The sequence below is a fragment of the Oncorhynchus gorbuscha genome, linkage group LG04, assembly GCF_021184085.1.
Source record: "Oncorhynchus gorbuscha isolate QuinsamMale2020 ecotype Even-year linkage group LG04, OgorEven_v1.0, whole genome shotgun sequence".
NCBI lineage: Eukaryota > Metazoa > Chordata > Actinopteri > Salmoniformes > Salmonidae > Oncorhynchus > Oncorhynchus gorbuscha.
In genome coordinates this window covers 23,190,361-23,334,539 of record NC_060176.1, presented here as the reverse complement: position 1 = coordinate 23,334,539, position 144,179 = coordinate 23,190,361, and the positions used below count along the sequence as shown (strand labels likewise).

General features: G+C 44.6%; 1 protein-coding gene across 1 annotated transcript; it reads left to right on the top strand.

Moving 5' to 3' along the window:
- The first annotated feature begins 65,305 nt into the window (after positions 1–65,305).
- LOC124033857 (A disintegrin and metalloproteinase with thrombospondin motifs 18-like) lies at positions 65,306–115,351 on the top strand. The gene is made up of 23 exons (XM_046346228.1): positions 65,306–65,669; positions 65,786–65,864; positions 66,636–66,955; positions 82,135–82,402; positions 82,929–83,128; positions 83,334–83,417; positions 83,525–83,675; positions 84,531–84,636; positions 86,044–86,181; positions 86,317–86,470; positions 87,422–87,517; positions 88,139–88,287; positions 95,770–95,942; positions 97,465–97,595; positions 97,725–97,848; positions 98,606–98,850; positions 102,826–102,946; positions 103,535–103,661; positions 110,051–110,255; positions 111,068–111,262; positions 111,658–111,891; positions 112,278–112,467; positions 112,568–115,351. Exons 1-23 carry the CDS (start codon positions 65,568–65,570, stop codon positions 112,684–112,686), a joined length of 3,711 nt encoding a protein of 1,236 aa, XP_046202184.1. The 5' UTR covers positions 65,306–65,567; the 3' UTR covers positions 112,687–115,351.
- Positions 115,352–144,179: the final 28,828 nt, after the last annotated feature.

Below are 144,179 nucleotides of genomic sequence, written 5' to 3'. Positions count from 1 at the left end.
CTTGAGGTGATGTTGGTGATGGAGATGTTGAACGGATCCATGGTCATGACTTGAGAGAGATTGGTGTGATGATCAGAGTGGTGTGAAGTCAGGAAGCTCAGTTCTTCACGCTTGCCCTGTGCATTGTCTATTTTGAACCACATACTGCACCTTCATAAAGTATTCATAACCTTTGACTTATTCCACATTTTGATGTGTTACAACCTGAATTCAAAATTGATACAAATACAAAAAAATCTCACCCACAATATCCCATAATGACACAGTAAAAACATGTTTTTAGACATTTTTGAAAATACTATACTCCACACTGTAGTATCCCTTGATTGAGTGGTTGATTTTATTTGACCATTTAACAATATAATACAACCAAACCATTTTGTAGCTCTGAGTCTCTACTTTTATATAATGTAAAAAACACAATTTCGAATTTTGCTACATAAGACCAAATCCAGGTAGTGAGTCACAAATGTGGATACAATGCATTTAGAAATGTGTTGAGAATAACACAATAACAAACCATTTTTTTCCATTAACGTCCTAGTTAAAACATGTTAAACATTTACAGCTAACCCACATGAACATCTATTATAGTATTCTATAGTCTAAATACTGTAATATTACTATATTTATATACTATAGTATTCACTGTCGTGCTTTTGCTGAATTTACTTTAGTATTTACTGTAATGTTTTTGCGGACATTACTAGTATACTATAGTATTCACTATAGTGTTTTAGCGGACTTTACTGTAGTATTCACTATATTCACTATAGTGTTTTTTGTGGACATGACTGTAGTATAATATAGTATTCACTATAGTGTTTTTTGTGGACATGACTGTAGTATAATATAGTATTCACTATAGTGTTTTTTGTGGACATGATTGTAGTATAATATAGTATTCACTATAGTGTTTTTTGTGGACATGACTATAGTATAATATAGTATTCACTATAGTGTTTTTGCAGACATGACTGTAGTACTATATTGTAGGTTCATTTCATTTGGATAGTCCATCTGTAGATGTTCTAGACCCCTCAAACTCAACTCTGGACATTTTGTTATTGTTCCGCTCTAATCAGGCACTGTGAATACTACAGTATACTACAGTCATGTCCGAAAAAACACTACAGTAAATACTATAGTCATGTCTGCAAAAACACTACAGTAAATACTATAGTCATGTCTGCAAAAACACTACAGTAAATACTATAGTCATGTCTGCAAAAACACTACAGTAAATACTATAGTCATGTCCGAAAAAACACTACAGTAAATACTATAGTCATGTCTGCAAAAACACTACAGTAAATACTATAGTAAATACTGTACATACAGTGGCAAGAAAAAGTATGTGAACCCTTTGGAATTACCTGGATTTCTGCATAAAATGGTCATAAAATTTGATCTGATCTTCATCTAAGTCACATCAATAGACAAGCACAGTCTGCATAAACTAATAACACACAAATAATTATATGTTTTCATGTCTTTATTGAACACGCCGTGTAAACATTCACAGTGCAGGGTGGGAAAAGTATGTGAACCCTTGGATTTAATAACTGGTTGACCCTCCTTTGGCAGCAATAACCTCAACCAAATATTTTCTATAGTTGCGAATCAGACATGCACAACGGTCAGTAGGAATTTCGGACCATTCCTCTTTACAATACTGCTTCAGTTCAGCAATATTCTTGGGATGTCTGGTGTGAATCGCTCTCTTGAGGTCATGCCACAGCATCTCAATCGGGTTGAGGTCAGGACTCTGACTGGGCCACTCTGTTGTTGATTTACTTCTGTGTTTTTAGGTCGTTGTCCTGTTGCATCATCCAACTTCTGTTGCGCTTCAATTGGCGGACAAAGCCTTACATTCTCCTGCAAAATATCTTGATAAACTCAGGAGTTAATTATTCTGTCGATGATAGCAAGCTGTCAAGGGTCTGAGGCAGCACTGCAGCCCCAAACCATGATGCTCACTCCACCATTCTTTACAGTTGGGATGAGGTTTTGATGTTGGTGTGCTGTGTTTTTTTTCTCTCCATACATAGTGTTGTGTGCTCCTTCCAAACAAACTTTAGTTTCATCTGTCCACAGAATATTTTGCCAGTAGTGCTGTGGAACATCCAGGTGCTCTTTTGCGAACTCAGAGCCATTGAATTGCAACCCCACTTGGTCTCTATACTGACATTTCCCTTGTTTGATTGCCTCGCGGAGGGAATAGCTACACTATTTGTATTCGGCCATATACCCAGTCACCTTTCCATGGTTAAATGCAGTGGTTCATGCTTCCAGTGTTGTGCAAATGCCGCCATCTATCCACAGTTTCAAGGTTTCTTTCCCCCCACATTATCAAGCAATGCACACATATTATCCAGATAATTTATGTTAGTACTTGGTGGACAATAGCAGAACTCCAAAAGAAGAGGCTTTAGTGAATAAGTGAAGGAGAAAGCCTTTTGAAGCTCACTATGGTCTTTTTCTCCTGCTCTTCTCCTGCCCTATTCCCATAGTCATTTCCTGGACTTGGATAACCATGTTGTGGAGATTGAGTCTTCACAACCCTTTGCTACCACCTGGTGGACATCCCATTGGATAGACATGCATAAGCAGAAATACCTATATCAGTCCACCAGGGGACAGCAGAATTAACTTATAATGATGACGAATCTTGGTAAAGAGTTTGTTGTCCTAAAGTGACGAATTACTGTCTCCTGTATGTCAAAATTCTCAATTTAAATCTAAGAACAATGACCAAAAACAAGTTCTGTATCAGTTTCACAATCAAACCTCCCATTGTTAAGACATCATCTTATATATTACATTTTTTCTTCTTTGCACAAAAAAAGAGGGGGAAAAATGACAGACTGTAAACTGTTAAGATAAACAAATGTAGTGTTTTTGCGCACTAGCCAGACAGAGTTAGCTTTTCCACCAGATAGTCTTGCTAGGAACAATACAAGGTGACAATGTGAGGGAGCTGGCAGCAGCCTCTGCTTGGCTTGGCCTGAGAGAGCAAGCCCAGAGCTGGGGAGAAAGGGAATTCTGGGTGATGTATTGTTGTGCAGACAGATGACCTGTGGATATGGGACTACACAACTCTCTCTCTCTCACTCACTCCTTGAATCTAAGTATTCACATGGCAGTGTAATCAGCATTTTCCCTGGAATAGACGGAACATGATATGTCAACATAGAGAAAGCATGCAAAGTTAGAAGAAAATACACTGCAATTATATCTGATACATAAGGTGTCTCTGATGTTCTCTCCTAGACTGCCAGAGCTAGTCCCCTTAAAAACAACTCAAGCCTTCCAGTTTGTTTCAATGTATTTCTAATGAGAAAAACAAAACATCGCGACCTTATCCATAATGTTTCATGAAGTATGTTTATTTTATTTATTGCTTTGGCAAAACAACTAGATCGAAAAGTTTAAAACTGGCTAAATGAGACTCATGCCTCTGCTGCAAACGACTGGTTGTCAAGTAGAGGTCATATGGTATCTTGCATTTCTTTACAAGCTGAATACGGTGTTTGGCCTGATCATACTCCTTTTCCCCTTGTTCTCCCAGATACAACATCTGTGCAGAACAGTGCTGTGGCTTGTAGTAAAACACATTGAGCTTTCTCTTTATCTAAGATTGATGATCGCCATGAAATCACTGCAAATACTATGGTACGGCTCCACTGAGATTACAGCTCATGTTGTTTAGTAACACAACATTTTGCATCCCGGGGCAGTTCTGAGAAGAGACTATTTTTTCATTACATCTGTGCAGTGTCAGTGCAGAAAGAATGAATTAGGAAGACCCTGTGACATGGAATTAGGTCCTACAGTCACCCCATCCCTCATGTGCTGGCAGCAGAATAAGGAGAGTGACATGATGACATACACCCATCAGCACATGCCTCGTGTCAGAGATCTATCTCTCCTGCCCAACACAGAGAACTTAAGAGATAAACCAGAATGGATGATCTGAGAGCATTGTTGATGCCTGGAACCATGTGTTACAGAATCATACAAAGCATCTGCAGAACAGGAGGCTGCTGGGGGGAGGATGGATCATAATAATGTCTGGAACGGAGTGAATGGAATGGTATGAAACACGTGGCAACCATGTTTGATAGCAATCCATTGATTCCATTCCAGCCTTTACTATTAGCCCGTCTTCCCCAGTTAAGGTTCCATTGGCCACCTGTGATCTGCAGTATACGCAACCTTTTTTTTCAGTAGTCTCACTTTCAGCATTTATTGAGTGCTTAAAGTGCAAATAAGGATAATTCATATGTTTAAAAGATAAAAGCATCCAAATCCTACTAACCTTATTGTTTCAGCATTTAGTTGTCACGCTGTTGGGGCAAAGCTGCTGCAGAAAATACAACATCAAGAGAACAAATTATAAACATATTTATCCAACACACCCACCCTTAAGGAAAACACGCAGGAAATAGGATAAAATGCAAATCTCCATCAATTAGCAATGGTTGATTTTGTAAGTGCAGTGTTGTGCTTGGCACCCCTTGCCATGCCTCGGCTGGCAGAGCCTGCGCGTGTTGTGGCAACATAGGGGAAGAAATAGCATGGTTGCTATTTGTGTGTATATTTTTGATTTTCTTAACCATGAGCTAAAACCAAAGGGGAGAAAGTGTATCTGCAGTGGCAGCCTGTGCAAGTCACAACTCCTCTTAAAGGCTGGTGGATGCCAAGGCATGGTATAGGTGAAGCTCTCTGTGTCACACGTTCACTCATCACTTAGACCTAATGTTCAGTTTACCCTCAATACTTTCCTCTTGAAAAACAACAATGCACAATGTGTGACTGATTCATCCCCAAAGTATGATTTTTCTTCTTCTTTCAACCAGTTGCATGAGGAAGTCATCTGGAATGCATTTCAATTAACAGGTGTGCCTTGTTAAAAGTTAATTTCTGGAATTTCTTCCCTTCTTAATGCGTTTGAGCCAATCAGTTGTGTTGTAACAATTTAAGGTTGGTATACAGAAGATAGCCCTATTTGGTAAAAGACCAAGTCCATATTATGGCAAGAACAGCTCAAATAAGCAAAGAGAAACGACAGTCCATCATTACATCAAACATGAAGGTCCGTCAATCATCAACTTTGAAGAATCTCAAATATGAAATATGTACTGATTTGTTTGACACTTTTTGGGTCACTACATGATTCCATATGTGGTATTTCATAGTGTTGACGTCGTCACTATTATTCTACAATGTAGAAAATAGTCAAAGAAAGAAAAACCCTTGAATGAGTAGGTGTGTCCACGCTTTTGACCGGTACTGTATATGTGCTTTTTGATTTGATGACCCTATGACCCGATCAAAGAGAAGATAGTATTCTCTCCAACAGATGGAGCTTTCAAAATGTTAAGCATATTCCTACATTTCCACCTCTGCATAAATCATCAGCACTGCTGGCAAATGTTGCGTTGTTCTATCTCCTGTTTCATCTCAGAACAAACAAGAGCCTCTCTAGAGCCTTCATCCAGAGGAGCAATGATACTCCTATTAGAGAAGGAAAGGCTGTTTAATTTGTCTCGTGTCCAGCTCTGATACGGTGTGTCTGATACGGTGACTATTCCCCAATCTATTCATTCCGATGTGCATATTGATGTGGGTTTTATCTCCCCGTGATTTGTTGGCTGAGGATGGCAGGATGCCCTGCGATATCCTCTGTAGTCCCACTGCGGGATGATGTCATCGCTCTACGGATGGTTCAAGGGATAAAGGAGTGTGGACAGGCTTTGGGTTTGGGAGTCGATTTGCCATGGGAAGCCGTTCACAAGCGCATTATACCCCCATTATACCGCTAATGTTACGCAGTGCTGCCTCTTGCGTTCATTTCCGTCAGAGACTCTGCTGGTGCTGGTATGTTCATGCCTGTGGCTCCAACATTAAGCAATGCTAACCACAGGCTGAGCAGGCATACACAAGAGACTACAAAGGGCTTTGAGTCTCAGGGTTTGAGATAGTGTTCACTTTATGCTTAGACAATCAGCAAACAAATACAAGAGAATAAAGCTTTTGGTAGCGATAAATCATCAGGAAGAGACAATAAAATATTTATATTTGCAGATGCATCAACAACAGTTAATGGCCCCATGGAATGGAAAGGGGAAATTAATCATTTCCAGTTCCAATGTCTTAAAACTATCTCTGCTAGAATCTATGCTCAATAGGAAATAAAATATTCATATTATTTATTGTAATATATTCCTGGAGATTCTTAGGAAGAAGTACCCTGGAATATCAGCATCTGACTAAATGAGTTTAGAGGAACAAGGTCATTGAGTGTGAAATCATTCTGCTGTTGCACTACGGATGCCGTAATTGGTGGAGTTACAGATGAAGGTCAGTGTATTTTTGAAGTTTGTTGATTGAGTTTATTATATATATATATATATATATATATATATATATATATATATATATATATATATATATATATATAATTACAGACCAGTATCCCTTCTTTCTTTTCTCTCCAAAACTCTTGAACGTGCCGTCCTTGGCCAGCTTTCCCGCTATCTCTCTCTGAATGACCTTCTTGATCCAAATCAGTCAGGTTTCAAGACTAGTCATTCAACTGAGACTGCTCTCCTTTGTATCACGGAGGCGCTCCGCACTGCTAAAGCTAACTCTCTCTCCTCTGCTCTCATCCTTCTAGATCTATCGGCTGCCTTCGATACTGTGAACCATCAGATCCTCCTCTCCACCCTCTCCGAGTTGGGCATCTCCGGCGCGGCCCACGCTTGGATTGCGTCCTACCTGACAGGTCGCTCCTACCAGGTGGCGTGGCGAGAATCTGTCTCCTCACCACGCGCTCTCACCACTGGTGTCCCCAGGGCTCTGTTCTTGGCCCTCTCCTATTCTCGCTATACACCAAGTCACTTGGCTCTGTCATAACCTCACATGGTCTCTCTTATCATTGCTATGCAGACGACACACAATTAATCTTCTCCTTTCCCCTTCTGATGACCAGGTGGCGAATCGCATCTCTGCATGTCTGGCAGACATATCAGTGTGGATGACGGATCACCACCTCAAGCTGAACCTCGGCAAGACGGAGCTGCTCTTCCTCCCGGGAAGGACTGCCCGTTCCATGATCTCGCCATCACGGTTGACAACTCCATTGTGTCCTCCTCCCAGAGCGCCAAGAACCTTGGCGTGATCCTGGACAACACCCTGTCGTTCTCAACCAACATCAAGGCGGTGGCCCGTTCCTGTAGGTTCATGCTCTACAACATCCGCAGAGTACGACCCTGCCTCACACAGGAAGCGGCGCAGGTCCTAATCCAGGCACTTGTCATCTCCCGTCTGGATTACTGCAACTCGCTGTTGGCTGGGCTCCCTGCCTGTGCCATTAAACCCTTCAACTCATCCAGAACGCCGCAGCCCGTCTGGTGTTCAACCTTCCCAAGTTCTCTCACGTCACCCCGCTCCTCCGTTCTCTCCACTGGCTTCCAGTTGAAGCTCGCATCCGCTACAAGACCATGGTGCTTGCCTACGGAGCTGTGAGGGGGACGGCACCTCAGTACCTCCAGGCTCTGATCAGGCCCTACACCCAAACAAGGGCACTGCGTTCATCCACCTCTGGCCTGCTCGCCTCCCTACCACTGAGGAAGTACAGCTCCCGCTCAGCCCAGTCAAAACTGTTCGCTGCCCTGGCCCCCCAATGGTGGAACAAAATCCCTCACGACGCCAGGACAGCGGAGTCAATCACCACCTTCCGGAGACACCTGAAACCCCACCTCTTTAAGGAATACCTAGGATAGGATAAGTAATCCCTCTCACCCCCCCTTTAAGATTTAGATGCACTATTGTAAAGTGACTGTTCCACTGGATGTCATAAGGTGAATGCACCAATTTGTAAGTCGCTCTGGATAAGAGTGTCTGCTAAATGACTTAAATGTAAATGTAAATATATATATACACTGCTCAAAAAAATTAAGGGAATACTTAAACAACACAATGTAACTCCAAGTCAATCACACTTCTGTGAAATCAAACTGTCCACTTAGGAAGCAACACTGATTGACAATAAATTTCACATGTTGTTGTGCAAATGGAATAGACAACAGGTGGAAATTATAGGCAATTAGCAAGACAACCCCAATAAAGGAGTGGTTCTGCAGGTGGTGACCACAGACCACTTCTCAATTCCTATGCTTCCTGGCTGATGTTTTGGTCACTTTTGAATGCTGGCGGTGCTTTCACTCTAGTGGTAGCATGAGATGGAGTCTACAACCCACACAAGTGGCTCAGGTAGTGCAGCTCATCCAGGATGGCACATCAATGCGAGCTGTGGCAAGAAGGTTTGCTGTATCTGCCAGCGTAGTGTCCAGAGCATGGAGGCGCTACCAGGAGACAGGCCAATACATCAGGAGACATGGAGGAGGCCGTAGGAGGGCAACAACCCAGCAGCAGGACCGCTACCTCCGCCTTTGTGCAAGGAGGAGCACTGCCAGAGCCCTGCAAAATGACCTCCAGCAGGCCACGAATGTGCATGTGTCTGCTCAAACGGTCAGAAACAGACTCCATGAGGGTGGTATGAGGGCCCAATGTCCACAGGTAGGGGTTGTGCTTACAGCCCAACACCGTGCAGGACGTTTGGCATTTGCCAGAGAACACCAAGATTGGCAAATTCGCCACTGGCGCCCTGTGCTCTTCAAAGATGAAAGCAGGTTCACACTGAGCACGTGACAGACGAGAGTCTGGAGACGCCGTGGAGAACGTTCTGCTGCCTGCAACATCCTCCAGCATGACTGGTTTGGCGGTGGGTCAGTCATGGTGTGGGGTGGCATTTCTTTGGGGGGCCGCACAGCCCTCCATGTGCTCTCCAGAGGTAGCCTGACTGCCATTAGGTACCAAGATGAGATCCTCAGACCCCTTCTGAGACCATATGCTGGTGCGGTTGGCCCTGGGTTTCTCCTAAAGCAAGACAATGCTAGACCTCATGTGGCTGGAGTGTGTCAGCAGTTCCTGCAAGAGGAAGGCATTGATGCTATGGACTGGCCGGCCCGTTCCCCAGACCTGAATCCAATTGAGCACATCTGGGAAAACATGTCTCGCTCCATCCACCAACGCCATGTTGCGCCACAGACTGTCCAGGAGTTGGCGGATGCTTTAGTCCAGGTCTGGGAGGAGATCCCTCAGGAGACCATCCGCCACCTCATCAGGAGCATTCCCAGGCAGTGTAGGGAGGCCATACAGGCACGTGGAGGCCACACACTACTGAGCCTCATTTTGACTCGTTTTAAGGACATTACATCAAAGTTGGATCAGCCTGTAGTGTGGTTTTCCACTTTAATTTTGAGTGTGACTCCAAATCCAGACCTCCATGGGTTGATAAATTTGATTTCCATTGATAATTTTTGTGTGATTCTGTTGTCAGCACATTCAACTATGTAAAGAAAAAAGTATTTAATAAGAATATTTCATTCATTCAGATCTAGGATGTGTTATTTTAGTGTTCCCTTTATTTTTTTGAGCAGTGTATATTATATATATATTATATTTGCCAGCAGCATACCACCCTGCATCCCAAGCTAAGCAGGGTAGGTCCTGGTCTGTCCCTGGATGGGAGACCAGATGCTGCTGGAAGTTGTGCTAGAGGGTCAGTAAGAGGCACTCTTTAACTCTGGTCTTAAAAATAAATCCCAATGCCCCAGGGCAGTGATTGCCCTGTGTAGGGTGCCGTCTTTCAGATGGCACGTTAAAAGGGTGTCATGACTCTCTGTGGTCATAAAAAAAAACATAGCACTTATCATAAGAGTAGGGGTGTTAACCCTGGTGTCCTGGCTAAATTCCCAATCATCCCCAGCTTCCAATTGGCTCATTCACCCTTCCCCCTCTCCTCTGCAACTGTTCCCCAGGTTGTTGCCGTAAATGATCATGTGTTGTCAGTTAACTTACACGGTAAAATAAGGTTTAAATAAATATTTAATGTGGCCTCGTGTGTGTGAAAACAAATATCCACAGGCTCACCAATGAATTATGTAATTCGATACACCTTATTGCATGATCAATTTGTTTGTATACATGATCTCTCTCAATCCCTGATTAGAACTCCAAGCATATTGGAGGAAACTGGCACAGGATTATAAAATGAGAATTTCTGTTGGGTAAATAGCTAGTACTGTATGTAAATAAACTGAGCATTGAATTAACTTGCTCAAACATGATGACCCCGATGCTCTGCTGACAGCTTTGATGTAAACACATTTCAGAGGAGTTCTTGTTACCCTTCCTCACTGCAAAGATATGTCATTGTGACTGCAGGTCCTCCATTGCCTCTTTGAATTAGGATTACACTGATCCAAGCCTAAAAGGAAACTAGGAGCTAGTGGCAATAGCAGGAGCAGTGGGACTGGGGAGCAGAGTCGGTGAGAAATGGGAGTGTGTGAGATTAACGAGTGGGTTAACAGATACTTTCATTCTCATTCCCCAGGCCAGGATGCTAGGGTTAGTTGCAAATAAACATGAACATCGTGCATCCTGAAGTTTTCCACCACCTTTTTTGGACCTGTCCCAAATAGTACTACCTTTCTAAGGTAACATAATCCTTTACTTGTCTAAAAAGGGCCCTTGAGGTGGAAAATGTCAGTAATGTTTTCTGCACATGTGCAGACTGAGGTAGAGGAGGAGGATGTTGGTATTCGTCCCCAGCATCCTGTGGTGTTTGGAGCTGGAAAGCTGCGGGAGCTCACTGAAGAGTCCCAGCCCTGACTTGTCAGAGAGAACCCCCCCTTTCACAGCAGGGATGGGATGGGAAAATGGAGAGACAGGGGCAAACTCAGGCCAGGCAGAACACTGGAGAAGAAACCTGGTACCATCCTTTCAGGGTGAGAGGAAGGGGAGGGAACGTGATACACGGAGGATCGGTTTTATGGAATGTTGTAAGCCTACTGTTGTACTTTAAATACAGTATTTTATTTATTTTATTTAACCTTTATTTAACTAGGCAAGTCAGTTAAGAACAAATTTATATTTTACAATGACGGCCTACAACGACCAAACCCTCCCCTAACCCGGACGACGCTGGGCCAAGCGTCGCCCAACACTAGGTGACCATGACAAAACCAGGGCAGCTGGCCAGACCATTTCTCCAATCCACACCTTGCCTGAAGGTGTAGTACTGCTGCTCCCCTCTCCACCAAAACAAACTTTCACCTTTTCCAGTGACAAGGCTACCTCGTTCAGGTGCTGACATGCCCAGTAGCTCTGACACTCTTAGCTCCTGTCTTAGCTTGGAGTACAGAGCCATAATGCACCGTTTGCACCCCTGTTCACCATTTCGGCCAGATTGCATTCGGTTCAGCATTTGAACTTTGGAATTCAGTAACTCATGAGAGATATGGAAAGGCAAAGATTGAAACTGTGACAGGGATCATGACAGAGAGAGTGACAGAGAGAGAGGGAGTAAGAGAAAATGAAAGGGGGGTATCAGCTGACACAAAATATGGGTTAGGCGCCAGCGTGACCTTCTGGCGCTGCAGATGTTATGCTCTTTGTAGCACATTCTTACCATCCAAGGGGGAGTCGACCAGTCTATAACACAGACGGGCTCTCCCTGTAGTGGGCTAAGTCATTTATAGTGTAACGTGTACAGGAGGGTCAGGCAGGGGAGAGTAGAGGGGGATTCCCTGTCAGAACTAGCCTGGGTCTGCCCAGAACATTACTTGTGCTTTCTGAGAAACAATAGACTGCAGTCCCACTGAACACCAGTTATTTGGATACAGTCATTAAGAAAGAATGAAGAATTGCCCCTGGTTGTTCATATCTTAAACCTTTAGTGTGTTGCTGCTCTGCTACATGGCATGCTAGCATGAGGAAGCAGCCAAGCTGACTGTGAACTCACTCACTGCTCCACATTGAGATTAACACCAAATGCTTTATGCGCTGTAGTTCCTCTGGTAAATTGAACATGGCTATTTTGAATGAACTGAGTATTGTGAGACATTTGCGATGAGCGTTTCATAATCCATCCCACAGTACTACTGACTGCCACAAGATGGAGATGGTCACAGCATTGATTCAAGAGAGCTATCTGAAAGAAATAGCAGCATAGTCCCAAACAGGTTCAGGAATATGGTGCCTCACCTTTTTAATCTGAGTTAGTGTATGCATTACTCTACTCTATATGACAATAACTTACCATAAACTTACAATTGTAAGTTATTGTCATATAGAAAGGACAATAATAATAGCCAATCACAGGAGAGTAGTCACATTTATTGTGTTTTAAATGATTTTACCGATGATGTTTCATGTTCAAAAACCACAACTTACACATCAGCACAGAGAAGCAATATCAAGGAGCCCCTGCATCCAAGACAAATCTGTTGACCAGACTATGGTATGTATCATAACCGTGTTTAGACAGATACACATGGATTGTGATGTACATATCATATAACATTTCCCATTTCCTTTTCCTGGTCAGTGCAGCTCAACAGCTGATCTGTCTACCACTCTACCAAACCACCATGTTTGTGTGTCCCATTGGTCTGTCTATCCATCCATATATGTCATTTCTGGAAAGAGTAAAAGCTTGGTCTGAAACCCTAGACTCTAGGCTGTTTTCCCCTTCATATGAGTATCACCTTCCATGCGGTCTGTAAAGATAACGGCTAAAAGAAATTTGGGCGGGGGTGAGGAAGAGAAAAGAATACACATATGTTATATGTATACCTACTGTACAGTCAGTCGTACATTCGCGGTCCCAATGTATGAGGAGCTAGAGAACGTAGGTCTCGAGCATCCCTCTCTCAACTGTGACAGCCTCTCCATGAATGCTGTCTGACTAAACCGGTACGTGTGGCACGGACAAGGTCATATCCTCAGACGCATAATCTCCAGGAGGAAGAACCAATCCCCAAATCTGTCCATGTTTCATTTGCTCAGTGACCAGACGGAGGCTTAGAGGATCACTCCCTTTTAATACGTCTTTAGATACTGATGCACCTCTTGATTTAATCTTTCCTTTTTCTTTTTCTACCAGAAAATCCAAATCCCTCTCTGTTGTCGTTCCACACACGTGTGTGTGTGTGTGTGTGTGTGTGTGTGTGTGTGTGTGTGTGTGTGTGTGTGTGTGTGTGTGTGTGTGTGTGTGTGTGTGTGTGTGTGTGTGTGTGTGTGTGTGTGTGTGTGTGTGTGTGTGTGTGTGTGTGTATAAGATACTTGTATATTTCTTTGGGGAATGGCTGCTGATTGTCAGCACTGCGGTTGAGAATTATGGGTAATGATTTTGTGTGAATCATTTAAATGTTTGCTGAAGGTTGTCTAACATTTACCATTTCATATAATCCTGCTCACTTCCCACATCTGTCTACATGGGTTTGTATACACTGAGTGTCAAAAACATTAGGAACATCTTCCTAATATTGAGTTGCACACCCTCCCTCCCCACTTTTGCCCTCAGAACAGCCTCAATTGGTTGTCCTTTGGGTGGTGAACCATTCTCGATACATACAGGAAACTGTTGAGTGTGAAAAACCCAACAGCGTTGCAATTCTTAACACACTCAAACCACGGCACCTACTACCATACCCTGTTCAAGGGCATTTCAATCTTTTGTCTTGCCCATTTACCCTTTGAATAGCACAAATAGACAATCCAATTTAACCTGTCTCCACCCATTCATCTACACTGATTGAAGGGGATTTACCAGGTGACATCAATAATGGATCATAGCTTTCACCTAGATTCACCTGGTCAGTCTATGTCATGGAAAGAGCAGGTGTTCCTAATGTTTTATAAACTCAGTGTATACCGGTATGGCTCAGACCTGGGTTCAAATAAATGTGTTGAGTATTTGTATTTGAAATACTTATTTTCTGTGACCAAATCAACTACTTGTATTTATTTTTTATTTTTTATTTTTTTCAAACACATTATAATATCACTCAGAACAAACATACCCAAGTTTTAATGCATGGAGTATTTAAATATTTGTATTTGAAAAACAATCGTTTGTGTATTTCAGTATTTTCAAATACACACCAATACTTTCCAAGTGAATTTCCAAATACATTCCACTATTCAACTACTTGTATCTTCAAAGAAGATATATCAAAATAATTACTTTGAAATATCTTGAAATGAAAATAATTGAAATACCCTAAATAGTATTTGAACCCAGGTCTGGTATACTATACCATGATGATGGATATAGAGTACGATACACTCTCAGAAAAAAAAGGTACGGTTAGGGTACAGTATTGCTCCCTCAGGTACAAAAATATCAAAATACACAATGCACAGCACCTTCAAATATGACTTCAGATGGTACTGTTCAAATCAAAATCAAATCTTATTTGTCACATGCACGTGTTTAGCAGATGTTATTGCGAAATGCTTGTGTTTCTAGCTCCAACAGTGCAGTAATATCTGACAAGTAATATCAAACAGTTTCACAACAATACACACAAATCTAAAGTAAAGGAATGGAATTGAGAATATATACATATTTGGATGAGCAATGTCAGAACGGTCACCCACAGCAATGTTATTTTTGGCCACCCATGAGGGCCGTCGCTCATTATCACAGCCACAAACTATTTCTAAATCAAATCAAATCAAATGTATTTATATAGCCCTTCGTACATCAGCTGATATCTCAAAGTGCTGTACAGAAACCCAGCCTAAAACCCCAAACAGCAAGCAATGCAGGTGTAGAAGCACGGTGGCTAGGAAAAACTCCCTAGAAAGGCCAAAACCTAGGAAGAAACCTAGAGAGGAACCAGGCTATGTGGGGTGGCCAGTCCTCTTCTGGCTGTGCTGGGTGGAGATTATAACAGAACATGGCCAAGATGTTAAAATGTTCATAAATGACCAGCATGGTCAAATAATAATAAGGCAGAACAGTTGAAACTGGAGCAGCAGCACGGCCAGGTGGACTGGGGACAGCATGGAGTCATCATGTCAAGTAGTCCTGGGGCATGGTCCTTCTACAATTTCTCTTCCTAAAGTTGGATTTTAAACCTAACCCTAACTTTAACAACACTGCTAACCTTATGCCTAACCCTAACCTTAAATTAAGACCAAAAAGCATTTTGGTTTTTATCTATTTTTAACATATAACCCATTTAGACTTTGTGGCTGTGGTAACTAATGACAAACATCCATGAGTGGAAGTGTTGTACCAGTTTAAGTGGTCTATGGTTATGTTAATTAAGGTTTGAAGTTGGGAAGTCTTTTTAAAGGCTTACATACTGTAAGAGCATGTGACAATACAGAGCTGTAATTAAAATTAGAACCACCTTAGCACTACACTGAGTGACCTCGTCAAGATGAACAGACATCTTAGTGTAATGGTTAAGGTGTTGGCTTGACAGTTGCTTGTCCCAGGTTCAAGTCCTGATTGGGGCTAGTCCCCTGAACTTGCTACATTGGTGTCAAAAGAGGATTAGGGGTGAACTGTGTACACATGAGGGACTTGGTTTAGAGAAGAGATACACATTTGCCACTTAAAAGGAACAAATGGCTTTGTCAATGGGGCGGTACCTGAAAAAGGCAAATCTGTACACCACTATCTCATGTATACATGATCTCTCTCAAATACTGATTAGAACTCCAAGCATATTAGAGAAAAATGGCACAGGATTATAAAATGAGTCAGGATTTGAGCGTCTAACATGATACTTAAATTACTCCTAAAACACCTCAGTTATGTCTGTAGGGTAAATACCTGGTCTATACTGTTTATACAGCAAATGGACTGAGCATTCAGTAGACTTGCTGAAACATGACCTTGATGCTTTGCAGCCAGCTTTGATGTTAACATACATATTTCAGGGAAGTTCTTGTTACCCTTGCTCACTGGGAAGTGAGTATACAGCAGTATATTACTGTCAGTAGTGCTAATGGTACACAATACTAATAATATACAGTAGTGTGTGAGTGATCCAGGTATTTGGCTTATTTATGCATTATCTCTTTCAAACATTGATTAAAACCTTAAGCATAGCAGTATTGCTGTCCTGCTGAAAATGCCTCTGCAACCCAGTCTACTTGGATTGAAAGATTTTCTGATGTTGGCTGAAAGTGGATAATGTGATCTAATTCAGTAAGCTATTATCATGTATAGTCTGGTAATACATCAGAAGCGCATTCGTACATTTTTTTACGAGACAGTAATTTGCTGCGGTGCGACGACAGCGTACAGTAGCATTGATTTGGACTCACCACCATTAGAGAGGCATTCATTAATTCTGTGTGTGGGTGAGGATAAACATAGACCACGTTTCCAAACCAAAGTATTAAAGATGTTTGATCTCAGTAAATGTGGCTATTTCTTAACATGAGTGCGAGCAAAAAAATAGAGCAAAAAAATAAATCAAAGGTCCTGTGTCCTTAGTGTCATTGTACCTGTATGACATCATCACATCTGCTTACCTTCATGTGTACCTATCCCATTGTCAGTCAAACATTATGATGATGGCCCTGTTTGTGTTTATGGTGTTTTGGCTCTAAATACAATGATGTACCCGAATTTTAACCCGGAGACAAGACTTCACTCACAACGTTGAAATCCTGCCAAACATAGGAAGTCTTGGATGGGGATTGTGAGATTTTCCGGAACAGGGTTTATCCAAAACACTATATAACTTTAGAGAGGGTACAGAAGACATATCAGGGGATTTCTCTTATCAAAGGGAATCTGAAGGCATAGAAATTCACAGACATAATGGATGGTTTTTGGCATTCAAGATTCTCATTCATGAAAAGACGCAGACTTGACACCAAACAATACGAACGTTTTCTTAAACTTCATTGATGATGTCTGAGAGGAAATGGACTTCTTATCCCCCATGATGTGTGTGTGTGTGTACACGTGCATCCGTGCATGTTTGTGCGTGCATGGTAGGTTGGTCCTTATAGACTTGCATGGTGTGTATGTGTGTTGGTTTGTTTGTGTGAGGATGCACACTGTGAGTGGGGGTATGTTTGATGTTTGTGCAGGGGTGGAAGGGAAGGTGTGTTGAGCCTAAGGAACTGAACAACCATTTGTTCGGCACTTTTGGACGGATGTGTATTGTCCTTCAAGGCCATGCACACTTTAGAAAAGCTCTACCGTGCATCAAACAAACTGTATTGCGCAGTCAAAAATGACTTTGTTGGTAACCGAGGGGCAATACTAAGAAAAGCTGTGAAAAGGTAGTACTGTATTTCGGGCTGGTGGTTCAGTCAGGACATAGTTGTTCAATTTCTCACCATTTCTCACCATTTGATCTAACCTTCAATGTAATGTTGACCTAACAATTTGGTTGGTTTTACAGAAGCTACCAATAAGATCACGATTGAGTCTCATGTGAGTCATAGAGGTAGTTTTGGCAGTGGGTTGAGAGGTAAGAGGGTAGTTGTCATAAGTGGTGGGAAAAAGTACTCAATTGTCATACTTGAGTAAGAGTACAGATACCTTTAACAGAAAATGACTCAAGTAAAGGTGAAAGTTACCCAATAAAATACTACTTGAGTAAAAGTCTAAAAGTATCTGGTTTTAAAAGTACGGTGGTAGAAAAAGTACTAAATTGTCATACTTGAGTAAAAATACAAAGCAAAAGTAAATGCTATACATCAAATTCCTTATATTGCTATACATCAAATTCCTTATATTAAGCAAACCAGAAGGCACTCTTTAATAAAAAATATAAAAAATACGGACAGAAAGGGGCACACTCCAAAATTCAGACATAATTCACAAACACAGTAGTTGTGTTTCGTGAGTCCGCCAGATCAGAGGCAGTAGGGATGACAAAGCTCTATATTGATAGGTGCCATAATTCTGTCCTGCTTGAGTATTCTAAATGTAATGAGTACTTTTGTGTGTCAGGGAAAATGTAAGGAGTAAAAAGTACATTTTTTTCTTTAGGAATTTAGTGGAGTAAAAGTAAAAGTTGTCAAACATTTAAATAGTAAAGTACAAATACCCCCAAAAACTACTTAAGTAGTACTTAAAAGTATTTTTACTTTTAAGTACTTTACACCACTGGTTGTCATATGGTCAAAACAAAAGTGGAAAAATATTCTACAATTAAAGTAGGGTGGCCACCTTAAATTTTACATTTTTATGCAAAGTAATTAACAATTTCATGCATTAATACCATGAATCTCAAATAGACTAACAAATATTTTTTGTTTTTAAATCTATAACAATATTCTAGAATTTCAATTGAAAAACACAATTTCCTGCTGAGTAAGATTCACAGTAATTGTGTACTGTGATGATGTTACCTGCCTCATGCTTTAAAATATTTGTATATTTTGTTCAAGGCAAAAATGTATTGCTGTCAAATTTTACAGTTGAAATGTAATTTCTGACCACTTTAAAAATGCAATGAATTATACTTGTGAGCAAACATTTTGTAGGTGGCAGTAAATTGTCAGCCAGGCTTTACACCTGTTCAAACAATACACTCTAGTTGGCAGTATGCACCCTTTCAATTTGTTTGCCAACTTATAGATGTAGTAGAAGACAACTGACTACTTCAAAATGGAGATGGCCTCAATGGCACTGCCCATGTGGTCACAGACACTATAATGGGACATATATAAATATGATATCTAAATCATTATCTATGTTACCACATACGACTGGGAAATAGCTATTTGAACGGCCCTTCAACTGGTAATTACTAGTGGGAAACCAATCTATTATAATCTGTGTCAATCTTAAACACAAAGTACAGCTATCAGACTTGTAAACAAATTATAGTATTCAAAAACCATATTAATAGACAGCTTTTTTTACATAATGTTTTGTCAGAGGTCACCATGTGGCAGAAGTTTCCAACTAGTAAATACCAGTTGGAGGGCCGTTTAAATAAAAATGTTCCACTCTTATGTCGTAAACATAGAGTATGATAGAGACATCATCTTTATACATGTCCAATTATGGTATCTGTGAGAGCACATGCAGCGCCCTTGAGGTCATCTCAATTTTGAAGAAGTCAATTTTCTTCTTCTACTACTTCATTGAGTTAGCAAACAAACTGAAAGGGTGCATACTGCCATCTAGAGTGTGTTGTTTGAACAGGTATAAAGCCAAGGTTGGCGATTTACTGCCTCCTGCAGTTATGGAATGTTTGACCACAATTATAATTAATTGTCTGATCCCCCCCCTGATGACCCGAATGGGATAATGTGAACCTTCCTTCACCCATAGGAAGACCCACCTAGTTGACTACTTTAAAATGGTGGAAGCCCTCAATGGCAATGACCATGCCAATACAGGTTTTAGCCATCTAGGGTCCTCTATCTAACTCTATGGTGGTAAACACTTTGCAAATGACCACATTTGCTTCAAAATTGTAATAAAACAAATAATACACTGCATGCACTTACTCATGCCTTTAGTAATATGTCACAATTATAACCAATTTAAATTAAGTTATATTTGCGTGTGCCATTATGGACAAGAAAAGGGTGTCACATGCTGCTGCTGTTAGTGTCGGTGGAGCTTCCCCTTACGGGACTCCCAGAGATCCTTCACTCCACCTCCATCTAGTCTCAGATCCATTTCTTATGGGGCCAGTCCCTCTGGGCTCTTCTCTATCCCATGTAGCTTTACCGCTCAGGCTCCCCTGCCCGCAGTGTGCCAAACCCACATAGATCTAAACACCTGCTAAAACATGATTTACCCACATCAGTCTTCCCCCTACATTTCAAAGAATTACTGCAAAGACACACATTTCATCTGCACATTTTGTGTTCCATATTTCATTGTAGGATACAGTAGTTTTTGTTGTAATAAATGTGTGTGACTCTATTTTCTAACCAAATGGCCCTTCATACATAAAATGTTTGCTCAGCCCAGACAAAGACATTGTGAAGACTCTTGGAAATGTGATTTCATGCAGTGTAGCTTGTGTGGCTTATGGTGTCCCCACCAGCTGAGGTAGGCCGTTCAAAGCTGTGTATAGAAGCCCATTACAGAGTTTCTTAATTTCCTTCTCTGTTGGTTACATCCCATTATGTATCTCATTCACTTTGGAATTGAGAACATGTGAACTACCTCAGGTATACTGGGATCTCCCATTGACTTTGGCTGATGGGATTGAAGACACAAGCTCCAACTGCAGTTTGGATAACTATGTGCTTTTTTTGTTTAAGTGCTTTTTAAAATTGATACTCCTAAAAGTATGTACCTTGCCTGTTCACAGGGGATTCCTTGTAATTTTATTTATATTTTTAGAAGGAGTAATTTCATTACTTAGCTGTCAATATTCAAAAAGCTCTCTATTGACATATTACATTAATATCATTATATTGGCGTACTGTACAAATCCCTTAAAGCATAACCCCATTGCTTCATGTCTGACAGAATTCCTAGATATTACAAACACAACTTAATGCGTGTCCTGAGCATGTAAATAATTACCATGAGTGAAATGATGTCACGTCTACAATTTGGTGTGCATAATATGAATTGTCTCCAGAGAGAGGGGAGTGCTCAGTTCAGCTGACACATCCAAACAGAGTAGCTACTCATTCTCACCAAACAGGGCGGAAAATCGGAGACAAGAGCCTTTCCCTGGACTTCCAGTGCTTGACCAGTGCGACACTGACAATGGCAAAATGCCTCCTCTCTGCCTTGGAACCCTTTCATAGTGCCCTCACTGGTCAGCAAAACAATCCCTATTGTAACAGATCATTGGGAAACAAATGTCATTTCTTTGACATGTGTAATTACTCATGCTAGAGGGAGGGCGTGATGAGGTAATTACCATTTTTTATCGTGCCGACATGTAGGTCCTCAGGCAGGCCGGGGACAGTACTCCTAATGAAGATAGCTCTGTGGGTTCACAACCCCCAGCAGCCCTCAACCCCACAGGCTCAGAGTAGAGTAGGCAACTGAAACAGGGAAAGCGAGAGATAGGGAAGTGTGTGTGTGTGTGTGTGTGTGTGTGTGTGTGTGTGTGTGTGTGTGTGTGTGTGTGTGTGTGTGTGTGTGTGTGTGTGTGTGTGTGTGTGTGTGTGTGTGTGTGTGTGTGTGTGTGTGTGTGTGTGTGTGTGTGTGTGTGTGTGTGTGTGTGTGTGCGTGCATGTGTGGTTGTGTGTGCATGTGCACGTGTGCGCGTGCGTGTGTGTGGAGAGAGACAGACAGACAGGCACAGACAGAGGAGCAATGTGAGGGAATGAGCTTACATAATTCACTGTCTCTTCAAGTCTGTCTTAATAAAACTGAAAGGCTTTCCCTAGAATATTACGTTCCTGACGGTTCACCATTTATCATGTTGTGACTCAGGGCAGATAATGTATTAATGTTTATAGCATTTTGCGTGGATTTGTCGCATTAGTGATTTTGAGAAAAATTAGTTTTTCTTAACCAGTTTTTCAATAATGGATAATTACATAATATCAGAAACCAGTATTGTGTTTACTGACTGAGGTTAAATCTATTTGCTATAGGATTTGTGGAACTAGTTGCGTTGTGTTCATACAGTATATTCATTTGATTCATTACACCAACACATGAAAAACACAAGTTGTTGTTTTCTTTGGTTGTGAATTGGCTGCTGTACATCTCAATGAAACAAGGGCTCGGCACTCTAATATCAGGGTCAAATGTCTTTGGCAAGTAGAAACTAATGAAAATGTCTTCCCAAAACACATAAAACCAATACTTTTCAACTGTTTTCTCAAAAAACAATTTAGAGTGCGCCTTCCAGAAAATGAATTCTTGATTAGTACTAATGTGGTTTTGTTCAACGACGTTACTGAGATGGAGATTGAATTACTTCAGTTGAATGTCAACATAACGAGATAGACGCCTCAAACTTTATGATGCCTTTGGTCATGCTGTGGTCCTGTTTTAACAGAGGACAAATTGTCTGCGGAATTTAATTGATGACTCGTCTATTTACTTAAATATGGTCTTGCTGCTATTTTTTAATCTGATTTATATGTGAAAATGTCTGTGGAGAAATGAGACGTGACTTGGTTGGACTTTTGAGGGGAGACATTTTTTTCCCGACGCTTTCTTTGTATAAATGGACAGCATACTCAGATGTTTGAGAAACCCATAACATTACTACTAATGAAGGTGGTATCAGTCTTAAAAATAGGGTTTGACCTGGTTATTGATAACCTCTTCCTACTAGGCCAGATCACTACCCTCTGTACTAGTGAAATAGTATGAATGATACATTGTATGATACCTGTAAGCTTTATGACAAGTCAAACACACCATCCCTCTGGCACACAACTTAAACAAACTCTCTAGCTAATGACACAAATAATTATACAACACAGGAGAAAGCCAAAGCTATCTCAATGGGTATCTCTTTCCACTTCGATCTGTTTGACTCATTATCCCTTCAGCCCTGAAGGACTCACGCCCAAAATACGTTAAGGGTGCAGAATAAACACAGCCATTGTGCATAAAGTATTATGAATGTGAGTGTGCACGTACTTGCGCGTGCATGTGGGGTGTATTAGGTGGCAGAGAAGGGTAGACGCAGTCAGAGGTGTCATTATTGGCCCATGTGACCTAAGTGTCAGCAGTGCTCGTATGGCATTGGCTTTACAAGACAGGTGAGTGTGTCCCACTGAATAAGCCTTTGGGAAGTCTGTAGCGTGGATGACGTGCACAAGGCTTTCCTTTTCACTAACATAGTTTAACTTAACAAGCTCACTGCCCCGAAATGCTTTGATTATACTCAGTATTTGTTACTTCTGGGATTATCAGTCCATCAAACCCCCTGCAATTACATCTGATCCACCTATTCATTCTGTAATTAAAGGATAACTACAAAATAGATGACTAAATCAGACCTATACTTGGAGAAATTGAGTTTCTGCTCTTCTTTCTAGGAACAACAGGGACAATAACATGTTACCACTGTTATAGTATTTTATCTAACGAGCAGTACAGACCTGCCTCTGGGTTTTCAAGTAAAGAACATAGAATGCATCTACAGTATGTGTTGCGCTAAGGGGGACATCATGCAGTCTTCTGGCATGCTCTTGGGGGTGGTAAATGAAGAGCCGCTGTTTCCAATCAGAAATAAATGACTTTTTATTGTTTAGAAAGTCCCAGTGCATGTGTGCAGGTGCCCAGTCTGGGTTGTTATATTATGAAACTGGATCTCAGCAGAAGGCCCGAACCTAAACCCCGCCAGGCCCTAACCAATCAACACACAACGCAGCACTATGCCTCCTGTGGGCTTTGGGGTCAAAGCACTTCATTCTGCAAACCTGTTGAACTTGGAAGGGATTCCTAGTCATTCCACAGTGGAGGAGCTGGCCGGCATGCACACAGATCCCGTCTTATTTTCACAAACCTACATTTCAAGCGCAGAGACGGGAGTTTCGAATCCACTTCAATTCAATAATAGACATTTTTTATTATATTTTGTATTTTACTATTACTAGATAAGGTGACATAATATTACTCTCAGCTCATGTCCATCCTGTAATTGTGAGTTAAATAGTTTAGCATTTAAATAAACTGCTTCCTTCCAAGGTCATAAGTCCAAACGTGCATCAAAAAGCACTAGGTGGAACGGCTCCAGTTGAGCTCTGTCATTTAACTCAGCTATCTAACCTCCCGTCTAAACTATCAACCTACAAGGGAGATAGACTTTCACCTTCCTTGCACTAGCTCTTTCAGGGCATCCAAATACACTTATAATTGCCACCGAGTGCTGATAAGATTTCAAATGCCATCCATGATCATACTCTGAAGGGCTGCATGTTGCTGTAATATCCTGTCTCCATTGTATAGATTGAGTGTGTGACAGGGCATTGTGCCACTCCTCAGGTCACTTCATCAATGAGGCCCTGCTCCTTTTCTCTGCCTCATTCCTTCTTTTCTTGTCTTCAGGATAGTCACTGTGCTTCTTTTAAAGGGATACTGCAAGATTCTGGCAAATAAGTCTACGTTAGCATACCTGTAGAGTTGGCTCACAAAATGACCTCTAACTTCCTTCATACTGCACGCAGAGACATAACATGGTTCATCTGACTCTGGGTAAGTAGAATAAATGTTTAATTCGGCATGAAAGTGACACGTTGTTTTCCAGGAAGTAGTCTTGCAGTTCTGAAACTTTTGTAGGCTTTTTGAATGGTATTCAACGGACAAAAACATGGTCTTCAGCTCAAAAACTTAATAAAAGGTATCTGGCAGAAGTAAATTAATCCACAAACACAAATATATTTGTATAATTATCTTAAATTAACACATTTTCATGAATTTAATGATCGTCAAGCCCATTCAAAAGATTAGGGGACAGGACCCGGAAGTATGACATAGTACGACGTCACTTACACATCACACTGCCAGAATCTCTCAGTATCCCTTTGAACAAATGTTTGATGCAGGGACATACACACAGGGCCCTGGACATAAGCAACATAGGTGGTCATCTAGGGCCCCCGCCCCCTTGGGGGCCCCTGACCCCTCCATTAACCTGTTGAGGTTTATAATAGTAGAATACACAAATCAAATCAAATCAAATTTTATTTGTCACATACACATGGTTAGCAGATGTTAATGCGAGTGTAGCGAAATGCTTGTGCTTCTAGTTCCGACAATGCAGTGATAACCAACAAGTAATCTAACTAACAATTCCAAAACTACTGTCTTATACACAGTGTAAGGGGATAAGGAACATGTACATAAGGATATATGAATGAGTGATGGTACAGAGCAGCATACAGTAGATGGTATCGAGTACAGTATATACATATGAGATGAGTGTGTAGACAAAGTAAACAAAGTGGCATAGTTAAAGTGGCTAGTGATACATGTGTTACATAAGGATGCAGTCGATGTTGTAGAGTACAGTATATACATATGCATATGAGATGAATAATGTAGGGTAAGTAACATTATATAAGGTAGCATTGTTTAAAGTGGCTAGTGATATATTTACATCATTTCCCATCAATTCCCATTATTAAAATGGCTGGAGTTGGGTCAGTGTCAATGACAGTGTGTTGGCAGCAGCCACTCAATGTTAGTGGTGGCTATTTAACAGTCTGATGGCCTTGAGATAGAAGCTGTTTTTCAGTCTCTCGGTCCCAGCTTTGATGCACCTGTACTGACCTCGCCTTCTGGATGATAGCGGGGTGAACAGGCAGTGGTTTGGGTGGTTGATGTCCTTGATGATCTTTATGGCCTTCCTGTAACAACGGGTGGTGTAGGTGTCCTGGAGGGCAGGTAGTTTGCCCCCGGTGATGCGTTGTGCAGTCCTCACTACCCTCTGGAGAGCCTTACGGTTGAGGGCGGAGCAGTTGCCGTACCAGGCGGTGATACAGCCCGCCAGGATGCTCTCGATTGTGCATCTGTAGAAGTTTGTGAGTGCTTTTGGTGACAAGCCGAATTTCTTCAGCCTCCTGAGGTTGAATAGGCGCTGCTGCGCCTTCTTCACGACGCTGTCAGTGTGAGTGGACCAATTCAGTTTGTCTGTGATGTGTATGCCGAGGAACTTAAAACTAGCTACCCTCTCCACTACTGTTCCATCGATGTGGATAGGGGGTGTTCCCTCTGCTGTTTCCTGAAGTCCACAATCATCTCCTTAGTTTTGTTGACGTTGAGTGTGAGGTTATTTTCCTGACACCACACTCCAAGGGCCCTCACCTCCTCCCTGTAGGCCGTCTCGTCGTTGTTGGTAATCAAGCCTACCACTGTTGTGTCGTCCGCAAACTTGATGATTGAGTTGGAGGCGTGCGTGGCCACGCAGTCGTGGGTGAACAGGGAGTACAGGAGAGGGCTCAGAACGCACCCTTGTGGGGCCCCCGTGTTGAGGATCAGCGGGGAGGAGATGTTGTTGCCTACCCTCACCACCTGGGGGCGGCCCGTCAGGAAGTCCAGTACCCAGTTGCACAGGGCGGGGTCGAGACCCAGGGTCTCGAGCTTGATGACGAGCTTGGAGGGTACTATGGTGTTGAATGCCGAGCTGTAGTCGATGAACAGCATTCTCACATAGGTATTCCTCTTGTCCAGGTGGGTTAGGGCAGTGTGCAGTGTGGTTGAGATTGCATCGTCTGTGGACCTATTTGGGCGGTAAGCAAATTGGAGTGGGTCTAGGGTGTCAGGTAGGGTGGAGGTGATATGGTCCTTGACTAGTCTCTCAAAGCACTTCATGATGACGGAAGTGAGTGCTACGGGGCGGTAGTCGTTTAGCTCAGTTACCTTAGCTTTATTGGGAACAGGAACAATGGTGGCCCTCTTGAAGCATGTGGGAACAGCAGACTGGTATAGGGATTGATTGAATATGTCCGTAAACACACCGGCCAGCTGGTCTGCGCATGCTCGGAGGGCGCGGCTGGGGATGCCGTCTGGGCCTGCAGCCTTGCGAGGGTTAACACGTTTAAATGTCTTACTCACCTCGGCTGCAGTGAAGGAGAGACCGCATGTTTCCGTTGCAGGCCGTGTCAGTGGCACTGTATTGTCCTCAAAGCGGGCAAAAAGTTATTTAGTCTGCCTGGGAGCAAGACATCCTGGTCCGTGACTGGGCTGGATTTCATCTTGTAGTCCGTGATTGACTGTAGACCCTGCCACATGCCTCTTGTGTCTGAGCCATTGAATTGAGATTCCACTTTGTCTCTGTACTGACGCTTAGCTTGTTTGATAGCCTTACGGAGGGAATAGCTGCACTGTTTGTATTCAGTCATGTTGCCAGACACCTTGCCCTGATTAAAAGCAGTGGTTCGCGCTTTCAGTTTCACGCGAATGCTGCCATCAATCCACGGTTTCTGGTTAGGGAATGTTTTTATCGTTGCTATGGGAACGACATCTTCGACGCACGTTCTAATGAACTCGCACACCGAATCAGCGTATTCGTCAATATTCCCATCTGACGCAATACGAAACATGTCCCAGTCCACATGCTGGAAGCAGTCTTGGAGTGTAGAGTCAGCTTGGTCTGACCAGCGTTGGACAGACCTCAGCGTGGGAGCCTCTTGTTTTAATTTCTGCCTGTAGGCAGGGATCAGCAAAATGGAGTCGTGGTCAGCTTTTCCGAAAGGGGGGCGGGGCAGGGCCTTATATGCGTCGCGGAAGTTAGAGTAACAATGATCCAAGGTTTTACCACCCCTGGTTGCGCAATCGATATGCTGATAAAATTTAGGGAGTCTTGTTTTCAGATTGGCTTTGTTAAAATCCCCAGCTACAATGAATGCAGCCTCCGGATAAATGTTTTCCAGTTTGCAAAGAGTTAAATAAAGTTCGTTCAGAGCCATCGATGTGTCTGCTTGGGGGGGATATATACGGCTGTGATTATAATCGAAGAGAATTCTCTTGGAAGATAATGCGGTCTACATTTGATTGTGAGGAATTCTAAATCAGGTGAACAGAAGGATTTGAGTTCCTGTATGTTTCCTTCATCACACCATGTCCCGTTAGTCATGAGGCATACGCCCCCTCCACTCTTCTTACCAGATAGATGTTTGTTTCTGTCGGCGCGCGATGCGTGGAGAAACCCATTGGCTGTACCGCCCTGGATAGCGTTTTCCCAGTAAGCCATGTCTCCGTAAAGCAGAGAACGTTGCAGTCTCTGATGTCCCTCTGGAATGCCACCCTTGCTCGGATTTCATCAACCTTGTTGTCGAGAGACTGGACATTGGCAAGAAGAATACTGGGAAGTGGTGCGCGATGTGCCCTTTTTCGGAGTCTGACCAGAACACCGCCGCGTTTCCCTCTTTTTCGGAGTCGTTTCCTTGGGTCGCTGCATGCGATCCATTCCGTTGTCCTGTTTGTAAGGCAGAACACAGGATCCGCGTCGCGGAAAACATATTCTTGGTCGTACTGATGGTGAGTTGACGCTGATCTTATATTCAGTAGTTCTTCTCGACTGTATGTAATGAAACCTAAGATGACCTGGGGTACTAATGTAAGAAATAACACGTAAAAAAACAAAAAACTGCATAGTTTCCTAGGAACGCGAAGCGAGGCGGCCATCTCAGTCGGCGCCAAATTTGGCTGTGCATCAGCAGTTTTCCTCTGACAGTCACTCAACTAGCCTATGTCAGCTAAAAAATATTAAAGTGGTAAATTAGTCAACCAAGCTATCAAATTACAGACCAGGCACATGCCCAGGCATTCATACCTTCAGCGGGCCCCCATTGATTTTGTTAGTCACTCTCACTGAGATATATTAACGATCCATAAGTCATGGCAAAATTTGTACAGTTTCAGCAAATCAGCCCTGCACACACACACACACACACACACACACACACACACACACACACACACACACACACACACACACACACACACACACACACACACACACACACACACACACACACACACACACACACACACACACACACACACACACACACACACACACACACACACACACATCTTAGTACGATCCAAAATGAGAAAAGCAAGAAAATCAACAATACAATAATCCAGTGTGGTGCCCTCTTTGAGATGGGGTCAGGAGCTTGTCTCCCTCTATTGTATGGCCCTGGAGCCCAAAGACAAGGTCGGCTTTCCAGGCTCTGACCCCAGACAATAGGCACCAGGAGTGGCGAGCGCTGACAAACAGCATGAGGGCCCCCAAGTTTATATTGGTGATCAAGGGAAGCGAGGGAAGAGCGGGGGGGGGGGGGGGTTGGGGAGGTCAGGAATGGAGATGAGGTCAATGAACTTCACACCTCATAGCTGGACTTTGATACTGACCATCAAAAGATCTTCAGAAGCCACTGAAAAATGTAATTGCCTGCCCATGTCCTCATGTACCATCTCCCTTCAGTAAAGTTGTCCGAATGTCTTGACTTAAATCTGCGATCTTATAAAACACTATGTGTTTCAATGTTCAGTCTTCAATATCTTCAGCAAGACTTAATTTAACATAAAGGATGACATCCCTGTTCCCAAATATCACTTGTGTTTTCAACCCCCTTCTATTTTGTGGTGCGTTTTACAAACAAGCAATACATATTTATAAATACATCAAAAGCAACCATTATACCCTCAGTCAGGGAAAGCCACACATGGGGAATTAACGTCTCCAAAATCAGGGATGAGATGACCTCTTGGAAAGAGAGGCTAAAAATACAACATGCCAACATGTCTTCCACTTTGCTGCCTGCTTGCTCTGGAAGGTTGTGTTTTTCCTCTCCTGGTTTATTTTTACAGGAGATGTTTACCCAGGAACTTTGAGTGAGCTGTAATTTGGGCCGTCCAGAATGGCTTTGGGGAGAGAGAGGAGGCTGTGGCCTCTGACCGCTAGGCTCCTGCTGTCCTGCTGATAGCATGTGCTGTGCAGTGGGTGCCTCAGTGTCCAGGACTCAATCTCCAGAAGGTCCTGAGCTCAGTAACATCCCCCGGGCCCTGCCCTAGGCAGCAAGTGTTGTGGGCTGGGCCTGTGGGCCCAGCAGGCCATGCCATGTGGCACAGATGGCTCCCTCATGGGTGAGAGCTGTATGTTGGCACGTCGTTGCGGAGCATGGCCTAGTCTGGATCTCACAGCCCTCATTATTCAATTTGCTCTGAAGTGACTCACTCAGGGAAACTTCCTCTAACCTCTCTCTCTCTCTGTCTCTCGTCTCTCTTTCTCTCTCTCTGTGTCCCCTCTCTCTTTCTTTCTGTTCCTTCTCTCTCTCTCTATGTCCCTTCTTTCTCTCTCTCTGTTTCTGTCTCTCTCTCGCTCTGTGTGTGTGTGTGTGTGTGTGTGTTTTGAGGTATTTATGTTTATGTCCAGATTGTCTTCAAGGTTAAAACATGATCATGATCCAGACATGCATTAACCAACACTAACGTTCCATTTGGGTAAAAGATACACTAGAACAATCTGGGAATGACATCACCATTAATGTAACTTCCATTTAATTTGATCTAAGTACCACATGTTTAAACTGTCAATTAGACTGGGATGAATGTAGTGTAAGCTGATGGTGGTCAAAGGTTTACTGATGCACTGACAAGGTTTTCCAGCATGCACTACTTGATACCTGTTGTCTGTCTACTTTGGATAAATATTTCATTTTATCTGCTAGCATAGTTTGGAAGGATTTAAAAATGGTTGCCTTAATGTGAAGTTGTGTAATATATTATTATTTCTGTTAGACTATTCTGAATCCAGCCAAAACATTCCTGAATATCTCGAAGTACAGAATCCTGTTTCAATATGGAAGTTCTAACAGTGGAGGTGTAATGGTTGTCGTATGAAGGAGAAGAGGAGGACCAAGGTGCAGCGTGATATGTGTCCATATTTATTAAATTAACAAAACAGTTCTGGCTGGTGCAGACACACAACAGAAAACAGAAAATAATCACTCACAAAACACAATAGAAAACAGGCTACCTAAATATGGTTCTCAATCAGGGACAACGATAAACAGCTGCGTCTGATTGAGAACCATACCAGGCCAAACACAGAAATCCCAAAAGAAAAAAGGAACATAGACAACCCACCCAACTCACGCCCTGACCATACTAAAACAAAGACATAATAAAAGAACTAAGGTCAGAATGTGACAGTACCCCCCCCCCCCAAAGGTGCGGACTCCGGTCACAAAAACCTAAACCTATAGGGGAGGGTCTGGGTGGGTGTCTGTCCGTGGTGGCGGCTCTGGCGCGGGACGTGGACCCCACTCCACCATAGTCCTTCTCCGCCTCTTTACGAGCCTCCGTGGCCTCTTTAACGCGGCGACCCTCGCCGCTGACCTTGGACTGGGGACCCAAGCCACGGGTCCCGAATGTACAGGAGATTCCGGCAGCACCGGACGGACGGGAGATTTCGGCAGCACCGGACAGGCAGGAGACTCCGGCAGCTACGGAGTGAAGGGCGATTCTGGCAGCTCCTGGCTGATGGCCGGCTCTGGAAGTTCCTGGCTGACTGACGACTCTGGCAGCTCCTGGCTGACTGTCGGCTCTGGCAGCTCCTGGCTGACTGGCGTTTCTGGCAGCTCCTGGCTGACTGACGGCTCTGGCAGCTCCTGGCTGACTGGCGGCTCTGGCAGCTCCTGGCTGACTGGCGGCTCTGGCAGCTCCTGGCTAATTGGCGGCTCTGGCAGCTCCTGGCTGACTGGCGACTCTGGCAGCTCCTGGCTGACTGGCGACTCTGGCAGCTCCTGGCTGACTGGCGACTCTGGCAGCTCCTGGCTGACTGGTGACTCTGGCAGCTCAGGACAGACGGGAGACTCTGGCAGCTGAGGACCTGACGGGAGACTTTGGCAGCTCAGGACAAACGGGAGACTCTGGCAGCTCAGGACAGACGGGAGACTCTGGCAGCTCAGGGCAGACGGGAGACTCTGGCAGCTCAGGGCAGACGGGAGACTCTGGCAGCTCAGGGCAGACGGGAGACTCTGGCAGCTCAGGGCAGACGGGAGACTCTGGCAGCTCAGGGCAGACGGGAGACTCTGGCAGCTCAGGTCAGACGGGAGACTCTGGCAGCTCAGGACAGACGGGAGACTCTGGCAGTGCTGGACACGCGAGAGCACCTGTAGGGAGGAGACGGAGAGACAGCCTGGTGCGGGGCGCTGCCACCGGAGGGCTGGTGCATAGAGGTGGCATCGGATAGACCGGACCGTGAATGCTCCCCGTAGCCAGGTCAGTGCGGCGAGGTGGAATAGCCCGCACTGGACTGTGCTGGCGAACCGGGGACACCATGCGTAGGGCTGGTGCCATGTACCCCGGCCCGAGGAGACTCACTAGAGACCAGATGCGCTGAGCCGGCTTCATGGCACCTGGCTCGATGCCCAACCGAGCCCAGCCAATACGAGGTGCTGCTATGTACCGCACCGGGCTATGCCTGCGCACCGGAGACACCATGCGCCTCACGGCATAACATGGTGCCTGCCCAGTCCCTCTCTCTCCACGGTAAGCACGGGGGAGTTGGCGCAGGTCTCCTACCTGACTTCACCACACTTCCCAGGTGCCCCCCACATACATTTTGGGGCTGCCTCTCGGGCTTCCAGCTGCGCTGCCGTGCTGCCTCCTCATACCGCCGCCTCTCAGCTTTCGCTGCCTCCAGCTCTGCCTTGGGGCGCGATATTCCCCAGCCTTTGCGCAGGGTCCTTTGTCGTCCAGGATCTCCTCCCATGTCCAGGAGCCCTGAGATCGCTGCTGCTGCTGCTGCCCGTTGCCACGCTGCTTGGTCCTTTGGTGGTGGGTGATTCTGTAACGGTCGTAGTATGAAGGAGAAGAGGAGGATCAAGGTGCAGCGTGATATGTGTCCATATTTATTAAATGAACATGGAAATAACAAAACTAACAAAGAGAACGACCGAAAACAGTTCTGGCTGGTGCAGACACACAACAGAAAACAGAAAATAATAACCCACTAAACACAATAGACAACAGGCTACCTAAGTATGGTTCTCAATCAGGGACAATGATAAACAGCTGCCTCTGATTGAGAACCATACCAGGCCAAACAAAGAAATCGCAAAACATAGAAAAAGGAACATTGACAACCCACACAACTCACGCCCTGACCATACTAAAACAAAGACATATTAAAAGAACTAAGGTCAGAACGTGACAAGAGGCTCCTCAGAGGAGGAAGGGGAGGACTATACTCCTCAGTGATTTTTAAAATTTAAATGTAAAACATTAAATAAGTTATCCATTTTAGATAAAACTATAAAAAATATTCACGTCGCCATATAATTTATTAAAACACACTGTCTTGCAATGAAGGTCTACAGTAGCCTCAACAGCACTCTGTAGGGTAGCACCATTGTGTAGCTGGAGGACAGCTAGCTTCCGTTCCTCCTCTGGGTACATTGACTTACACAGTAATTATGACAACTTCCGGAGGACATCCTCCAACCTATCAGAGCTCTTGCAGCAGTAACTGACATGTTGTCCAGTCAAAGGATCAGAAAATGAATCTAGTACTGAAATCATAAGCTTCAGCTAGCTAGCACTGCAGTGCATAAAATGTGGTGAGTTGTTGACTCAAAGAGAGAGAGAAAGACAATAGTTGAACAGTTTTAAACAAATTCATTTCTTCAAAAATGAAGGATAAGCAAGAGAGAGATTTCATTATTTATTTTTCATTTTCATTTTCACTTCGCTAGCAAATGCAGCTAGCTAGTTTAGCCTACTCAAACACCCTGCTCAAACAGAGGGTTGCTATGTTAGCTTGCTATGTTAGCTTGCTGGATTTGACTATCCAACACAACACTGGAACTCTTCCAAGTCAAGGCTTTTGGTTTTACTAATTTAACTGTGTAACTGCTAACTGACCATACAGTACACTGTAAAGTTACTGCATGATTGAAAGTTACGGCATGATTACTGTAAAGTTACTGCGTGATTGAAGCGGGTTTACTAATGAGTTAATTTAGTTTAGATATGTTGACTATGACGTTACTTTAGCTAATATAGCTAACAATGTAGGCTGTGTGTGGCAGTTATGATATGGTTTGGCTTGTAAAGATTTTTTCGCCTGGTCACATACAGCTGATGTGTTGTGCATTGAAGTCCACAAGCGAAGGGAAAAGGTAAGAGGAGGAGAGTGCATACAGTAGATGCAAGAAGGTATACAATGTGGCTGCTATGAATGTGAACTGTGTTCACGTGTGACAAGGGGTGTATACATTCTGCCAATTCTGTTGAAAAACGTTTCTTAAACGGAAGCAAATGGAACGGAACGGGGCTAAACATACCTGAATTTGTCCAATAGAAACTCTCGTTTGCAACTGTTGGACTAATGATTACACCCTAGATCAGCAAGATGCAGGCAAGAGTGTGCAAGGCGGTATTGAATGCATCGCTGACTTTCCATGTGTCACTGTCTGTCACCAGCATTTTCTCTCGACCTGTGTGCACTTACTGCATGTTGTAATCTTTCATTTATAGGCTAGGTTGTAGCAACCTCATTATGGGTATAGGGAACATTCAAGAATCATGTAGTAGCCTAAACCTATCAATGTTAAATTGACCTGGGTGAATGGAATATGAATGACAGTCATCCAAAATGCTGTAATAGAAATAAGACCATGCTCATGAAAAAAAATGGTCCTCCCTCATCTTAAAAAGCATTGACCGCCACTGATTTCTAAGTAATGTATGGGGAAGATAAACTCTATTCATGCTCTTCAGTATTCATCACATGAGATTAAAAACTATCATGCAATTCATATTTAATCCTGATATAGATGAATGATGGCAGTGTTATGCTCCACAGGGAGTGAAGAGGAGGAGAGCTTGAGTAAATACACATTTTCTTTGTTGCAGCCTTTTTGAAGATCTGAGTCTCATTTGCACAAACGAGCGACAGCTGGTCCCCAAAACAATGCTTCTCTTATCCTCCTACAATCCATAAATCCAAACTAATTTAGGTAATCCCTGACAAATATTCTCTTTGGATCTGATAATATTCATCAAACCTTCCCTGCTGATTTCAACTTCTGATGAATTTCCCACGCCCATGTGGCTTCATGTGCAATGGTACATACAACATAGAGAGACAGACACAAAGGTATTTAGAAAGTGAAGTATTTTTTTTTATTGTTCCTGTCATAATACTGGCTAATATATCTGTGACTAGCTCCGACTCAGAGATAGACTTTAAGACTTTCACAGGACAGGTCAAAAAGCCTTTTGTTTTGTGTGGATTACTGCACTGTAATGTTTTGTGATCTGGATTTCCACAGCGTCCACTTAGGTTGATGGTCTCAGAAGGGGCTATAAAATGTAGTGACCTAGTGCAGGGAGGCGCGGCACTATTCTCAGCAAAACACTGATTTACTCTTGGGAATATTTCTCAAACGGCTGGCTGGATGGGTTGAGAGGAGAGGAGTATACACCAATCGTCTGCCATGCCCTCCTCCTCTTCACCCCCAAACCAACGTCTCCACTTACATGCCACAAAAGTCTCGCCACACTCATTTTCTTCATAGATAGTTTTTTTTTTAAATAACACAACCGAACAAAGTAAATCAATTTAGATGGCTAAAGCATAATTTATGGTATTACAAATATAGCAGTGTATTGTGATCTGGCACTCAAGGGTGCTTGTGTGCAGTCCTGTTGACAGTGAGGGATAGGAAGCTCTCCCTTTGCTTTTTGCTCATCATTCGAACATGCAATCTCTTCCCATCTATGGAGGCCAAGGACCATACATCTGGTGTGATGCAATAATGCATGAACTGTTTAAGTAAATTCCTGCTAAAGCTGTACTCGTGTAGGATAAATGATCAGCCATTGAGTTTTTTCACACATTTGAACAGAACATGATTCTTTTAACTGAGAACCATTTAGAGCTTTCAGTTTTAAAATGTACAGCAAGGACTGACTACATTAGGTACATCTTCTCATGTCTGGGGAACAAGGAGCTATGCAGTGGCAGGTTGAGTTATGCTCGGAGAGCTAGTTATGCCAAATGCTTCTGTTGTGTAATTGAGGAAACTACCTAACTTGTTAAAAGGGGGCAGATCAAAGCAAACACTTCTCTTTAAAGTATAGGGTTTACTAAAGACAGTTAGAATGGAATAACGCTGACCGAGAGTTTTTGTTTTTCCAGACCTTAGCATCCTTATCCGTCTGCCACCTGTCACCTGATGCCTCCGTGTCTTTGTCTCGTCTAACCCATTAAGCTAGTATCTCAGGCCGCCAGGGCGCCGTGTGACAGCAACAAACACACTCTGTCATTCTGCTGTGCCCCCACCCCTCCAATGAGGTAATGCTTCTCCATTCACAAATTTAAAAAAAGGTGCTCAACCAAAAAAACTGGGTCAGAAACTTCCACTGTGGGATGGGTAATTGGAGCTGCTCGCATAACCATGTGCCTGCCAACTTCCTTTAAAAAAAAACTCTTATTGAATGGCTAACTGTAGTTAACACTGGTGGCCCTGGTAATGACAGTGGCTGGCTTAATGTCTTCTCCTATCTGTTGCGACCTCAATGGGACGAGTCCTCTCATGTTTTCACATTGCATTGCACATGAATGAAAGTTAAACATTTATTCATGGATATGGTGTGTTTAGTTAAGGGGTTCTTATACAGGTCACTCTTACAACAGTAGTGGTACTGTAAGATCTTCATCACATTATTCCATTATTATTGTTCATGTGTGGGTTGATGTCATTATCAAACCCTATGTTATGCAGGTGAATGAGGACCCAAAAGCGACTTGGCGAAAACAGAGTCTTTATTCCAGTAAATGGCAAAAGTAAAACTCCTGGACAATTAAAGAAGAAAACAAAACATGAAAAAACTTAAATCCACTCGTAGTGACGAGGACAGACTGGAGACTCGACCATTGACTGCAGGTTGCCTCGGGAAGGCACCGACCGTAGCAGACTAAGACACCTGATCACACGCAGCATCTGAAGGAGACAAGACACGACAGGGCGAGACAATGACACAGCACAGCGAACATCATACAAGGATCCGACAAGGACAGAAGCGGAAAACAAGGGGAGAAATAGGGACTCTAATCAGAGGACAAAATAGGGGACAGGTGTGAAAAGACTAAATGAGTGAGTTAGGAGAATGAGGAACAGCTGGGAGCAGGAACGGAACGATAGAGAGAGGAGAGAGAGGGAGGGGGAGAGAGAGGGATAGAAAAAGGGAACGAACCTAATAAGACCAGCAGGGGGAAACGAACAGAAGGGAAAGCATAATGACAAGACAATATAAGACAAAACATGACAGTACCCCCCCACTCACCGAGCGCCTCCTGGCACACTCGAGGAGGAATCCTGGCGGCAACGGAGGAAATCATCAATCAGTGAACGGTCCAGCACGTCCCGAGATGGAACCCAACTCCTCTCCTCAGGACCGTAACCCTCCCAATCCACTAAGTACTGGTGACCACGTCCCCGAGAACGCATGTCCATGATCCTACGTACCTTGTAAATAGGTGCGCCCTCGACAAGGACGGGGGGGAGGGAAGACGAACGGGGGTGCGAAGAAAGGGCTTGACACAGGAGACATGGAAGACAGGATGGACGCGACGAAGATGTCGCGGAAGAAGCAGTCGCACAGCGACAGGATTGACGACCTGGGAGACACGGAACGGACCAATGAACCGCGGAGTCAACTTACGAGAAGCTGTCGTAAGGGGAAGGTTACGAGTGGAAAGCCACACTCTCTGGCCGCGACAATACCTAGGACTCTTAATCCTACGTTTATTGGCGGCTCTCACAGTCTGCGCCCTGTAACGGCAAAGTGCAGACCTCACCCTCCTCCAGGTGCGCTCACAACGTTGGACAAACGCCTGAGCGGAGGGAACGCTGGACTCGGCGAGCTGGGACGAGAACAGAGGAGGCTGGTAACCCAGACTACTCTGAAACGGAGATAGCCCGGTAGCAGACGAAGGAAGCGAGTTGTGAGCGTATTCTGCCCAGGGGAGCTGTTCTGCCCAAGACGCAGGGTTTCTAAAAGAAAGGCTGCGTAGTATGCGACCAATCGTCTGATTGGCCCTTTCTGCTTGACCGTTAGACTGGGGATGAAAACCGGAAGAGAGACTGACGGAAGCACCAATCAAACGACAGAACTCCCTCCAAAACTGTGACGTGAATTGCGGACCTCTGTCTGAAACGGCGTCTAACGGGAGGCCATGAATTCTGAACACATTCTCGATGATGATTTGTGCCGTCTCCTTAGCGGAAGGAAGCTTAGCGAGGGGAATGAAATGTGCCGCCTTAGAGAACCTATCGACAACCGTAAGAATCACAGTCTTCCCCGCAGACGAAGGCAGACCGGTAATGAAGTCTAAGGCGATGTGAGACCATGGTCGAGAAGGAATGGGAAGCGGTCTGAGACGACCGGCAGGAGGAGAGTTACCTGACTTAGTCTGCGCGCAGTCCGAACAAGCAGCCACGAAACGGCGCGTGTCACGCTCCTGAGTAGGCCACCAAAAGCGCTGGCGAATAGAAGCAAGAGTACCTCGAACGCCGGGATGGCCAGCTAACTTGGCAGAGTGAGCCCACTGAAGAACAGCCAGACGAGTAGAAACAGGAAGGAAAAGAAGGTTACTAGGACAAGCGTGCGGCGACGCAGTGTGAGTGAGTGCTTGCTTAACCTGTCTCTCAATTCCCCAGACTGTCAACCCGACAACACGCCCATAAGGAAGAATCCCCTCGGGATCAGTAGAAGCCACAGAAGAACTAAAGAGATGGGATAAGGCATCAGGCTTGGTGTTCTTATTACCCGGGCGATAAGAAATCACAAACTCGAAACGAGCGAAAAACAACGCCCAACGAGCTTGACGTGCATTAAGTCGTTTGGCAGAACGGATGTACTCAAGGTTCTTATGGTCAGTCCAAACGACAAAAGGAACGGTCGCCCCCTCCAACCACTGTCGCCATTCGCCTAGGGCTAAGCGGATGGCGAGCAGTTCGCGGTTACCCACATCATAGTTGCGTTCCGATGGCGACAGGCGATGAGAAAAATAAGCGCAAGGATGAACCTTATCGTCAGACTGGAAGCGCTGGGATAGAATGGCTCCCACGCCCACCTCTGAAGCGTCAACCTCGACAATGAATTGTTTAGTGACGTCAGGAGTAACGAGGATAGGAGCGGACGTAAAACGCTTCTTGAGGAGATCAAAAGCTCCCTGGGTGGAACCGGACCACTTAAAGCACGTCTTGACAGAAGTAAGAGCTGTGAGAGGGGCAGCAACTTGACCGAAATTACGAATGAAACACCGATAGAAATTAGCGAAACCTAGAAAGCGCTGCAACTCGACACGTGACCTTGGAACGGGCCAATCACTGACAGCCTGGACCTTAGCGGGATCCATCTGAATGCCTTCAGCGGAAATAACAGAACCGAGAAAAGTGACGGAGGAGACATGAAAGGCGCACTTCTCAGCCTTCACGTAGAGACAATTCTCTAAAAGGCGCTGGAGAACACGTCGAACGTGCTGAACATGAATCTCGAGTGACGGTGAAAAAATCAGGATATCGTCAAGGTAGACAAAAACAAAGATGTTCAGCATGTCTCTCAGTACATCATTAACTAATGCCTGAAAAACAGCTGGAGCATTAGCGAGACCAAACGGCAGAACCCGGTACTCAAAATGCCCTAACGGAGTGTTAAACGCCGTTTTCCACTCGTCCCCCTCTCTGATGCGCACGAGATGGTAAGCATTACGAAGGTCCAACTTAGTAAAGAACCTGGCTCCCTGCAGAATCTCGAAGGCTGATGACATAAGGGGAAGCGGATAACGATTCTTAACCGTTATGTCATTCAGCCTCGATAATCCACGCAGGGGCGCAGAGTACCGTCTTTCTTCTTAACAAAAAAAAAACCCCGCCCCGGCAGGAGAGGAAGAAGGCACTACGGTGCCGGCGTCAAGAGAAACAGACAAATAATCCTTGAGAGCCTTACGTTCGGGAGCCGACAGAGAGTATAGTCTACCCCGAGGGGGAGTGGTCCCCGGAAGGAGATCAATACTACAATCATACGACCGGTGAGGAGGAAGGGAGTTGGCTCTGGACCGACTGAAGACCGTGCGCAGATCATGATATTCCTCCGGCACTCCTGTCAAATCACCAGGTTCCTCCTGAGAAGAGGGGACAGAAGAAACAGGAGGGATAGCAGACATTAAACACTTCACATGACAAGAAACGTTCCAGGATAGGATAGAATTACTAGACCAATTAATAGAAGGATTATGACATACTAGCCAGGGATGACCCAAAACAACAGGTGTAAAAGGTGAACGAAAAATCAAAAAGGAAATAGTCTCACTGTGGTTACCAGATACTGTGAGGGTTAAAGGTAGTGTCTCATATCTGATACTGGGGAGATGACTACCATCTAAGGCGAACATGGGCGTGGGCTTCCCTAACTGTCTGAGAGGAATGTCATGTTTCCGAGCCCATGCTTCGTCCATAAAACAACCCTCAGCCCCAGAGTCTATCAAGGCACTGCATGAAGCAGCCGAACCGGTCCAGCGTAGATGGACCGACATAGTAGTACAGGATCTTGATGGAGAGACCTGAGTAGTAGCGCTCACCAGTAGCCCTCCGCTTACTGATGAGCTCTGGCTTTTACTGGACATGAATTGACAAAATGTCCAGCAAATCCGCAATAGAGGCACAGGCGGTTGGTGATCCTCCGTTCCCTCTCCTTAGTCGAGATGCGAATACCTCCCAGCTGCATGGGCTCAGTCTCTGAGCCGGAGGAAGGAGATGGTTGCGATGCGGAGAGGGGAAACACCGTTAACGCGAGCTCTCTTCCACGAGCTCGGTGACGAAGATCTACCCGTCGTTCTATGCGGATGGCGAGTGCAATCAAAGAGTCCACACTGGAAGGAACCTCCCGGGAGAGAATCTCATCCTTAACCTCTGCGTGGAGTCCCTCCAGAAAACGAGCGAGCAGCGCCGGCTCGTTCCAGTCACTAGAGGCAGCAAGAGTGCGAAACTCTATAGAGTAATCCGTTATGGATCGATCACCTTGACATAGGGAAGCCAGGGCCCTAGAAGCCTCCCTATCAAAAACTGAACGATCAAAAACCCGTATCATCTCCTCTTTAAAGTTCAGGTAATTGATAGAACAATCAGCCCTTGCCTCCCAGATAGCTGTGCCCCACTCTCGAGCCCGGCCAGTAAGGAGTGATATGACGTAAGCAACCCGAGCTCTCTCTCTAGAGTATGTGTTGGGTTGGAGAGAGAACACAATATCACACTGGGTGAGAAAGGAGCGACACTCAGTGGGCTGCCCGGAGTAACAAGGTGGGTTATTAACCCTAGGTTCCGGAGACTCGGCAGACCAGGAAGTAGCTGGTGGCACGAGACGAAGACTCTGGAACTGTCCAGAGAGGTCGGAAACCTGAGCGGCCAGGGTCTCAACGGCATGACGAGCAGCAGACAATTCCTGCTCGTGTCTGCCGAGCATAGCTCCCTGGATCTCGACGGCAGTGTTACGAGAATCCGTAGTCGCTGGGTCCATTCCTGGTCGGATCCTTCTGTTATGCAGGTGAATGAGGACCCAAAAGCGACTTGGCGAAAACAGAGTCTTTATTCCAGTAAATGGTAAAAGTAAAACTCCTGGACAATTAAAGAAGAAAACAAAACATGAAAAAACTTAAATCCACTCGTAGTGACGAGGACAGACTGGAGACTCGACCATTGACTGCAGGTTGCCTCGGGAAGGCACCGACCGTAGCAGACTAAGACACCTGCTCACACGCAGCATCTGAAGGAGACAAGACACGACAGGGCGAGACAATGACACAGCACAGCGAACATCATACAAGGATCCGACAAGGACAGAAGCGGAAAACAAGGGGAGAAATAGGGACTCTAATCAGAGGACAAAATAGGGGACAGGTGTGAAAAGACTAAATGAGTGAGTTAGGAGAATGAGGAACAGCTGGGAGCAGGAATGGAACGATAGAGAGAGGAGAGAGAGGGAGGGGGAGAGAGAGGGATAGAAAAAGGGAACGAACCTAATAAGACCAGCAGGGGGAAACGAACAGAAGGGAAAGCATAATGACAAGACAATATAAGACAAAACATGACACCCTATTCATACAGGTTGCTCTAATGGTGGAGACTAAGGTGTTCCTTCAAGACTGCTCTTGTCACCTCACCACGCTCTCCTCTGTATTCCTTCCACTGCTATAGCCTTTAGCTCAGGAACCAAATATAGACGCAATCTCCTCACCCGTGCCCATTCTCTGTCAAGACAGTGTGATAGAGAGAGCACAGTGCAACAGCCAACTCATTTCCACTCAGACATTGAAATGATTTCCTCCTGCAAAATAGTGGCCTATTCAGATTTGGTCTGAATAGGCCACACAATCTGAGGGCCAACTAGAGCTGATATGAGTGACATGTTCTGACCTTCTCTCCTGGAAGAAGAAAGCCATATTGTCAGTATTGTCCTGGATAGTGCTCACACTGAGCTATGAGGTAAGGATTCTGTATCTCTTGAAGAAAGAGGAGTGTGAATTAAGCAGAGTTCTTCCAAGCATCTTTCAGTGTGTGTGTGTGTGTGTGTGTGTGTGTGTGTGTGTGTGTGTGTGTGTGTGTGTGTGTGTGTGTGTGTGTGTGTGTGTGTGTGTGTGTGTGTGTGTGTGTGTGTGTGTGTGTGTGTGTGTGTGTGTGTTAAAGGCCAGAGGAAAGGGAACAGAGAGGCAGGGGTGTATTCAGAGCAGTGAAAGGCCCACCAGCAGGAGCTCACAGTGGGCACCTTTACGGCCCACTGGGACTCAGACCCGGGCCTGTCAATAGGGTGCTCAGCCTCATGACAATCCTCTCTCAGACTGGCTCCTCATTCAGCTAAACCTCATTCAAACCGACACAGCCAACACTCCTCATTTTTCCCTCTACCCTTTCTCTCTCTCCTCCATTCTTCTGATGCATCTCTTTGTCAACATGAATTCCTCAATGGTGAAACTGCCATGTCCGTTTGCGATATTACAACAACAAAGAAGTTACTGAAAACAACCAACAGTGATTTTTCCTCCCTCTGACATCCTTGCATGTGTGAAGGAACAGTAGAATATGCGCTGACATTTTTTTTAAAAACCGGGTTGCTCTCTGACGTTACTCACATCCACTTTGTCAGCAAAACAAAACAAATAACAGCGGTGAGGCAGACAGTGGCGGTGTTTCCCACTACTGTGGATTCCATCTTTAAACTTTCTCACCCTTGTTTCCATGTGTCTCTTTTGCCATTCAACATTGTTACACTAATTGAGTTGTGCACATACTGGCTTACCCAAAGATAATTAAGGTTTAATTACTCTGCAAAATCATTTTGTCGTAGAGAAGTAAAAAGAGAGAATGTTTCTCACACAAGAAAACTGGTACTCACAGGTGTTAGGCAGATGGATACATACGGTGCCTTCGGGAAAGTATTCAGACCCCTTCACTTTTTCCAAATGTTGTTACGTTACATCCTTATTCTAAAATGGATGCAATTTAAAAAGAAAAAAAACCTTAGCAATCTACACACAATTTCCCATAATGAGAAAGCGAAAACAGGTTTTTCCATTTTTTTGCAAATATGAAAATAACAGAAATACCTTGTTTACATACATATTCAGACCCTTTGCTATGAGACTCGGAATTGAGCTCAGGTGCATCCTGTTTCCATTGATCATCCTTGAGATGTTTCTACAAATTGATTAGAGTCCACCTGCGGTATATTCAATTGATTGGACATGATTTGGAAATGCACACACCTGTATATAATGTCCCACAGTTGACAGTGCATGTCAGAGCAAAAAACAAGCCATGTAGTCGAAGGAATTGTCCGTAGAGCTCCGAGACAGGATTGTGTCGATGCACTGATCTGGAGAAGGGTAACAAAAGATTTCTGCAGCATTGAAGGTCCCCAAGAACACAGTGGCCTCCATCATTCTTAAATGGAAGAAGTTTGGAATCATCAAGACTCTTCCTAGAGCTGGTCGCCTGGCCAAACTGAGGTAACCAAGAACACAATGGTCACTCTGACAGAACTATAGAGTTCCTCTGGGGAGATGGGAGGACCTTCCAGAAAGACAACCATTTCTGCAGCACTCCACCAATCAGGCCTTTATGGTAGAGTGGCCAGTCGGAAAACACTCCTGAGTAAAAGGCAGTTGACTGCCCACTTGGAGTTTGCCAAATGGCAGCTAAAGACACTAAGACCATGAGAAACAACATTCTCTGGTCTAATGAAACCAAGATTCACACTTTGGCTTGAATGACAATCATCACATCTGGAGGAAACCTGGCACCATACCTATGGTGAAGCATGGTGGTGGCCACATCATGCTGTGGGGATATTTTTCAGCGGCAGGGACTGGGAGACTAGACAGGATCCAGGCAAAGATGAACGGAGCAAAGTACAGAGAGAGCCTTGATGAAAACCTGCTCCAGTGCACTCAGGACCTCGGACTGGGGCGAAGGTTTACCTTCCAACAGGACAACGACCGTAAGCACACAGCCAAGACAGCACAGGAGTGGCTTTGGGGCAAGTCTCTGAATATCCTTGAGTGGCCCAGCCACAGAGTCCGGACTTGATCTCGATCGAACATCTCTGGACGGACCTGAAAATAGCTGTGCAGCACCACTCCCGATCCATCCTGACAGAGCTTGACAGGATCTGCAGAGAAGAATGTGAGAAACTCCCCAAATTCAGGTGTGCCAAGCATGTACCGTCATACCCAAGAAGACTCAAGGCTGTAATTGCTGCCAATGGTGCTTCAACAGAATACTGAGTAAAGGGCCTGAATAATTATATAATGTGATATTTCAGTTTAAAAAAAAAAAAAAAATTAGCAAACATTTCTAAAAACCTGTTTTTGCTTTGTCATTTTGGGTTATTGAGTGTAGATTGATGATGGAAAATAACAATTGAATCAATTTTAGAATAAGGCTGTAACCTAACAAAATGAGGAAAAAGTTAAGGGGTCTGAATACTTTCTGAAGGTACTGTCCATATGACTGGTTTAAAGTTAGAAAATCCTTGCAAGGTGTATGTCTTCTCATTTTAAAATATGTCTGCCATTGCCATTTTGGTAGCTCATCCCCTTAAGAGGGCATGCAAATACCTTTCTGGAAATATACACCACCGTTCAAAAGTTTGGGGTCACAATTTTGTTTTGTCCATTAAAATAACATCAAATTGATCAGAAATACAATGTAGACATTGTTAATGTTTTAAATGACTATTGTATATGGAAACTGCAGATCTTTGATTGTTGTCCTGATTAAAGATGCAATACATCTGGCTTTCTTAAGACTAGTTGTGTATCTGGAGCAACAGCATTTGTGGGTTCGATTACAGGCTCAAAATGGCAAGAAACAAAGCACTTTCTTCTGAAACTCGTCAGTCTATTCTTGTTCTGAGAAATAAAGGCTATTCCATGCGAGAAATTGCCAAGAAACTGAAGATCTGGTACAACGCTGTGTACTACTCCCGTCACAGAACAGCACAAACTAGCTCTAACCAGAATAGAAAGAGGAGTGGGAGGCTCCGGTGCACAACTGAGCAAGGGGACATAGATTTAGAAACAGACACTTCACAAGTCCTCAACTGGCAGCTCCATTAAATAATACCCGCAAACACCAGTCTCAACGTCAACAGTGAAGAGGCGACTCCGGGATGCTGGCCTTCTAGGCAGATTTCCTCTGTCCAATATCTGAATATTTTATTTTTATTGGCCAGTTTGAGATATGGCTTTTTCTTTGAAACTCTGCCTAGAAGGCCGGGTACTATTTAAAGGAGATACTTGAACTCCGTGAAGCATTGATTTGGGCTGCAATCAGAGGTGCAGTTAACTCTAATGAACTTTTCCTCTGCAGCAGAGGTAACTCTGGGTCTTCCTTTTAGTGGCGGTCCTCATGAGAGCCAGTTTCATCATAGCTCTTGGTGGTTTTTGTGACTGCACTTGAAGAAACTTTCCAAGTTCTTTACATTGCCCGGATTGACTGACCATGTCTGAAGTAATGATGGACCGTTGTTTCTCTTTGCAAAGATAGCCTGCAGAGTTATGTCCTACTATCCAGGTCTGTACCCAAACAATTTGAACTTCTACTTTTAAAAATCCACCTCTCTAAAAACAAGTCTCTCACCGTTGCCGCCTGCTATAGACCACCCTCTGCCCCCAGCTGTGCTCTGGAAACCATATGTGAACTGATTGCCCCCCATCTATCTTCAGAGCTCGTGCGGCGACCTAAACTGGAACATGCTTAAAATCCCAGCCATCCTACAATCTAAACTTGATGACCTCAATCTCGCACAAATTATCAATGAACCTACCCGGCACCTCCCCAAAGCCTTAAACACGGGCACCCTCATAGATATCATCCTAACCAACTTGCCCTCTAAATACACCTCTGCTGTCTTCAACCAAGATCTCAGAGATCACTACCTCATTGCCTGCATCCGTAATGGGTCAGCGGTCAAACAACCTCCACTCATCACTGTCAAACGCTCCATGAAACACTTCAGCGAGCAGGCCTTTCTAATCGACCTGGCCGGGGTATCCTGGAAGGATATTGATCTCATCCCGTCAGTAGAGGATGCCTGGATATTTTTTTTAAATGCCTTCCTAGCCATCTTAAATATACATTTAGAACCAGGAACAGATATAGCCCTTGGTTCTCCCCAGACCTGACTGCCCTGAACCAACACAAAAACATCCTATGGCGTTCTGCATTAGCATCGAACAGCACCCGTGATATGCAGCTGTTCAGGGAAGCTAGAAACCATTATACACATGCAGTTAGAAACGCCAAGGCTAGCTTTTTCAAACAGAAATTTGCTTCCTGCAACACTAACTCAAAAAAGTTCTGGGACACTGTAAAGTCCATGGAGAATAAGAACACCTCCTCCCAGCTGCCCACTGCACTGAAGATAGGAAACACTGTCACCACTGATAAATCCACCATAATTGAGAATTTCAATAAGCATTTTTCTACGGCTGGCCATGCTTTCCACCTGGCTACTCCTACCCCGGTCAACAGCACTGCACCCCCCACAGCAACTCACCCAAGCCTTCCCCATTTCTCCTTCTCCCAAATCCGTTCAGCTGATGTTCTGAAAGAGCTGCAAAATCTGGACCCCTACAAATCAGCCGGGCTAGACAATCTGGACCATTTTATTTCTAAAATTATCTGCCGAAATTGTTGCCACCCCTATTACTAGCCTGTTCAACCTCTCTTTCGTGTAGTCTGAGATTCAAAGGGGGGGACACTCTTGACCCAAACTGCTACAGACCTATATCTATCCTACCATGCCTTTCTAAGGTCTTCGAAAGCCAAGTCAACAAACAGATTACCTACCATTTCGAATCTCACCATACCTTCTCTGCTATGCAATCTGGTTTCAGAGCTGGTCATGGGTGCACCTCAGCCACGCTCAAGGTCCTAAACGATATCTTAACCGCCATCGATAAGAAACATTACTGTGCAGCCGTATTCATTGATCTGGCCAAGGCTTTCGACTCTGTCAATCATCACATCCTCATCGGCAGACTCGACAGCCTTGGTTTCTCAAATGATTGCCTCGCCTGGTTCACCAACTACTTCTCTGATAGAGTTCAGTGTGTCAAATCGGAGGGTCTGCTGTCCGGACCTTTGGCAGTCTCTATGGGGGTGCCACAGGGTTCAATTCTTGGACCGACTCTCTTCTCTGTATACATAAATGAGGTCGCTCTTGCTGGTGAGTCTCTGATCCACCTCTACGCAGACAACACCATTCTGTATACTTCTGGCCCTTCTTCGGACACTGTGTTAACAACCCTCTAGACAAGCTTCAATGCCATACAACTCTCCTTCCGTGGCCTCCAATTACTCTTAAATACAAGTAAAACTAAATGCATGCTCTTCAACCGATCGCTACCTGCACCCGCCCGCCTGTCCAACATCACTACTCTGGACGGCTCTGACAGAATACGTGGACAACTACAAATACTTAGGTGTCTGGTTAGACTGTAAACTCTCCTTCCAGACCCATATCAAACATCTCCAATCCAAAGTTAAATCTAGAATTGGCTTCCTATTTCGCAACAAAGCATCCTTCACTCATACTGCCAAACATACCCTTGTAAACCTGACCATCCTACAAATCCTCGAATTTGGCGATGTCATTTACAAAATAGCCTCAAATACCCTACTCAACAAATTGGATGCAGTCTATCTCAGTGCAATACGTTTCGTCACCAAAGCCCCATATACTACCCACCATTGCGACCTGTACGCTCTCGTTGGCTAGCCCTCGCTTCATACTCGTCGCCAAACCCACTGGCTCCATGTCATCTACAAGATCCTGCTAGGTAAAGTCCCCCCTTATCTCAGCTCGCTGGTCACCATTGCATCTCCCACCTGTAGCACACACTCCAGCAGGTATATCTCTCTAGTCACCCCCAAAACGAATTCTTTCTTTGGCCGCCTCTCCTTCCAGTTCTCTGATGCCAATGACTGGAACGAACTACAAAAATCTCTGAAACTGGAAACATTTATCTCCCTCACTAGCTTTAAGCACCAACTGTCAGAGCAGCTCACAGATTACTGCACCTGTACATAGCCCACCTATAATTTAGCCCAAACAACTACCTCTTTCCCTACTGTATTTAATTATTTAATTAATTTGGCTCCTTTGCACCCCATTATTTCATTATTTTTATTTCTACTTTGCACATTCTTCCATTGCAAATCTACCATTCCAGTGTTTTACTTGCTATATTGTATTTACTTTGCCACATGACCTTTTTTTTGCCTTTAACTCCCTTAACTCACCTCATTTGCTCACATCTTATATAGACTTGTTTATACTGTATTATTGACTGTATGTTTGTTTTACTCCATGTGTAACTCTGTGTTGTTGTATGTGTCGAACTGCTTTGTTTTATCTTGGCCAGGTCGCAATTGTAAATGAGAACTTGTTCTCAACTTGCCTACCTGGTTAAATAAAGGTGAAATAAATAAATAAATAAATAAAACACTTGAGCTGTTCTTGCCATAAAAATGACTTGGTCTTTTACCAAATAGGGCTATCTTCTGTATACCACCCCTACCTTGTCACAACACAACTGTTTGGCTCAAACGCATTAAGGTAAGAAATTCCACAAATTAACTTTGAACAATGCACACCTGTTAATTGAAATGCTTTCAAGGTGACTACCTCATGAAGCTTGTTGAGAGAATGCCAAGAGTGTGCAAATATGCCATCAAGGCAAAGGGTGGCTACTTTGAATAATCTCAAAAATAACATTTTTGGTTACTACATGATTCCATATGTGTCATTTCATAGTTGTTATGTCTTTGCTATTAGTCTAAAATGTAGAAAATAGTTCAAATAAAGAAAAGTCCTGAGTAGGTGTGTCCAAAGTTTTGACTGGTACAGTATATGAACTTTATTATGGGACTATAATATAAATAAAGTTAATTGTTTTTGATTGAAATGTAATTGGTTACAATATATCAATCTTGCAAATGCCTGCATGCATGTTTGTGTGTTGCATTTTCATATTACTTTGTCTATTTTGTTTTGGTTGCTCTCATATTGACAAAGTATTTTTTTGAAATGTACAATTGGGTAACTTGGTGATCCAAGCTGATTGTTATTAAAGCATCACTTGTTAATGCTTCAATACACTTCCTGAGCTAAGTCTAATGCGCTAAGTGTGTGTGTGTGTGTGTGTGTGTGTGTGTGTGTGTGTGTGTGTGTGTGTGTGTGTGTGTGTGTGTGTGTGTGTGTGTGTGTGTGTGTGTGTGTGTGTGTGTGTGTGTGTGTGTGTGTGTGTGTGTGTGTGTGTGTGTGTACGTGTGAGTTCCTGTGCACTTTTGTGTTTGTGGCATTTGAATGAAGGGAGATCTCAGCTGAACTGGGCCCAAGGGTATTGGAAGTAGTATTATGTTTCAGAGCCATGCAAATGCCACCTTGGTCTGTATATTCTGAATTTGACAGGATTAGCAAGAAGAGACTCATGACATGCCTCCCTGCGGATGCCTTGTTCGCCTCCATCTGAATGTCTGTTAAGATGGGGAATCACTGAGGACATTTATCCCCAAGCCACCTCACCCTATCCTATGATTTCACTGAGCCGTGTAAAGACAAAATACACTGAAATTCTAATGTACCTCATTCCATTTTACAAGGTATAAAAAGTGGACTATTTCAGGAGTAACCTAAAACAGTTCAGATTTACACAGCCTTTGATAAATCGAAATTAAATTAAAAGATGTTAACCATTCCTCGCAATGCATAAAACAGAATTCATACGTACCACAGCGCCATCGGCAGGATTGCTTGTCATATAAATGACATTTACAGATAGACATTATTTAGCAATCTCCTCTTAATAAAACAAGACAAAGAATCCTACGAATTCATAGGGACTGAAGTTAGGGAAGTGGCGGCGCCATAAAGGAAAGGCCTTGTTCAAACTCATCGTGCCATTCCAGTCACACACACTTAAACATGCATTACCAGTTTTTAGCCAAACTGGCTTCCATAGGTTCTATAATGTCTCTCTCACCAGTCACTGAAGTGGTTAATTCAGTCTTTTAGAATCTGACCTCAAATCCACAAAACACAGCCTTTCAATGACCAAAACCTATACTTTATCTTCATTTTTAGAAAAAAATAAACACCCACATTGGCTGCAATTTGTCACTCTAGACTCTGGAAAGATGGAACCCAAAATCCCATTCCCGAAAGCACATGGAGATGGACAAAATAAAGAAAAGGAGAAAAACAACAAAGTCCTCCTTGCTCAGTTTAGGAGTGTGGCCCTATTCAGAAAGCTCATTTGTCAGAAATAGAGCATCACAAACTCCGGGTGAAGATTGTGAGAGGAGAGGTCTCTCTCTGTTGTCAATGTTGTTATTGATTAGACCATTTAACTGTCACCTCACTATCTATCAATGAGGAAAAGATCCAGGTTGTAAAATAACAGGGTTTCACAGTAACGTCGATATATCTGCATGGGTGGAGCCTCGATCGAAAAGGTCAGGCTGATTAGATTGAGTAATGTTTTCAGGATAAGACAGGACACTTCTGCAGGCAGCCCTGCCAGTTGGTCATTTGGTGGTGCAGTGGGTGGGAAGTGAGCCATACAAACAGTAAAATTCAGGGCACGACTCCACCAACAGACCGTGGCTAAGGGGAATTAAACGATGTATTAACATTTTGTGCAGTCATGTTTCTGTCCACCACAGCAATTGGAAAAATGTTAAGCTGAGCTATGAGGACTTTAAGCCATAGTCCAGTGAGAGATTAATTCTTACAACAGATATTGGGAGTCTGTAGAAGTCCCACACTGGCTTCACTTGTACTTTAATTGACATGTATTCTTCATCAACATATTTTACTACACCCCCCCCCCAAAAAAGAATAACAGTATAGATACAGTAAAGATATCCCCAACACTCCTAAATCAGATCCCCTCCCCTCCTCTCTTCCCCAGTTTGTGATCAAATATGGCTCTATCCATCCAGAGGGGAATAGATTACAGATCTTAAAAGTGTATAGGTACCTAGAAGGTCAACTGTACAGCTGGACATAAATCCAGAGGAAGACCAGTCGATACATATACTGAAAGTGGGACAATATTGGGTCAATCAGACTCCATCATATGCTGTGATAGGATCTACTGTACATCTTTACTGTTATGCTGTAGCCTGTAATCAGAGAGGGTCTGTAGCCTGTAATCAGATAGGGTCAGTTCAATGATCTCTATATCATGAGTAATTGAAGAATATGGCATGACTTTTGCTTAATTACAGTCAGTGGCGGTTCCAGCTTTTATAGCTCCCTGGCGAACCCCTCCGTCAGCCACCTCAACCAGTGCCTCTCTCACGGCTACTACCTGATACGTCAGTGACTCGACTCTTAACTTTACTCTCCCACCTTGTCTCAGTCCACATCATCATCATCAAAGTGATGTTCATATGTTTTTTCAAGATGGCCCATTGCTGTGTGGAGGCTGAGAACAGGGTGTACAATTTGTGTAAGATGCCAAAGTAACCTGTGGCATCGACAGAACTTTTAGCAGCATAAGCCACAACCAGGTTCAACGGGTGAGCCCGACATGGCACAAATAGAGCTCTTGGATTCAATTCCAGGAGTCTGGCTTGGACACCTTAGTTTTTTCCTCTCACGTTCCAAGATGGCATAGCTGTCGATGTCTGTTTTGTCCCGTCCCGTGTATATATCGTTTTTTTCTTCGTATATATTTTTTTATCTCAATTTCCATCTAGACTGAACATACACTCCTGCAACCCGCCTCACCCAATGTGGTATGGATCTGCTATTTTTTATACTTTAGAACCGGAACACCTTCAGAAGCTGTCAGGATTTGGCCAGGGTTGTTCCGGTTTTTGGTCACTAGATGCCCCCATTGTGCCTTTTGACCTTTTGTTTTCCCTTGATCCCCATTATTATTTGCACCTGTGCCTCGTTTCCCCTGATTGTATTTAAACCCTTTGTTTTCCTCAGTTCTTTGCTCTGTGTTTGTATGTTAGCACCCAGCCCTAGTACTCTGTGTACTCTTGTTGATCCCGGTGGACTCTCTTGTGGAATTCTGTTTTTTTGTTCTTGTTTGTTTGTTTTTGAGTATCTTTTGAGGCTTTTTGTGCTATACCTTCCAACTTGTGGATTTACCTTTTTGTCTTGGAGGATTACCTTTGTTCTTGTGGAATTCCTTTTGAGGTTGTGGAGTTACATGTTTTCCTGAAGAACTTCACTTTTTACTTCATTAAATACACCGTCTCAAGTACTGCTGTGTCTGCCTCATCTTCTGGGTTCTGCCGACTATTCGTGGCTCAGTTGGTTAAGTGACTGTTTCTCACTCCGCAGACCCGGGTTCGTAACCGGGTCCTGACAGAAGCTAGCCAGCTATCTAGCTACTATCTAGTAATCAGTTAACCACTACTAGTGGTCATCACCGTTAACTCTGACATCTGCCAGCCTCAGCCCGGTCAATTCCTGCCAGTCTGCACAGCGCAATATCAGCCAGACTTTTTCTCTACCACATCTTCAGATTCCAACCGCAAGCTCTGAACCTTTACTCCGGATCATCGCAGCTAACTAGCTGCTATCTGAGTGGCTACTCCTGGCTAACATCTCTGTCCCGAAGCAAGCACCAGTAAGCCTGGAGCTAGGCCCATCTCCCAGCTAGCCGAAGAGATCCATCAAACCATTCCTGGGCTCAATCACTTCTTTTATCAAGTGGCCTGGACCCTTCGCTGCCGACACAGAGCCCTGCTGATCCATCACGACTGGTCTGCCGGCGTAACCGTCCGAGGGGGTTTCTGTCCCAAAGCAAGCACCAGTTAGCCTGGAGCTAGCCTTGAGCTAGGCCCATCTCCAGGCTAGCCGAAGAGCTCCATCAGACAATTCCTGGGTTTCAATACCTCTTTTGCCAATTAGCTTGGACCCTTTGCTAATGACATGGAGCCCCGCCGATCCATCACAACTGGTCTGCCGACATAACTGTCCAAGGGGGTTTCAACAGGCTCTCTCATTGCGACGTCCTCCTGAAGCCCATCAGCTAGCCTGCTATCCCCGGCCTGCTAGCTGTCTGAATCGCCGTGCCTCCAGCTCGTCTAGCTCCTCACTGGAACCTATGATCACTTGGCTACACATGCCTCTCCCTAATGTCAATATGCCTTGTCTATTGCTGTTTTGGTGAGGGATTTTTGTCTTATTTCACTGTAGAGACTCCAGCCCTGCTCAATATGCCTTAGCTAGCCCTTTTGTTCCACCCCCCACACATGCGGTGACCGCACCTGGCTTAAATGGTGCCTATAGAGACAAAACCTCTCTCATCGTCACGCAATGCCTAGGTTTACCTCAACTGTACTCACAACCTACCCTATCCTTGTCTGTACATTAGGCCTTGAATCTATTCTTCCGCTCCCAGAAATCTGCTCCTTTTACTAGACGACCAGTTATTTGAGCTTTTAGCCATACTCTTATCCTACTCCTCCTCTGTTCCTCTGGTGATGTAGAGGGTAACCCAGGTCCTGCCGCCCCCAGCGTCACTCTCATTCCCCAGGTGCTCTCATTTGTTGACTCTGTAACCATAAAAGCACTGGTTTCATACATGTTAACTAGGTGACCTAAACTGGGACATGCTTAACACCCTGGCCATCCTACAATCTAAACTCGATGCCCTCAATCTCACACAAATGATCAAGGAACCTACCAGGTAAACCCTAAATCTATAACCATGAACACCCTCTTAGATATCATCCTGATCAACTTGTTCTCTAAATACACCTCTGCTGTCTTCAACCAGGATCTCAGCGATCACTGCCTCATTGCCTGCGTGCGTAATGGGTCCACAGTCTAATGACCACCCCTCATCATTGTCAAACACTCCCTAAAACACTTCAGTGAGCAGGCCTTTCTAATCGACCTGGCCTGGGTATCCTGGAAGGATATTGACCTCATCCCGTCAGTAGAGGATGCTTGGTTACCCCAGACTTAACTGCCCTTTACCAGCACAAAAACATCCTGTGGCGTTCTACATTAGCATCGAATAGCCCCCGCGATATGCAACTTTTCAGGGAAGTCAGGAACCAATATATTCAGTCAGTTAGGAAATCCAAAATGCTGATGTTCTGAAAGAGCTGAAAAATCTGGATCCCCTACAAATCAGCTGGGCTAGACAATCTGGACCCTCTCTAAAACGATCCGCCAAATTTTTGCAACCCCTATTACTAGCCTATTCAACTTCTCTTTCGTATTGTCTGAGATCTCCAAAGATTGGAAAGCTGCCGCGGTCATCCCCCTCTTCAAAGGGGGAGACACTCTAGACCCAAACTGTTACAGACCTATATCCATCATGCCCTGCCTTTCTAAAATCTTCGAAAACCAAGTTAACAAACAGATCACCGACCATTTTGTATCCCACTGTACCTTCTCCACTATGCAATCTGGTCTCCGAGCTGGTCATGGGTGCACCTCAGCCACGCTCAAGGTCCGAAATTATATCATAACGGCCATCGATAAAAGACAGTACTGTGCAACCGTATTCATCGACCAGTCCAAGGCTTTCGACTCTGTCAATCATCACATTCTTATCGACAGACCCAAAAGCCTTGGCTTCTCAAATGATTGCCTCGCCTGGTTCACCAACTACTTCTCAGATAGAGTTCAGTGTGTCAAATCGGAAGGCCTGTTGTCCAGACCTCTGGCAGTCTCTATGGGGGTGCCACAGGGTTCAATTCTCGGGACGACTCTTTTGTCTGTATATATCAATGATGTTGTTCTTGCTGCTGGTGATTCTCTGATCCACCTCTACGCAGATGACACAATTCTGTATACATCTGGCCCTTCTTTGGACACTGTGTTAACTAACCTCCAAACAAGCTTCATTGCCATACAACACTCATTCCGTGGCCTCCAACTGCTTTTAAATACTAGTAAAACTAAGTGCATGTTCTTCAACCGATTGCTACCCACACCCTCCCGCCCGACTAGCATCACTACTCTGGACGGTTCTGACCTAGAATATGTGGACAACTACAAATTCCTAGGTGTCTGGTTAGACTGTAAACTCTCCTTCCAGACTCACATTAAGCATCTCCAATCCAAAATGAAATCTAGAATCGGCTTCCTATTTCGCAACAAAGCCTCCTTCATTCATGCTGCCAAACATACCCTCGTAAAACTGACTATCTTACTGATCCTGGACATCGGCTATGTCATTTACAAAATAGCCCCCAACACTCTACTCAACAAACTGAATGCAGTCCATCACAGTGCCATCCGTTTTGAAACCAAAGCCCCATATACCACCCACCACTGCAACCTGTGTGCTCTCGTTGGCTGGCCCTCACTACATACCCGTTGCCAAACCCACTGGCTCCAGGTCATCTATAAGTTATTGCTAGGTAAAGCCCTGCCTTATCTCAGCTCACTGGTCACCATAGCAACACCCACTCGTAGCACACGCTCCAGCAGGTATATTGCAATGGTCATCACCAAAGCCAACACTTCCTTTGGCCACCTTTCCTTCCAGTTCTCTTATGCCAATGATTGGAACGAATTGCAAAAATCTCTGAAGCTGGAGTCTTATATCTCCCTCTCTAACTTTAAGCATCAGCTGTCAGAGCAGGTTACCGATCACTGTACCTGTACACAGCCAATCTGTAAATAGTACAACCAACTACCTCATCCCCATATTATTACTTACCCTCTTGCTCTTTTGCACCTCAGTATCTCTACTTGCACGTCATCATCTGCACATCTATCACGCCAGTATTAATGCTAAAATGTAATTATTTCGCCTCTGTCCTATTTGTTGCCTACCTCCCTACATTTGCACACACTGTACATGTACAGATTTTTCTATTTCCTTTTCTATTGTGTTATTGACTGTACGTTTGTTTATGTGTAACTGTGTTGTTGTTTTTGTCGCACTGCTTTGCTTCATCTTGGCCAGATCGCAGTTGAAATTAGAACTTGTTCTCAACTGGCCCACCTGGTTAAATAAAGTTTAAATAAATAAATTAGACAATAATGTTGGCCCTGTTATCATGACTGTCCTCTGCAGTCCTCAAAACAAATTTTTAGCTTCTATAATCTTTTGAGAATCAAGGATGCCAAATATTGGCCCGTGGACTCCTCTGCTTCCAAAACTCCCATAAAATGTTCATTATGTGGGGCTCTTCCTTCAGTGACATAATTCTAATCACAACTGACAACTGTTCAGTGTGGCTGACATCTGAGTTGCAATCCAGAATGATAGAGAAGAATTTTGCCAGCTTGATGTCACTCACCATTATTGAAATGACCTTGCTGCTCAACAAATCAATGAGTTAATTTTGTATTTGGTAGGCCAAGGTAGCTGGTGGTGTGACTCAAGGTCCCTTTTTGGACATGATTAAGGTGCTCTTTCATGTCTGGATAAAATTGTGCCATCAGTACAACCTCTTTGAGGAAATGTCCATTTGACGGAGAGTACAGTGTTTCTGTGTGTCCCATTAGTGCCAGATCTCTAACTGCCAGAGACTGCACAATAACAGTCAGATGTGTCAACACCTCTCTCCATCTTGTCCTCTCAAGCTCCATAAGTGCCATCTCATGTTTATCAATTGCTTCCCATTTTTTGATCCTCATTGCCAGTTCTTTCCTTGTTGTATACTAGCCTATTTCATTACATGCATAATAAACTCAGCAAAGAAATACAGGTCCTCTCACTGTCAACTGCGTTTATTTTCAGCAAACTTTAACATGTGTAAATATTTGTATGAACAAAACAAAATTCAACAACTGAGAGATAAACTAAACAAGTTCCACAGACATGTGACTAACAGAAATAAAAGAATGTGTCCCTGAACAAGGGGGGGGGGGCAAAATCAGAAGTAACCGTCAGTACCTTGTGCATTATGCCACCAGCTGCATTAAGTACTGCAGTGCATCTCCTCCTTATGGACTGCACAAGATGTGCCAGTTCTTGCTGTGAGATGTTACCCCACTTTTCCACCAAGGCACCTGCAAGTTCCCAGACATTTCTTCGATCCAAAAAAAAAGGTAACAATATGTAACAATATGTCTGTGAAGCTATATATTCATATAAATATATATGAATGAATTGTGGTTTATTTCGTAGCATTTTGTAGTGTGACTGATTTTACTTATTGCATTAGTACTGGACAAAGTTAGAGGTGCGCTATTTGATAGATTCCCCCGCTCCCCCTACCTCAGGCCTCCGGTCGGGGTCCTGAGGTTAACCTGCCCCCCTCCCGATGTTGTACTTCTGAGTGGGAGACCTTCCCAGGCAGTAGCCTGCCTAGCTCACAAACTAGAATCAGGGTGCCCACTCTGACAAGGTTAATTGACCCACAGTCCCACACATGATATCATTGACGTGACGTGCAAATGTCACCATAACAGTTTCTTTGGGTGCAGGCGCCCCGTGATGCCGCCCTGGTCGGCTGCCCATGTCACCCATACCTAAATCCGCCGCCGATTACGGTCACTATTCATTCTAAGCTTTTTAGTCGGTTGATTAGTAATATAGGTTATTTGAGTGTCATGCATCATTATGGTTCCTATAAGGTTTCTCTATAAATGCATGCAGAGGTATTTAGAAACACACAGGGACTTGTCCTTCAGCAACTGTTGTGATTCATGTTGGATCAATAAAGCTGGAGACAGTACATGACTCACTCATAATAAAAATCTTGAACAACATTAAGTCATACTGGTGCATTTTACATTGAGATGGATAAACAAGAACACATGAAAGTCCATTTCTCATTCCTTTGATCATTGGTTTCTATGTGTGCTTGCTGTGTAGTGTATGTTTCTATATGTGTTTTCTATGACAATGTGAAACATTTGTGAATCAGTAGGGGTGTGTGTGTGTGTGTGTGTGTGTGTGTGTGTGTGTGTGTGTGTGTGTGTGTGTGTGTGTGTGTGTGTGTGTGTGTGTGTGTGTGTGTGTGTGTGTGTGTGTGTGTGTGTGTGTGTGTGTGTGTGTGTGAATCTGTTTGCATCAAAGTGTGAGATGGGTGGCAGTTCACTTGAGAGGGGTCTGTCTTTGAGCCAGGTGGAGGCCAGGTGGCTTGGCTGGTGTAGCCCACCCCTCTAGGCCTTGGGGCCGCCTATAGCGCCAGGTACAGTCTGGGGCCTGATAAGGATCTACTCTCTCTCTCTCTCTCTCTCTGGGTTCTACTTCCAGTGCCTCTTACCAAAGAGTCCCAGATGGTTTGGACCAGGGCCAAATGATACGCTTTCTGATCACATCATCTAAAGTATGTTTAAGGGCCCTGGAGCCCAAAAGTATTGGGGAAAAGGGGTTGGCACTCTTCTCACTAAATCATTCAACTGAATATTATTTGTGACAGTAACTTGTTTTATTGTTTTCATTTGGGAACAGTGTAGAGGTCTGTTGCTGTTAAACATTCTGATTTGTCCACAGACAGTGGCATTAAAAAGTATTTGCCCCCTTTTATTATTTTCTCAACTTTTGCATATTTTTGATACTGAATGTTATCAGATCTTCAATCAAAACCAAATATTAGATAAAGGGAACCTGAATTTACAAATAACAAAAAATATACATACTTAATTGATTTAATTAACAAAGCTATGCATCATTCAATTCCCCTGTGTGAAAAAGTAATGTCCCCCTTACACTCAATACCTGGTTGTGCCACCTTTAGCTGCAATGACTGCAACCAAACACTTCCTGTAGTCGTTGTTGATCAGTCTCTGACATTGCTATGGAGGAATTCTAGCCCACTCGTCCATGCAGAACTGCTTTAACACAGCGACATTTGTGGTTTTCAAGTATGAACGGCTCATTTCAAGTCCTGCCACAACATCTGAATTGGGATTAGATCTTGACTTTGACTAGGCCATTCCAAAACTTCAAATTTGTTGTTTTTTAGCCATTTTCTTGTAGACTTCATTGTGTTTTGGATCATTGTCTTGCTGCATGACCAAGCTGCGCTTTAGCTTCAGCTCACAGACGGATGGCCTGACATTCTCCTGTAGAATTTTCTGATACAGAGCAGGATCCTGAGGCGGCAAAGCATCCCCAAACCATCACGCTATCATCACCATGCTTGACCGTTGGTATGAGGTTCTTACTGTGGAATGCAGTGTTTGGTTTTCACCAGACATAATGGGACATAATAGGTTCCCATGACCCAGTCTACCCGAGGCGGTCCGACTTTCTTCCCATCTTGACCAAACATGTATTCCAGTAAACAACACACTGCCGCCACCACCAGGCCGTTCCTCTTGAGGTCAAAAATAGAAGTGCATAATTATTTATTTTTGTATGAACTTTTGCCATTTAGATGGAATACCGTCAATCTACGTAGTTAGATTTGTGGAAATATATCGTGCAATCTGTCCTTTAACTCTCTTTCAGTAAGTAGCCCTATCAGACACGCGCACAAATCAGTTAGCACGTCGATTTGTTTGAGGGCATCAAGAGATGGAGAGAAAAAAATACAAGTGCTGATTCAAAGGAAATGGGCAATGTCTTTCTCCTGACATCTGGCTTAAAAGTAATGAAATATTTTAAAACCTGTAATCGGCCTCAAGATCAAAGTAAAACGGGGGAAATCCCACCACACCCTCTGTATGTACAAATGTTCTCTCTACTGCTAAGCAAAACTCCTTTAATTTGCTTTGCAGTAATAAACCATTGGAGATGTTACTAGGTGTAACACTGCTGCTTGTTTGGTTGTGATTCTTGACACAATTTCTTGGGACAATAGCTTAGGTCAAATAGTTTATCCAGGAAACAGCATCTGCCATGTATCACCTTAAAACTAAACATCATCCTAGCTACACTCAGCTCTCCAGATAATCACATTGATCAGTGGTCTATGAGAATCTGTGCTATTAAATGAATAATGTTAAGCATAACATTGACCATTTTACATAAAAGGTGAGTCAGGTCTCCCCTGAAACATGTGATCTTGAGTTTTGGATGAGATAACAGTCAGACTGTGGTCTTCAGCAGCCATTAGGACTGGGATAACTGGGATGGAAGGAGAACTGGGATAAAGGGTTAAGCTTGCAGGTCAGTATTGAAAGGCGATTACCCAGTTCTGTAGACTGTTTGGGCTCTCGATGACAGAGAAAAAGAAACAATTTGAGAGACCCCCCCACCGTACCCCTCCACCCAATGTGTGTGTAACCGATGTGAAATGGCTAGCTAGTTAGCGGTGGTGCGTGCTAATAGCGTTTCAATCAGTGACGTCACTCGCTCTGAGACCTTGAAGTAGTTGTTCCCTTTGCTCCGCAAGGGCTGTGGCTTTTGTGGCGCGATGGGTAATGATGCTTTGTGGGTGTCATTTGTTGATGTGTGCAGAGGGTCCCTGGTTCGAGCCCAGGTAGGGATGAGGAGAGGGACGGAAACTATACTGTTACATGTGCTCATGTCACATCTTCTGATTGATGACCCCATAACCCAAGTGTGGATGCTTGAAGTAAGTACAGAGGATCCAATTATGATATATGCTGAGGTTAGCCTATACAGTATATCATTTGATTTTGCCTAATGTGTGGTCTTCAGTCAATCTCCCAAAAATGATGACCATGACTAAATCCTGACCAAAAAAAATGACATACGAACAGTGACTAATCTAAGTCAAATATCACTCCTCAAAACGACATAAGAAATCATATGGAGTACTCCATGCATGCTCAATGATAAAAAGCACATGGCATCGGTGGTGTGTCGTGCAGACAAAACAGGGTTATTTCTCTGCTCAGTTACGGAAAATCACATGGGCAAAGGACGAGCACTGACTGAGTGACAGGCAAACATATGGCTGCCACAGTGGCAACCACTAAAAGCACCAAAAATAAAAACTAGGAGAAATAGCAGAAATCCTCCCCCTAAAACGTTTGCAGATATGACCAGCAATGAAATTACAAGGAAATGAGGAGCAGATACAGGGAGCAGCATACGGATGCCGGCAAAAGAATCTGAACTCAAGCCACGGCTGGAAAAGGGACTGCCACACAATAAGCAAACAAACAAATTAAAAACAAACAAAACTATAGGAGGAAAAGAGAATGAGGAAAAACTTTAAAAAGTCTCTAAGGTTACCCTTTGGTTATGACCTCATTGAGTATTTGTGTTATTGGGTAAATAATTTGATTCAAAACAGAATTCACTAATTCTCTTTGCCAGTTCCCAGTGCAAATGCTGAGGAAACTGCTGTGGCTTGCTTATGATAGCATAAGCTTTGCATATTGAAATGACAGCAAGTGAGAGTTCTCGGTTCACAGTATGTACATTAGTTAATCAGGTCTTTTGTTGTCAGATGTCATGTCCTGCTGCGGTTTCTGGGACTTTATATCCCTCCCCACGAGAACCACACTGGTTACATGTATTCGTAATGTGATATCTTGTATTGCTCTCCTGAAACAAACAACTTAGCTGTCTGACAGGCTCCAATGAACAGAGGCTTGGGTGAACTTCTTGACTTTTGGGACATTTTGGACAGTTGGTTAAGCGTACCGTATATAAACTAATCTGTGAACACAGTGGTGTGGTGTGGCCTTGTTCAGTTTGGGGCCATCTGTGGCCACTCTACCCTGCATTGTCAGGACTGAAAAGAGAGAAGAAAGAGAAACATCGGAAAACAAGAACCATCTGGTAAACAACCACATTGTAGTCAAAGCAAAATGTGCTTTCCTGCCCTCCGTCCTACTTGCAATTCAACAGTTCCATAGGTTGAGCACATGTGGTCATCCTGTCTGGGTTGCCCCCCCCCCCTTGGGTTGTGCCATGGCGGAGATCTTTATGGGCTATACTCAGCCTTGTCTCAGGATGGTAAGTTGGTGGTTGAAGATATCCCTCTAGTGGTGTGGGGGCTGTGCTTTGGAAAAGTGGGTGGGGTTATATCCTTCCTGTTTGGCCCTGTCCGGGGGTGTCCTTGGATGGGGCCACAGTGTCTCCTGACCGCTCCTGTCTCAACCTCCAGTATTTATGCTGCAGTAGTTTATGTGTCGGGGGGCTAGGGTCAGTTTGTTATATCTGGAGTACTTCTCCTGTCCTATTCCGTGTCCTGTGTGAATCTAAGTGTGCGTTCTCTAATTCTCTCCCTCTCTCTTTCTTTCTCTCTCTCGGAGGACCTGAGCCCTAGGACCATGCCCCAGGACTACCTGACATGATGACTCCTTGCTGTCCCCAGTCCACCTGGCCGTGCTGCTGTTCCAGTTTCAAATGACCTGAGCCCTAGGACCATGCCCCAGGACTACCTGACATGATGACTACTTGCTGTCCCCAGTCCACCTGACCGTGCTGCTGCTCCAGTTTCAACTGTTCTGCCTTATTATTATTCAACCATGCTGGTCATTTATGAACATTTGAACATCTTGGCCATGTTCTGTTATAATCTCCACCCGGCACAGCCAGAAGAGGACTGGCCACCCCACATAGCCTGGTTCCTCTCTAGGTTTCTTCCTAGGTTTTGGCCTTTCTAGGGAGTTTTTCCTCGCCACGTGCTTCTACACCTGCATTGCTTGCTGTTTGGGGCTTTAGGCTGGGTTTCTGTACAGAACTTTGAGATATCAGCTGATGTACGAAGGGCTGTATAAATAAATTAGATTTTATTTTATTAAGAGGCTGTGGGTGACTGGCCTGACACCGACGATGGCAACCACAGTATCTCGGAAAGATGATAAAGTGTTCATGCAGAACCCTTTAAACAAAGGGTTCTACATGGATCCAAAATGACTTCTGCCTGGAACCAAAAAAGGTTCTCACTGGAACCAAAAAAGGGGTTTCCTATAGGGACAGACGAAGAACCCTTTTGGAACCCTTTTTTCTAAGATTGCAGAACCAAAGCTTTAGCTCCGAGAGCTGTTTGGTAACTAATTACACAAGTATAGTTCCCTGAACCACCTCCGTTACATTTACAGCAGACGTGCTTATTTGACCCTTCACAATCTCGTCACTTACTTACTGGAACTTTGGTAAGGTGAACAAAATCATATGTATTTTATACTTTAACCCTAACTCCAATATCTGCAACAAGATGTTTTAAAATGATTTCAGAAACTGGCAAAGTACACAGTTTTGTTTATTTTACTAGGCAAGTCAGTTATTAAGAACACATTCTTATTTTCAATGACAGCCTAGGAACAGTGGGTTAAATGCCTTGCTCATGGGCAGAGAGACATATCTTTATGTTGTCAGCTCGGGATTTGATCTGTCAACCTTTCGGTTACAAGTCCAACGCTCTAACCACTAGGCTACCTGCTGCCCCAATAAATGATTAAGAACCATAAGAATCATAAAATATAATACACAAACGTATGGTAAATACTGTCTATAATACCAAATAATTATGGCACTGAAAAGCTATAGACAGAGAACTGCAGAAGTAGGTTACACCTTAAGATGGACCAGTCGCAGCTGTCCTCTGTCAGCTCCCAGACATGGCAGGAGCTCAGGGGGCTTGCTGTGACACAGGTCACAGATGTGAAAGTGTGAAAAGTTGGTGGAGTGAGAGGTAATGGGTAGCTACAGCTGAGGTGTCCGTGTGCTACAGGTTGGCCTAGACTGCGTCATGTCATGAGTGCAAAACATCCTACCCATACAGCCCACGGATACAGAAATATTATAACACATGAATAGGCAAATATTCGGATTCTGAATCATTTCACAGAGTGGCCTACTATCAAAAACAAGGGAGGAAATGCATCCCATAACATGGAAATTGCTGTGATATCATTCAGCCTACAGTAGCCGCCAATGTGTGGTGTTCAATGTAGGCCCACATTCCATGAGACTTTTGAGAAGAAAAAAAACATGCAGGGCTTGACATTAAGCTGTTTATCAACTTGTTTGATGCAAGAAACCACTTTACAAAATAAAACACATTATTATGCCCATAGCATTGTTACAGAGAATCAGACAAATGATGCTACCCTCTGCCTATGGTCTACTTACCGTAGCTTATTGAAGCCGGTCTCCAAATACACCACTGCCCCATTAACACAGAAAAAGGCTCTTTACCTGACTTACGTTTCAAATAAATGTACACGTTTTGTGCTCTTGTAGGAAGCAATCACTCCCCTATTGCTGACTTCAAATGATCTATAACTGAGCCAATAACTCACTAATTAGCAAACAAAATGTGCGCAAGTGGCTACATGCAGCTCTTGCTTTGATCTCAAAACAAGCCCATGTACTCATGACCGCTCATTCGTGTCAACAGTCCAGTTCAAAGTTAACTTCACAGATAAAAAAAAGTACATTTCACAGATCCATATATGGCAATAGTCTATTTGCATATAGGCCTACTGCAGCTCTGATTGGTTATACCGCAATGGTCTGTGTAGATTACGGGCTGTGTCGTGCGTGTCCAATGCGTTCTGGCTTCAACAACATCTCCTGCAGTTAGTTTTGCATACTAAATCTTGCATAGTTCGTTTTGTTTCGGTACGTTGCATTGAAAGTGGCTAATATTGCATTGATTCGATCACAATTTATACAGTAAAGGGAACGTTGATAGTGTTAGCTAACAGGGGAAACTAGAAAATTGAGTGAAGTTCAATATCGTGCTTCTCTGCATGGGTTGATACCGTTTTCTTCTGCGCCGCAGTCTGGGGGGAGCTGGGCGGCAGTCTCTGGGCTACTGCGCGCAGTTTAGAAGCGTACGTTGCCCCTAACATAATTTCAAGAGTACGGGTTTAACAGGGCCGGTTTCAGGCATACACGACGTAAAAGGTCGTTTAGGGGCCCCAGTCGCTAGTATTGGTCACTAGCCTATACTCTTCTTGACTAAGGTGGGATAGTGACCAAGCCACTGACACATCTGCTAAATGAAAAAAAAACATACTAGGCTGCACGACTAACCCCAAATGTGCAAAAAATGATCCATTCATGTTTACACGTAATTCACCATTTTGCGTGAATGACCTGTTGTAGATTAGAAAGGTTTGCCTATAATAACACACAGTTTATTAATCTCTCTACTCGGGCCCTAGATTTCATACAATGGTCAGTCAGGTGGGCAATTTCTTACACAACTCCAGAAGTGGAATGAAAAGCTGACCTTGAATTATAGGCTACACAATTTACATCCAATCAAATACTTTCTGTATTTTCATTGATTTGGAAATTTGCATCGACCTGCAATATTAATTGAAGAGCTTTATAGGTCAATTCAACAAAAAAATACGGAATGTCCTGATGATGAAGCCTTTTTGCAAATCCAATCAGTTTCCACATGATTCAACATCATCACATATATATATATATATATATATTTTTGTTTTTTGGGGGGGGGGTTGAAATGAAACAACGTGGAAACAACGTTGATTTAACCTGTTTTTGCCCGGTGGGTTGTGCGGGGAGCACGAATTTGTTAAACTCAACACTGAGCCAAAGATAGTTAAGAGCTTTCCTGCACAACAGAGAAGATGATGCTCTTTGCTGATTGGCCCATCTCCGTTTCCACCCGCTGGTGCTACTTACTGTCTGCAGGAGCTGACTGTCACTGTTCACTGTAGAGAGCACAGTCAGCACTCCGGCGATTTGCTACCTGTTTCAGAAAGACGCACGAGTGCGCTTTACCTCTCCAGGCACAGCCAAATGGACCCGGCGGACTAGGCGTGATTACATGTAAAAAGGCACCTAAAGAAATCAGCAATGTCTTACAGTTGCATTGTCCGCTGCCACAGGTTACTACTTCAGTGTTTTTTGAGGAGGTAACAGAGGAGGATATTGCATGCCAACATGGATTGCCTTTTTCTTTTGATATGGACTTTGCCTATTCCACTTGTCAGCTGCACATCAGTGAAGATTTTATCCACTCTGTGGTTCTGGAACACATTGAAGGCAGGTGACAATTAACTGTATCACCAGATATACTTTTCAATTGCAGTAGGCTACCTGTTACAGTACACTGTTGCGCTTGTTGTGCCATTAACTTGTTGCTACCTGTCGTTTTGCAGACGCTGCATATCTACTGCTCACATTCCATTTACTCTGTTTCGTCCACTTTTGCCAGTGACACCAGTGGACTGAATCATGGTTTGTATTTTGCACGGGCCGGTTGTTTACTTCTCTCCATAACTGATAGGACAATGGTTACTAATAACATTGTAGTCTGCAGCAGTCTATAACTTTTACAACCCTTTCGAATGAAACAATAACAAAGCTACTGTTCAGAAAGAATAAAACGCATTACTTGTATGTGTTGTGTCAGGTTTATCGATGAGTCACCAGGTAAAGCGCTCATGGTGCCTTGCGCGCATACTGCCTCGCTCGTCTTCTTGGCTGGTAAATTTAAGCCACGCGCGTTTGCCGGTGAAGGAATTCCCTGCAGAAGCGGCAGTTTCCTCCTTGAGCAGCCGGCGACGGGGCGGGTAGAGTTTAGATGATTTACATTCTTTGATTTACCAATGAGAGTGGATGTGACTGTAAAAAAATATTTGGATTTGTTTCTGGGCGTTCCTATTAGGCCTACGTGGCGTCTGATACTGTTCCTAAATGATGGGTGTCTTTGTGCTCTTATTGAATAACTGTTTATTAGATTAATATAGGCTATGATAGTGGAATAAGGTTTACAACTTTTGGATCTGAAACTTGGTTTGATTATGAAAGACCCGAATACACAAGCCAGTATGATATCAAATTCTCCCCTCATAAGTCACTTAAATATTATAACACTGTTTGACCAATTATACAGTGATCAGTATAAACAGACTAGAGGGACTTGAAATGTGTGCAAATGCTTGTGCCAATAAGATTAACTTATTGGATGTGGGTTTGGTGGTGACCTTTTCTGTGGTTCTCCCCCAGATTACATGTTTGTGACGCCAATTGAGGTGGATGCTCGGGGTGGGTATGTGTCCCACGATATGCTGCGGCGAGGCCGGAATAAGAGGTCCCTGTCGTCCATGGGGGGCCCTGTACACTACAGGCTCTCTGCCTTCGGGAGGGACATGCACCTGGACTTACAGCCTGCCATGGTAGTGGCAGAGGGCTTCACAGTACAGGTACTGGGGACAGAGGGCATCACCACATTGGCACAGGAGCCAGCCCATCAGGACTGCTTGTATCAGGGATTCATACGCAACCTCACAGCTTCCTCTGCAGCCATATCTACATGTTCTGGCTTGGTAAGTGTCCCCTTGAGTCGTTAAATCTTACCCTGCGTCAGAAAACATACACCTGTTTTTTTTCTCTCGTGATTTAGATTTGTCATGGATTACACCTTGTGTCAAACCACCTTTTATGTTATGCAAAGTAAGCAATGAAAGAGAAAAAGAGTGTGTTTCTGTTTCTGTGTGTGAGGAAGAGAGAGGGAGAGAGGGGTGTGTGTGTGTGGGAGTGAGAAAGAGAGGGGGGGGGGAGAAGGGAGGAGAGTGGAAAAGAGACAGTTCTGTTTTTTTTTTTTAAGTTGCTGGCCTTAGTGTCTCTCTCACTATTTCCTCCCTTAGGCGGACAAGCAGATCACATGTCCCACCCCGGACACTAGGCCTCCATAAAACATGCCTTTATTTTTTGCCAATAGCCTCTACCTCCTTTGCTCCTTGCTCTTTTGTCCCTTGTTTGCCCTGCTTCCCCATCTCCCTTGTTCAGTGCAATTAAACCCTGAGTGAAGTTTCAGCCGCTTGGCTGGCAGTGCTAATCTTTGTATTGTTCTTTTCATTAGTAGTAGTTTCTCCACAATTAAACAGCAGTGACCCATTATTTTTAAAACTGTGCAAGGACACAATGTAATTTGGGAGCAGACACATTTGAATAGACTGGAAGGACTCTTTGATCTGTTTTTACTCCTCCCCAGTTTTTCTCCTCCCCAGTTATCCTTTTTTCTCTTCCCAAGGATGACCCGAGGGCCATCAGAAATTCACTTAGTCTATCGTTTCTTAAAATGTGCTTCTACTTTTAGATTTCAGATGGATGGGAGGGAGAGCCACATTAAAAGACCTACTTTTACAGTAGTACATTAAAACTGAATAAAGGGGAAGAGAGGAAAATGCACAAGAAAGAAGGTCTGTCTGTTGCACTGAAAGAGTGCATAGCCTGGAGGAGTTTAACCCCACATGTCATCTCCCCTTCACGAGGAGCTTTGGATTAAGTACAAATGAGGACCCATTCATCCCCGTTGATCCTCAGCAGCTTCTTTTGCCTGGAAACAGAGGATCACTGGCAGCCTGTTTGGGTGAGAGCTAGATTTTTTTTCTGCAAGAAGAATGTTAATTCCGAGTTTAGAGTGGCGCTCCGAGGGAGGATGGTTGCTCTCTCTATGGGCCGATGGAGGCCCTCTTTGTGGTAGTGTAGGTCTCCACTGCTGGCACACAGACAGACGGCCGGTCAGAGAAGCCCCGGCCTCCACAGTCCGCCCACGCTGGTCCTCTTAACTACTGTTTGGTTGCATCATGCCCCAGCAGATGGAGGGGGATTCTGTTTTTAAATCAAGAACAGGCAGACTCTGTATTCAGACCGGGGATAGGGGATTTGCTTAGTCAACCCTGAATAATTTAACATGGTGTTTTTAATTACACTCCTCATGAGAAGGACATGTACTTCCTTTGTGTGTCGAAAGTATTTTCTCTTTTTCTCTTTTCTGCTGACCTCAAATGACTTGAAGGCATCAGTTAAAAAAATAAATAATTGTACAGGTATTGCTGGTTGCACACAGGAGTTCTCTGCCTGCATTCTCTGGTCCAGAGGTCACGGTGGTTGACCTCAGTCGCTCCCTCTTTCAGGGTCGTGCTGGCCTCAGTTCCTCTGTAGTGCAAGTTCAAAGCTGCTCTCCCATTCCTCTGTGAATGCAGGGAGGGATAAATTAGAGCTCTGCTGTCCTCCCCAGGTCACCACTCAGTACACTGGGTGACAGAGCCAGCCCTTCCTCACAAGGACCAGACCCCAAGAGCTGAGCTGAGCTCAACAAGAACAGTAGGCTTGGATGCACTCTCTGAGACCTTCATTAATATGTCATTTACTATCATATTGGACGGCGGGATCATTGGTGTGTGGGCCAGCTATATTGTCTGGCTGTTGAGCCATTAGATTGCCCCTTCAGCGGATTCCGGTTCTCTGGCTAAGCGTGTCTGACCATGACAAACTCAGCCATGACCTTTCCCAAGCCCCCTCTTCCACGTTAGGATGCATGTCTCTTTAGTCTATACAGTTGCAGCCACACCTCGAAGGTTTTAAGTGCTAGCTGAGAAAACGATGAAACACGTTTCTGATAAGACTTCAAGTTCATCTAGGGGGCATATTTTATGTGGTTGAAATAGTCTGCTTGCATAAAAGTGTCAAAGATAACACGTTACGCATGCATTCACATTTTCTCAAGAGATGCTGAAAGAAAGAAATCATATTTCTCCACTCCTGTTCCGAGACAAAATTAACATTTGTTATATAATGTTACTGCAAGAAATGCATAATTCTGCTAGAGTTAATATTATATTACTCTCCATGTGAGAGGTTATAGGCCGACAGTCAGTGTTCAGATTGCAGTTATTATTCCATTTAACCCATAGTAACTTCAATTAGGAATATTCTGTTTATTTACAGATACAGGGATACCCGGAACGGGATATGACCAAAAGCGGGATATGAGCTACAATCCGGAATACTGTGGGCATGTAAACGTGGTCTCTCTGAGACATCTCTCTTTTCAGTGTTTCCTGTGGTATTAAAGCAGGTCACTCTCTCTTAGGTAACCACATATATTCTGAGAACAGGTTTTTGTTGTTCTTCTTTATTTTCGAAACGAGGCTGGGAGGGCTAGGTGTATTCTTTTCCCACAACCCCTGTAGAGTTGTAGACCGGTTCTAATTAGGGAGGTAATTGAGTCTGTTTTGATGTGTACTAGGGGTCTTTTTAATGACCCCCATGTACTAGGGGATGAGTGTGAACACAAACCTCCCCTTTTCCTTTTTTCTCCTCTCATTCCCCAGCTTGTTGCTCTCAGACACCTCAAAGGAGACTGTTTATTTTGCTCAGGGTCTTATTGCAGGGACAGTTGTGATATCCTTTAACAATGATCTGAGGAAAGGAAACACGTCAGCAGACATGCACATTTGACTGTCTCAACAAGGTGTAAGTCGTAGGACGTTCCACTGTGTGGAGAAAAAAAAGACACTCATTCTCTTCCCGTGGTGTGGTATCTGTCATATAACCGGTTTAGTGGGAAATTTAAAAAAAATCTGAATTATAGTCCTACATATATATTACTAAACATGAGTTATAGGTGATGTAGTCGCCATAAATGATTGTTCTGGAGTGAACTTTTCTCTGTAGAGAAATGTTGTGCACAGGCCTGAAATAAACAAGATGGCTGATGCTCAGTTCTTTCTCAGCACCTCATATGACCTACTGTAAACCACAACTCTCTCTGCTCAGTGTCCCATGGGCTCCATCTCCCCACAATGGGCTCCATATGGATGCAGGGCGTACAGGGCGTAGGGCTGAGTCTGACACATGATGAGGAATTCTCAGGTAGGACTTTGGGCATTTGTACTTGTCCATTTTCATAAGAGGACTGGACAAATTGGAACGTCTGTTGGAACTCTGTAGTTAGTCTGGCTCCCTAGTCCCACTCATAACTCATAGGCTGTTATGCCACATACGACGTGAGCCGGTCATGTTGTGAGCGCTGCGGAGGGAGATTCCCTGGTGGTCTCCGTGGTGACAGTGATGTAGTGCCCACCGCTAGATGCCAGTAGGAGAGGGAGCCAGGAGCTTGCCATTCTGCTCTTGTCACAGGCATTGTGCTCGGGTTTCTCACACAAGACGAATGAGGAGCGTTGAAGTGGTCGTCACTTCACAAAGCAGAATCCATACATATTCCTCGACCCGTCTGTGTCAGCACAATAGATGCAGTGCCCCTTTTGTTAGACAATAAGTTATTGTCCGACAACGGTTCTGGCTTGTCGTTAAATGAGGATAGCGTTTTGACCTGTATGGCTGCTTTAGTGAACAATTTCTCTCTGTAAATAAGATGTGCACGAACATGGTTGCAGAACAGACCAAATCAACATTTATTGGTTGCAGATATTGCAGATGTTATCACAGGTGCAGCTAAATGCTGGTGTTTCTAGCTCCAACAGTGAAGCAATACGTAGCAATACAAAACAATACACGCATAATCCAAAAAGTAAAAAAATAAAGAAATTTAGAAATGTTGTAACGAATCCAATTAACAACCCAAATAGCAATGTAACAGTAATCCAAATGCAACCTACACCTATCTACACTGGATAAATGTACACAAGGGATATCCTAGGAATGATATGTACAGCAGTAGATATATTAGAGTGAGCTATGTCAAGAATCCAGTATATAAATACATATGCTGTGTGCATAAACAGTGTAACTAAAATGCAATGTACAGTAGTAGAAATATTAGTATGAGCTATGTCGAGAACACAGTATTTAAATGCACAGTACACAACCCCATAGCAAAATGGATAGAATTGCAGGAAATTAGCTTCCTGAGTCCGGAATATAAATGATCCATACGTATGTATGTGAATGGTGGGTATAGACAGTATGGACAGTATGTGAATAGAAAAGGTGTGTGTGTATAGCAGTAGATTCTTTATTTATCTAAGTTTTATTTGATCAGGGAGTCATACTGAGACCAAGGTCTCTTTTACAGATGAGCCTTGAATGACAGAAATGACAGAATACACACATCAAAATATAAATACAATATGCAAGTAGAAAGAAAAACACATTCATTAAAAAAACACATTCATCAATAAGAAGGTCCTCATTCAGCTATATAGGATAAGCCATGTCTAGAATACAGTATGTACATATAAAGTGGGTAAAACAGTATGGAAATATTATTAAAGTGACTGGTGTTCAATGACTGTGCATAGGGCAAAAGTCTCTTAAGGTGCAGGGTGGAGTACTTGATGGTAGCTGGCTAGTGACCGTCTCCGAGGTTCAGGGCAGAGTACTGGAAGCAATGGAAACAGTAAAGATGTTGGCTTAAATTGAACACAGAACCATATACAGTATATCCCATATTTACTTCAATTTCTCTTTCCCCCTCATATCCTTTCCTTTTCTCTATTTCTGACCTCTGGTGAGTTTGGGAGGGACTGACTGCCTGAAATAGTGGACTTCCCAATTTGGCCACCTGCTGAGTCATCATCCACTGTCAGAGGAAGTTGCTTGGTCCCAACTGGGCTGACAGGAAAATGAGGTGAACCTTGCCCATTTCGATTCAGCTGATAAGGGGACTCTATAACATCATTAGCCACGGTGTTTCCAGGCCCACCTGTGCTTTATTTGGAGAACAAGGGCTGCTCAGTGGGTGTCTATGCTCTTTAAAGGCAATTAGTGACGCCACACACTCTGTGGAATGCTCTAGGCTAACGCTGAGGGAAACTCAAATCATTATGGGCCAGGTCGAATGATAGACACGGAGACATAGGCCGCTCACACAGACGAGGGCTGTATTTTGGACTGATAATGGCCTGTATCCTTTTACCATAGCTGACAGACACTGAGTGATGTGGATGCTCTGGTCTGCTTTCGCCGACACTGTGGTCACATGTAACGCTGAGCTGGAGTGCAGATGTGTTTTAGAGCTTTATAATCACTGGGTTTGGGTTTCTCACACATCTCTCTCCCAGTCTTTAACAGCATGTAAGCACTTACTAATTTAAAATATAATGTCATGGTTGGGAGCCTTAAAAGCAGCTACAGTTTACACAAAGACAAGCTAATTACGTTTTCCCCCGCAACAGATCCTAAGGAACGAGCTATAAATTGGGTCTCGCACTTACACTGAAGACACGCATGGTCGAAATGTATAAGGTTACATGTGTGTAGTCACAGGCCTCGGAAAAACCACATGAAAGCAAAAAGAAAAGTCGTGTTGTAATAGCTTCCATAGGAAAGTCCTCTGAGACCATTGGTGTATTTGCTAATTCCCAACAACATAGACCGTTGGGTTCGGAAAACTGTCTCCTCAGAGTAACCATGTGCATGTTATGCTGTAAACTGAGAACGGTGGTGGTGGTGGTGGGGGGGGGGGTCGTCTGATGTCTGCAGGTCTGAGGAGAAATAGACTGGTGTTTAACAGAGGACATCTCCCTCTAATCTGTGTAACTCTTACAAGTGTACATTTAAGGAAATCACCAGAGGTCTGCCACATCAATATTACTTGAAGTCTCAGGACCTGGTGTCTCTTTGCTCCCTGTGAAATTCCATAAATCTCAAGTACCTTTCAGAGGATATATGTTGTCATGAATAACATCCATTTAACAGCATGTTACTATACATAGCAAAACATGTATTAAATGTTATGCCGGAAATAATACAGTACATTGAGGTATATACCTGATATCACCTGATATTACCATCAGTATCTGATATTAGTGATATTTTATGGCTACTAGTATGCTTATGTTTTGTTTTCAAGTTGTCCCTCCAGGGTTCTACTTTTACATTTCATCTATCAGTTCTTCTAGTCTTCTCAGGACTCTCACAGACATACAGTTCAGGCAGAACAAGAAGAGAGACGCACCACATCCCGACAGATGGAATCAATTTCCTCCCATTATCAAGCATAGGCACCTCCATATGCTAACTGCTGGAAGATGTTGATAGATATTTTACAGTAAAGTTTGGTATGTTTCTGAGACAAATGGAATACATGTGTGATAATTGAGTGTGAGGTGGTGTGGGGGCTTGGCAGACAATGGGAAGCGCTAGCTAGCTAACAGTGGATTTCCTCCAGGGTGTTGGTTAACGTTTGTTGTGGGTTAAAGGGGAGCAGGCACATCACAACAGGAAGTGGCTAGCGAGATTCCAGGCTAATATGCTAATAGATTTACACAGATAGGGGTTGGAACCTGGAAGAGGTACTTTGTCTCCTCCTTTTACAGTTTCAGTCTGTGTGAGTAATTTGGTCGCTGTCAGATTTGGTTCAGGGTAGCTTCACAAAACATATGCAAATGTTAAAAATGGGCTCATCTGGGATGAAGGACTACTGTCACCACTGCAAAAATGAGCAGAAAACATTATCTTTATTGATGTAATGCATAGCAGAGATTTATACAAATAGCATCCATATATCCATGCATAGGCCTATGTTGCTTGACAGTTTGTTGAGAGTTAGTTGGTGAGATCCCTAAACTCGTCAGTTCAAAGGGCTGGAGCAGGCACCAGACTGACCAGGCTGCCAGATCTTTACAGTGCAGTGGAAAAGTGTAATGAAATGACAGTGCGGGTTACACTCAAGTCTTTTGGCTATTAAGGAAGTGGAAGGGTTTCTAAGTCCAGTATAGCGTTGTGTATCCTCCCCAAGTTTGTCAGTGTCTCCCTGCTCTCTGTCCTCATGCGGTCTACTCCTAGATTATGGCCTGTGTCGGGGGCTAGCTAGGGCTGGTTCATAAGGAGGGGTCCTGGCTGTTCTGGCTGCCCAGCTGTGGTGAAGACATGTCATACTGTTATCCTCTCTCTGTCTGGACACAGTGTTTGAAGGCATGTGGGGCTCTGCCGAGGTCACATTAGAGGAAGAGGAGGAAAATGTGAGACACAGGAAGGCAAGGCACACAAGGTACCCCGTGGCTCGGCCAAAATAGACGTCACTGCATTTAGTGTAAACCCCCTTTCGATTGAAACCCATCAGTCGCAAAGAGAAATCACTCTGCCTCAACAAAGCACTGGAGCAACACAGAGAACGAGGATGACAGACATCGACGGACGCCCGATGCCATTACTGCCCATTACTATCATGGGAGAAACAGAACCAAATTTGAAAAGAGCCTCTGGGTTACTCACATGGCCTTTTGATCCTCATCGGGGGAGGAATGAGTGATACGAGGTGGTTTGGTGGTTCTGTCAGTTCCTGGGAGAAGAGGGATGGATGGGGTTATGGTGGACTTTGCCTCCCCAGAGTGCCCCTGTTGTACCTCTGTCCTGTCCCAGGAGGTGGGAGTCAGGGAGCGGATGCCTGTGCATGGTGGCAGTCTGCCATGGCTCGCCACTGTTTTCACAACAAGAGCTTCTGCATGGCTCCCCCTTTGTGCGCCTATGTTTACTTTGCCACCTGCTAGTCTGGGGAAATGTGGATCAGGAGGGCGAAGGGGGAGGTGGGTGTCACGCATAGAAAATGGACAGGGGTCATGGGGTGTGAGGGGTGTGGATGACAATGCACAGCTATTTGGGCTGGATTTGGAGAGTAGGAGGTGAGATTAGATGGCATTCCATGGCCAGACAGAATTTGTGAGGTTCAGCACTCTTAGTGATGGATCTCAGACATGGTCAGAGAGTGGAATGAACTGCTTAACTTGGTCATCAAATGGGAGAAAGGACAGAGGTTTGGGGAAACCAAACAACAATTAAATGGCTGCGTTCACCTTTCTTCACTCAGTTCTTTCTCTGTCTCATGCAATCACATAAACAAATGATCAGGCAATGCATAATAATATAGTAGTGCTGACCAAAAGAAAATACATCTTTTTCTTCTCTAGTCTGCCAATGCTTATCGAGTCCATTTCATCATTATTCCTCCCTTTGTAACTCACTGTGGATGAGGCCAAGTGGATACACGCCGCTACCCAGTGCTGTCTGACGCTGTCTGAACCTGCTGACATGAACAGCCACAGCAGTGAACGGATGGTCTGTCAGAGGCCAGGGTGTTTATCAGCCTGTCTGTCTGTCTGTCTGTCTGGTAGCCCTGCCAGGCGAAATAAACCAAACCACTGCTTCTTCATTCTACAGCAACACGACACGTTTCACGTACTGAGATAAATGCACGCTCAGCTAGCACAGCGCAGTGAACTCTTCCAGAACATCTTGGATGCGGTCGTTGCTGCCAGATTAATGGTAACTCTGTTCTAGTCTTATATTGCAAACCTTAAGCTGGGGGGCTGTTGCAAATGCATTACAATTGCTCAACTATAACCAACCAAAAATACACTGAACAAAAATATAGATGCATCATTTAAAGTGTTGGTCCCATGTTTCATGAGCTGAAGTAAAATATCCCAGAAATGTTCCATATGCACAAAAAGCTTATCTTTCCTCAAATGTTCTTCCCAAATTTGTAAAGATCCCTGTTAGTGAGCATTTATCCTTTGCCAAGATAATCCATCCACCTGACAGGTGTGGCATATCAAGAAGCTGATTATTAAGCAGTATGATCATTACACAAGTGCACCTGTGCTGGGGACAATGAAAGGACACTCTAAAATGTGCAGTTTTGTCACAATGCCACAGATGTCTCAAGTTTTGAGGGAGTGTGCATTTCGCATGCTGACTGCAGGAATGTCCACCAGAGCTGTTGCCAGATCATTTAATGTTTAATAATCCGCCTCCAATGGCATTTTAGAGAATTTGTCAGTACGTCCAACCGGCTTCACAACCGCAGACCACATGTATGAGGTTGTGTGGACTAGCGGTATGATGATGTCAACATTGTGAACAGAGTGCCCCATGGTGGGGGTGGGGTAATGGTAATGGTAGGCATAAGCTACGGACAACGAACACAATTGTATTTTATTGATGCCAATTTGAATGTACAGAGATGCCGTGACGAGATCTTGAGGCCCATTGTCATCCCATTCATCTGCCACCATCACCTCATAATTCAGCATGGTAATGCACAGCCCCATGTTGCAAGGATCTGTACACGATTCCTGGAAGCTGAAAATGTCCCAGTTCTTCCATGGCCTGTATACTCACCAGACATGTCACCCATTGAGCATGTTTGGGATGCTCTGGACACCATGTTCCAGTTCATGCCAATATCCAGCAACTTTGCACAGCTATTGAATAGGATTAGGACAACACCCCACAGGCCACAATCAACAGCCTGATCAACTCTATGTGAAAGAGATGTGTCGCGTTGCATGAGGCAAATGGTGGTCACACCAGATACTGACTGATTTTCTGAACCACTCCTCTACCTTTTATTTTAAGGTATCTGTCACCAACAGATGTACTGTATATCTGTATTCCCAGTCATATGAAATCCGAAGATTAGGGCCTAATACATTTATTTCAATTGACTGATTTCCTTATATGAACTATAACTTTTGAGTATAAAGGAAACTGTCTGCCTGTGGTGATGTTTGAAATAATATTTTACACTTCCATATAATGTAATTGTAATGTTGTTTGTCTGCTGTTTGAAGAGAGTCAGACCGAAATGCAGCGTGTAGGTTACTCATGACTTTTAATGAAGAAAATGCTGTACATGAAATAACTGAGAATACAAAACAACAAACGAGTGAAACTAATTACAGCCTATCTGGTGACTAACACAGAGACAGGTACAAACACCCACGAAATACAACGCGCACTCAGGCTGCCTAAATACGGTTCCCAATCCGAGACAACGAGAATCAGCTGACTCCAATTAGGAATCGCCTCAGGCAGCCAAGCCTAACTAGACACACCCCTAATAATACACACTCCCAATTAATACAAACCCCAATACGAAATACAACATATAAACCCATGTCACACCCTGGCCTACCCAAACATATAACAAAAACACAAGATACAATGACCAAGGCGTGACAGAACCCCCCCCTAAGGTGCGGACTCCGGGACGCACCTCAAGAGCATAGGGAGGGTCCGGGTGGGCGTCTGTCCATGGTGGCGGTTCTGGCTCGGGACGTGGACCCCACTCCATAAATGTCCTAGTTCCCCCCCCTTCGCGTCCTAGGATAATCCACCTTCTCCGCCGACCATGGCATAATAGTCCTCACCCTGATCCCCACATAACTGAGTGGCAGCTCGGGACCGAGGGGCAGCTCGGGACAGAGGGGCAGCTCGGGACAGAGGGGCAGCTCGGGATAGAGGGGCAGCTCGGGACAGAGGGGCAGCTCGGGACAGAGGGGCAGCTCGGGACAGAGGAGCAGCTCGGGACAGAGGAGCAGCTCGGGACAGAGGGGCATCTCGGGACAGAGGGGCAGCTCGGGACAGAGGGGCAGCTCGGGACAGAGGGGCATCTCGAGACAGAGGGGCAGCCCGGGACCGAAGCAGCCCAGTACTGAGGGGAAGCCCGGTACTGAGAGGGAGCCCAGTACAGAGAGGAAGCCTAGTACTGAAAGGAAGCTCAGTACTGAGAGGAAGCTCAGGCAGGTAGTAGGCTCCGGTAAATCCTGGCTGGCTAGTGGACCTGGATGATTCAGGTTGTCTGGCCGATCTAGAAGATCTTGGCAGACTGGCACTTCTGGCGGATCCTGGCAGACAGGCACTTCTGGCGGATCCTGGCAGACTGGTGACGCTGGGCCGACTGGCGGCGCTGGGCAGACAGGAGACTCCGGCAGCGCAGGTGAGGAGAAAGGCTCTGGCTGAGCTGAACAGGCGGGAGACTCCAACAGTGCAGGAGAGGAGAAAAGCTCTGGCTGCGCTGAACAGGCGAGGCGCACTGGACGCGCTGGGCCGACTGGTAGCACTGGTGGCGCTGGACAGACAGGAGACTCCGGTAGCGCAAGAGAGGAGAAAGGCTCTGGCTGCGCTAAACAGGCGGGAGACTCCGATAGCGCAGGAGAAGAGAACTGCTCTGGTTGCGCTAAACAAGCGGGAGACTCCGGCAGCGCAGGAGGGGAGAAAAGCACTGGCTGCGCTGAACAGGCGAGGCGCACTGGAGGCCTGGTGCGTGGTGCTGGAACTGGTGGTACTGGCGCGAGGCACGCACAGGAAGCCTGGTGCGGGGAGCTGCTACCGGAGGACTGGTGTGTAGAGGTGGCTCTGGATAGACCGGACCGTGCAGGCGCACTGGAGCTCTTGAGCACCGAGCCTGCCCAAGCTTACCTGGCTCGATGCCCACTCTAGCCCGGCCAGTAGGAAGGGCTGGTATGTGTCGCAGCTGGCTCTGCACCCGCACTGGAAACACCGTGCGCTCCATAGCATAACACGGTGCCTGCCCGGTCTCTCTAGCCCAACGGTGAGCACAGGGAGTATGCGCAGGTTTCCTACCTGGCATAACTATTCTCCCTTTCCGGTTTCCAACCGCGTCGCCGTGCTGCCTCCTCATACATGCGCCTCTCCGCTTTAGCTGCCTCTATTTCCTCCTTGGGACGGCGATATTCTCCCGGCTGCTCCCAGGGTCCTTGACCGTCTAATTCCTCCTCCCATGTCCAAATCTCCAAATGATGCAGTCTCTCCCATTGCAACTGCTCTTCACGATTAACAGGGAGAGTAGGCTCAGGTCTATTCTCTGACTCAGCCACTCTCTCTCTGCTCTTTCCCCCTTTACCTTGGGTTTTCGCTCTGTATAGCAATGCTTTCCTTCTCGATTCCATACGTGTATAGCCCTCTTCGCATTGCTGTAGGGAATCCCAGGCGGGCTCCTGCACTCGCTCTGGGTCGGCCGCCCACCTGTCGATTTCTTCCCACGTCGTATAATCCCTGCTTCTGCCGTCCATAGCGTCCTCCTTTAGCTCCTGCCAGTTCACACGCTGCTCGGTCTGTGAATGGTGGGTGATTCTGTAATGAACTTTGTCTGTTCTTTGAAGAGAGTCAGACCGAAATGCAGCGTGTAGGTTACTCATGACTTTTAATGAAGAAAATGCTGTACATGAAATAACTGAGAATACAAAACAACAAACGAGTGAAACTAATTACAGCCTATCTGGTGACTAACACAGAGACAGGTACAATCACCCACGAAATACAACGCGCACTCAGGCTGCCTAAATACGGTTCCCAATCCGAGACAACGAGAATCAGCTGACTCCAATTAGGAATCGCCTCAGGCAGCCAAGCCTAACTAGACACACCCCTAATAATACACACTCCCAATTAATACAAACCCCAATACGAAATACAACATATAAACCCATGTCACACCCTGGCCTACCCAAACATATAACAAAAACACAAGATACAATAACCAAGGCGTGACAGTAATGGTATAAATAAGGATTCTACAGTTGTATTATATGTATTATAAATGTTTTATTCATTGGAAAGTGCTCTGTATCAATATGTCAAACTTTCAAAGATGAATCATATTGCAATGGATTGCCAAATGTAAGACTTGGTGCTGAGGCAGTTGAACACGGCCCATAGACAGAAAGCTGACTAGTGAGGTAGTGAAATGCATTTTCAGAGGTGTTACAGTAGCTTGTTGCCTTATGTTCTGTGATTGCCTAATTTATGAAATTATATTTTTACTTTTGACTTGAACATCAACCCCTCTCTCCACCTCCCTATTGTTCCATGTAATCATCAAACCACACACACACACACACACACACACACACACACACACACACACACACACACACACACACACACACACACACACACACACACACACACACACACACACACACACACACACACACACACACACACACACACACACACACACACACACACACACACAGGGGGTGTTGAAGAAAAGCCTAGCTATCTGCCTCGGCAGATGACAAAGAGCTAATATTGGATCTTTTCAATCAGTGGTTGGCTTGCTGATAGGGTTCCATAGAGAGGCTATCTCATACATCGTAGCCCTCCTCTAACATGTGAAGGGAAAGTGAATAGCGCTGTGTTTCAGCTCTTTTCGCTAATCAAATTGATTCAGTCCCCTCCAGTGCTAGCTCCGATAACAGGACCACGCTGAAGTTGAAGATTAATGGCCTCCCGCCTGACTGTGTTTTTACAGGCAGTCTCCAAGAGGTTGTCTCAACACTTTATTCCTTTCTTTGGAGTGTATTGGAATCCTTTACATGAAAAGCTTGTTAGTTAAAGAGCAGTTTTTGGCAGAGGTCTGTTCAAAGGGACTTTTTTTCACTTTGAGTTTTTGAGTTGTTGTTTCTGTTGACCTGCAAGCATTTGAAACACAACTAGTTTGCAACCTTTTACCAGTTACACTCTGACTGCACTATCATATATAAAGCTCTTGCGTCATGCTACTTTATATATTTTTTCACTGACTGCTGTATCCATGGCGACTGCCAGTACTTAGGTTTTGTACGCAGCAGTTTTTCTTTACGGATGTGTTTGAGAAGTAAACTACACTGTAACTGAAGACTGTAATTTATACAGTAATGTGGGGTATTATCAACAGTAGAATGGTACTGTTCCTAGAATACTAGGGCCTGGACGATACAAGTATCACAATACCGGTTATTATTGTGACAAAGAAACAAAACACAAAGCATATTTATCTTTAGGAAAACAGCGCTAATGTTGGAAACAAACATCATTATGTTGTCATTCAGAGTCACATGTATTTATTTTCCAAGCTTATAGCCCACAATATTTTTTTACTTAAAGCAGGTTTTTAAAGGACCAAAAAGTTTGGTCTACTTCATGTTTTCACTTTTGGGTACCATACGCCAAAAACATTTTGGGCGCATAGAATTGTTGTTTATGGCTCATTAACATATTTTGAGGCGTGCCTTGTTTAGAGGCTATATTTGTTTCACCCATGAGTGAGAATGCTGTACAAACTGAACTCCTATGTGGTTATAGTGTGCCATTAATTTTAAAGATTGGAATGGCAGCAAGTCTTGAACCTTAAACGGTTGTGGTGTTGTGGTTTGCCATGTCCTTTTGGTCTGTTTTGCCCTGTAGCTGCCAGTTTGAAAGACTTTGTTAAGGCCTCTAGAAGTGCAAGTGATCTAAAACACCAAATATGCATAAATATGTTGTGATGTGTAAATACTTTACCTCACCACCAACCTGCTTTTACCAATTCCTTGTAAATACAGTAAAATACGGTAAAATAAAACTCCTCAATGAATTAAATGTATCCATTCATTCATTCTGACTAATGCAGCATTGACTTTTGTACAGTATAATACAGTCAATTCTACAGTATTGTACTGTGTGTAATTACACAGTACTTTCTTTGATACCGTATTTATATTACAGTAGGTGTACTGTGATATGAAATACATAATTGTACTTGCCACTGAGCTGCCTGTAAGTTACTGTCAAATTCACAGCAACCCCTTTACAGTGCAAGAGTTGGTTCTAGATTGTCTCAGAACCCACTAACCTTCTGGGTAAGGAATCCTATGTTGAGGAACAGCTGTCCCAGACTACCTCTTGTAGCCTGTGTTATCATCCTGACAGACAGTAAGTCACATTCCTATGGGAGCCTGACCTATGGAGACACCACCTTGTCCCAGGGTTTCTTGTGTCTGTGTCTGGTTTGACATGACTCCTCTCTATTTTTATGTCCCTTCAGGCCTTATCTAAGAACTGCTGACAGACCTCTTACTTACGCCATTCCTTAACACATGACAATCTACATGACTTATTACTCATCCGGCTCTCGTCTTCATCCACCATGAGGAATGTTTAATGTTGATGAATAAATCTAAGGCCCAGGGGTATCTGTGCTCTTCAGTCAGGTCTGATCCGGATGTCTGATGATGAGTACTTCATCGCCCCCTTGCCCCAGCACCTAGCTGCAGAGCACAACTACACCTCCCCGAGTGGACACCACCCACACGTGGTCTACAAACGCTCGGCTGAACACAAAGTCCACGGTGGCCAGAGGTCTGTCCACAGCTCCCAACCTGACAACCCATATCTACAGCACCATCACCAGCATCACCACGACTACCAGCACGGGAAGCTGCAGAGACAACACTTCTGTGGACGCCGCAAGCAATGTATGTAAGGGAACTTCCTTATTATTATGACTGCCTTTGATCCGCTCACATGAGAAAAACACAGTACAGTCACGTGGGACTGTGTGTACAGGACAGTGGTAGTAAAGATGGTAGAGAGACATGCTTTGTAGTTTCATCACAGGAACAGAACGATAACAGTACAATGACAAATAACAAAAATGAAGGTCAACATGTTCAAATGTTCCACTACTGATGGTTTATGATGTAATGTGTATAATGTATTTTGAAAGAAATATAGTGCTCAGATTGCACAGGGGTATAAAGTAGCTGGCCTTCATTGAAATTAAAACTCAGAAGCAGCATGAGGAGTGAATGACTTTGAATATTTCCTGCTCTTTCAACGCTCTGCCGGCCCCTTGCTCTTATCAGGGAAATGTCCAGGAAAAAGGAGGAGCTGTCATTTGAGCTCCTTTCCAAAGCATTTCTCCCCCTGTCTCCTCTTTCTCTCTCTCCATATCTCTATCCCTCCCTACCTGCCCTCTATCTGTCTACCATATCTCTGCAGACACTCCCAAGCCCCCTGCTGAGGATCGTCTCGTCATGCCTGATGAGTTTGAGCTCCCAGGTAGGGGGAAGCGATCACCCGTCACGTCTAACAAGGTGGGGACCCTGAATGTGGAAACGCTGGTGGTGGCAGACAGGAAGATGCTGGAGAAACACGGCAGAGAGAACGTCACCACCTACGTCCTCACTGTTATGAACATGGTGAGCAGGGGAGGGACACCAGTCAGTCAGTCATCAGTTATGTAACATATCCCAAAGTAGATTTTATCCTTAAGCAAAAACCCTGGCCTTGACAAGCAATGAATGTCATGATTTCTGTATTTACTTCACACAAAATGTTAAGCAACGATTCATTTTAACCAACATTTTAAGCTACAACTGGCAATCTGGGTTGGTTTTGTTTCAGGTTTCCAGCCTTTTCAAAGACGGCACCATCGGAACTGATATCAACATTGTGGTGGTCAGCCTGCTTCTTCTAGAGCAAGATCCAGTGAGTCACATTGATCTGAGTGCCTGACAAAAAAATCACCAGTCTCCCCAACGTCATGAATTCTCCAGTCTCCCCTTCTGATCTCTTCCGCTCTGTCTCTTCCCCAGCTTGGCCTGTCCATCAACCACCACGCTGACCAGTCTCTCAACAGTTTCTGCCAGTGGCAGTCGGGCCTGATCGGTAAGCGCCACGACCATGCCGTGCTCCTCACCGGCCTGGACATCTGCTCTTGGAAGAACGAGCCCTGTGACACCCTGGGTAAGGGGGGGTGGGTGGAGGGGTTGGTAGGGGTGGGGGCGGGGGCGGGGGTGAAGTAGGTCAGCCAGGGCTCCTGAGGGGACTGTTGGAGATTAGATCCCTTAGTAATGGTGCTGCTGGGGGATTAGACAGCACCAGAGATCATGGGGTCACTTCCAGGGTGGGCGGGATCCTGCATGCTCTGCCTGGACTCCCTCCGGCAGGGGATTTCTCCTGCACTAAATACACCCTTGTAAAAACTCACTCACACACACATACACACAAGTATGTCCATGCATACATGCACGCACGCACACACATGCACCCACCCACACACACACATCTTACACCCATCCCGTTCTATTCTTCTCTTCAATAGTGTGAACGATTGGCAGCATTGTCAGATCAGTTAAAACTGAAGCATCAGCCAACTATAATTAATTCATCTCAACGGCCCTAAACCACAAGTATGTACTTTGGGACGTACAGTGTGAGGAGCAAGCGGGGCTTTGATTTAAATATGCTCTTTGTAACACAGCCCACAGCTTTCTTGCTACAATCCATAGCGTTCATGCTCTCCGTGGACCATTTAAACTGTAAAGACTGCCTTTATTGCCATGTAACAGCAGTCTTTGCTCCCTCTAATAGCGGGATTTGCATTTTTTAGGTTGGCAATAGTAATGCTTGTATTGAAAATAAGTTTGTCGTGTAACACTGCCTGCGGCCTTCCTTTTCCCAGAACAGTTATGTTGTCTGATGGTTTTTGTAGATCGACATAGTAGCTTTGTTTGAATACATATTTGAGCCTGATATCTCCCTCGCAATACTATTTGACATTTCCTCCTCTCCTTCTTCTTGCTCTGCTTATCTCTGCAGGTTTTGCTCCTATAAGTGGAATGTGTAGTAAATACCGGAGCTGTACGATTAATGAAGACACAGGACTGGGCTTAGCTTTCACCATCGCTCATGAATCAGGCCACAAGTAAGTCCACCAATGCCCTCGCAATTAGCACTAGCCATTAGCTTTACCTTCACATGCAGCAGAATAGACCCCCATGCATTTTTAGGAGAACAGGAGAACACCTAGTGCAGAGGTGATGAACGTGTTACTATACAGCAGGGCATTCGTGGGACATTAGTCCTAACAAATGCATGCAGGCTTAGTTTTTATAGAAAGTCGTGCTTAGTTGTAAAAGGGACTGCTTCAATCTACAGTGCTACATCAAAGATGCAAAGAATACGGACTGAAACAATCGCATTACGCAAAACACTTCATCTTCTCCACGACATGGTGCTTGCCTACGGAGCTGTGAGGGGAACGGCACCTCAGTACCTCCAGGCTCTGATCAGGCCCTACACCCAAATAAGGGCACTGCGTTCATCCACCTCTGGCCTGCTCGCCTCCCTACCACTGAGGAAGTACAGCTCCCGCTCAGCCCAGTCAAAACTGTTCGCTGCTCTGGCCCCCCAATGGTGGAACAAACTCCCTCACGACGCCAGGACAGCGGAGTCAATCACCACCTTCCGGAGACACCTGAAACCCCACCTCTTTAAGGAATACCTAGGATAGGATAAGTAATCCCTCTCTCCCCCCCCCCCCCTTTAAGATTTAGATGCACTATTGTAAAGTGACTGTTCCACTCGATGTCATAAGGTGAATGCACCAATTTGTAAGTCGCTCTGGATAAGAGCATCTGCTAAATGACTTAAATGTAATGTAAATGTACAATGTGTGAAACCATATGAAGTGCCACAGGCGATGGGTATGCTCTGTATGTGTTTACACGTTTCCATCGAGATAAGAGGCAGTTTATATTTGACATTTGAGATTGAATTATTATGGTGAAGCCCTTTGTCTGCTTGGCACTCTCTCAACACAAACGGGAAAGAACCTGTTCCTTCGATACGCCGAGCCGGTAACATGTCAGAATTCCTGTAATTTTCATAATCACATTTGGTCAAATTAATAGGAATCATTCCCAGAATTTGCACATTGTACAGATGAAAACCACTTCCAGGCCAAATACCATTAATCACTGACAAATTGAGGGCATGTCATTTCTAAATAGATGACGTCGTCTTTTACAGACTAGTGAACCTCAGCTATGTACTGTTCCGTAGGAGGGTAGACCTTAATGCTGTATCAACACATGCCTGGCTATAACACATCTGTTTCTAAAACAAGCGTGAGGCAATGTGTGACCCATCGCACTCCATGGAGCTTAACGAGTTTGATAAAAAAAAACTCTCTCTCTCTCTCTCTCTCTCTCTCTCTCTCTCTCTCTCTCTCTCTCTCTCTCTCTCTCTCTCTCTCTCTCTCTCTCTCTCTCTCTCTCTCTCTCTCTCTCTCTCTCTCTCTCTCTCTCTCAATGATCTGTCTCTCTGGCAGTTTTGGGATGATCCATGATGGAGAGGGGAATCCTTGTCGGAAAGCTGAAGGAAACATCATGTCTCCAACCCTGGCAGGAAATAACGGGGTCTTCTCCTGGTCTGCCTGCAGTCGCCAATACCTCAGCCGCTTCCTTGGGTAAGCCTTATATATTGACAACTGATATGGCTGCCATGCATGTAATGATGTGTGGTTCTCTCCTGCACCTGTTTGTGTTTAGGAGTCTATCATTCTAGGTCCCTGTCTGATTGTTTTCTTGGTTTTATTCCACAGAACAGCTCAAGCATCATGTCTGGTGGATGAGCCCAGGCAGATTGGGCAGTATAAATACCCAGAGCAGCTCCCAGGTCAGCTCTATGATGCTGACACACAGTGCAAGTGGCAGTTTGGCTCCAAGGCTAAACTCTGCAACCTGGACTTTGTCAAGGTAGCTGACACTGATAAGGCACATTCTTACTGGGTTGCATGAAACTGTCTGACAAGTGTGCTACTGGGAAAACTAGGCAGGGTTTAAAACCAGTATTATTTAATTTGCATGATCTTTCTGGGACAAACCATTCTATGTCTAAAACAGTCATATTTAATCTCCCATTACAGTATTCAAAACGGGTCCAACAGACTTGAACACAACCCTAAGGGAATGGGCCTCCTTAAGCTTCCACTATAATACATTCAACAAGACATGCATTGACATGCAAATCCAGCATGAATAAGGAACGGGTCAAGAAAAGGAGGTTGTGTGTGGGAAATCAACATCCACGCCAGTCCATCTGTAGGATTAGTGCTCATGGTATAGCCTGCTCCATTGTGTATCCCCCCATACAACCTTTTGTGTTCTCCTGAACCCCAGCCCTAAGTTTGAACCCGTCTCCTGAACCTCGACGTAGGTGACTCTACATCTTAATTAACAAGGATTTGGGATGTTTGCCTCCCCGTGTTTCTTCCCCCTGTTGGGATTCTGCGGCCGTTTCGCACGGTGCAGAGGAGAGCTAATTAGCCGCGTGCTCTGCTCTTACGGCTGGCCGTGGCACACTAGCTCAGTCAGTCTGCTGCAGAGTTAGATTAGAACGGGGGGGACCAGCTCTCTCACAACCCCGGTCTCGCTAGCTGTCTGCCAGATGCAATCGGGCGGCACGCCAGCGTGGCACAGGTCCACTGCCTGGCTCCCAATGCCTCATCTCTCCATACATACTGCATTGTGGGAAGAAATAAAAGATACATGAATAGCGTGTTTCAGGGAATACAATGATTGGTTTTGACAGGTTTTTTGGAAATGGGGGATTATTGCGTGTAACCATGGCAGTGGGATGTTGGTGGTGTTCTGATGAGAGGAGGCAGATGCTGGACTCACTGTTTGGTGTTTCCGGTCACTCGGCAGGACATCTGTAAGTCACTGTGGTGCCACAGGACAGGTCACCGGTGTGAGACCAAGTTCATGCCCGCTGCCGAGGGCACCAGCTGTGGGACTGACATGGTAAGTGTACCATCTGTTTCCATGGCAATGTTGCCCATCGTGAACGGGATGGGAGGAGACAGGGATTTCCCTCTAACATTATCATTCAGCGTAACACACTTTCAAACACACACAGACGTAAAAACACACAGGGACGCGTACACAAATGCCCAAGGACAAAAGACAGGTTCACTCACAAATCCACATATGCACACACCTGCAGGAGCGTTTTGTACATTGTTAAATGTCCCATAAGGACACAAGGCTCCTATTCTTTTTCCACAGTGAAAGATGATATTGGGAGAGGAAGAAAGGTGGTGATGTGTGTGAGTGTGTGGTTTGGCTCAGACAGGCCTAGGTCTCCAGGTGTGGTGCTGGGCATTCACCCAAACCAGGAACCTCAGCACTGGGGCAAGCCAAAGATCCTACCACCGATACTAACTCAACTTTTTCCTCTCCACCCCGCCCCCATCTCTCTCTCTCTCTCTCTCTCTCTCTCTCTCTCTCTCTCTCTCTCTCTCTCTCTCTCTCTCTCTCTCTCTCTCTCTCTCTCTCTCTCTCTCTCTCTCTCTCTCTCTCTCTCTCTCTCTCTCTCTCTCTCTCTCTCTCTCTCTCTCTCTCTCTCTCTCTCTCTCTCAACAGTGGTGTCGGCGAGGCCAGTGTGTGAAGTATGGTGACCACGGTCCGAGAGCTGTTAACGGTCAGTGGTCAGGATGGTTGGAGTGGTCGGACTGTTCCAGGACCTGTGGGGGAGGGGTGATGTACAGGGAGCGATCCTGCACCAGCCCCAGGTACAGTACTCTTAGTCATACTAGGGGGTCAGGTGTATTATTTTTAACAAAAATATCTACATATATTTTAGGATGTTGTGTATCCCTGTAAATAATCCGAAATCATGTAAATATTACAGTTTTGAAAACAAAGCTTATCCTAAAAAAGTGGTATCTTGGCCAAACTTACCCCAGGGACGGGGTAAGTTGAGCCAAGGGACAGGGTAAGTTAAGCTGTCTACAAATCATCATAGGTCAGGCCCTGTTGTTACCTCATATCCCAACGATAATGCCTTGCATTACGCCTGTAATGAAAATACTTACATTTGCTCAACTTGATTTTGGCTCAAGCATTAGCTCAACTTACCCCAAGGCAAACATTTTGACTATATTAGCCCACAAAGCCACAAGGATTAGGACCTCATATTCACACTTATAGAGACCCCAACTGGTGTATAGAACAATCTTAAAATGTACTACTTGAAGCGTCTAACACACCAAATTAATTTGACTTGGTAAGAATCCGTTATTTGGACCTAACTTGTTTACCACTTTTTCCATGACTCCATGAAATTATGACCTCTTCCTAAAATATTTGGTCAAATTATTAAAGTTGTGTATGGTGGCTCAACTTACCCCTTTGTCTCAACTTAGCCCACTCTCCCCTACCATAACAAGCCTAGATTTGCACTGGGTGAACTCAAGAACCCCTGGTAATACCCCAGAGAGGATTGTTACTGGGATAGTTACTCCTCCCTCTTTTGAGGCACTTTACCTTGTCTAGCAGAGCTAACGCTCCATACAAGACGGCCGATGGATAGATGAGCTTGAGGCATGATTAGCCACGTTTTACCTCAACTGTTGCTTGTCTTCGCTAAGTCCCAACCAGCACCACCATAGAACACATGAAGAGTTCCACATACAGTGTGTCTGCTCTGTGCAAACAGAACAGGGTTGGATTTGGACAGGTAAACATGGCCTTCCTCCCAGTCAGCTCCCCCTGACTTACTAACTGAGCACCTGAGAGCGTGGCCTGCCTGGCTGCCTGCCTGGCTGCCTGCCTGGCTGCCTGCCCTGCCTGCCTGGCTGCCTGCCTGGCTGACTGCCTGGCTGCCTGCCTGGCTGCCTGCCAGGCTGCCTGCCTGGCTGCCTGCCTGGCTGCCTGCCTGGCTGCCTGCCTGCCAGTTGGCTGTCAGCCCATTAAACTATTATCCGTCAGTCTACAAACAGACAGCAGGCCAGATTAAAGGGTTGTCTCTCATGCCAGTTTAACCTGCTCAGCCCACAGTGCTACTCAATGCTCTGCCTCAAGCTACTCGTTCAATCTTCTGACTTCCCGAGGAAACACAAACCTCTTCTTCTTCAAGCAGTCACAGCCGAGGCAGACACTGAACACACACAAGTAAATATAGAGACATAGCACACAAATGCCCCAACACTAGATTCAATTATCAGGTCCAGATGAGTTTGTCAGATCTTCTGTGCACTTGGGGGCTCCCGAGTGGTGCAGTGGTCTAAGGCCCTGGTTCGATTCCAGGCTGTATCACAACCAGCTTGTTGTTGTAAATAAGAATTTGATCTTAACTGACTTGCCTAGTTAAATAAAGGTAAAATAATTATCTCTTTCCTAGATTGTTCTCGGAATACATCTGATTGATGTCAGGCTACGTGTGCTTGTTGCCTGGTACGCCCACTAGTAGTCAGATTGATGTGAAAGCTCAAGAAGATTCTGCATTCATTTGAGATTACGACTCCCTCTGAGGGCATGTTTGGCTTGGAGTGCTTGGCTGCTTCAGAAAAGGACAAGGAGCTGAAAGAAGGAGCGACACTATTGATGGACAGGTGGCTTAGATTTCTAAGCATCTGGCTTGTTCTCAGGTTTGTGTCTTGCAGGATGGGATGTGATCATGCCTATTGGATAACACCCAGCCACTCAACCACTTTGATTTGCGTCAATGATATTGAAGACCTCAACTCAAACCTTTCCAGTGTGTTGAGGACGCTGATTTCTTTGTTCCATAATATCGATGAATATGGTGATCTGTTAGCCACACCAATTAGACTATGATCGAGAAATGTCATTTCATAAGACTATGATTTAGAAATGTAATGGCAGATTACATGATTACATGATTTCCAGGACAGTTTAGTGTGTGTGTGTGTGTGTGTTTGTGTGGGTGTGTGTGTGTGTCTGATGGTGTAAGCCCAGGTGTTTCCTCCCAGCAGTTGCAGCAGGTTGGTGGAGGACCTCTCCTCTCAGCAGAGTAACCTTCCCAGGCCCAGGTGTTCCTATGCTGTCACTGTGTGTAAACTATGTGGCGTGGGAAGTCCACCTTACCTTCCCCACTTACGTATGTCTTTTTTCGTTAATGGCGTAACATCTCAATGGCTTTTACTGGTACCTCAAATCAATACATGCAGACAAAAGCAAAAGAAATACAAAATCCCACAAGTGGGAACCTTCAATTGGATTGTATGTAGTGGCTCAGCACAGAGTTGGCAACTCCTTCTCCCTCTCTCTCCCTCAACAGTCTGTCCAGTCAACGAGCCATATATGTGTTGGAGGACTGACATTGGTGAGGTGCTGTCCTTTCTGCTGTACCTGATTGTTCACTTAATCCATCTTGGACCAGCCTGGGGAACCAGACGCAGACAGACCCTCATACGATGCACATTATACAGTCAGTGATTAGCAGACAGACCATACATGGAGCTATAGAAGTATAATCCACTTTATAATCCACTTTAAGAGTAATGTTGATTAAAAAAATATAGATAATTTAAGAGGTCTTTTTATTATTTGAAGCAACCACTAAATCCTGGTTGATGTTGCGAATTGGGAATCATGGCGAATCCTGACCTAGTATTGTTAGTTTACCTACAGATCCAACATGATCTCAGTTTGATCACCCTGTTGCAGGATAACTTTTCTGCAGTGCAGGAAATGTACAACTTGTAGAGTATTTGATGTTTAAAAAGGCTTCTGAAGTTTATAATTTCCACTTTAACATGTTCCCTTATGAAAAATGCATCAAACCCCATACACAAATGCCCATGAATTATAATCCACATAATAGTTGACATTTCCTGTTGCTGCAGGATTATTTTCCTGCTGTAGCAAACTGTATCAAATTAAGATCCTAGGCACAGCGGTCTAAGACACTGCATCTTAGTGCAAGAGGTGTCACTACAGTCCCTGGTTCAAATCCAGGCTGCATCCCATCCGGGTGTGATTGGGAGCCCCATAGGGCGGTGCACAATATGACCAGCATCGTTAGGGTTTGGCCGGGGTAGGCCGTCATTGTAAATAAGAATGAGTTTATAACCGACTTGTTTAGTTAAATAGAAAAATCAAATATAAATGATACTTTACTTCTCTGCTGACTACTTTCTGTGTTTCTGACAGTTTGCTGTCGATTACAGTATTAGAATCATATATACAGTAACTCCATTCTGAGCACAGTTTCTTCCCTTTCACCATTGGACTGTTGGATCTGTTTGTCCCCTTGAATCACATTTTAGCTCTGATCCGTGAGGACAGGAGACTATATTTGAAGCAATCTGTCCGATTATTTTGGCAGCCCAATCTTGGTATAATCTCTGGTTCTGGAGATGAGATAGATTGCCCTCTTAATCTTGGCTATCAGGCTGTAACATCCCCATGTAGTTTACATCTTAGGAGAATATGTTCTCTCCTCAAAAACCACAGAACATATTATATAATGTATCATGCAATTCTATTCAGTAAATATTATATCTTTGTTTGCAGACCTTTTAAAACAGTCTCAAAAGTTTCAAATCATCTGGAAGAGACTGTCGATAGGTAGCTAACGCACGTCTTTGCAGGTGTTGTAAACTTCTATATTTTTCATCAGTCTCATTTGAATTTCGTAGTGAGGAAAGCCCCCTCTGAACACAGCAATCACCTGGCAGATTAAACGAATGAACAGTCTTGATAAATATGGCAACATAGGTTGGTGTTTGGTAGTAAAAACCCTTTATAATGTTGCATGGGACCGGTGATGATCAGATTGCCTGTTTCACGACAGCATCTGACAGGCTCTTAAAGATGCTTTACAAAGGTCAAAACACAGCAGTTATTGGCAGTGTGTATCAGGTACCAAGGTAAGACCCAAGTGAAGACTGTGTGAAGTAACAATGTTTATTGTAAAAACAGGGGCAGGCAAACGACAGGTCACGGCAGGCAGGGGTCGATAATCCAGAGCAGTGGCCAAGGTACAGGACGGCAGGCAGGCTCAGGTCAGGCGGAGTGGTCAGCTGGGCAGGTACAGGTCAGGACAGGGCCAAAAACCAGGAGGACGAGAAAAATAGAAACTGGAAAAAGCAGGATCTGAGACACAAACCGCTGGTAGACTTGAAGAAACAAGACAAACTCGCAACAGACAGACATACAACACAGGTATAAATACACAGGGGATAATGGGGAAGATGGGCGACACCTGGAGGGGGGGGATGGAGACAATCACAAAGCCAGGTGAAACAGATCAGGGCGTGACAGTGTGTGCAGCCTGTGACGCTATCAGGTTGCAGACCCCTGGGTTAATCGCAGCCTGGCATAGGGGAGGTTCAGTAGGCCCTGAGGGGAGAGGTCAGTAGGGCTCACTGGGGGCTCCGCACCACACAGAGGGGAGTGTGATCCAGCAGGCCTTTGATTCTGGTGGGAGTACTAGTGCGGAGTGACTGGGGAGGAAGCAGGGCAGCAAAGGTCCAGTGGTGGTTAGGGGTGGTCAGGACCCTGAGAGAGATGACCCTGTGTAGTGGTGGTTAGGGGTGGTCAGGAGCCTGAGAGAGATGACCCTGTGTAGTGGTGGTTAGGGGTGGTCAGGAGCCTGAGAGAGATGACCCTGTGTAGTGGTGGTTAGGGGTGGTCAGGAGCCTGAGAGAGATGACCCTGTGTAGTGGTGGTTAGGGGTGGTCAGGATGCCTCAGGAGAGAGATGACCCTGTGTGAGTGGTGGTTAGGGGTGGTCAGGAGCCTGAGAGAGATGACCCTGGTGGTAGTGGTGGTTAGTGGTGGGGGTGGTCAGGAGCCTGAGAGAGATGACCCTGTGTAGTGGTGGTGGCCGTGTGAGGGACAGGGGGGAGGGGGAAGGGAGAGAGCAGGTGACGACTAGCCAGACAGGATGACCTCTAGGCCACTGAAATTTGGACTCATAGCTGTCGCCGTGAGATTTAATGTCCCTCTGGGATGCTGGAGGTACAGCATCTGTTGAGAGAGAGAAGAAAATAAAAAGAAGTTCAACTTGGCTGGTACCCCCCCCGTATGCATGTGAGTGAGTAGTCAGCTATCCAAAAAGTTTTGGGTGATTTTATTTGGCCACCCCAATTTTTCTGGAATTTAAATATATAAAACAATTGAATTGTTGGACATGAAAGACTATAAAAACAGCAGCAAATCAGCTCCAGGTGATTTACATGTTTGAAATCTGCTCCAAAGTATTAACACACATAATAGAGAGATGTATTTGATCGTATAAAATTGTAAGCAAGGTTTGAAATGATGTTTTAGTCAAATATTATATCTGTTTGGGCTTCTTGCGGTCAATTTGCCGTCTAGAAATGATTTGTAATTATGTTCCGGCCCCCTGACCATCCGCTCAATATTTTTGTTTGCCAGCGGCTGAATGTAGTTAATGATCCTTTACCTCATCTCTCTGAATGAAACAAGTAGCACCCGAACCCCTGTTAGAACCCGACAACGTCTGGTTGTCTGCAGACCTCATAAGCAGTCTAACATATGGGCCTATATGTCTCCGTTCCTAAGCCCTAATAGGATCAGACTGGGAGCTCAGGCCCAGATCTCTGCACACAAAATGAGTGGTGTTCTGCAAACAGGACGTTTACACAGACACCTTTAATAGAGCCTGTCATTCTGGGCCTTCCTAGCAGCTCTGGGACGCACCAGAAAGAGGTTTGCCATCCAGGTTTTATGTATGACAATCCACTGTTATCAGCCCGCGCATTTATCGGTGTATCGAGTGTTGACAGTAAAATAAATGATGGAATGTGTGCCGCTTTGTTGCTGAACATAATACACATATCATATTTTTGCCGTGTGTGGTTGGATAGGAATTAGTGGTTTGAGGTTTTATGCTTTACCACAAATAGTGCTTTTTTAAAGTTGTGTTTTGCTTTGCTGTTTAGTGTCTGAGCTGAGGTTGTTGTTGTGTTAGCTTACATATTTGATCTTGGCAATGAAATCCAATAATATTTCCCAGAGCTTGTCTAGGTGACTATGAAAAGTGTTGTGTTTATTTGTTTCTATTTCGGTTGACATTTTGAACCCAGACTGTCTACTAATGCACACACATCTACCCTTTTGAAATGAAGACTTATTACTCAGTCACTTGAATGAATCATGGAAGACTTACCTTCTCATTTAACAACACACTGATCCCCATGTGGGAACACGCAAGCACACACACACACACACACACACACACACACACACACACACACACACACACACACACACACACACACACACACACACACACACACACACACACACACACACACACACACACACACACACACACACACACACACACACACACACACACACACACACACACACACACACACACACACACACACACACAAACACCGACATCCACACATTCACTTAGCTGTAAGTGAATGCTGGCTCTGCTCCAGCAGGAAGAGCCTAACGGAGATTCATTTGCTCTGAGGTTAGGCAGTGGAAGCCTGCCCAAGAAGTGCACCGCTCCACTTTAAAACAGCCTATCAGGCTCACAACAGGGAAACGGTGTGAGTAGGTTCCACGGGAGGTTGGTGGCAGCGTAGTTGGGGAGGACGGGCTCGTGGTAAATGGCTGGAGGGGAACGAGTCGAATGGTATCAAATACATCAAACATGTGGGTTTCCATGTGTCTGGTGACATTCACTTTGTTCCAGCCATTATTAATGAGCCGTCCTCCCCTCAACAGCCTCCACTGGTAGGTTGTTCCTAAGAACAGAAGGCCTTTTCTATTAATGTGGCAGACTGGAGGTACTTGAGGCTTCTGTCTTCACAGGAGTGGTTGGGAACCTGGATGAAAACCCATTAACCTGAGGAGCAGTGTTGTTTCGAGGCTGTCATTGTATACTTGGTCTTAAATGTGATTGATTTTAATTCTGCTTTGAAACTGTCAAAACAGGGCCCTGGAAATGTTGCCTTGAGTCCCCTTCTCATGCCACCGGACTATTTACATTTACATTTACATTTAAGTCATTTAGCAGACGCTCTTATCCAGAGCGACTTACAAATTGACCCCCCCCCCCCCCCCCCATTGGTTTTGTACACTGCTGCTACTCGCTGTTTATTATCTATCCATAGTCACATCACCATTACCTGCATGCACAAATGACCTCAACAGGTTAGTTGAGGTCATTTGTGTTGAACACGAGGAGAAGAGAATGCCTGCCCTAACCTATGCCACATCTGTGTTGGGTCTACGTGTGTTAATTGTCTGTTGTTTTAGGCCACAACACAACGGGAAGTTTTGCCAGGGCTCCAGTCGTCTCAACCAGCTGTGTAACACAAAGCCGTGCCAGCCCAGCGGAGTGGACTTCCGTGCTCAGCAGTGTGCTGAGTACAACAGCAAACCCTTCAGGGGATGGTACTACAAATGGAAGCCCTACACCAAGGTGCAAGGTATGGCAACTATTTGTTCAATTCCCCCTGTAATTAGGAACAGAGTAAATGTTGAATGAGCAAATAGAGTCCATCTAGAATGCACCTCATTCAGCCAGATTTTTATAGATTCACTGTTTGTTAATACAGTACAGGCTTGTTAAAAAAAGTGCATTTAATTAGCATTGCAGATTGATCAGAGCGTTATGTCCTGTTTCAACTCTCAAATTAGGATGACTTTTTGAATCTTTTGTGACAAACCTGGTGTACTAATTTGAATGTTGAAGCCAAAAATGTGCCTCATGTCAATGTGTCAGTCTACTCTACATATGTATCAGTCTACTCAAGCCTGGGAGGCCTGTGGATAACCGGTCAGTCTAATCTACATGGGAAACATGTAGCCACCTGCTCTCTCAGGGAGAAGGAATATATTATAAAGGAAGCCCTTAAGGCAGGTTTTACCTGTGTCTACAGCATACATACTGTATGAGTGAGAGAGAAGGGAGGGAGAGAGAGAGAGAGTTTGGCTGTCACCCCATTTACCTTAGTGAGACGCTGATTCATGAAGATGCAAGCAGCAGATCCCGAAAAGCCTCTTGGGGACTGAGTTGAAGGGTCGCCTCGGTGATTGTAGAGTGGTTCCACACCGCTCGCCCTCCTCCCTCTCTCTCCCCCTGTGGAGGGACACTCCCTAAGGCCCAGCCCCCGGGGCAGCCTGTAGTGTCTGACCGTGGCACCATTTCAGAGGACAAGCCGAGGTATCAGGAGGTAAGGGCAGTCTAACTGGGCTCTAAGCACCAAATCCAATAGACTTTGTGAAATCAAGGGACTTGGCCTACGGAAGTGAATCACTAACATTAAATGTCAAATAGAAATGCTTCTGGAATGCATTCAGTGGTTCACATCCTCTGTAATGGAAGAGATTGACATTAAGACAAAACGGAAGGAATCTGAATAGTCTCAAAACGGAAGCTGGTCAGATAATGATGCCCCTGTGTCACTAGGCTGTTTCCATGCTGCTGGTAACACCCCTGTCATTAGACTATGACTGTGTGTTGCACAGAGAACCCGGAACCCATGTCTGGAACTCCGTGTGAGATCTGTGGAGAAGCTGCCCTCCCTGCATTCCTGTTTTATGGGCCCATTCGTAACAGCCTTTCAGGTCTGACGTATGTGAATTGTGCCAGAGGTCTGCTACTCCTTCAGTCCCCAGAGGGTCCGTACATTGCACTGCAGTGGACATGCATCGTTAACACAATAGAAGCCTGAATACACTATTCACCATTACTCCCATCGATTGGCTCCTAGCTTGCCCTCATCAATTGGCGAGTACGGTTCCTTCATTACCATAGGCCTTTCCCAAGCCCCACATTGTAACATGGAGTGTACCAGGGACAGAGAGAGGCCATACGGAGGTTTGTGCTCTTTATGTAGTCCTGGAGACTCACACCGGGGAAGGAGGAATTGGTTAATGCACAGGTGCAGAGGAACCTCCATGATCTTGTTTATAACACCTGTTAAATCTTCTCTATGTCCTCTGCAGCTGAGGATATCTGCAAGCTGTACTGCATCGCCGAGGACTTTGACTTCTTCTTTGCCATGGCCAGCAAAGTCAAGGACGGGACATCCTGCTCAGACCACAGAGGGGACTTGTGCATCGAAGGAGTCTGTGAGGTAAAGTGCAGATTTGAGGAGCATGGTGTACAGCAACTCATTAACTACATCTAAGTCTACTGAATGTGATGTAGGACCCAGGATGCCTTCTGTGTTGTCCAAGTTCCTTCTGTTTCTTCCATCTTGTAGCCGGTGGGTTGTGACCAGGTGCTGGGCTCTAAGGCAACTCTGGATGCCTGTGGAGTTTGTAGAGGGGACAACTCCACCTGCAAGTTCTTCAAAGGCCAGTACGTCCTCCAGCACAGAGCTAACGGTACGTCAAGCGGGAAGACTGGCGGGTCAATTTGATGCAGTGGGAGAGAGTGGGAGCTCTGTTGTCGGACATTTCTGGCACAGTGTCATTGGGGCAGAGTTATCTGAACATCACAGGATGAATTCTCTAGCAGATGCCACTGTGTGGGAGACGGTCCCTTCCTCCAGACCTCATACTATACTCTCACAACTGGCTAAGAGCAACCTTTCCAGATCACCGTCTGTGTGTATGTATGTGTGTCTGTGTGTGGCCCTTTAAGGGTCCAATAGACAAAGCTCTGTGACTGAACCGAAAAGTGACCGCTTGGCAGACCTAGATGTTGGGTCATGGAGCACAGGCTGGGGTTGCTTCTAATATAGTGGAAAGTTATTTATGTGGCCGCTTGCATGCGTCGTTACACCAGGGCAGCCGTATACTGCAGAGAGTTATAATGGTTTATGCTGTCTCAGTGAATTAAGCTTACTGTCTCACCTCTTTACTGAAAACACAGCACCATATGATCATGTTATATAAAACACTGTGTAATACAATGTACAGAGGTAAGATTAAAACCAGGGAAAGTTGTTAGTTGAAAGGTGTTTTCTGTACTGGTAATCTACTTTTGGGTTTGGTCTTGATGATAATTCATCCCAGTGAAATACTTGAATATACCCAGGACAGTGTAATGAGTGTTGCCATGTTGTACGAAATAGGAATCTCTAACAAATCAATTTCCTGACTCTCCGAAGGTAAATGAGCTCTTTCTCTCCCTGTTCAGAATACTACGCCATGGTGACCATCCCACCTGGAGCGCGGAGCATCCTTGTTCAGGAGATGGAGATCTCCACCAGCTACCTGGCTGTGCGCACCCTGAAGAGGAAGTACTATCTGACAGGGGACTGGACAGTGGACTGGCCTGGAAAGTTCCAGTTCGGTGGGACGGTGTTTGACTATCAGCGCTCTTTCAACCACCCAGAGAGCCTGTACGCGGCTGGACCCACTAATGAGACCCTGGTCTTTGAAGTAAGCTGCCCCTCCGTCCCCGTCTACCCTGACATCCGTTACCGAATTAGCGGTGACAGGGCCTTGGCACAGGGCTCGGATGCTCACCCAGATGAAAACAAGGCCGGGCTGTAGTGCAGGGTGGGCGGGAAAAAAGAGAAAACTCAACGAGTGGTTCAGGATGAATTGTGTCCTGATTCTGATGTTGTCGGGGCTTTCGTCTCTATACTCAAGAGGTCTGGGGTTCAAACAGATCGCCATGTGCTTTGAACTTCCAGGTTCGTGCACTTCATGCAAAAGAAGAAAACAAATCTGAAACCAGGTCAGCGGCTTTAACTTCAATAGAGTGGCAGGGAGAGGTGTCAAGCATCTCAAAGCAGTGGCCGAGAGAGAGAGAGAGAGAGAGAGAGAGAGAGAGAGAGAGAGAGAGAGAGAGAGAGAGAGAGAGAGAGAGAGAGAGAGAGAGAGAACGACAGAGCGAGAGAGAGGAAGCCAGAGAAGGGAGAAAAAGTGGCCAATTAGGCTAAACGGGCCGCCGTGCTTCCATATTCACCATTAAGGTCAAAGTGGACACCTCACCTTATGTGTCACAGGCTCTAGTATGTGATCCTATGATTTAGTGTTTTCCTTTTAAAAATGTAAGGATGTAGACATAGCAGCTGGTTGGACACTGCACAGTTCACACACCCGTAGGACATTCTTTTGTATTACCTGTCAGAGCAGAGGCCTAAGCTCTGAGGTAAAAGCAAGCCTTTACTTGTCGTCACTCACTGCTGCAACTGATGGTCGAAAAGAATAGAAATGAAGCTCCTGACAGTCGAATGAAAATAAGTGTTATTGATTGTCCTTGGAGAATAAGTGACTCTCAAGGTTGCTCATGCTTTAGTTTGTATATTTAAGAGTTAGGGTGTTGAGAGGCAGAGGATATATTCCCCAGATAGATATGTAAACGGTGGAAAGCTTTTTCACATGCCCTTTGAACTCTTAAAAACAGAGGGGGAAAACCAGGTGAGTTTGGAAAGTTTGGTCTGTTATCTATCCACCAAAGGCAAGGTGAAAGTAATGTAAAAGCTAGTTTGGACAAAGCCCTCGGCCTCGGGCTGCCCGTGAACTGAGAGCTGAAGTTTAAATGGCGCCTATAAATATATGAGAAATGCCATAGTAAAATCCCTGGAATGCCTTTCAGTCATTTTTGTCATTTTGCAGAAAGAGTGGATTTGACCATGTTGTTTCTAAATGTTTTTCTACATGTTTTTGTTAGCTTTACATCACCACACAAAGTTCAAATGGCCTGATTTGATGGACTTTAAAGTGCTTAGTGCTCCATTCTCAGTGTGGTAACAGCATGCTGCTCGCTGCACTGACGTGGTTTCTCCCATGTAGCCTGAGAGTCATGTGTCCACTAGTGCGGTTAGCAGTAGCAGGGTTAGCAGTAGCAGGGTTAGCAGTAGCAGGTTGCTGATCTGCAGATGAGAGGACATTCATCTCTCTTAAGTATGTTCCGTAATTACAAAAAAGAAGAGAGGGACCCAGTTTAAAAGATTAAAAGAATTCTGCAATTGAACTGTATAGATCTGAAGAGCTTGGGTCAGGGCAGAGAGAGAGAGAGAGAGAGAGAGAGAGAGAGAGAGAGAGAGAGAGAGAGAGAGAGAGAGAGAGAGAGAGAGAGAGAGAGAGAGAGAGAGAGAGAGAGAGAGAGAGAGAGAGAGAGAGAGAGAGAGAGAGAGAGAGAGAGAGAGAGAGAGAGAGTGAGAGAGAGAGAGAGAGAGAGAGAGAGAGAGAGAGAGAGAGAGAGAGAGAGAGAGAGAGAGAGAGAGAGAGAGAGAGTGTGAGAGTGTGAGAGTGTGAGAGAGAGAGAGAGAGAGAGAGAGAGAGAGAGAGAGAGAGAGAGAGAGAGAGAGAGAGAGAGAGAGAGAGAGACTTAAATGCGTTCCAAATGATAAAGGTAGCAGAAAGGGAAAGAAACTGGGTTCCACTGAGCCTGGCAGATCTGTTATGGGGTCACGTCAGTCGAGAGCAGAGGATTGTGGACAGGATTGTGGGCAGCAGGCAGGCAGCAGGTGATGCTGGGGAGTTGTAGCCATGTCTGCCACTCTGTAATTCATCATCATTTCCCCCTTAGCCTAATGAGCGCTACAGTGAAATTAATCATATACCCTGGTAGAAAATATGAATTATTATTTTCATAGGCATTAATCTACCCTAGTCATGTGAGAATGGCAAAATGAGATGTTGTTAGATTGTTGGGTTTTTGTCTGTTTGAAACCACTGCGGCATATCAGAGAGAAGTCATGCACAGTGAATTAGGTTGAGGCTTGGATGGCGGTGGAGGTGGGGGGAGGGCATTTAGGGCTGTGGACTATCCCAGGCAGGCAGGGTTAGGGAGAGCTGTCTCGTGTTGTGTCTGATGTCAGGGCTCCAAATGGACAGGGGAGCCCCTGGGGCTGCGTTCTGGAACTTGTGTTTGCTGTGCAGTGCCAGCAGTAAATTTGGACCGGTCCTGGAAAGGCTAGTGTGAAAGGGTCCAATGGCACAGGTCCAGGGCAATATATTTAGCCTGGAAGCTCTGGGGGTTAGCTTAAAGCTTTATTAAGTTCATAGCTAAGTCAACATTTTCCACCTCACTTTCTCTTTCCACTAAACCCTCTCTGCAACGACTCCTCTGATAACGCTTTAAATCCAATCCGCTTCTCACCATACCTACTGCCGAGGTTCTTGGTTTCTGTTACCTGTTGTGGACTCACTGGAGAGTGCCTCTGGAGCCCGTATAGAGCAGTCTCATGTTCGTATGTCCTGCTTCACTGAGCTTTGGAGAGCGCATGTTTCAACATCCATCCGGATGCACATAAAGTTCATATCGCTGACCGTGCCCACGGGACAGATGTACAGTTATTTTATCTGATCCCAGTACATTGAACAGGAGGACCTTTCCTTCAGACATCTGATCCCAGTACAGATGTCTTCTCCATGTGTAAACCCCCTGCCTTTGCTCTAGTTGGACTACAATAGGGATAATCTACGGTGAGAGCTGAGGCTGTTAGCATATTTAGCTTGTAAAAGTCTGAACCCCCTGTAGTAATTAAAGTGTGTGTGTGTGTGTGTGTGTGTGTGTGTGTGTGTGTGTGTGTGTGTGTGTGTGTGTGTGTGTGTGTGTGTGTGTGTGTGTGTGTGTGTGTGTGTGTGTGTGTGTGTGTGTGTGTGTGTGTGTGTGTGTGTGTGTGTGTGTGTGTGTTACTGGTTTACATACACAACAACATTTGAGACAAATGTTAGTGTTTGATATGAGAGACAATTACTTGTAATAGGTAAATAATTAGCTATTTACTTGCATGCCTGAATCAGTGTCACTGCTGCTGGGCATTGTCAACAAATCCATCAGTTTGGCGGTTTGAATATTGACCCCAAAATGTTTTGACCAAGTCTATGGGGAACAAAGCAGCCCTTCATTTTGAGAGAGAGCTTTCCACTCCATTAGAAGCAACCCCAGCCTGTGCTCCATAATCCAACATCTATGCCTGCCAAGCGGTCACTTTTCAGTTCAGTCACAGAGCTTTGTCTATTGGACCCTTACAAGGGCTACACACAGACACACACAAAGACTTGCACGCACACATACATGCACACACACACACACACACACACACACACACACACACACACACACACACACACACACACACACACACACACACACACACACACACACACACACACACACACACACACACACACACACACACACACACACACACACACACACACACACACACACACACACAGTTCCACAACACCATTGTCACCAAGTCACCAGTTTCCTGCCACTTCACTTGTCTTACTTTTTCATTGTCATTCTCTATGGTCCATTGCTTGGAACCACTTCAGGGTATGCTTAGCCTTGTCTATTTTGGCAGGGAGGGAAATGACTGCTAACCACACTGGTGGAGGTGCTAATACAGATCCAATACCTCACTGTCATATTCTCCCTCTCTCCCTCAGATCCTGCTGCAGGGTAAGAACTCGGGTGTGGTGTGGGAGTACACCTTGCCCCGCAGTGAGAGGAAACCCAACTACACATGGGGAGTGGTTCGCTCTGACTGCTCGGCCCCGTGTGCTGGAGGTGAGCCCAGGATGAGAGAATTCCATGAGAGTGTGTGTGTGTGTGTGTGTGTGTGTGTGTGTGTGTGTGTGTGTGTGTGTGTGTGTGTGTGTGTGTGTGTGTGTGTGTGTGTGTGTGTGTGTGTGTGTGTGTGTGTGTGTGTGGTGCATTGGGCTAGCAGGAAGTGCATTCTGGCTCATCAAAAGCATCTTTGTAAGCAACAGTGAAAAGGTTGCACGGTCTCCCTTGGTCCTTTACAAACCTCCCTGAGTACTCTATCCTATTCACTCATCAATGTATGTCAGCGAATGTGTGTGTTTTTATATGTGAGCTTGGATCAGTGGCTCCCTTGCTCTATTCACTCTATCCCAGTAGGGAGGGTGAAAGCAGACATAGAGCTCTAGACAAGCTTAGAGCAGAGATCGCTATCTGCACCCAGTCACTATTTCGTTCATACTTTACTTTAGTTGTCAAGCCCCCCGTGTTGCTCAGGCGGGAGAAGAGTGTGGGCTTTGTGTGTGACCTTTTCAGTGGTTGTAAAAGACAAGGCAAACTGATAGCAATGATGATGTCTGTCTGTCTGCCTCACTCTCTTTTTCTCTCTTTCAGGTCGGATCTCGACAAAAGCCATCTGTTTGCAAGATCAGCGGACCCAAGTCAACTCGACACAGTGCAACCCTCAGACCCGACCAGTGCTCAGCTCTCACCTGTGCAACACGCAGCCCTGCCCAGCCTAGTAATTAACCCTCTCTTTCTCAGTCTGTCTCTCTGTCTCTCTCTCTCATTCTGACAGACACATACCACAACCTCAGCCTACTGTCTGTGCTTTAGTTCCATTGGCGAGCTGCTGTGGCTTGGTCTGGGACGCTGGTGTGGTCTCTTTGCTGCGGGCAGGGACCACTCAGCCTTCTCTCCCTGTCGCGTCCTGCTGGAGAGCCCCGTACGTTCCTTACCCAAGGCTCCGGCTCCCAAACCAAACGGGATTAACATACCCTCCAGACAGGGGCAGGCCGGCCTGGTTTTCCCAGCACTGGCCCCAGCTCAAAGCCACAGCTTCTGGACCAGGCCACAGGAGAGAGCTGCCCCAGCTCCACTCATGCTCAGTTTCACCCTGCCTGACCGTCTGAGTACTGCTCGCACTGTTAAGGTTCAGCACAGAGACAACTCTGAAGAAGACCTCCGCAGTCTCTCGTTTCTCCTCAATGAGTGGTCTTCACCACCGGAGACAAAGAATGAAGATGCTAGAAAAAGTCAGACAGAGATCACAGATTCAATTATTAGCCCATTATTAACAACTGTCTGCTAAATTGGGATCGTCAACAATGTTCTACAACCACGACAGACCAGTGAAAGTAATTTCCAAACACCTACTGGGCATCAGGATGGAATCCTTTCAGACATTTTGGTTGATCTCATCATTCGGGGAATTTATTTCAGACACCAACCATTTTCTTCAGATACTGGATGCAATTCTCAACTTTGCAAATAAAAGTTGGGATATTGAATAAATTTCACTTCGGCTCTGCTCCAGTGACAATCCATTCAGCTCCTATGGGACTGACTCGATTTACGATGCTCCATCTTCAAAGGAACAGCCATGAACCAGTCAGTAGAGAGACTCTTTGAGCCTGACACGCTGACAAAGAGATGACAAACGTCTCTCTCTCTCGCCACCCGCCTGTCATCCTCTCCTTGTTGTTGTCTGCCTGTGTTGTCTGATGTCCCACCCCTACACTCACGTTACAGTACAGCGTATATGAGTGATGGTGGGCGAGGGGGAAATCAGGACCATACAACTGTTTCCTTAAAGAAACAATAATAACCAGTGCAGCTTTCCCTGTCAAAATCTTGACAAATCGTTCAATAACAGTGGGTAATTGAAACGACTCTAAGCCTGGTGGGAGTCAGTGAGTGCCTTTGGTGTGTGTGTTGTTGTGTCAGCGCAGTACTGTTGCATCTTGGGGAGTGCGTTGGTACATCATTCTATTCTACATCATTATCTCTCGAGACATGTTTGTAGGCCTGGTGCTAGACCACTTAAACCACTCACTTTCTTCTGTGTTCAGGGGACTATCGTCGTAAAAATGTGACAGGGGCACATACCACAGAGATCACCTTCTCTTGTTCTGTGGTATGTGCTGCGGTCACATTTTTACGACGTCACATTTCCACAGGCGGCCCGTCACTGTATAGAAGAAGGCTAAGACCCGAGACTGTGCTGCCCGCCTGTCTCTGAGATGGTTAATAACCAGCCAGCGTGCTATCAGTTAGGACTTAAACATGCTGCCACTCTTTCTCTGTGAGGCTCCCACCATTTGAGAGGGGCTTTCTTCCCTGTAATCTGGGTCAAACTATATCTGTTATCTAGGGGAAAGGTTTAAATGGACCAGACCACTAATGACCTCCCCCCATGTGAGTTGGAGAGGAAGTGTGCCGTCCAGGTGAATGATATCATCAACATAAATCCACGAGCAGAGTCCTGTTCATCAGTACCAGACTCTTGAATCAGTGGACCCTGTTTCCCGCTGATTAAGTGTCAGGATTTATGGGATACCTTTTTACAAATGCTTCCAAACTGTACGGGCGTGCAAAACAACAGAGAAGGAGGAGCGTAAAAGAGGCCTCTTTCCATCGACTATCTGCAGTGCTGACAGGTCTGTCCATGTTTTATTATAGAGAGAGAGTCTGGATCCCCATAGGGCCAGATCAGTCTAGCCAGCCAGGAATCCAGCACTGAGTCCCAGCCCTATTGCGCCAACTCCAGCCTTAGCACCGGTCTAGAGCCCCAGCCTCAACCAGACAATGCAGGCTTGCCTGCAAGGGCCACTTGCTTTCCAGCAGTCACTGTGCAGTGTGGGGCATGGCGAGATCAAACACCACGAGGCCTGCTAGGAGCCAACTTTATCTGCCAGCCCAGGATGTCACTGGAGAGATAAATGTTAATGCCTTAAAGAGTTTTGCAGTTCCCCTGGTGCATCCGTTTCTACTCTCTCTTTCTCTCTCTCTCTCCTTTCTTCTGTCCGTCTCCCAATGTTACTTTTATACTTCCTTTTTATTTATTTGACATGATTATTTATTTAGTTTTATAGTTTATTTAGTGCTCTGAAGAAGATTCCTGTAGGCTGGCTGCAGCTGTAGAGTTACTTATCTGGCTCATCCTGGGTCGTTGTGGCACGTGCACCAAACTCCGGGAGAAACGGGGAGACATCGGCAGGCTGGCCAGCGCAGGGAGGAGGAGGAGGAGGTGCTCAGAGAGGCTGCTGTTTTAGAGTGGTGCTTGAAGTCACTAACCTGAAGTGCTGTCGGTTGCCGTGCAACTGCTACTTTGCACTTGAATAGATTGTTAGTATAGTAACAGGTTGTGCATCAGATGGAAAGTCAACGTTTGCCAGTGAAATGCAGCCCGCACCATGACAGGAAAATGTAACCACTGCATGAATGTAAAGCCATCCAGTATTTCTCAATGTTCCCAACATTTTTCAAGTTAAATTGTATGGCTGGAAATATGGGAGTTATTGAAAGATTCCAGAAATACAAATTACAGCTAAGCCAACATTGGTTTGCAGTGAAGCACAGTAATTCAAGCTCATTCCAGTGACATATTGTTATTTATATGGCAGTGAAAAAAGAGAGAAGAGAAATCTGAACCGGTGCTTTGCTAGACGGGTCGTGTTTCTCCCCTCAAAATTGCCGTTTAGCCTTCTCCCTCATTTATCAGAGATGGGTTTGAAGGGAAATGAAAGGTCTGACAGAAGGGCAGTAGGAGTGGCTGGTCGGCACCGGAGCCTCAGAACTCGACTGAGTCAGCTGTCCGTCCTCCATGCCCCTGGTCATGTGGTAGTCGGAGCAGTCATTTGCGCTAATCTCCCTACGCCCAAAATGCCAAGACTCAGTCTATTTTAGAGACTGGCTGCTTTCATCAGAGGCTGAGAATGATCCACAGATACCAGAAGGCCACAAGTAGTGGAGACGCTGAGTGTAGGATCCTGTCCCTCCCTACAGCCAGACCAGACCAGGCCAGGGGCGAGGAGAGTTGGGCTAAGGGGAGCTCTGAGGGGAGCTTTGGGGTTAACTGAAGGTGAGAATCGGCTGTATAAGGTTAGCCTTATACTGTATGGTGGAAACCTTGCACTGTTCTAGTATGTTGTACACAAATCATACCACATTTTAATAATCACATACTTGGGGGAAAAAAGGTGTAGACTTAGAGTGAAATGCTTACTTACATCCCTTCCCAGCTATGTTACCTTTATTTATCTAGGCAAGTCAGTTAAAACACATTCTTATTTACAATGACGGCCTACCCCGGCCAAACCCTCCCCTGACCGGGACAATGCTGGGCCAATTTTGCGCCGCCCTATGGGACGCCCGATCACGGCCGGTTGTGATACAGCCCGGGATTGAACAAGGGTCTGTAGTGATGCCTCTAGCACTGAGATGCAGTGCCTTAGACCATTGTGCCACTCGGGAGCAGAGAGAGAAAATAGAGAAATAATAGAAAAGTAAAACATAATAATAAAAGTAATAATAGTTACACAATTAGTAACAACTTGGCTATATACAGTTGAAGTCGGAAGTTTACATACACCTTAGCCAAATACATTTAAACTCAGTTTTTCACAATTCCTAATCCTAGTAACAATTCCCTGTCTTAGGTCAGTTAGGATCACTACTTTATTTTAAGAACATGAAATGTCAGAATAATAGTAGAGAATTATTTATTTCAGCTTTTATTTATTTCATCACATTCCCAGTAGGTCAGAAACACTCAATTAGTATTTGGTAGCATTGCGTTTACATTGTTTAAATTGGGTCAAATGTTTCGGGCAGCATTCCACAAGCTTCCCACAATAAGTTGGGTGGATTTTGGTCCATTCCTCCTGACAGAGCTGGTGTAACTGAGTCAGGTTTGTAGGCCTCCTTCCTCGCACACGCTTTTTCAGTTCTTCCCACAAATATTCTAGAGGATTGAGGTCAGGGCTTTGTGATGGCTACTCCAATACCTTGACTGTTGTCCTTAAGCCATTTTGCCACAACTTTGGAAGTATTCTTGGGGTCATTATCCATTTGCAAGACCCATTTGCGACCAAGCTTTAACTTCCTGACTAATGTCTTGAGATGTTGCTTCAATGTACCCACATAATTTTCCATCCTCATGATGCCATCTATTTTGTGAAGTGCAACAGTCCCTCCTGCAGCTTAGCACACCCACAATTTGATGCTGCCACCCCCGTGCTTCACGGTTGGGATGGTGATCTTCACCTTTTTCCTCTAAACATAATGATGGTCATTATGTCCAAACAGTTCTATTTTTGTTTCATCAGACCAGAGGACATTTCTCGAAGAAAGTATGAGCTGCCCCATGTGCAGTTGCAAACCGTAGTCTGGCTTTTTTATGGAGGTTTTGGAGCAGTGGCTTCTTCCTTGCTGAGTGGCCTTTCAAGTTATGTTGATATAGGACTCGTTTTACTGTGGATATAGATACTTTTGTACCTGTTTCCTCCAGCGTCTTCACAGGGTCCTTTGCTGTTGTTCTGGGATTGATTTGTACTTTTCGCACCAAAGTACGTTCATCTCTAGGAGACAGAACGCGTCTCCTTCCTGAGGGGTATGACGGCTGCGTGGTCCCATGGTGTTTATACTTGCAAACTATTGTTTGTACAGATGAACGTGGTACCTTCAGGCATTTGAAAATTGCTCCCAAGGATGAACCAGACTACAATTTATTTTCTGAGGTCTTGGCTGATTTCTTTTGATTTTCCCATGATGTCAAGCAAAGAGGCACTGAGTTTGAAGGTAGGCCGTGAAATACATCTACAGGTACACCTCCAATTGATTCAAATGATGTCAATTAGCCTATCAGAAGCTTCTAAAGCCATTACATACTTTTCTGGAATTTTCCAAGCTGTTTAAAGGCACAATAAACTTTGTATGCAAACATATGTCCTACTGGAATTGTGATACAGTGTATTATAACTGAAAAAATCTGTCTGTAAACAATTGTTGGAAAAATGACTTGTGTCATGCACAAAGTAGATGTCCTAACCGACTTGCCAAAACTATAGTTTGTTAACAAGAAATGTGTGTATTGGTTTAAAAACCAGTTTTAATGCCTCCAACCTAAGTGTATGTAGTCTTCCGACTTCAACTGTACACCACCGGTCCAAAGTTTTAGAACACCTACCAATTCAAGGGTTATTTAAAAAAAACTATTTTCTATTTGCTACATGATTCCATGTGTTATTTCATAGTTTTGATGTCTACACTATTACTCTACAATGTAGAAAATAGTAAACAATTAAGAAACACCCTTGAATGAGTAGGTGTTCTAAAACTTTTGACCGGTAGTGTACTCGGGGTACCAGTACCGAGTCGATGTGTAGGGGTACGAGGTAATTGAGGAATGAAATGACAGATAATTAACAGTAGCAGCAGCGTATGTGATGAGTAAAAAAACAAAGTTTGTGCGAAAATGATCAATGCAGATAATCCGGGTAGCTATTTAGCAGCCGTATGGCTTGGGGGTAGAAGCTGTTCAGGGTCCTGTTGATTCCAGACTTGGGCGGCTGGAGTCTTTGACCATTTTTAGGGCATTCCTCTGACATCGCCTGGTTTAGAGGTCCTGAATGGCTGGGAGATCGTCCCCAGTGATGTACTGTTTATGTTTAGATTCTCGTGTGTGTGCTGCGTGCAGAGGTGGGTACTGATTCTTGTCGAGCACATGTGCAGTATATGCGTGTGTGTGCGTGTGTCTCTGTACTTCCTGTGGGCACAGGGGAGAGAGTGATGGGTGTATTTAGATCCAAAATAAATGATACAGATTGAGGAAATCTGTGGTTCCTTGCCAGGATTAGAGATCTGTGTCATGTGGTTGACACGCTTAGAGGTTAGGAGGGGAATGTATACAGCCGAATCATCTGTTTGGACAGGTTCCCTGCTGACTGTGCTGAGTACAGCAGTTATTCTGAGTGTGTGTTTGTGACTGTGAGATTATGTGCAGGTTTATGAGTCATTCTAAGAGCTATACCGCCATTCTGTTTCTCATAATTCAGTGACTCTTCTTCGAGGAGCATTTTGTTAGTTTGGTACTGGGGCTGACACATCTCTCTCCATTTCTCTCCTCAGCTGGACGACAGGGGACTGGGGCCCCTGCAGTCGGTCCTGTGGTGGCGGGCAACAGACACGTCACATCCAGTGCTTACGTAAGGTGACGTACCAGCGGGAGGAGGTGGTGGCTCACTCCCTGTGCCCGGTCATCGCCCCAGCCCAGGTGCAGCCCTGCCACACCCACGCTTGCCCATCTGAGTGGAGCTCTGGAGCCTGGTCACAGGTAGGCCACACTTCGCGACATGCCCACATACTGCCTATTATAGTTTGAAAAAGGTTGTTTTTGAAATCTTTTTTGTTGTTGTTTTTGATTCTATCAGACTTTGAGATGTGTCAGCTAGCACTGCAATTAATTAGCAATTGTCTGTGGTGGCCTAATGTATGGGGAAAACACTCCTCTGCCCTCTGCTGGACACATGGTTAATTGCATACTCACTGGCTGAGAACAGGACACAGACTGCAGAGAACTATTTCAATCATATTATCATCATTAATCACACGCCATTATTGTGAGTCCCTCAATTTAGTTGGCTGGGCAAAACTGACATGGCCAGATTTATAGAGGCTATGAATACCTAGTCATGATCAGTGACAGTGTTCTCCATCTTAGTCAGTAGTGACTGGGATCTCCGCCTGTTGTTTCTATAAAAGCCTGTCTGTCAGTGATACCGCAGATACCTGGAGGGGCATTTCTCTTTACTGCATTATCTGATGTATATGCTTTTAATAAGCAGTGCACAGTATAGGATGCAAATAAAATGACTTTAATTCCAGGTCTTTTCACGTCCTATTCAATACTTCAAACATACCCGGCCTACACTGCTACAGTCAGTCATACTGTCTTTGAGAGTTCTCGGGCTATCTCAAGTTGAGTGTGTCTCTTTGCAGAGAGAGCCCAGAGTGATTTAGTGCACTGACTTCATCCCTTATTGACGGCATCATTCACAGGGTTCAGACGCAACACTGAGCATATGCCTCCCAGTATGAGTTCAGGCTGAATTTACCAGACCCTCTGTTCCTCCGCTCTCCTCTCAGTGTTCCAAGTCGTGTGGGCGTGGGATGAGGAAGCGCGGCGTGTTCTGCAGGAGCACTGACCCCGGAGCAAAGGCCGTGGTGGTGCCGGACAGTATGTGTAAGCCACACCACAAACCCAAGGCCCAGGAGACCTGCGTCGTGCGCCGCTGCCCCAAGAATGACCGGCTGCAGTGGTTCACAACACCCTGGGGCGAGGTAGGGACTCACGGAGGCAGACAGACAGACGCACATGCTGTACAAACACACCCACACATACTTTGTATAACCTTGTACACACCGGCGCACAAAGAAACCCATACATGCATTGAAGATTGTCTAGACAGAAATGCATTTGTGATGAACCTACACATCCAGAGTGCTGATGCTGTGTCCCCTCGTCAAAACAAAGCAAATAGCCTGAATACCAAAGGCGAACATTTCAGACATTCACTTTATAAGTTGAGCACTGTTGCTATGGCGATGTGGGCTGACCTTGTCTTGTTCTCTCCACTGGGGGACCAGCTGTATTTCTCTCTGAGGGTTCTCGCATTGTCTTTTTCTCTCCGTTCTCTTTTTGCTAATGGTGCCTCCTCTGGCTGTTCTCTCCGCAGTGCTCCACATCCTGTGGCCCAGGTGTCAGAAGCAGAGAGCTGCGTTGTAGGGAGAGGGATTCACAGGGGGGCTACACAGAGTTCCCTATGAGAAGGTGCAGGAACCTTCCCAAACCCTCTGGGGAGCTCCAGCAGACCTGCAGCATGGGGCCGTGCCCAGAGCCTCGACCTGTCGTCCCAGGAAGGACAGCCAGTGCAGTGGTCCTGGGCTGGTACTCTTCTCCATGGCAGCAGGTATGTATATCCACTCTCCATCCACCCTGCCTGTTCTCCCAGACATGATGGGGATTCATGTTGAATGGATGTGGACTTAGTGAAACATCCTCTCTCGCCCTCGACTCTCGCTCTCTGTCTCTCTGTTGTCAGGCCCAAAGGGGGTGGTATTCATGTATATGTATGTAGTATCTACCAAGGCAACCTCTTGCAGTCTGACATCTGACTTCCCCTTGATCAGGGGGCCTGTGATGTCTGTATGCACATAGGCTCTCTCTCCTCTCCCTAGACATAGCTTGGAGGTAATGGACATGGTGTATGCATTCGTAATCTATTCTAAGTACGATCTTCAACACCTCTCTCTCTCTCTCTCTCTCTCTCTCTCTCTCTCTCTCTCTCTCTCTCAGTGTTCTGTATCCTGTGGGGGAGGGGTACAGTCCCGTTCTATCCAGTGTCTGAGACAGGGACGTCCTGCAGCTGGATGCCTGAACCCCCAGAGACCCATAACTTCCCGGGCCTGCAACACACACTTCTGTCCTGCTCCTCGTCCTGCTCCCCCTGCTCCTCCTGTTCCTGCTCCTGGGCCAGCCCTCAAAGGTGAACTACTTCAACTCATAGAAACTATCGTAAAGTTTTGTCTGGCACTTTTGTCGGTGCGCGCTTATTGACACGATCCCCCCGATCTTCTCTCCATCAGACGAACAGTCTTGTGTCGACTTCTTCAGCTGGTGTCACCTGGTTCCTCAGCACAGTGTGTGCAATCACAAGTTCTACGGACATCAGTGCTGCAAGTCCTGCAATGGCAAAAAGCTATAAGTTCGGAGGACTCCTTTTCCCATGCTTAATATGCGCTACAACTCTAAAGGTTGTTGTGGTTGAAAATACACTTTGGGCCATAATGCACAAGAGAACTGAGGTGCAGTCTCTGTTCCTGGAGTACTTGACTAACGGTGATTAGCAAAATAAAAGAGAATAATCTCCATCTTTCTGGATACGTTGTGCTAAAGATGGCAATGTGGGCAAAGACATTCATGCGAACGCAGCATCTCATAACTGGAAATGCAGTGCAACAAATCATTGCAGGACATTATCTGTGTAAATATATGTGTTGTATGTCCTGATATTGTCAACATCTAACTCAAAGCCATCAAGAGAGCTCTGAGAATATCTGCATTTTAGCTCGCTCATGTTTTGGATATGTAAAGGCATCTGGTTTCAGACGACATTTTAAGTTATTATGGCACACATGTTAGTTTAGCATTTGTCAGGTGTACCATGTGCTCTGTGTGCTGCATGTGCTCTGTGTGCTGCATGTGCTCTGTGTGCTGCATGTGCTCCATGTTTCAAGCTCTTTACATGTAGCAGGCTACCTATCAGGCTACCTATCACAGAAATTATACATGTAAAACTTTAAAAAGACGATCACAACTCCCAAACGCACTTATCAGGCCCGGTCCCTCTATCTCTCAAGGTTCATGATTGGTGCTTCATTGTGTAACAAGATACAGTGCATACAGTACACGTGTACATTCCATACATCTTCATGTTGTGAATACATGCATATTTGTGTATGAGAAAATAACGTTTGTTTACCCATATTTTAATGTATGCTCCAAGTGTCCTGAGCAAGGCAGTTAACCCACTGTTCCTCGGGCGCCGATGACTTGGACGTTGATTAAGGCAGCCTCTTACACCACTGATTCAGAGGGTTAAACGTGGAAGGCACATTTCAGTTGCACAAACTGTCTAGTTATCCCCCTTCCCTTTCTTGTGAAAATATGGGTGCAATTCTGACAGCCGCCGGGATACCCGATGTTCTTTCCCATCATTCCCGTCATCATGATAAGGAAACATCCTCTGTCTATTGGGCCAGCAGCACTGAACCTAGGTCCTCTCACACCGGATAGATATGATGCCAAATCATTAACTAGCGCTGGGTATAGCCACAGAGGATCCCCCAGACTTCCACCACTCATTCATGAAAATCAATGTCTGCAGGCTAGTAAAGGGAGCTGTGGATGGGGCCGGGTCAGAGAAGATGCTTTATTTCCTCTGCCTGGCCTGGTGGGAGATGTGGAGAGAAGTGGCAGGCGAGAGTTGGCGTCATAGTTGAGAGGGAGGAAGGGGTAGCCAGGGTTGAGGTTGTCACGTGCTCTCGACATACTTTTTCAGAATGCTAATTAGTCACAGAGCCTGGCGTGGTGGGAGCAGACAGACTTTAGGGGGGGGGGGGGCAGAGCAGACCAACAAAGGCCTCTAAAGAGGGCTGCTGCATACTTCCCTCTGTTTACTCTGCCCCTGCTCTCACCATCCAGACCAGCTCTGTTTGGTTTGTTTGAGAAAATGTCAGCATCCCTCCACTCTCCCGCTCCCTCTCTCGTGACCCCCCCCCACCTTCATTTTTAGCATCAGTCAGTGCTACGAAGTACTGTAGATCGCAGCTACACGATGGTAAATCCCATTTTTGCACTATTGGCCATGTGGAGGGCAATGGGATAGCCTAATGTACAGACAGCAAAGGCAACCTACTTCCAGCCAGCAGGGAGAGAGACAGGAAGAGCATGGCTAGAGTATAGGATGTTGTTGGCTGTAAATCATAAAGATCCTACGTCTCCCCCTGCTCCCCAGAGAGGGATGGTCCCATACAGAGAGAGATGTCTGGTCTGGTCAGAGGCTCTATGACCATGGAGTTGTTTTTCCTCCTCCTCAGCCTGCTCTCCATCAGTGGCTTGGAATGGAGAGTGTAGAGGGACAGAGAGAGAAAGACTGATATGATTGTGAAGGACATTCCTGAGCGGTGGCTCTCTCTGCCTCTGGTCTGGCCTGCTCACGGCTAACACGGTCATTCTCATGGGAGGCTACCATTCCTTCCAATACCACAGCTTCCTCCCCTGCCTTCACCAGGCCTGTACAGCATCCCTGCAACCTACGCTCACAAAGGGTCAAGATGGACTGCTGAATGTTCCTTCTCCCTTTCTTGCTACACTCGTATGGTCACTTTATGTTTTTGTTTGTTATATTGGTTAATTAACTAGTTTCCACCAGGGATGGTACCCTCTCTCTGTATTATAAAACCACTCAAATAGTTTCCGGTCCCTGGGAATTGTCTGTGTGAATTATCTCTAGTTTATTGTGCTGAACTAATGCTCTCAAATAGACTTTCAAATGTCACATTGGCCTGTAGGAGGACATGGGAGCGGGGAATGTTTGATTTGATGTGTGTTTTCTCATCAGCCTTGCATCGTTCGTATTTCCACATGTGTTGTTCGTGTTATTGTCTATGTCCTGTACAGTTGTTGTATACTCTATTGTCTTTTCACCTGTAAAGACAGGAAACGTGTGTAATTTATTACTGTTTCATTGGATCTGAGATACTGAACACTATTGGTTGAGAAGGGAGCTGCTTGTACTATAGAGCATGATCCATGTAATATTTAATACTTTTTCTCAAAGTTTTATAATAAAACTATGACAAAATGTATCCCCCCTACCTCTCCGATGCTCCTAATACTTTTGTGTCACACTCGGCGGGAGGGATGATTGGGTTTAATCAACACGTTTCTCTCAATCTAACCTGAATCATGATGGCAGGAATCGCCCCATCATTTCCACTGCACGCTTACTACTCTACTGAGAGGCAGGCAGGGCAGGGTGAATTATAAACACCTAGCGGATCAATGCAGCCATTTTGTACATTTTCAGGGGTAGTGATGGGTCTGGGAGGTGGAGGTTTTTCAGCTATATTCTTTCCTTTGTTCATGGGAGGATGCATGCCCTGTCATGGCCCTGTGCATAACAGCCCCCTTTGTTTCCTCCATGATCACCAGCCCGCTCTCTGTCATCTCCATCCTCCCCAAACACTCACAACACCACTCACATGCAGACCTGTCACAACGTTACACCCTTTGGTTATTTCTCCTCATGATCTACTTCAGCTCATGTATTTATAAATACACCGTAGAGATGATTCATTCCAAAGAACATGGTACTGTATCTCTTTTTATACTCTGCCAGCATCCAAATGGGTCTGTCACCTTTTCTGTGTTTTAAAAAAAATTTGAAGCTGAAAGACGACAGCCTTTCTCTTTCTTTCACACTGAGCATTGAGCTTGTTGTTGTGGATGTTTCTTAAGGCAGTGAAGCACAAGTTGCCATCTGACCAACTCCAGCTAAGTGGTAACTTGGTGGTAACCCCCACACTCCATGATCCTTCAGCTGCACTCAGGCAGTCACCTATGATCCTCCCTGTGAGGTGAACCTTTGGAGAGGTGCGCACTTCTGACAATCACTCTAATCACATTTGAACAGAGCTCTGTCCGTAAGCGTCTCCTTTTCTGTGCGAGAGTGATCTCTCCGTGTCTCCCAGCGCCCAGGCTACGGGCAGACTTCAATCGAAGTGCGAACTGTCATATTTCAATGCCACCACTCTCATCACCACTACAATGTCAGGCAGAGTTCACTGAGCACATACTTGTGTGTGTGCGCACGCACGCACGCACGCACGCACGCACGCACGCACGCACGCACGCACGCACGCACACACACACACACACACACACACACACACACACACACACACACACACACACACACACACACACACACACACACACACACACACACACACACACACACACACACACACACACACACACACACACTCTCTCTCTCTCAGATGGGGTGTGAGGAGTCTGTCTGATATTCCCGGTGGGGTTATATCAGGGGGATTAGGGCATCAGGTGGGTTTAGATCTGTGTGATTGTGCAGGAGCCCATTTGTTGCTGTCAGGTGAAGTTGCCCATTTCTCTCTGTAATTTAAAGATGGCAGGTTCCTTCGCCCCATTTGTCACAGGGAAAAATCTCCCAGATTACCATCTCGAATGAAGTGACAGCTTCTCACCTCGCCGTTATGTTGCCATCACATCGACTGAATCAGAAGCCTGCACAAACCCCCCTCAACCCCCTCTAGCCTTTCACCCCCGCCCTCCCTGGTACACTCCAAATCCAGCCCCTGAGCCCTGACTCCTTAACCTACACAACTTTGTAGAGGTTGACTCGCAGCATTAACCCCCCTGTTGGAAAGACTACTCGGTTTTGTGGAGTGACACCTATGCTTTAGCGCTCTCATAGGGGATCCAGTCGTATTAGAGCGTCTCGCTGCATTGAGCACAGCGAGACCGGGCTATGAGAGAGCAGCGGAAACCATAGAGCCACCCCATGTAGTGGTAGTCAGTCAGGACTGGCAGATTGGAGTGGATCAAAGAGGCGATCTGTCCACATGGAGTGTACACTTCTATAGAGCCGATACACTATGTTTCTCACGGTTGTCATGGCGAACGACATGAGGTAATAAGGTTTTTGTGTCAATGTGACTTGGTTTGTAATGAAGGGCGTGGTCTTATATGAATTGGTTCTATGGCCATGGTGATAAAACACAGCAGGAGCATGTTACATGACACATTTGTGGCCTTGTCTGTGTGTGACTTTAGATTACAGGGATACTCTATAATATCACAATGAACATCTGAGCACAAGGTTGAAACAATCCTTTCTTCAAAGTGCAATTAACCAAGCCATTGCCTTTAGTACAGTAGATGTACAAACTCGAGGCTCAATGTGGATTGATATCCTGAACAGTGATTTTACAAGAGCGTACGAACATCATAAACAACTACTGTAACTTAAAGGGGAGACTGTAAGTGGCTCTGGATTGGAACGTCTGCTAACAGACTCAAATGTGCATGTAAACGTGATGTTATTATCGTAGTTTAATCATCTGGATTCATAGTGAATCCTTCTCAAGATCAGTTATATTTCATTCCTGAACAGACACTTCATATCAACATGAAGGCCAAATGTGTCTATGCCTTTATGTTTGTGTCCACCTGCTGCACATTTCTCAGAGTTCTCTCATTTTCTTTCCACTCTAAATAATCCTTGAATTGCTTATGGATCATTTACAGCCATATCCCTCTGCAAGCCCATAAAAGCTCATTGATTAAAACTGTTATTTATTGTATTTTGTCATTTGGGCTATGCATATTATTGATCTGTGTGTTTGTGGCGGCCCTCTCTCATCTATCTTCCTTTGAGCAACTCGTTCTCATCATTTTCCCCTTGAAATGTTAGAATTGATTACAATCCACATCCCCGTGGGCACCAGCTGCATCCACCGAGCCTAGCGGATCACGCTCTGACCTTGAGCAGAGGAAACAGCAGCAAAGTAACAGCAAAGGATTCAGTCCCCTCTCTCTTCCTCCCTCCTCTCTCTCTCTGTCTTTCTCCCTCCTCTCTCTCTGTCTTTTTCTCTGTCTCTCTCTGACTGCCTCTCTCCTTCTCTCTCTCTCTCTCTCTCTCTCTCTCTCTGCCTCTCTCTGACTGCTCCCTCTCCTCTCTCTCCCTCTCCTTCTCTCTCTCTCTCTCTCTCTCTCTCTCTCTCTCTCTCTCTCTCTCTCTCTCTCTCTCTCTCTCTCTCTCTCTCTCTCTCTCTCTCTCTCTCTCCTTCACTCTCTTTCTCTGGCATTGCCTTCCCTCCCTTGCTCCAAGGCCACACTGCAGAATTTCATGACTCTTAAATTGTCGTAATGTACATTCGGAAGACCTTCCTTTTGACACCTTTGAATTAATCAATGTAATGCTGTGAGCGGATCCATTTCCACTGTTGTATTTCAAAGTGCTGATGTGTACCTGACTTGTAAGACAGCGGCCCACCCCCCTCCCTAGAGGTGCAGTGGCTTTAGAGGACATCCATTTATTTTTGACATAGCAATACAAACACCGGGGTCACCTACAGTACTGCCAACCATGTGTCATTTTGTGGGCACATACGGGTCAGAGCAACCATTTATGATTAAGCACTGGATACACTATTAACGTTGAATCTGACTGTACAGTAAGCTACAGTTCTTGTGTAAGGATAAAGAGAAAATGTGGGGACAATGACACTGACTGTGCTGTGATGGAGGCCCTCCATTAGAAAATATGTCTATTACTTTTCCGTCCAGCAGAGGACAATGCTCACCAAAAAACCCACCCCCGACAGAGTCCACTAACTCCTCTTCTCAGTAGACCATTTCCTTCGCCAGGGTGACCTGTATTGTCTGAACAAATGATGATTAAGTCAACCAGAGATAAGCTATAAATGTTTGTGAAACGTACATGTTGTTTTATTATAGGCATTAAATCAGTAGTTCAATTGCCAAAGCATTAACCAAAGGCATGTTAATGTCATGTTTTCTACCTGTATCAGGAATTTGTATCGCTAACATGCCACCGCGTGTTTGATAATATCATTTTGATAATAATAACCTTTGCACACTACTGTACTTTTATGCCTTATTTATGTCTGGCCTCTTCTGACAATCATCTGTATGGAATGTTATTGTGTGATTCCATTGATGTGCATTCCTAAACCATTGGTTATAAATACGAACAGCAATAGTAAGAGCATTCTTGTCCCAAGTGTTACCCCTCATGCATAAGGGAAAAACGGGCATTTCTTTGGTGTGCCAGTGATCTAATAGGTAAATGGAGCACTACCCTGCCAGCTAAGGGAAAACATTAGCACACAAGACAATAATCACACAAGGTTGAATGATTTTTTGCAAACAAAGCAACAAGGTGTTGTTTTGCAGGGCCAAGTTGCTCTCCAGCGTCATCGCAAATCAAGGAGAGAATTTGTATGTAATTGGCCAAGGTTAGAAACCTCAATAAATCAAAGAGGGCCAGCATCGCTTCAAACAAGGACATGCATCGCTTCAAACAAGGACAAGCATCGCTTCAAACAAGGACAAGCATCGCTTCAAACAAGGACAAGCATCACTTCAAACAAGGAAAAGCATTGCTTCAAACAAAGACAAGCATCGCTTCAAACAAGGACAAGCAAGCAAAATGACTTGGCCTACTAGTGAAACACTGTTTCAAAGATAACTATAAGCTGGCAACACTGTATGTGGTGCATGAAACATGCACTACTGTATGTGGTGCATGAAACATGCACTACTGTATGTGGCACTGTTCAACTGTACTTATCCTTTAGGTTGACATATGGTCCTATTGATTAAGCTTTCTCATTATACGTGCACATTTGAACAAGTCTTTAGCTTGAATCCTTTCTGAACCTCTGCACTCCTCCGCTAGGAAACAATGACTTCTGAGAAGTCATTCCTCTTAAGTATAGAACAATGTGAAACCTGCTTGATGCGGCTTAGGCAGCATCTAAACTAAGCCCTGAACCATTGACAGAGCGGCTTTGCAACACTCGGAACAGAACAGGAGCTATTTTTATGAGCAGCCGTCTCGGAAAATCCCTCATGCAGACGTGTGATAGGCAGGTATAACTCAAGACAACTCCCTGAGACAACAGCAGCGAACCATTACATGGATCTCTGCGGCTTCAGAGGCTGTCAGATTTGTCACTGGAATGGAGAAAGTAGGAGACGGCGTCCTGTGACAGGCACTCCACACAGTCAACTCTTTTCACATCGCCTCTGGTAAAGTGAGCATGAAGGCAACGAGGTATTGCAGCGACGCCATTTGCCGATGTTATTTCACACAAAAACAACTGTCACCAACAACGAAGGAAACAATTTTGATGGGGCTGCATGCCTTAGCTTAGCTCGGTCGGCTCGGGCAAAACACAAAGCAAATAAAGGATACACACCTCTAATAACTCCTGAATAAATAAATCATATTTACAAATGGATCCGCTTATTAGACATAGCATCAGCGGGTGCCTCAAGCTCCCGGTGCTCTACCATCTCACTGGAGCTGGCGGAACAGCTGTCAACAACAGTAACAATTACAATAGATATCAGCACAAATTAAGCAAATCAATCAGCCCACCTGCTCCCCTCCTTCTGAGAACAACAAAGAATAAACCATCATTATATTTCTCGTGAGCCAATAAGCATGGTTTGTTTTGGGGAGGCTCGGGTTTTCCTATATGAGACCTGGGGGGGGGGTGAGTAGGCATGTCTAACTGCGCTGTGGAGAACCAGTTATCCACTGTAATCTTCCTTCTCAGCAGTCCACCAACCCTCAAGGAGCCATTGATACCTCGTCTGTCCCCTGCGATGGCCTCAATTAGTGGAGAATTAAAGTCCCATTCCCTGGATGGGATTCACAGGGGATGGCGGAGCTTAATTACACAAGTTCTCTGCATGCTGTTGTGGAATGATTGCAAGGCAAGCACCCAAAAAGAGCTATTTAGAGGCAAGCTTGAAATCAGCAGGAGATATAGATGAGTTATTCAACTAACTCAATGGTAAAGAACCAAAAGAGTTACTTTATTGTGTCAATGCTTTCTGCTGCCTCCAACGGGAAAGGCAAACTGCAGCAAAAGTGACACATGTGTACATGAGGAGCCTACTGCGAGAACTCCACTGTCATTTGTGGCATTTTCATAAGGGGATGAGAATAGCAACTCAATTTATAGATAAGTATAATCACAGATGATATCGTGCTCCACACCATATTTCTATGGCAAACCATTACCCACCGTATTAGGCAGGTACAAAATGACACCATTTTCTAATCAGAGATCTCAATACAGGCATTATAAGTGGGCGGAATGTTAATGTGTCTGTTCTCTCTCTCCCTGGTACAAAAACCAAAAGCGCCATTGAGCTTTATATAAAGTCCAAAGAGCCACTTGTGCTCTGGGAGATGGAAGTGCTTGCTATTCTGGCAGCATCCTTGATCATTGAATACCCAAGAGCTTTGGTGGTCACTGCATCCTTCCCCATATGTTATTTATGCCTTCTCTAGAAGGTCATCCTGGAACACAAAGAGGCACAAGTCACTGAGAGAGGGCAGATACTAGGGGAAGGCGAATGTTGATTTAGACTGTTCCGACCACAAGGGACGATTCTCATTCATCCCCAATCCCTCGGTTGCCGCAGGTTCCCGATTTATAGCTGAGCCAAAGACATCCAAAGACATCTCTTCGCAAGAGATGACTTCCAGACGGCGTGCCAACATAGACAGATATGTGCACATATGAACACACACATGCATACATATCCTCACCATCATGCATACACTCCTCTGAGAGCATCTGAAAAGAGAGTGAGAAAAAAACAACCTCCCACGTGGTTATGCACACGTAAGCATGGCAGTACATCAAAGCCAGACTGGACTAGTGCAGGTCGTAATAGCTGAATTGATGGGACCCGAAGTGGAATTGATGGCATTATCTCGCTATATGCCGTTTCCATTAACTGTGTGCTCAATTGGGCTTCCCCAACACCTAAATCTGACAACAACAGTAGGACTGACAGAGACGACAGTGGTTCGGACAGCGATGCTTTATAGTGCCTTACAAAAGTATTCATTCCCATTGGATGTCTTCCCGTTTTATTGTGTTGCAAAAGTGGGATTCAAATGTATTTCATTGAAAAAAAAAAGAATTGTCAACCATCTACAGTACACAAAATACTCTGTATTGTCAAAGTGGAAGAGAAATGTGTAGTTGTTGAATAAGTATTCAGCTCCCTGTGTCAATACATGTTAGAAACAACTTTGGCATCGATTACAGCTGTGATTCCACTTGGGTAAGTCTCTAAGAGCTTTTCACACCTGGATTGTGTAATATTAGCTCATTACTCTTTTCAGAATTCTTTAAGCTCTGTCAAGATGTTGGGGATCATGGCTAGACAGCCATTTTCAAGTCTTGCATAGATTTTCAAGCAGATTTAAGTCAAAACTGTAACATGGCCCCTCGGGAATATTAACTGTCTTTTTGGTAAGCAATTCTAGTGTAGATTTGGCCTTTTATTGTAGGTTATTGTCCGGCCGAAAGGTGAATTCCTGGTGTAAAGCAGAATGATGCAGGTTTTCCTCTCGGATTTTGCCTGTACTTAGCTCCATCCCATTTATTTTTATCCTGAAAAACTCCCCAGTCTTTGTCGATTTAAAAATTTTTTTTAGTACACCTTTATTTAACCAGGTAGGCTAGTTGAGAACAAGTTCTCATTTGCAACTGCGACCTGGCCAAGATAAAGCATAGCAGTGTGAACAGACAACACAGAGTTACACATGGAGTAAACAATTAACAAGTCAATAACACAGTAGAAAAAAAAAGAGAGTCTATATACATTGTGTGCAAAAGGCATGAGGAGGTAGGCGAATAATTACAATTTTGCAGATTAACACTGGAGTGATAAATGATCAGATGGTCGATGTCAAGCATTCCCATACCACGATGCAGCCACCGCCATGCTTGAACATAATGAGGCAGTTACTCAGTGATGTGTTGTGAAGGATTTGCCCCAAACATAAGTCTTTGTATTTAGGCCAAAACGTGTTTTCCTTTGCTGTGTGTTTTTTCTCTCCCAGTATCACTTTAGTACCTTGTTGCATAGAGTTGCATGTTTTGGAATATTTGTATTCTTTATATTCAATCTGTCATTTATGTCATTATGTTGTATGTATGGGGGGGGGGCAGAGGAAGGGTTAACCATTCAAAAATCATGTCAACCCCTATTATATCACACAGAGTGAGTCCATGTAACTTATTATGTGATTTGTTTAGCCAAATTTGACTCCTGAAATCTTTACTCCCGAACTAATTGGGCTTGCCTAAACTAATTAGGCTTGCCTAAACAAAGGAAGTGAATAATTATGCAACAACTATATTTTAGTTATTGAATTTCTATCAGTCTTTAACACATGTAATTACATTACAGAGTATTTTGTGTAGATGGTTGACAAAAAATGACAATAAAATCTATAATAATCCCACTTTATAACATAATAAAATGTGAAGAAATCCAAGGGGGGTATGAATACTTTTGCAAGGCGCTGTATCTCTGTCCTGTGGTAAGACAGCAGTGGAGTTCAACTTTCAGCTAAAGCTGACAAATGATCTCCCTTCATTCATGCATTCAAATATTTACTTGCTCCAGAACAGTTCTTTACAGGTAGTTTAAGAGTTGTGACACCTTTTGAGTTCAAGCGTTGTGTTTTCTGTGCACGTTTAACAGCCTCTCCCCAGGCGGTGCTGCAGCCTTAAAAGCAGTCCGCTGAGGACTCATCAGCTGGTTGGCATTTGATCAATGCAGAGGTCCCTTTGTGCTGGTAACCCATAGATAAAAGACATTGTTATCAGCTGCTGAGGATCAGCTGCAGATAGCCGTGTCTGAGAGGGAGAGCTGGCGGGAGGCTTCAGCAAGTGGATAGGGAGGCGGGGGGGGTGGTGGCGCAGTGGAGTTCAACACCTTGATACAAGCCTTTACAGCTGTCAGAGGGCCCCAGAGAGATAGTGGGAAGGAGAGATGAGGAGAGAAAGAAAGAAAGAAATTGGCATCTAAATGACAGGCAAACCACAGCAGGCTAAAGTCTATAGCAGCCGCGTTCATTTAACCAGGCTGAATGCTGGAAATAGGAAAACGATACATATCTCCATATGCGACTCACACCGTGTGTGGTTTGGCCAGTGGGAGAACATTATCAAAACACGAGTAAAGCTTGACCATGCTGGGTATAAACCACATAGCATGCTGGGAATAGGAAAATAATATAGGATGGTCAGGATGGTCATGACTTGCTGTCCTCACCACACCAGTACACGCAGCCTGCCCAACACACTCCCCGGATACAGACGAGACCAGTCATGCACCGTGTCCGTTATTAATGTTTAATGATGGACAAAGACTCAACAATATTTCACCTCAGACTGATAATACTGAGGCCTCCATTAATCTGGCCTGGATGAGACATTCTTGCCCTCATTCTGGCATCCAGTCAAGACAATGTCATCATTTATCGTCCGTTCTAAATGAGGGTGGAAAATCTGTTATATTCACCCTCCATTCTTACAAGTTACGTTTTCAGTAATGCCGTTGACAACTTTGTCAACATTTTCCTCTGTTTCATGTAGCCACCGATATTCAATTTAACACCACCGAGGTCATTTCAGAGCACTACCTTTAAACAATATAATTCATTAAAGGGCCCTGTTCCATAGAAAATGGAACACACAGGACGAGAAAGAAATAGTCAATTCCGTCGGGTGTGTGACAAACAGAATAATGACACGATGAGCAGAGTGCTTCATTTGATGTGTATTACTCATTGTGTCAAAGAAAACAGAAGTACAACAAGAAGCTGACAGATAGGCTGTATTGTCCCACATGAAAACACATGAAACGCAGACACATACGAACACTGCCTACAGCTTGAAAAGAGCTGTGTTTTCTTTCTCACAACATTTGACGAGACAGGCGTCAATTTGCAGGAGAAGAAAACAAGACAGAGTGACGCCTTTATTTATTGTGGAGAGAGAAAACTAGGGACGCTAATGTCGCCGATGCTCTCAGCAGCATGGTTTGCATCTGCACGAAGGAGAGGGGAGTCGGTGGAGGTGGGTGTGTGTGGCGGCAGCGGTTGAGGAGAGAGGGATGAAGAGGGATGAAGGAGCGTTTGACGTGGCGAATGGGCCAGGCCACCGGGTGTCGGTGATGTGGAGGAGCATCTAATTGGAGAGGCTCTCTTTGCATCATGCAGTCCTCCCCAGATACGCCGCCTTGTGTCGGTAAGCACTCTTAACGCAGCATCCATATGCAGAGCTAGAAAGCAATCTCAGAAAGCTCTTCTCCTTAAATACAAACTATCAGTAGGAGAGATGGAAGAGATGGAAAACACTTTTTTTCTCTCCTCTCCTCGCTCTATGTAAGTTGGGGGCCCTGAGTGGGAGCCAGTCAGCAGGAAGGCCAGGCTCAAGGCCCATGTGGGGTTGCAGGACCTTTTACCTCCCCTGACCTTTCCAGAGACACTGGAGACCTCCCTAGTCTCATCCCTACCACCCCCATACCGTCCCCCAATTGGCTACACAGCGCAATGTAAAAATAGACCATTAATAAAGGTGTGGAAAATGGAGCGCGTTGCCAGGAGGGCTGTGGGATTATCTGGCTAACCAGCTGTGGGAGCTCATAATCAATGTGGCTTGGTGCACTTTGTGAAATGTTAATGGCCAGGCTGCCTGTGCGGAGCAGGAGACTGGAGGTTGCTGACGCTGGGAGATTGACAAGGTTTATCGCCTACCGTGGAGTGCCCATCAGCTACTTGTCCACCATGTGACATGGCCTGTCATGCTGCTGTTTGTCACAGCAGCAGCACCGCCCACAGAGGAGGTAGGAGGACATCCTCCTGTCACCTTGTTGTTTCCAGGAAGAGAAAGCACAGGGCAGAGGAGACGGCAGCCTCTGGGTTGTGTTAGAAGGAGATGAGTTGTGTATGGATGTGTGGTTTAACTAGGAGAAAAGGAGAAGAGTGTAAGGATGTGTGGTTTAACTAGGAGAAAAGGAGAAGAGTGTATGGATGTGTGGTTTAACTAGGAGAAAAGGAGAAGAGTGTATGGATGTGTGGTTTAACTAGGAGAAAAGGAGAAGAGTGTATGGATGTGTGGTTTAACTATGAGAAAATGAGAAGAGTGTATGGATGTGTGGTTTAACTAGGAGAAAAGGAGAAGAGTGTATGGATGTGTGGCTTAACTAAGAGAGATAAGGCCGCTACTATGCTACTTATTGGCTTGTTTGAATTCTAAACCTATGGAGCAGAGAGTTCACTAGCACACAGACACCCACACACGCAAGTGGGCACACACATGCACACACACACAGTGGTGTGTTCAAGACCACCTAAAGTCAGACCAAGTCAAGATCAAGACCGGAGCAAATTGAGTCTGAGTCAAGACCGAGACTGTAACAATGCGAGTCCAATCCAAGACCACGATTGTAATTGTGTCACATCGCCAACATAATAAGAGTTGAAAATGTCTGTGTTCATAATTCAGTCGAAAATATGGATTATTTATGCATGCTGAGAAATAAAAAGACACTTTACAAAAGATCACTGACTACTACAAAAGATCACTAACTAGACTGGTCTCAAGTGTTTAACTAACATGTCTGTGTATCCCATTCAAAATCTTATTTTCCCTTTTACTCCTAACTCTAACCCTAAACCTAATGCCTTAGCTTGAAACTGTATTTTTCCTTGTGGGGACTGGCAAAATGTCTCCACTTGTCAGAATCTTCCTTGTTTTACTATCTTTTTGAGGACTTCTGGTCCCCACAAGGATCGTAATACCAAACACACACACACACACACACACACACACACACACACACACACACACACACACACACACACACACACACACACACACACACACACACACACACACACACACACACACACACACACACACACACACACACACACACACACACACACACACACACACACACACACACACGTGCAAAAGCATACACATTTACACATTTGATATCTTCTGGGACCACAACCATCTCCTCCCTCTCTATGTATCTATATTTATCCAGCTGGAAATCCATGTTCTATGATGTATCTCCAGGCTTCCCTCAGTGATCATAGCCTTCTTCCCCACAGAGACCTGTGAGGAATCTAACATGGATCTCCAAGTCAAAATACAAACTGTAAAAATATGACCCAGGATGACAGCCTTAAGCCCAAACCTCCCTGCCCTCCTGACCATCGCATTCAATGCTTCCTTCAGTACTCCCCACTTGGTAAACAGTTCGACCACATCATTAAAAAACACGGGTACATCTTGAGCACTGATCCACAACTGGAAAAGACATTTAAAGAACCCCCGCGGGCAGTCTTCAGACGCGCCCCCAACATCAGTCAAATGGTGGTGAGGTCGGATCTTCCACCAGTGCCACGCAGTATCTTTCTAGACAATGTGCCGGATGGAAACTATAGATGTGGCGGGTGCACCCAGTGTAACTTCACAAACAAAGTGCACAATGTTAATGGCAGGGCCATTAAGATTAAGGGCATCATTACATGTTGCGCCCCCAAAAAAATGTGATATACCTGATCAAATGTATTTGTGGTCTATTCCATGTAGGAAAATCAAAATGAGCTCTGAAAACAAGGACAGCAGAACAAAGGAGTAATGTCAGGATCCTAGACCAGAGAAACCCCGTGGCTGCGCATTTCATGGAGGCTCGACACAACATGAGCTCCTGGAGACACATCGGCATCGAACACGTCGAGACTCCCAGGAGGGGCGGAGATACTGATCATCTATTATTGAGGGGAGAATTGTATTGGATTCACCGTTCGTGTACCATGTCTCATAGAGGTATGAATCAAGAGTTTGATATCAGACCATTTCCTCCCTGAATATGTCACTTAACTTTGATTTGTCTTGCCTTACAGGTTACCCACTTTGTCCAATAATTAGTGCTATTAATAATATTGATTAGTTAGATCTAAGTATGGTGATTGTGTTTAAGGTCCTGTAAGATAGAACATGACTGTTTCTCCTAGAACGGGATTGACCTCCATTAATTGTAACTTGTTTGATTACTTTGTTCTGGAACGATTACATGCACCCATCTCATTGTTATTGAATTATTAGAGATATACAAACGAAAATTGCACCCACCATGGGTCATGTCCGCAATGGTTATGTGAGGTGAAATGTGTATATTTTGGGATGTGAACACTCAGTGTGTTTGACCTGACCAAGACCTGTTTTGGATTGAAACGTTGTCAATAAGGTGGTGAACTGGGATCTTTAACAATGTGCAGGCCTTCTTTGTTCTATACTAGTATTCTTTATTAGCCAAGCACCTATGTTTTTTAAGGATGTGCGTATGACCACAAACTTTTGCACATGTGATTTCTAATTCCAGAAGTCTCCAATAGTATGCTATGCTATGACATTACAACAGTCAAACCAGTCCCGAATGAACAAAAATACAGTATGTGTCACACACATCCACTGTTCTTATTTTTCATTCCCAGACACCCTGACCATGCCACAGACCTTTAGAATCTGTCTGTTCTCCTCTTCCTCAGATAGACTGACCTTTCCCCCACACCTCATCCACTGGTGAAGACAACAGCAGCTGAGACCAGCTCTGAGACCAGCTCTGAGATCAGCTCTGAGACCAGCTCTGAGACCAGCTCTGAGACCAGCTCTGAGACCAGCTCTGAGACCAGCTCTGGATACTATGCATTACTGGACGAAATAGGATGGTGGATCGGGCTCAGCAATAGCAAGTATAGTGTTGTAGCACTATCTAAATGATAACTCAACTACATTATAGTAATCAAACCTCTTAATAATGAATAATGATTACACTGGTAAATTCACAAGAGATGTATGTTAACCTCATTAGGGCTGAGTAAAGGAGTAGAGCCTGGGCTATAATGATATTAATGGAAGAGCCTTTGAATTCGGGGATTTCAGCACAGTCAATTCTTAAATCAATATTCTTTTCATGACTTATCTTGTGTTCACATCCTCTAATAATAATAGTACATCATTATTGTGTGCACTATAAGTGTGCCTGTATTGAGGGCCCTGCAGTCTACCATCTTCATTGCAAATACCTTTGCCTGGTCAAAACCACATGATTCGTCAATGTATCGAAAGTGCATTAAGTAATATCCATTTTCATAATTGTGTTGCATTCCTCCCTCCCACTGCCTCTTTCCCTCGACCTCCGCTCGCCTGTGGTGGACCATAAGCATCAATTTGTGGGGCTGTCACACAAATGGTTATTAGGCAGCGCCTCTGACTCTTTCATATCATCCCTTAACAATTACAGATAACAAGATGAACATTGGAAATGAAAAGTCATCAGGGTCCCTTTCACCGAGTGTGAGTGTGCGTATCGCCACCCTCCATCTCCACATTAACCTTGGCTTTGTGCTCGCTCATGCTCTGGCTGCTTTATTGGGTATTACAATCAAGAGCGGTACGGGCAGCACCATACACGGGTTGTGTAGTCATTTTCAGCCTTTTTAAAAACTCCATCTGCTATGCTGAAAAGATTTTAATTTCCGATACAATCACCCTCCTTGACTTTTAATGCAGCAACATACTGTACTGTAGGGCTTGATAATCGCGTGAGCCTGGTTGTAAATGCTACCTGTCTCTCTTAACGAGAGTGTCCATGTAGATGACCCCGGCACAGATGCATTATGTGCAGCTGAAAATAGTCATCCAGTGTAAAGTGAATGCAGGCTGATACTACGATTTTGATAGAGAGCATCAGTGCTATGGCTCTTAAAGTCTGGTTTACTGCACACACGGCAGACTGAGAGTGGATGAAAGAGAGAAAGTGAGAGAGAAACCGGACCGAGTGATGCTGTAACTCTGCCTCCCGTTTTAGGCGTTGTGGATGGAATCTGATAACAAGGGGATCCTTTGCCGTCCCTTGTTTTAGACCTACAGGAAAACACAGCTCGTTTTGTTGTTTATCATCACTCCCTTCATTAGAAATCAGACAGATTAGCCTTCACAATCTCACAGATGAGAGGCTAACAAACAGAGCACACAATTACCATACCAACTCACATCAAAGTGGTTCCAAGTGGTCTTTCCATGTGAGCTTTAAGTCCCATTGCTATGGTAGTAGCGGGGATGATACACCTCCGACTTACCTGCACCACACAGGGATTGGAAGAGTGGAACACAGACACAGCCAAGGAGCTGTAGAGGAGTCCATCAAGCATGAGGACAAAGAGTGTGTACACACATAAAAGATCCTCTTACATTCGATGTTACCTAAAACTAGGAGCAGCTAATGGATAAGGGCTGCCGGGTTTTCCATTATAGTCTCAGACTCTCAGAATGAAGGTCTACATATTATACTCTCACAAGATGGCAGTGTATCGCCTTGGTTCCTCTAAGACAGTGGTTCCCGAACTTTTGATAGTCCCGTACCCCTTCAAACATTCAAGCTCCAGCTGCGTACCCCCTCTGGCACCAGGGTCAGCGCACTCTCAAATGTTGTTTTTAGCCATCATTGTAAGCCTGCCACACACACACACTATATGATACATTTATTAAACATAAGAACGAGTGTGAGTTTGTCACAACCTGGCTCGTGGGAAGTAACAAAGAGGACTTGTCGGACCAGGGCACAAATAATATAATAATAATCCATAATTGGAGCTCTTTGTTTAACCATCTTACATATTAAACTTTATTTGTTCATCGAAAATTGTGAATAACTCATCACAGGTTAATGAGAAGGGTGTGCTTGAAAGGATGCACATTACTCTGCAATGTTGGGTTGTATTGGAGAGTCTCAGTCTTAAATCATTTTCCACACACAGTCTGTGCCTGTATTTAGTTTTCATGCGAGTGAGGGCCGAGAATCCACTCTCACATAGGAACGTGGTTGCAAAGGGCATCAGTGTCTTATCAGTGCGATTTGCCAAGGCAGGATAACTCTTAGCGCAGCCCAATCCAGAAATCTGGCAGTGGCTTCTGATTAAATTCAATTTTCACAGTACCGCTTGTTGCAATTTCTATGAGGATCTCTTGTTCAGATATTGGTAAGTGGACTGGAGGCAGGGCATGAAAGGGATAACAAATCCAGTTGTTTGTGTCATCCGTTTCGGGAAAGTACCTGCATTATTGTGCACACAACTCACTCAGGTGCTTCGCTATATCACATTTGACATTGTCCGTAAGCTTGAGTTCATTTGCACACAAGGAAAATCATACAATGATGGAAAGACCTGTGTGCTGTCCTTGTTAATGCAGACAGAGAAGCACTCCAACTTCTTAATCACAGCCTCAATGTTGTCCCGCACATTGAACATAGTTGTGGAGAGTCCCTGTAATCCTAGATTCAGATCATTTAGGCGAGAAAAAAACATCACAAAAATAGGCCAGTTGTGTGAGAAACTCATCATCATGCAAGTGGTCAGACAAGTGAAAATTATGGTCAGTAAAGAAAAAACTTTAAGCTTGTCTCTCAATTTTAAAAACATGTCATTACTTTGCCCCTTGATAACCAGCGCACTTCGATATGTTGTAAAGACGTTACATGGTTGCTGCCCATATCATTGCATAGTGTAGAGAATACACAAGAGTTCAGGGGCCTTGCTTTAACACATTTTAAAAAATTAACTGTAGTGTCCAAAATGTCTTTCAAGCTGTCAGGCATTCCCTTGGCAGCAAGAGCCTCTTGGTGGATGCTGCATTGTACCCAAGTGGCATCGGGAGCAACTGCTTGCACACACGTTACCACTTCACTACGTCTCCTTGTCATGGCTTTTGCGACATCAGTACAGATACCAACACATCTTGACCACCAAAGTCCATTTCATGTCACAAAGCTGTCCTGTACTTTAAAAATATCCTCTCATGTTTCCAGTGGTTTGCAGAAGAGGATGTCTTCCTCAATTGACCCTCCATGAATGTAACGGACATATACCAGGAGCTGTGCCAGGCCAGCCACATCTGTTGACTCATCCAGCTGTAACGCATAGAATTCACTGGCTTGTAAACAAAGCAGTAATTGTTTCAGAACATGCCATGTCACTGATGCGTCGTGAAACAGTGTTGTTTGATGAAGACATCGTCTGTATAGTTTATTTTGGCCTTTTCCCCCAGCATTGTCCCAGCCATATCCACGGCAGTAGGAATAATTACTGTAAGTCCTCCACAATAGTATGGGGCATGCCTGTCCTAGGCCCTCGGTAGCTCACCATATAAGACGCTTCTAGCCCCTTCTTATTAATGGTATCTGTTGCTTTTCTTCATGTCTTACTACTCGAAAGTCGTCTTAATTCTCGCTCCAAAAACTCTTGTGGCTTATTTTCCAAAATGGCATGTTTTGTTTCTAAATGTCTGCGCAAGAGTGAAGGTTTAATCGAGTTGTGATATAGTACTTTTGCACATACAATTAAAGTCGGAAGTTTAAAGTTTAAATCCACCTAAGCAAAATACATTTAAACTCAGTTTTTCACAGTTTCTGACATTTAATCCTAGTAAGAATCCCTGTCTTAGGTCAATTAGGATCACCACTTTATTTTAAGAATGTGAAATGTCAGAATAATAGTGGAGAGAATTATTAATTTCAGCTTTTATTTATTTCATCACATTCCAGGTGGGTCAGAAGTTTAGATACACTCAATTGGTATTTGGTAGCATTGTCTTTAAATAGTTTAACTTGGGTCAAAAGTTACGGGTAGCCTTCCACAAGTTTCCCACAATAATTTGGGTGAATTTTGGCCCATTCCCCCTGACATAGCTGGTGTGACTGAGTCAGGTTTGTAAGGCCTCCTTGCTCGCACACACTTTTTCAGTCTGTCCACAAATCTTCTATAGGATTGAGGTCAGGGCTTTGTGATGGCCACTCCAATACCTTGACTTGGTTGTCCTTAGGCCATTTTGCCACAACTTTGGAAGTATGCTTGGGGTCATTGTCCATTTGGAAAACCCATTTGCAACCAAGCTTTCACTTCCTGACTGATGTTTTGAGATGTTGCTTCAATATACAGTATCCATATACTTTTCCTCCTCATGATGCCATTTATTTTGTGAAGTGCACCAGTCCCTCCTGCAGCACAACACTCTCACAATATGATGCTGCCACCCCCGTGCTTCACGGTTGGGATGGTGTTCTTCGGCTTGCAAGCATCCCCCTTTTTTCCTACTACTATCATAACGATGATCATTATAGCCAGTTCTATTTTTGTTTCATCAGACCAGAGGACATTTCTCCAAAAAGTATGATCTTTGCCCCGATGTGCAGTTGAAAACCGTAGTCTGGCTTTTTTATGGCAGTTTTGGAGCAGTGGCTTCTTCCTTGCTGAGCAGCCTTTCAGGTTATGTCGATATGGGACTCGTTTTACTGTGGATATAGATACTTTTGTACCTGTTTCCTCCTGCATCTTCACAAGGTCCTTTGCTGTTGTTCTGGGATTGATTTGCACTTTTCTCACCAAAGTACGTTCATCTTTAGGAGAACGCATCTCCTTCCTGAGCGGTATGACGACTGCGTGGTCCCATGGTGTTCATACTTGTGAACTATTGTGTGTACAGATGAACGTGGTACCTCCAGGCATTTGGAAATTGCTCCCAAGGATGAACCAGACTTGTGGAGGTCGACAATTTATTTTCGGAGGTCTTGGCTGATTTCTTTTGATTTTCCCATGATGTCAAGCAAGGAGGCACTGAGTTTGAAGCTAGCGCTTGAAATACAACTACAGGTACACCTCCAATTGACTCAAAGGATGTCAATTAGCCTACAGGAAGCTTCTAAAGCCTTAACATCCTTTTCTGGAATTGTCACGCCTTGGTCATAGTATTTTGTGTTTTCGTTATATATTTGGTCAGGCCAGGGTGTGACATGGGTTTATTTTGTTGTGTTTCGTATTGGGGTTTTGTAGGCATTGGGATTGCGGCTGAGTAGGGGTGTAGCATAGGTTTGGCTGCCTGAGGCGGTTCTCAATCAGTCAGGTGATTCTCGTTGTCTCTGATTGGGAACCATATTTAGGTAGCCGGGGTTTCACTGTGTATTTTGTGGGTGATTGTTCCTGTCTCTGTGTTAGTTATTTCACCAGACAGGCTGTATAGGTTTTCACGTTCCGTTTGTTGTTTTTGTATTTATATTAGTTATTTCATGTATCGTCTATTTCTTCATTAAAGAACATGAGTAACCACCACGCTGCATTTTGGTCCGACTCTCCTTCAACAGACGAATGCCGTTACAGAATCACCCACCACACCAGGACCAAGCGGCGTGGTAACAGGCAGCGACAGCAGGAGCAGCGAAAGGAGGATGAATTATTCGGAGAATGGACATGGGAAGACGTGTTGGATGGCAAAGGTTGTTACACTTGGGAGGAGATACTGGCCGGAAGAGATCGCCTCCCATGGGAACAGGTGGAGGCACTTAGGACAGCAGAGACAGCCGGAGATAGGAGCCGACGATACGAGGGAACACGGTTGGCAAGGAAGCCCGAAAAGCAGCCCCAAAATGTATTGGGGGGTGGCTCAGGTGGCTTACAGGGAGTATGGCTATGCCAGGTAGGAGACCTGCGCAAACTCCCTGTGCTTACCGGGGGGCTAGAGATCGGGCAGGCACCGTGTTATGCTATGGAGCGCACAGTGTTTCCAGTGCGGGTGCATAGCCCGGTGCGGTTCATACCAGCTCTTCGTATTTGCCGGGCTAGAGTGGGCATCGAGCCAGGTAAGGTTGGGCAGGCTCGGTGCTCAAGAGTTCCGGTGCGCCTGCACGGTTCGGTCTATCCAGAGCCACCTCCACACACCAGTCCGCCGGTGGCAGCTCCCCGCACCAGGCTTCCTGGGCGTGTCCTCGATCCAGTACCACCAGTTCCAGCACCACGCACCAGGCCTTCAGTGCGCCTCGCCTGTTCAGCACAGCCAGAGCCATCCTTCTCTCTAGCGCTGTCGGAGCCACCCGCCTGTTCAGCGCAGCCAGCGTTTTCCTCCTCTCCTGTGCTGTCGGAGTCTCCCGCCTGTTCAGCGCTTCCAGAGCCTTCCTCCTCTACAGCGCTGCCGGAGCCTCCTGCCTGTTCGGAGCAGCCTGAGCTGCCAGACTGCATGGAGCAGCCAGAGCTGTCAATCTGCATGGAGCAGCCAGAGCTGCCAGTCTGCATGGAGCAGCCAGAGCTGCCAGTCTGCATGGAGCAGCCAGAGCTGCCAATATGCATGGAGCAGCCAGAGCTGCCAATCTGCATGGAGCAGCCAGAGCTGCCAGTCTACATGGAGCAGCCAGAGCTGTCAGTCTGCATGGAGCAGCCAGAGCAGCTAGATCCGCCAGTCAACCAGATTCTTCCAGATCTGCCAGTCAACCAGATTCTTCCAGATCTGCCAGTCAACCAGACTCTTCCAGATCTGCCAGTCAACCAGAATCTTCCAGATCCGCCAGCCAGCCAGGATCTACCGGAGCCTACTACCTGCCTGAGCTTCATCTCAGTACTGGGCTTCCTCTCAGTAATGGGCTTCCTCTCAGTACTGGGCTTCCCCTCAGTACTGGGCTTCCCCTCAGTCCCGGGCTGCCCCTCAGTCCCGAGCTTCCCCTCAGTCCCGGGCTTCCCCTCAGTCCCGGGCTTCCCCTCAGTCCCGAGCTGTCCCTCAGTCCCGAGCTTCCCCTCAGTCCTGAGCTGCCCCTTAATCCAGAGCTTCCCCTCTGTCCAGAGCTTCCTCTCAGTCCCGAGCTTCCCCTCAGTCCCGAGCTGCCTCAGTCCCGAGCTGCCCCTCAATCACGAGCTGCCCCTCAGTCCAGTGGGGTTCTGGGTGAGGACTATTAGGCCATGGTCGGCGGTGAGGGTGGACTATCCCAGGACGCGAGGGGGAGGAACTATGACATTTATGGAGTAGGGTCCACGTCCCGAGCCGGAGGCGCCACCATGGACAGACGCCCACCCGGACCCTCCCTATGGTTTTGAGAAGCGTCCGGGAGTCCGCACCTTAGGGGGGGGGTTCTGTCACGCCTTGGTCATAGTATTTTGTGTTTTCGTTATATATTTGGTCAGGCCAGGGTGTGACGGGTTTATTTTGTTGTGTTTCGTATTGGGGTTTTGTAGGCATTGGGATTGCGGCTGAGTAGGGGTGTAGCATAGGTTTGGCTGCCTGAGGCGGTTCTCAATCAGTCAGGTGATTCTCGTTGTCTCTGATTGGGAACCATATTTAGGTAGCCGGGGTTTCACTGTTTATTTTGTGGGTGATTGTTCCTGTCTCTGTGTTAGTTATTTCACCAGACAGGCTGTATAGGTTTTCACGTTCCGTTTGTTGTTTTTGTATTTATGTTAGTTATTTCATGTATCGTCTATTTCTTCATTAAAGAACATGAGTAACCACCACGCTGCATTTTGGTCCGACTCTCCTTCAACAGACGAACTCCGTTACAGGAATTTTCCAAGCTATTTAAAGGCACAGTCAACTTCGTGTTTGTAAACCTCTGACCCACTGGATTTGTGATACAGTGAATTATAAGTGAAATAATCTGTTTGTAAACAATTGTTACAAAAATGACTTGTGTCATGCCCAAAGTTGATGTCCTGACCAACTTGCCAAAACTATAGTCTGTTATCAAGAAATGTGTGTAGTGGTTGAAAAATGAGTTTTAATGACTCCAACCTAAGTGTATGTAAACTTCAGACTTCAACTGTATAACACACTGTGGCTGAGGAAAGCACTGCTCCCAATATAAGTGAACCCTAAATCAATGTAGTTCTCACAATATTTGCGCCTCTTCAATGGTCCAATGTCCCTGTCTGTTGTTTGGTGCTTTCCCGGGTAAGGGGGCAGTAACTTTTCTGCTGCATCAGATTCACAACTGTCAGTGTCCATGCTAGCTGGGATAACAACAAATGTAGATTTACTGATGTTAGCATTGGATGTGGTCCTGGAAGCAGAACAACTTGTATCGTTGACAGGTAGTAGCAGTACTACCAATAGAGCTGGTATATGTCTCTATGGTATGTGTCTCTCTTACCTTTTTTTGGACCATTTATCATTTTCTGAGCAAATGGAATGAGCAGCAGCTACGTTTGGCTACATACGGACCGTTAGTGGAATTTCCGCAAGAAAGTAAATGGTTAATGTGATTGGATGTTAATTATTTGACTAGGCATTGTGTTGACATTCTATTGTTACTTCGCTGAGCACTAGTTGGTTGAATTTTATTTTTGGCAGTGAAACGAAGCTACTCTGGCGAGAGAAAAAAAAATCACCCAAATGTATGGCCCCATTGGAAAAATAAATGGACTGATTTTATATATACTGTATATATATATAAAAAAATATATATATATGCTTTACGAGTGAGTGGTGTGCTATTGTTATCATGTCTCTTTAATGGTCTTTGTGAATACTGTAAATAAAAGTTGTAGCTAGCGATTGATGAACTCTTCCAATCTTAAATTATATGTTGTAAATAGTTGTGGTTGGTCATTTTGATTGGTCTTCATAACTAAATGGCAAATAATGGTTGTCCTTCAACAGATACCACCAGCCTTGAAGTGGCTATTCCTCTGGTTGTGCGTGCAGGTGCGTGCACGTGTGCTTCTGTGCATACGTGTCCATTGTTTGTTATAGTTTGGTGGTGATAAACGCAGCTTGATCCTTTGTGCGGCACATGCAATCGTTTGCTCGTTGTGAAATGGGGACAACATGCAGCAAATCCCTAGCTGTACGCTCTAATGTAGCTAGCATTCTGAAAGAAAGAGGCAGAAAATATTCAAAGGCTCAACACATTTCTTTAAAAAAAGACTAATCCCCAGCCCATTTCTCATTTTCCCGGATAAGTGGGCATTAAAACCCTTTAGTCAAATGAGTCTATTATTTAGCGTCTCTTAAAGATATGCCTTGCCTTTGAATACGTTATTTGGCTTTCCTGTGTGCGCATGATTCATATTGTTGCTGTCTGATTCTGATATAATGAGGTGCTGTGCATGAGGATGTACATCAAATATGGGAATAAGACATTCTCAGGGGAGAGATCAATTACAAGAGTCTTGGAGAGTAACCAGCTTCACAGAGTGGCTAAATGGGATCTAGCCGTGCTCGGTGAAAAGTATCACAAAACCCCTCATAATGAACTTTCTAGTTTCTAAGCCAGTGCTCAAACATCTAATAAACAGACTTTCAGAATGAAAGCAAGAGAATCTCACTGACTGGTGCTAGAAAAGAGAGTCAGACAAAAAGAAAAACACAGAGTAACTAAGATAAGAGCGTACCAGCATCAGAGATGAGGTAGATAGAGATGACAGAGGGCCTGTTTTTCATCATGGGATGTGAGATGATCTATTCCCACATATCTGGCTCCAGATGTTTGGCTTCCAGTCTGTTTTAATGAGCGTTTGAGCAGCGGCTCTCTCTCAGCTCCCTCTAAACAGCACATCACCTCAGTTCTGGTCAGGTGCGATCAATCTGTAACCAGGCCACTCGTAGAAAAGAATATCGACCTTTCCTTGTCAGATTTTCCAGATGGATGCTGGGTCTTTTTTTGCATTAGCCCTTAAATATCTGAACAGATAGGCCTGGGAATTTAGGATGTATTGTATTGATTAACCATTAAAGGGCCAGAGAGTACCTGGGCCCTCTACCCCATGCAGGGAAACACAGGGATTGAGCTCAAATCCACAAGTTTTTTATTTTCTATTTCTTGGTTTTGACCTTCAACATACAGTCCTAAACCCCCCACCCCCATTTATTTTGGTGTGAAACCTTTTTACCCAAAAGGCTTGTCCTACCTCTCCAGTCCTTAGTGCATTAACTACCACAGCATCCCTCTCCATTTCTTGTTTCTTTACTTTAGGCCAGAAGAAGTCATTTGTTAATTAAGCTTATTTACTTTCCTGTTGCAACTTTAGGTAGCCCAGACGGTTAGAGCAGAACATAGCTATAGTGCCATAGCTGTTAGATGTTGCCAAATATTTCATCCATTTGTGGGTGAGAAGGATATCCTATCCTATAGTTAACAGCATATCCTCAGACTGTACATTATGTAGTTACAGTTCATGTTTTTATCACTGCCTACAAATGCAGTCATGTAATTAGCAAGCTACTACAATACTACCTGAGAAAATGTACCCTAACTTCCTGATTCTATCTCTCATTCCCTCTTTCTCATGCCCATCCTTTGGTTCCGAGAGCGCTTGTTTCATTTTTATAGTGCTAAAAGCCAACAGTCCCCACAGTCCGTTGGGCTCTAATGATTATAACAGAAGGCTAGTCCAGCAGATTTATTTCAAACTCATGTAAGTGATATAAGATTGGTCAAGATCATTGTCTCTCCACTGACCCAGACAATCAGTAAACAGAACCAAGATGTTTTCAGGAAGGTCCAATAAAGACACAGGATTAACAATAATGAGCGAACATTGATTGATTCGTGATGCTGAAGAAAAAGTACAAAAAGACAGAATGGCGACAAATGCTCCATGTCCCGGAAGCCCAAAAATAAAATAAATTGGACTATTGGAATTATTTTGTCAGAACGACTTAGTATCTTGTTCGATTGACTTAGTATCTCATTTGAACGACTTAATTGTTCTTTTGTCTAATTAGGCCTCATTTGTTATGCAGCGCTAGTTGTGCTTGTCAGACCACTGCTGCAGCCATTCATTCACTGATTCCATCCACTGATATGATTATTTTTTGACAGTTATTTGATAGCCTGCAGCAGGGCTGCTTTTGAATGCCAGCTTATGTAAGTGGGTGAACAAGATCTGACTTCAGATTCTGAGGTTTATCCACGTTTCTATAAACAGCAAAGTTTGAAGTAGTTCCACATTTCTAAGTGTTTTGACATCCTGGGTTGCTCATCCTGCTCATCCTGCTCATCATCGTCCTTCCAAGAGTTGTGTCTTCAATCCCAGTTGTTTTAACACTATCCCAGACCTTAAAGGTGCCACACATAGGATTTATTGCACTGTAACTTAAAACATTTCCATAATATATATTTAGTAATAGTGGAAGGATATTGTTTCATAGTATTACCTGCCAGTGTTGTGATTGGCTGTGATATTTGCCTCTTGATTTATCCTGCCGGGCCGGCATCTGTTGTCAAAATAGGAAAGCTGTTTTGACTTTGTGGCTGTGTTATCTAGTGGAAATGGGGTCAAGCGGACAATGTAGAAATCGCTCTCTCATTTCCTGGTTGCTCAAATTCTACACTGTTTGCTCAATTTCAGATTATGTGAGAAAATAAACACTGAATAGTGGAGGGAAACATTTTACCATCTAAATCGCTGTGAAATATATTTTCAATGACAAAACGTTAGTTTTTACAGCTGTAAAACTGTAGCTAGTGGACCAAAACCGAAAGTAAACGATTTAAATGCGAGCCACCATGTTACAGGGAAATGGGATGCTGGGGAGGGGGGATTTGTTAATGAATGCACACAAGTGCTGTTGCAATTCACCTAGCTTCCACATAGGGTAGAAATTCAGATACATTCTGTTGCACATTTATTCCTTACATTAGCCATTTGAAATTAATGAAGGAGCACCCTTCATCGAAATTTGATGTTTGGAGAAACATGGATAAATGTCAGAATCTGAAGTCAAATTGATAAAATCCACAAGATCTTGTTGGCCCATTAAATTATCTAGGATTTTGTCTAAACGACTTAGTATCTCATTTAAACAACTTGGTATCTGGTTTGAATATATATATATATATATATATATATACAGGCATTCTCTCAACCAGCTTCACCTGGAATGCTTTTCCAACAGTCTTGAAGGAGTTCCCACATATGCTGTTGCTTTTCCTTCACTCTGCGGTCCAACTCATTCCAAACCAGATGGGATGGCATATTGCTGCAGAATGCTGCGGTAGCCATGCATGCTGGTTAAGTGTGCCTTGAATTCTAAATACATCACTGACAGTGTCACCAGCAAAGCACACCTACACCATCAGACCTTCTCCTCCTTGCTTCAAGTTGGGAACCACACATGCGGAGATCATCCGTTCACCTACTGTGCGTCTCACAAAGACACAGCGTTTGGAACCAAAAATCTAAAATTTGGACTCATCAGAACAAAGGACAGATACCCACTGGTCTAATGTCCATTCCTCGTGTTTCTTGGCCCAAGCAAGTCTCTTCTTCTTATTGGTGTCCTTTAGTAGTGGTTTCTTTGCAGCAATTTGACCATGAAGGCCTGATTCATACAGTCGCCTCTGAATAGTTGATGTTGAGATGTGTTTGTTTCTTGAACTCTGTGATGTATTTATATGCGGTGTAATTTCTGAGGCTGGTAACTCTAATGAACTTATCTTCTGCAGCAGAGGTAACTCTGGGTCTTCCTTTCCTGTGGCGGTACTTGTAAGAGCCAGTTTCATCATAGCGCTTATTGGTTTTTACGACTGCACTTGAAGAAACTTTCAAAGTTCTTGAAATTTTCCGGATTGACTTAAAGTCTTAATGTCTTAAAGTAATGATGGACTGTCATTTCTCTTTGCTTATTTGAGCTGTTCTTGCCATAATAATTATAATTATCTGCCGTATACCAACCCTACCTTGTCACAACACAACTGATTGGCTCAAACACTTTAAGAAGGAAATACATTCCACAAATTCACTTTTAACAAGGCTCAGCTGTTAATTGAAATGCATTCCAGGTGACTACCTCATGAAGCTGGTAGGGAGAATGCCAAACGTGTGCAAAGCTGTCATCGAGGCAAAGGGTGGCTACTTTGAAGAATCTAAAATTTATTTGGATTTGTTTAACACTTTTTTGGTTACTACATGATTCCATTTGTGTCATTTCACAGTTTGGATGTCTACACTATTATTCTACACTGTAGAAAGAAAAACCCTTGAATGAGTAGGTGTGTCCAAACTTTTGGTACTGTATATATTTTACTAAGTAGTTCAAACGAGATATGACTTACTCTCTTGTTTGAACGACATAGTATCTCGTTTTAATATATATACATATGTATACAGTACCAGTCAAAAGTTTGGACACACCTACTCATTCGAAGACTTGTCCCGAAGCACCATCGCTACAGTGAAGCATAGTGGTGGCGGCATCATGCTGTGGGGATGTTTTTCAGCGGCAGGGACTGGGAGACTAGTCAGGATCGAGGGAAAGATGAACAGAGCAAAGTACAGAGAGATCCTTAATGAAAACCTGCTCCTCAGACTGGGGTGAAGGTTCACCTTCCAACAGGACAACGACCTTAAGCACACATCCAAGAAAACACAGGAGTGGCTTCGGGACAGGTCTCGTAATGTCCTTGAGTGGCCTATTCAGACACCGGACTTCTCTGGAGAGACCTGAAAATAGTTTTGCAGTGCTGATCCCCGTCCAACTTGACAGAGATTTGGAGGATCTGCTGAGAAGAATGGGAGAAACTCCCCAAATATAGGTGTGCCAAGCTTGTAGCGTCATACCCAAGAATAAACTATGAAATGGAATCATGTAGTAACCCAAAAACCCCAAAATAGTTAAACAGATCAAAATATATTTTATATTTCAGATTCTTCAAAGTAGCCACCCTTTGCCTTGATGACAGCTTTGCACACTCGTGGAATTCGCTCAACCAGCTTCATGAGGTAGCCACCTGGAATGGTTAAGGTAAGGGTTAAGGTTAGGGTAAGGGTAGGGGTTAATGTTAGGATTAGGCCTTAGGTTAAGGACATCCCAAGGAGCCCAGAGAGCACTAACCAATATGGTGTGTTGGGAAGATATAGGAAACCTTTATATTATATAACAAGCACCTCTGTCAGTGCAGACTTCAATTACCACCAGTTATATGTTGTTATTACAGTGTAAATATGAATTATTACAATTAATTACAATACCCTTCAAATTAAGTGTTACCAAACTGTCTCTCGTTTATTTATTGAATGTGATGGACTGTTTCTTATTGTTGCCAGCTTCACACACTGGTCACTGTCCATGATAGCCATGATAGTAGCAGACACTGCAGCTAACACAAATAGGCCCACACACTCCATATACTGTAGGTGCTTTGCAGAGGGTTCTACCTAGAACCCTCTATGAAGGGTTCTTCAAAAAACCCTCTGTAAACATTTCTACCTAAAGCCCTATATGAAGGGTTCTTTCTGGAACCCTCTTGCAAAGCGTTCTACCTATGAAGGGTTCAACAGAAAACCTTTTTATCTTTGAAGGGTTCTACATAGAATCCTCTATGAAGGGTTCTACCAAGAACCCATTGCTCTTTTTGTAATCTTTAAAATTAAAGTCTTTATAACAATACATTACATATATTTACAACATTTCTTTGAGGGCCTAGTTTAACCCTAACGCGGTGGTCTGAAACTCCTGGTTTACAGTAGAGGTCGACCGACTATGAATTGTCAACGCCGATACCGATTATTGGAGGACAAAAAAAAGCCGATAACGATTAATCAGACGATTTATATATATATATATATATATATATAATGTTCAATTTGGTTTAAAGAATGCAAAAACAAAGTGTTGGAGAAGAAAGTAAAAGTGCAATATTTGCCATGTAAAAAAGCTAACGTTTAAGTTCCTTGCTCAAAACATGAGAACATATGAAAGCTGGTGGTTCCTTTTAACATGAGTCTTCAATATTCCCAGGTAAGAAGTTTTAGGTTGGAGTTATTATAGGAATTATAGGACTATTTCTCTCTATACATTTGCATTTCATACACCTTTGACTATTGGATGTTCTTATAGGCACTATATATAGTATTGCCAGCCTAATATTGGGAGTTGATAGGCTTGAAGTCATAAACAGCGCAATGCTTGAAGCACAAAGAAGAGCTGCTGGCAAATGCAGGAAAGTGCTGTTTGAATGAATGCTTACGAGCCTGCTGCTGCCTACCAACGCTCAGTTAGACTGCTCTATCAAATATCAAATCATACCCTTAATTATAATATAACACAGAGAAATACGAGCCTTAAGTCATTAATGGTAAAATCCGGAAACTATCATTTCGAAAACAAAACATTTATTATTTCAGTGAAATACGGAACCGTTCCGTATTTGATCTAATGGGTGGCATCCGTAAGTCTAAATATTGCT

Bases quoted from the DNA above. Each gene is read 5' to 3' on its own strand.
- LOC124033857 (XM_046346228.1), top strand. From the start codon at position 65,568: ATGGATTGCCTTTTTCTTTTGATATGGACTTTGCCTATTCCACTTGTC. The intron at 86,182-86,316 runs GTAAGCCTTATA...TTTATTCCACAG, and splicing joins TACCTCAGCCGCTTCCTTGG to AACAGCTCAAGCATCATGTC. The intron at 111,892-112,277 runs GTATGTATATCC...TCTCTCTCTCAG, and splicing joins ACTCTTCTCCATGGCAGCAG to TGTTCTGTATCCTGTGGGGG.